Source organism: Apteryx rowi, unplaced genomic scaffold, assembly GCF_003343035.1.
Source record: "Apteryx rowi isolate R43461 unplaced genomic scaffold, aptRow1 scaffold_2, whole genome shotgun sequence".
NCBI lineage: Eukaryota > Metazoa > Chordata > Aves > Apterygiformes > Apterygidae > Apteryx > Apteryx rowi.
In genome coordinates, this window is record NW_020448307.1 from 5,422,960 (window position 1) to 5,567,138 (window position 144,179).

The 144,179-nt window shown below is 45.6% G+C and overlaps 2 protein-coding genes across 18 annotated transcripts; one reads left to right on the plus strand and one right to left on the minus strand.

The window, feature by feature from the left end:
- Window positions 1-42,741: 42,741 nt before the first annotated feature.
- Window positions 42,742-104,322, minus strand: KLHL3 (kelch like family member 3). 17 transcript variants are annotated; one of them, XM_026063161.1, is made up of 17 exons: window positions 103,155-104,322; window positions 96,171-96,301; window positions 94,916-94,982; window positions 81,761-81,877; window positions 78,677-78,783; window positions 73,026-73,147; window positions 64,162-64,324; window positions 61,049-61,158; window positions 56,498-56,614; window positions 55,258-55,407; window positions 51,981-52,098; window positions 51,014-51,211; window positions 50,079-50,180; window positions 47,074-47,202; window positions 44,045-44,185; window positions 43,686-43,829; window positions 42,742-43,376 (listed from the first exon to the last, which is right to left on the minus strand). In XM_026063161.1, the coding sequence occupies exons 1-17, from the start codon at window positions 103,937-103,939 to the stop codon at window positions 43,348-43,350; spliced, it is 2,730 nt and encodes a 909-aa protein (XP_025918946.1). In that variant the 5' UTR covers window positions 103,940-104,322; the 3' UTR covers window positions 42,742-43,347. The 17 variants fall into 17 exon arrangements, with proteins under 17 accessions (XP_025918946.1, XP_025918947.1, XP_025918945.1 ...); XM_026063162.1 differs by having other exon boundaries at window positions 43,686-43,817; window positions 96,171-96,304; XM_026063160.1 differs by having other exon boundaries at window positions 96,171-96,304.
- A 15,124-nt stretch (window positions 104,323-119,446) lies between these two features.
- LOC112964859 (neuropeptide Y receptor type 6-like) lies at window positions 119,447-120,571 on the plus strand. Its single transcript, XM_026063455.1, has one exon. The coding sequence runs from the start codon at window positions 119,447-119,449 to the stop codon at window positions 120,569-120,571; it is 1,125 nt and encodes a 374-aa protein (XP_025919240.1).
- The last annotated feature ends 23,608 nt before the right edge of the window (window positions 120,572-144,179 follow it).

Sequence of the window (144,179 nt, forward strand, 5' to 3'; positions counted from 1 at the left end):
CTCCCCAAACCGGAAAGCTCACGGCTTAACCACTACAGGTGGCAGAGTGCTTGTTTAAAGGAACATCATGGCCCTTTAAAAAAGAGGGAAAAAGCTAATACTATCTCAGTAAAAGGAAAGCGCAGCCCTAGCGCGATTCCCAGATGCCTTCTGGAAATCAATACTCACTTCATATTGTACAAAACTTTTCTTTAACCTTTATTCAAGGTACAGCAGTGCAATCAATGCGGCGCTGCAGCCGGGGACCGTCCCCCGGCGCGCTGGGCACGGGCAGTGGGCACGTGCCGAGCCCATCCCACTGCCGCGCTGGGAACGCCGCCGGGAACACCGCCGGGTTTCCTCCCGGAGCACCTGTTTTAAAAAGAGTCATTGGGCAGATTTGTGCATTTTCACCTCCCACTGCCAGGTAGCGGCCAGGTCCTTTCCTCCCGAAGGGATGGAGCGAAAGAGCAGGACGGAAGGTCACCCTAGCTCACCTGTTGTGAACGCAGGTTGTTTTGTTAAACCCAACCAATGCCTCTTTTTTTTGTTGTTTTTAATGGGTCATTGAGTCATTTGAGCTTGTACATACAAAACCTAAACGCTTCTCACTGCCGTCGGCCACCAAAGCAGAGCGGATGTCGCTCCCAGGCCGACTCGCAGGCAGCCGGCAGGTGCAATCCCCACCTTTGCCCGGCTCCTGCCTCTGCCACGGCTGGAGATAAAAGTGCCAGGACCAGGCAACGATTCACCCCTTCAACAAAAAGCTTCAAATAACCAGCCTCGGAAGCTCACCTTGATGGTCCAAATTCAGACAAAACTGATCCTTGCCCACGCGCGAGAGCCTTTGCTCTTTAGGTATTACTCTTAAGGGCGATGCCCCCATTTCTGCCGACAAGCCAAGAGCTCGGGAAGCCGTGGCCATGGGCAGCCCCTCTCTCCACAAGCCTGCCAGGGATTTCCTTTAAACACAGTGACCATTAGCCAAGCATCGAACGAGAATGTCATTTTGCTTTGCTTTTGGATTGCCAACACCTAGTTTCAATACTCCTACATATACCTTTGCCACCGAGCAGTCTTCATGCGACTATTGCAAACGTGTGTCCCTGTATTACCCCTGAACTCCCAATTCTTCCACTGGGTATTTCCTCAAAAACGTACAGTTCCTCTGATTTCCGGCATCGTTTGCACGAGAGGTTTCCTGGCCCCGCGGCTCGGCCGTGGCGGAGGCTCTGCCGGGCATGAGATCTGGCGGCAGCCCCGCACCGGGAAGGGAAACCTGGCAGCCGCAGGCCAGCAGCGGCGATGGAAAGGCGGTCCCTAGTATCCCAGACCTCCGATGAACACGTTTTACATGGTGGGTTTTTTCCTCGTCCAATTAAAAAAAAAACACTAATGGAATTAAGCAAGTTTCCTTCTGTTTTTGTCGTGCAGCTAGGAAGAACGACCCGTAACGGCTGCAGGTGGCTATCTAGCTGCTTATGTGAAGCGACCTCCATATTAAAAGGCTATTGCTGTGATCACTCGTATTTTAATGATCAGCACAGTCCTGCTAATTTCAAGCTCTACTAGAAACACATAAAAATCAATGTCTGATAAATGGAAAAAGGCTTTAACGGGTCAGGGAGGATTATATTTTTGCACTTCTAGAAGAACTGTGCAAACAGGAGAGGTAAACGAAGATGTCACTGGCTACTTAAAGAAAAATATTTGAGATGTTACGGGCATTTAAAGGAAAATATTTGACAATATCCCTTTAAAGAGCTTTAAAATTTACATATATTTATGCTAAGACTTCCAAGATATTTGAAATTGTATTCATGATTTTTGGCGGGAGGAGGAGAGTGGGCGAAGAAGGGGGAAAGAAAATATACAAATATTTGAAATTCAGCTTTCGAATGGATTTAAATCCTTTTCAAATGCAGTCTAAAGGTCTGCAGCCTGTGCAGTCATTGCCCTGAGTGCCAGTTTTGTCAGTTCAGCACAGTATTCAAAATCCATTTAATGCTATAAAAAGCTGCAGCCTTTTTCATGAATTCTGATTTATTTAATATTAAATCTGAGTCTAACACAGCACGGAAGCAGAAAAAAATTGTGCTCAAAGCTACAACCAAACTTCCTTTCCACTTTGACAGGCAAACAAGTAGTTATTACATTTTCATAGCGCACCTTCCAAACTCCACGTAGCAGAGCTCCTAACTAAGAAATGTAATTTCACCCGGGTGCTGCAACAGCAAAATATGGTGTGTTAGGTTACGGCTAACAACGGAGATGATGAGAGTGTGAACACAGATAACTAACTTTTCTTTTTTCTTTCTTTTTAAGCACAGCAGCAATAAAAATGGAAATCAAGCCCCAAAGGACGGCTGCGCCCAGCTCGGCCTCTCCCGCCGCGCTCGGGAAGGGCCGGGGGAGCCGAGCACCATTTCTTGCCTCCCCGCTCTTTTTCTTCGGGTCCAGCTTTTCCTGCACCTGGGCACCTAGAGGCCAGGAGGTGACCGTTCATAATCTTTTTGGTGGAGCAGCAACCCAAAACGTACCAAAATTGGCGGTGACGGAGGCCAGAGAGACCAAGAGCTCCTTCCTCTGCAGCAGGACAACCTCGCCCCGTGATTGAGAGAGGAGACTAATCGATTTGCCTTGATAGCCTCTTCTCTTTAATGAAACTACAGAACAGTTGCAGACTAAGGTAGGGAATATCACATAAAGTAATTAGTAGATCCGTGAGACAGGCAACCAGATAGATCGAGCCAAGCTGCAAAATTAAGATGCCAACAAGAAACAATTACTTATCCCGGCTTTTCTCTGGATTTGAATTAAGGATAGTTAACGCTGCCAGTGACATTAGTTATTGGAAGTGGTGAAAATGACTCATGGCCTATAAACCAATTCATTTTACGTGTAATTATGAATGTGTTTTGCTGCATTTTGACCAGGAACAGCTCCGCCTCTACCTTAATACCGAAGGACAACTCCTCGGGTGAAGCAAGCCAGCAAAGCCAGGTGGAAAGCTCACCCGTAGTATTTGTGCTGCGTGTTTCACGCACAAATATCTTTTACCCAAAAAGGAAAGGGATTCCAATACAAAAGCAATAAAAAACGGTCCCTGCGGTGGCTTGGCGAATGGTTGTTTGAATGAGCTCATATTGGCTGCATATGTACCAGCTTTGTACTTTCTCTCCTCTGACGTTCATGTAACGGAGGTTTAATGAAATACTGCTGCAGACACCCTCACCCGGTCCCTAAGCAGACTCCAAACGGCAGCCTCGTAGCGGGAAAGGTGCTGAGCTGGCCAAGTGATGGAAGCGGTGCTTCTGCGAACAGTCACAAAATCACAGGGACGATTTCCAATTTTACCTATCAAACAGCCAACCACAGAGAAAACACAAATTGCAGCTGAATTAGGGACATGCAGACAGAGAAAAAAGCTGCATTTATTAAACAAATGAGCTATTGGAAAGCATTTGCTCGTCTCTGCTCGGTACTTTGCAGGTGTGAGGGAAGAGGATTAGCTCTGAAGATGTGTTTGACGCTGATGCAACCAACACATCAGTAAGTGGGGCCCTGAAGCCATTGCACAAACGACACTGTTTTTTTGCTCAGAATTGGCTAGTTCGGTATTTTGTATAAAAGCCCAGGGCATCGAAACCCAATGGCCATTTGCCAACCGTCCCCTCTCCTCCACTCGTCCTGCAGAGGAGCCTGCGTACAATCTGTGACGAAAAACTCTCGCTCGGCTCTCACTCGCCTCTGCCCCCAGTGGTGCTATGGATATTACTCCGGTGACATTGCCACAAGCACCCCGAGCTGCTGAGGACGGGGGAGAGCAAAAGAGAGAAAGGTCTTCAACAGGAGCAATAGTAATCAGGTGGAAGGCTGAGAAAAAAATGTTCGAACTCGCAGAGGCAACTTTAAAAAGTAGGCAGGGGCCTGGGAAGAAGACCCCTTCCTTTCGCCTGCGCAAGGTTAGGTGCCTCCATATTTTATGCCCCAGCATTGTAATTCTCCTCCTCAGCCTCACAAATTTCCCGCGGAAGCCCCTATTCATCCTGCAGCCGGTGACCGCTGATTTGGTGAGCTGTCGTGCATCTCCATGCCAGCCCCGCTTCACACGCTACTAAAAAAAGCAAGATAAGGACTATAGAATACAAGGCGGCATTGCACTTCTCCCCGGAAGGGACGGCGTGGGAGAGGTTCGATAGTCTGTCTCTGCTGATTGCCGCTCTCTGTAATAGCCTGCGTGGCCGGTTGATGAGATGCACGCTGCAGGAGCCGTGGTTTCACAGGAAATCTGACCTCCGTCGCGCTGAGGGTTAGAGCTAAATGTGGGCTCTCGTCCTCCCCATCCCCATTGCAGCCCATCGCAGTGAGCTGCTGAATATCTGACCCAGGTAGTTCACTCAGAGCGAACCGCCCCGACGCGGCTACGTGGGGGGTACAGGCACGGGCAGCATGTTTACGCTCTCCCTGATGCTCCTGCAGTTTGCTCCATTCTTCTGTTTTCCTTTTACAAAAGTAGTAATATAGATAAATTTCACACAATGGGTTTCATTTCACTGGGCGTTTTTCTCTGAAACTGTTCTTTATGTGCTTTTCTCCCCCAAACCCAGCACACGTCCCTGTGCTAGGAGAAACAATAATTAGCTCACAAGTATTCACAGGTCAAACAAGAAGAATCACTGCATTTGTACATGTTCCTTTTTTCTAAGAGTACCGGTCTCCTGATAGAAGTCTTGGGATCCTCTCTGAAGGCGTTTGAATTAGCAGCGAGCTGGCCGCTGCCAGCTGCACCAGCGCCGATGGTCGTCATCGAAGAGGTGCCTTTGGATTTGACTTGTCTTTACGGTGATACAATTTGCTTAGCGGCCAACTTCGTCTTAATTCATTTATTGGCTCTATTCAAGCAATGGCTACAAGATAATTAGTTTGCTTTCTGTAACACAGAAAAATGCTGCAAAAAAATTTATTTAATCAGTGATCAAATCCTTGGATTGCTTTGACCTGGCTTAAGCACGAAGAGTATTGCAATTTAATAGACAACTTGGCCAGTTTTTTGTCTTTGTGGTTGCGAGCCATATTTCCTGGCAGAAAGGGAGGTATAACCATTCCACGCTGTTTGGGACCAAAATCTAATTTCTGTATCAGATGTTCTCCATTTAAATATACCACCTTTTCTGCTGTCAAAAGAACCAGAGCAGCAATACAGCCTTTTCTTAATAATTTATAACCTCTCAGGAGCTAAGAGCGTGTTATACAGAAACCACTGCGTGATCCATCTCCGCTCTGCACAGACTCAACTTTTGTTGGCAGATTTGTCAATCATGTTTATAGGCTCCTTTCTGCCACGCCGTCAGGAATTCTCCTCCTATTTTGATCTGTGTCATAAAAATGTACTGGGACTGATATATACCCAAGGACTTTCTGTTGATTTGTTTCTGTCACGCAAGCTGTGTCTAATTTATGTATAACTTATCTCATTCTATTAGATCACTTTGTAATCATATTTAATTTAGATTTATTCCTGACAGTTCAGGCTGACTCCAGGCATTTAATTAAATTCCGCCCTCTTAAGCCACTTAGTCAGTCTAGATTTCAAATATGATGTAGCTTTTCCTTGGACAGCTCTTTTCTACCCACAACCTTTGAATTGGTAACTGGTACAGTTGCATCTTTCATGACATTTGCAAGATCTTTTTTAGAGCCTGGCCTTGGTGCTTGCAGTGTGCGAGTTGGAGGAAAAACCCTGGGAGAGGACGTACAGCACCAGCCACCCACACTTCACTGGGGACCACACCACCTAGTCACCGCCTAGCATGCGTAGGAGCCTGAAATTGCAGCCACTGGGTCAACCATGGCAGAAAGAGTAAGGACAAAAATAGGAATTGTAAAGCTAATAAACTGCATTTTTAAATTACAAGTTGTGCTTGGTTTTGAAGAATTAAATTGAGAATTAAAAGATAAGTATTTCGTCAAAATTTGAGGAGAAAAGTATTGGTTGACAAATCATAGAATGCAATTAACATCCACGTGAGTTATTTTTATTCAGATCTCATAAGGTAATTGCCATTTAGGAGAGGGACCGTAGCTAAAAGGAGCTTGCCAAAAAAGTGAAATAAATAACTGTGAATATGAAACTATTTAGAAAAGAATAAAAATGCATAACTCAAAATAAGGGTTAGAAAACAACCTTAAATACTGTGCTTATTGACTAGTTTGCTTTTCTTCCTTGGTTTTTATTAACAGGCATAAAGCTGTTGCATGACCAGGACTCTTGCCGCTTTCCTAAGAATTCTTTCCCTCTTGCTGATTACTAGAATCGCCTCTCCATTTCTACTGTTATTGCCTAATTACAGTATTTCAGAGAACACACTTAAAATTCCCTTTTGCCCTCCAATTTACTGTACCTTTGTTCCTCACACTTGAGCAGAACCCTTCAAGCCTTACATACATTCTCCTCCCTATTGCAAATCCTCCCTGCTCATTTTTCCCTACCACTCTTTCAAGCTTGATATCATCAAAATGCAGACAAGACATCACTTCATAACAGCCACGTTGTGTTGCATTTTGGAGCTCCTAAAGCACTTAGACAAGCTGCCTGCTTCTCTCTTGCTCGTGCTCATGGAGGTCCTACATGACAAAGAGCACTGCAGAGACAGCTAGTCTAATCGTAATGCAAATCCAGTGAAAAAACTAGTCACTTAAATTCCACTAATATATCTTAATTTTTCACCCAGGAAAATGATATATGGTTCCAACATAATTCAATCTTCTTAAATCTTTCATGAGTTAAATAAATCATATCAGGATAGAGTCCTTCAACCCTCACCCACAGACCTACCTTGAGCGGATACAGGGCAAACACTACATGCCACATTATTAACTCTAAGGAAGTTGAACCCAAATAAACATGGAGCCTAGGAATTAGACCTCATATTGACGGACATGGGCAGTCCACTTAGTCCAGTATCCTTTCTCCGTGAATATTGCTAATTCAGAAGGAGGTAGAAAATCTTCACTAAGAATGACCAGTCTACAAGGAGCTTTGCTATTCAAGCTCAGCCACTGGGATATGAGTGTTTATATCCTTCCCATAACTCTTGACCTTCTTTTAGATGCAGACAGATTGTTTCTGTCCCTCTTCTTATATCCCAGCATATTCACAGTTTCCACAGACATGCCCAGACCATTTTAATGGCATGGCCATCTGGGTTTCAGCGCTGCTTGGCAGGAGCAGTGCGTGCCTTCAAAGGCGTTTTCCCAAAACTGATTTCTACGAGATTAAAGACTGCTCTGATTTACTGTATATCTAGAATCACACCTCCTGGGCCACCCACGATTTCTGCACGCTCCTGCTCGATTTTAGTAGTCTGTTACAGCACTGAGTTCCATGGACTTGTTGAATGAAAATACTGTAAAACTCTTTTTCTTCTTGCTCTTTTTGTAGTGTATGGAAGAGTGCAAATGGACAATTCATATGAACAAATATCCAGCATTACAAGCAAAGATCGCACCATGAGGCTTCACATGTATAAGCACTGTTGTTACCAGAGTAGTCTTTCATATACATCAACTTTCATAGTGGTAACCTAATAATTTTAGGAATTATACATTTATATGATACCCCTTTTATGTTCCATATAATAGCATTTTGTTATTGTAAAAAGGTAGGAATCAAGAAAAATGTATTTCATTTATTTACTTGCCATTTTTTCCTCCCTTTCAGAGGTCATTTTGCTATAGAATAGAGGCCTGTGATATAGCTGCTCTTCATCATTTTCCTTTCATCATTTATTTTTAAAGCTGCTCTATAAACTTTCTATCAATGCATTACTAATAATCTTAGCAGACTTTTATCAAGGAAAAGCATAGCTTTCCACTGTCAAGAGGCCTTTCTCTGAACCTCAAGCATTGACATTTTTTTGACGATTTATCTAAAGTCAATTGCCTTCTATTGACTTTTTTCAGCTGCTTCCAGAATGACGACACTTTGTAGGTCTGACAGTTCATCTGGCTTCTTATACTCTCTCTCCATCTCTGCCTCTCTTTTTTTGTTTTTTTTTCTACTATACATAAATCTTGACAAAAACACTGTACCTTGCTAACAATCTCTTTTTTTAAATGCAGTTCTATATCTTTCTTTAATTTCTCCAATTCTGTTTCTCTCTTTGCCATCAAAACCAAGAATCAACAAAACGCTTCTTTTTAAATGCTTTTGGTGTTCTACTTTGACTTCCAGCTTAGGTACGTTTTCAGTGTTTTAACTTTTAGGCTAGTGACGGTATCTGCTCTCATCTCCCCTTGGGACTCACTAAGTGCTCACGCGGGAGTGAACCCCAGAAGATGCTGAAGTTGGCACATGAGCCGCGGCCCCGTCATTCCCACTGAAGCCAAGAGAAGTGATTGTTCCCTTGGGCATCTTCAGGCCCTTTGATTCAATTCCCTGGTCTTCTGCTGGCCTGGCATCCTGCTCTGCACCTTCTTTGCCACTAGCTCATTACGAAGTCCCTTCCTGTTCAGCAAAGCGAGTGAGATGAAAGCATCGTTTTCAGGCTTTGCTGAACTGGAACCTCATGTCTGTTTTCCTTCAGTAACATGTTTTTCTTCAATATAGTTCCATTTTCCTCCTTATTCTTTCATTCTTTATACATAAACAATTTGATCAAGCTTTACTCTATACTCTCTAATAAGCCACTTCAAGATTTATTCCAACTTTACGTTGCTGTAATGTTATCTTAGAAGGCAAATTAAGTTTATTTTTATTTCCAGTCTTTCTGACATGAATGTCTATTCAAACAGGGATTCCTTCCTTTTCTAAATACCCAGTTTTCTTATTCTCCTTCCATTCCCATCACCACTGACTTCCTTCCTCCTGTGCCTCATCATTTCATTCACGACATACTAATAAGGTCTTTCCTTTACAGCGTGCTAATAACACCCACACACCGTTGTCGAGATATTGGAAGAGCCTGGCTTTTCTGACCGCCCTAGGACACACACACACAAGTCCAGAAAAAGCCTGGAGAGGTGGTTGCCCAAGCCATAACTCAGCTCCGGGGAGGGCAGCCAGTCACCACCCCTAGCCCACGCACAACAGGACTTGAAGAAGTGCTTGATGCCATACAAGCCAAGGGAGAAACTTTTCACACTGTAAGATAATCCCTTCTTTTCCCTCTCACTTTTTCTCTCTGTTGCACTTCTTGGATGTTCCTGGCACGCTTCACCTTCCTTGCAATTGCATGCCATGGATTTCTGCCCACCAACAGTAGCCATATATACTCTGGTAAGAAATTCCTCTCCAGCCTATAAAAGAGTTGTTAACGATGACTAGCAGTTACTAATTTTAAATTCATAGTCTGTCAACATTAAAAAGCCTTCTTCAGCAACTTCTTCCACGTATAGTCTTAGCTATTACATCAAATCCTCCTCTGCTACATAAGAAGAGAACAAATAAATTCTAATCACATGCACAAATCTCCTTCCAATATTTGCTAAGCATTAAATCAACTCTTCATCTTTTCTCTTATTATTTCCCAGAATACTTTTTAAGCCCAGGAGAGCCAGAAAATGAGAGAAAAAGTGCAGAGTGTGCTAAAAGAAATGTAGGGGAGAAACCTTTTTTGAGTTAAGGGAGAAATCAGAGGTTTGAGTGATGGCTGACAACACATGGATTGTTTAGGATGAGAGGTCCAACACCAGATTTGAGCCTCACTAAAGCCTGAAGCTGAGAACTAGACCAGAGCCTTGAGAAAACTCTTGGGTAAAAAGGTTTATTATTCTTAAAGCAGGAGTTGTGTAGGAATTTTATGTAAGAGATGTAAGAAAAATAAAAGACTGTCTTTTCTTCACATAGCTTTGCTTGCCAGATGCTGGCACAGTCTCTTTCCATTATGATCTCTTCTAGGTTTTCATTTAATTTATTTATGACATGCTCACAGCCTAAAAATAATCCAGATCCCGATGCAGAGTGGGATGTTTCTACACTTCTAAACGACTTAGGACCATATGTCCCTTTGACTTTTGGTGTCAATGGTGTTTCTAAGCATGTGTGAAATCTCTAGCTCCAAAATCCCTAGGGAAAGGCGTTTGGGACCTGGCTATTAAAACCAACCAGTTCAGCATAAAAGAACAGCGTGGGCCAACAACACCCTCACACCCTTCAAGCCCATGCATCCCTTTATATGTTTCCAGGCTAAATCAAACCAGAAATGAAAAAGGATGTGGGATGTCCCTATTACTCCCTTCACAAGCTGTGAGCCCAAGGTCTATAGGATGCCCCAATAATTTACGGCTCACATTCCCACCCAAACCTCCACCCTGCCAGCCAGAGTTGGAGCTGACAGAAGGACCATAGTGGTGGCAGGCAGAAAACATCACAGCAAAACTGGGTGCAAAGGGACCCCTTGCTCCCTGAGCCACTTCAGCCTCGGTCAGAGGCAAGCTCCTTTTGCTTGCCCGTGGCTCAGCTAAAACCATCTCCAGGAGCGGGCTGCCCTCCCCAGCTGATGAGCGGAGCCGAGGAAGAAATGAGAGGTGGCATCAAAGCCGCTGCAGAAGCAGGCAAGCAAGAACTGAAAACCTCTGTTGTTGTGCTGCAAAGAGAGAAATGGGATCTTTGATATACACAAAGCCAACCTGAATGCGAAATGCTTTTCTCCAAAAACTTTAAAGAAACACCCACCCAAATGCAATCTCAGCATTCAGTGTGTGGCTGCACACAGACACCTTGTGTCTGCACACAGACACCCTCGTTTTTCCAGATCCAAATATGAATCTTGCAAAGAGAATGTATTTAATCTGGATTGCCAAATACATTGCTATAAATCACATACGAAGCTACGAGAAGCATACAAAGAGAATTCTTTCCTTGTTTTGTCTGAACCATTCCTCACAGTTTTCATAGTTTTCCTAATTGAATCACACTGGCACTCAGCATTTCATCATGATTAATAAAGCCGTGGCATTCTCCAGATTCCCAGAAATTACTGTTTGGAGTGCATTTGGAAAAGAAATGCACATAAAAAGAAGTTTTCCCCATGCCTTCGAGGGGAAAGGAGAGGATGAGAAGGTCTCCTCTGTCTTTATAATCCAATAACTGCAGCTGGAAGGGACCTCTGGAGTCCAACCCCCTGCTCAAACTAGGGTCCAGACTGCTTGATTTAACGTCAAAATACATGCTGAGTTCTTGACTGACAATACAAGCATACATTAAGCTTCCTATATTTATTATTTTGGGGTCTTTAAATTTGTATTTCGCGTAGATTTGCTCACAGCATATACAAAAGCAAGAGCGCCTACTCTGGAGAGCCGAGCAGCAAAATCCTGCTAATTCCTGCTAATGACTGAGATATCATTGCAAGTTGCTGAAGCTAAAGAAATTACTGAGTAAACAAGCAAATAAGCCAAGCTGAAAAGGAAAGTATCACGAGCCCTTCTTTGCTGGAGTTGTTAACATTTCACCGACTTGTAACCGAGCCGGTAGCTGTTTGTGCAAAACAGTCATGAATTTTCTGGTTCTGTCTCGTAGGACAGTCAGAGGGAAGGAGGAGAACGGAGGCAGTAACTCATGCTGCCTGAAAAGCACCATTTTCCTCCCAGGAGCAGCAGCAAACCGTGAGCAAGGGGAGAGGGAAAGTCCCAGCAGGGCCGGGAACGTTTTAGTAAGCCGCAAATTCAACAGTATTGCTACGGGTCACGTTACGTGGTGCAGCAGGAGGCTGTTAGATCGAGTGACACAAAGCCATCCAGCGCCGCATTTCCCCGGTGTAATTCCCGTAATGAAACACCTAACATTAGATGACTTTGCACTGCTCCAGCCAGAAAATATCAAAGACGTCGCTGCTCAGGAGCGGCGCGCGGATTCAAGGGGGCGACACACGTGAGCCGGCGAAGACGCGGCGCCTCGGGGCCGGCTCTGCCCGCTGCAACAGAAGGAGGTCGCCAAAAACGCTGCAGCGTGGCAGCAAGCGAAAGTGGGATTGCAAGGACTGGGACGGTGCCCAAAGGCACCGGCTTCTCAAGGTGCCCTCGGGGAGCAGCCGCGTGCTCTTTAGGTGTCGTTTTGCTCCTAATTAGAAGCGATGGGCAAGCATCCCCCGAGCAGCACTGGACAAACGCGGCGTGCATTAAGCGACTGGATCTGTGCGGACGCCGCAGCCGCGTTGGAGCTTCTGGGACCGTCCGTGCGCCGGCGAGCAGGAACCTTTGCAGCCCGCCGTGGCCGCTCGGGATCAGCGCGGGAGATCCCCAGGAGCGACAGGCGCCACGTCTCAGCTTCCTTGCTTTACGATTGCATTTAAAAGCACCATATAGATGCGAATCCACGTGAAGCCCTTCCCGTAAAAATGCCGCTTCAAACGAAGCATTTCGTCTTATTCTGCCGCTGCAAATTGCCGAGCCACAAACACCCCGAAATAACGATCGTTGCCCAGGTCCCACGGCAGTCGCTGGGGGGACTTGGACACGTCACCCAAAATTAGGCTACGTGAGCCAGGGAGGGAACAGAGACTCGAAGAGGTCAAGAGCCGAGGAAGAGGCATGGGCGCGCTGGGCCCTCCAGGTCCTGCCCCACGAGGGAGAACCGAAGCAAAATAGTTGAGCTAAGGGGAAATGTTCTTTTTTAGTCAAGGCTTTTTCTGTTGAAGGGAGAAATTGGGCCTCATTTTTTTTTATTTTTTTTTAAACATTGAGATCTGATCACATCAGTTTAAAAGTTGCCTTTTTTTTTTTTTTCTGGCAGATAAACCCCTGTCATTTTATTTCAAATGGCCGCACTTGAATATAAGCCACAGGCTATTTCAGGAATCATATATATATATAAAAAAAAAGATACATCCAAAAATATGGGGAAGAAGTAAAATTATTTCCCCTGCTTTGATGTTTATTTGTATTTTGCACTGCAGGGCACTTGTGCAATGCATACAGGAAAGCTAGGAGAACGCGTGAGCACTGTTCAAGTAATTTGGAGGATGAAATGGTAAGAGGAATCGCTTTGAACTCAGCCCAACGGCACGCTGCGAAACGCGCTCCTGATCCGCGCGTGGTCCCTTCTGCACAGCTGGGCTATGTCACGCCGAGAGTAAGTCTGGCTGTAAACACACAAGCAAGGACCGGGACTTCATGCTATTTCTTTCTGAATCCGGTACGGATTCAGTCCTTGGTCCTCTGCAAAAATGGACATATTTCACTTACGGATGCTCTTTGCTCTCTCCCCGCCTTTATCCAGTCCCTAACAGCTGTTTTTATTCACCTGATAAGATGATATGACCCTGATAAGGACAGTGAAGACAAGTAGTCTGTGTTTAAACAATTCTTATTCAAGACTGATCTGTTTTTACTCCCTTCTGGAAACCCTGCTTAAGCACGTACACTTTTTTGAAGGCACGTACAGCCATAATTCCTATTCCAAGAGGTTTATGCAATATTAAAATAGAAAAAATATATATACTATTATTTTCTCAGTTTCTCAGGCGTGAAAGCAAAGCCAGCTCGCTGCTGCCGAAGTGCCAGCTGATCATCTGAAGGGAGCCCAGCACATTGTCTTCTTCTCTTTCGCTTTGTTTTCATTCCAGCACTGCTTCCAAGCGAACGAGCGTGAATCCGAGCAGTATTGCTTGGAAAAAGAAATATTAGAGCATCTAACATCACCCAACAGAAAGGGCAGGGCAGATTTGTGGAGGAGGAAGAAAAATGACCTATAGCGTAAGCGTTCAAAGCGGTCAGAGGGAGGACGGCACGCGCGAAGAGCGCAGCAGGGGGGCCGGGACCTCCCACGCGGCTCCAGTGCAGCTGCCAGAAACGGCGTGCGCGTTAGCTAAAAATCCCTTTGCTTTGGCTAAACAGACTTCGGTATTGCAACTCTTGTAACTGAAATCCAACCCTTGGCTAATGTGAATTAATGCTGGATTATAAAGCCACATCGTGATAAGCAGCTTGGAACTATTTCAAACGGATTGGGAAAGTTGTTCTCCTTTAGATTATAAATACCATTAACAGATTAAAAAAAAATTATTTTAAAAAGCTCACTTCAAAGGGGATCTTCTGGCCATTATCTACTGGAGAAGCCGAAGGTACACAGTTCGCTAAGCCAAATTTCAAAGCGCAAAGCAAATCGTGGCCATCTAGAACTACCACCGATTCCTTAAGTTATTACCTTAAGGGACTACTTTGCTCACTTTTCCTTTGCGTCAGGGATAAAATATTAGCTGGATATAACATGGGATAAAACACGTTAAGTCCTTCCCCAATGAACACATTGCAAAAGGATAACGAAACGGGGCAGCCAAGGGATCCTTAGGGAGAAAGAGATGGAATTAGAGCTGCTACCGGCTGAGCAGCCTCACGTTCACTTTTTGGCTAAACCCATCTAAAGAGATTTGGTTACAAAACACTCCTTGGACGGGGAATTTTTAAGGGGTTTCCTGACTCTCTCAGCGAGGATAGTTTAGCAGCAGCCGCAGAGGGACTTATTTTCACCCCGAGAACAGAGATAACCCTGTAGATCAAATGGTTCTGTATTTAGACCTCCCCGTCTTGCCCCTGGTGACAGAGATTTCCCAAAAGTGCTTCCCCGGCCGGATTACCCTGGGATATCCCCTACCCTCTTGTAAGCACAATCCCATTTCTCCAAACCCCGACGCAGTCCCCGTGGGCAGCTTGCCTCTTGATGGCTACAAACCTCTCACATCAGCCCCAGAACAGGCACGACGCATTTACAGCACTTTCCCTCTTTACAGACCTGCATCTGGGTCAGTTTTATTATACGTGCCAGACAAAGCGCCTTCCTCGTCGTCCACCGGCAAAGAGATTTTTTCCCAGACAACCCACATGTAACTACGCAATAAAGATACAGACACATTTTTCCCTGTTAGAGTAATTGATAGAAAAAGTTAGAGCTAAGCGCAGCGTGTTTCCGTCTCTCTTCCCAGCTCGCCCAACGCATCATCCTGAAAATGTTCTTTTTTATGGTACCCTCGTACTTGTTACCGCCTAGGCCTGCAGAGCTCCCTCCAGGGCCGGCGGCAGGATGACGGCGCTAACGAGAGCGGAGCCGTCGCCGGTTTGGCTAGAGGGGGCCCGGAAAGTAAATTTCTGGTTTGTCGCGTTTGCTTATTCCTGAGGTTATTAACCGCTCCAGCACCGTGTTTACAGCCGGGCTGCCCGCCTCCCTTTCCCCCAAGCAAACCTGTCACTGTTTTAATGATACCATAAGCAGCTGATTTACTAGTGGGAAACTTCAAAAGGAAACTTTCTTCTCTGACTCGGTAAAATATTAACGGGAAATAACGGCGCGTGGTGATGCTGCGGAGAACCCCGGGAAACAGCTGTTTCGGGGCTCCAAAGCCGAGCGCCCCCGAGCCGCTGCCCAAGACGCTTCCCCTGTCAGTCGGAGTGGACCTGATGCCGAAAGCGCTTGAGGAATTTAACCACGCGGGGGGGTTGGAAAGGGGGATTGTCAGGGTCGAGGAAAGCCGGAGAAGAGCCCGGAGGCAGCAATCCTGCTTGCGGGCTCTGAGCGCTTAGGTACGAATCCTGCACGGGTATTCGGGCAGCATCGCGGCGCTGGTAAAAGCAGGGAGGTGACACTTTCAGCCAGCGCGTTACAGCCTTCGCCGTCTGGCTCCGACGCAAGGAGAGGAAACGCAGCTGCGCTCTATGGTACTTTACTCAAATTCCCATTCAGCTCTCCAGATTTTCTGCAATTCCTGTCTCCCGCATTGCCAAGACCTTTGTGCAAAAGGAAGAAGCCTTTTTCTCGAAAGCTCACCACCACCTCCAAAGGGAACATCTAGCTCAGCCGGTAACGGGGCAGCACTACGCCGGCAGTGGTAGACGTGCGCTGTTCAGCTGCCCCAAAATAAGAGTCCCCCCAAAACTGGTGACTCTTTCCACCCTTCTTGGAAAGATTGAGAAGTACAGCGCATCACAAGGATCACAAAGGACAAACGTTGCCGTTCTCACTTGTTTTGTGTTCTTCCACTGACAAACATAACCTCTCCGGGCAGGACGCAGATCCAAAGATGCAACCGGCTTTTATTCACTATCCTGAGAGACTGCAAAGCACTTACAGGAAAAGCATTTAGGCAGAATCTGTGTTATGATGAGTTGTCTTTGCTTGTTGTGCTAGTTGTCATGCATCACTGGGTGGTTTGCTTGGCCACTTCTTGTTGGCTTTTTGAGAGCTTGGCATAGGTGCTAAAAACCAGCAGCTTCAGGGGATTCATACGGACCACGATGTACCTCGATAGGAAGTGAAAGAAGGATTGGAAAGAAACCTTCACAAACCTTCAAAGAAGAATTTGTCTACTTTCTCCTTAGCTCCTCCCAAGCGTTCTCCGAACGTGGCACACGTGCGGTGGAAACCCACCCTCGCCCACCAAGCCTAGACATGCTGCAGCCACTAGCAAAGGACAAGTGAACAGATAAAAGGCAAAGCAGTACCATTACGAAAAAGAGAGCAAGTAGTTATGAAAGAAATAACAACACCGTGATCCTGACTTGGTTCTTGTGATTAATATTTCAATTCTTCATCTGCTGAAGAGGTTAGACCTGGTTTTGCACAAGTGCTTCAAGATCCTCGGAGGCAGTGAGCCACGGGCAGGATCTATGAGCCTGAAGGGAGGTCACCCCTTGGCCGTCCCTTTGCTGTCCTTAGCTGTCCCTTTGCGCCTGCTGGACCAAGGCACCTGCTGCTCTGCTGCGTATAGACCAAACCAGCAAAGACTGAGAGGTTCAACTAGAGCCACCGCGCTACGTCTTGGTGGCGGTACTATATTATTGTTGTTTATGGGTTTCTTTCAGGTCTTTTGCTGCTTCCATCTCATTTCATAATGGCCAGTACACTTGCTGTCACGGTCCCCAGACACTCAGGATTTAAATTATTTGTCGAGCGCTTGGAAATATCTTAAATCTGAAGGGTGCTCTATGAAAAACGGCTTCTGTGCTATTATTGTCATCCTGCAGGTTTCCTGCCACCCCTGGTTAATCTCAATAAATATCACAGTACCTTCAGTTATTACTTGCTGCGGAAAGATTGGCTTCTGGCCTCCAAATTGGGTCCAACACACGCGGTCCTGTGACGGAGCCGAAATTACCTCGCCCCACCGCCGCCGCGCTCGGCTTTCTCCTGGGGGAGCAACACCCCGCTCTGGCCACTTATTCCCACTCCCGCAGAGGAATAGTCAGTAATGTTTACTGATGTCGCGTGCACCCACTACATTAGTCACGAGCCTATAAATAAACATGTTTTTCATCCACACGACATTAATCTTGATCCTATAAACAAACAGGCAGAGCGCAGCCATAGCTTCCTCGGCTCCCCCCTGCAGAAAGAGAGCGGCGGTACCAGGTACACCACGGCGCGGGACCGCGGCGTCAGCCGCTGGCGAGGAAGCCACAGCTTCAATTATTATTTTAAGATGAATGGTTTATTTAAAGGGAAAAAGGGCGGTTTTGTCCGGGGAGGATGGGTAAGCTTCTGTGCTGTAATACTGACTTTCTGCACTGCCTGTTTTTAAGGATTTGTACCAATGCTGACAGCCTAGGATAAGGACTATGTAATAAATCAAGCTAAATAAAATTCACTGCCGTGTGCACAGCACCTAGCTGACTAGATTATGCGCCACGACTTTTCCTTGCAGAATGAGGAATATAAGAATCATTTTGCACTCACACCGTACCCCCTCCAATTACATTTCATACCGAACAAACCCAATCTGCTTTTCAAACTGAATACACACAGGAATCACTTTGCCAGGCCCAGAAGTGTGGCCGCTGATTAACTGCAAACCAGCCGGGGACAGGGAAAGCGTTGTTTCCGGATAAAAAGGCAAGGAGATGTAGGGAGGCAGAAGGCGGTCGCCTAAAATGGGATTTGAAGCGAGGGTGAGCAGATATTAGTGCCTACATATAAGCTGTAAAATCTGCTCTTAACAATCCACTGCAGCCAGCAACCAGCTACGGAAGTGCCAGCGCTGGAAAACAAATTAAGGTGATGGAAAGGGACAGAAATAAAAACAGAGCCAAATAGAGCCCTCGTAAACTAAAGCAGGTGGACCTGGAAAATTGGAGAGAATTAGATGTAGGAAGAAAGAAAGGAAGAGGGAAAAGGATTCATATTTAATATAAGGCACAGTTTCATTAGTTGTCTCTTATTCTGTTGCATGGTGTTGGATTAGACCCTACCCTTTTTTGGGCTTACAACAAATAATATTTGTATTAAGGCACACGATGAGCCCAGCACAGCGCAGTCGCAGGTCTCGCTGTCGGTACGTGCCTGTGTCCGCACATCCCGAGCCATGATGAACACGTTCAGGAGGCCGCAGATGAGGAGCACCGAGCCCTGCTCAGGTGATGGGTAACATGACGCGTTGGCCGTTTTAATCCCTTTTCCCATGGAGATTTGACTGTTTACAGAGCGCAACAAAACATGCAGAGCGTGCACAATTGTTAAATAACTAGTAATAACACTGACTCTTTCCTACCTCTCTTTCTCATGAGGGTGTGATGGAAGGAAATTTAATTGCTCGTGAAGGACAACATCTGTATCACGTATCCATCACATTTCTGCTTGGAAATCTGCCCGTTGTGGCTGCGCCGTTTGATGTGTATTACCTTCACATTCATCATTAATGAACTTCATTTTGGTACGAGAGGCCTGGAAACCGTAGCAGAGCGCGACCCTCACATCCAGAGCATCTGTGCTCCTCTTTACAGGAGCTGCGGTGCACCAGAAGTGGACACCGATGACTAAACCAGTGGGCAAGGTGCGTCGGCTTTTTATTTTATTTAGCGGTAATGAAATGTAACAAGTGCGCCAGAGGGATATGTTTTTATAAGCAGACAAGCAGATGGGTGAAGAGATTTGACTTGCTATAAAAAAGCCTCGTAACTGCTGAGCAGCCTGAAAGGCGCCGTAGGAAGAGCCGTCTATACTGCAGCGGGTATTCCCCCTTCAAAGATTTCACGTTATATGTGGCAGTTCCTCTCCTTGGCATTTTACACCATACAGGTGATGAGCCTTAAAGCAGAGCTGCCGGCAGCTAGCCAGAAGCCATGCGCTTCCAGACCAGATTTCACTTGAATTTGCCCAGGTTTTCCTCGGGTACAAAGGCGGGCAGAGCAGGGCAAGGGGAGCACAGAGGTTCAACCAGGAATCACTCGTTCAATTAATTTCATTGCCTGATGCACAGGGAGTGGAAGTAATGTTCTTTCAATAAATTGTATTAAAGCGTTAGAGATTTGCTACTTCAAATACTCCAAAATCATACACACGCCAGCGGAGAGATTAATATCAGGATTAGACGTGTAGTCTCACCAGATTACAGCAAGTCAAACCCAGGCCCTTCCCCTTTTGCAGTCGGTAATTCAGACGCATCCTTTCTGTCCCCTAAACTGTACAAATTTTACCTTTTTTTGGGGGGAACACCGCGGGACTTAGCTCTGAGTCCTCTCAAGACCATCCTGGGCTGAGCCCCAGATCTGCCCAGTCTGCTGTGACTGTATCACAGCCATGGCGCTGGCTTTTCGTTGTGAATGTGCTCGAAACCCTTTGCAAGCATGATCACTGAGTCCACCCAAAACACCTGCAACGAGGCACCAAAGCAACAGAAACTTCAGCAACCGAGTTTGAGGAAGCAGTGAATAGGGCCCTGCTCTTTTCTAGTACCGTACTAGTCTCAACACACTACCACTGCTAAGTGCAACACTTCACGGCAAACCTTCTGCCCCCAGTGCACAGAACACACATTGAACTTGCCAAAATCACAATCAACGAGATGTTTCTTGAGTTAGCTAGATTCAGAGGAAAGGAGGAAAATTAATTAGTGTTGCTTATCCGCCAGCGATGGGATGCACGGAAGTCCCAGATCAATGCTTCTGAACACAGGTGCCGACGGGCAGGCACGTCACCGTGACGAGGTGACGCCCGGCGCCTCTAAAGACACCTGCTCACTATCAGCGTCCCATAACTCATTTCTTGTACCAGCGGGTTTGACTCCAAGTACCGATCCTGGCAGTAAGCCCCAGGCCCGATTCGATGTTTTGCAACACGCCATCCTGTTGCTTTGCTGTGTTTTGAGTCTTTTGTCTTCAGCATTTCATATGCAAACTGCTTTTCCTGCTTATTGGTGTTCATTTGCGAGAGGTGCAAGTCATCAAAAGCAGATACAGATGAATACTCCACTGCACATTGTGGGCTTTTTTTCTTTTTAATACTGACAAAACATAACAAGCCAGCTTGAGAGATGTATGTTTATAACCAGTCAACCAGATGGGTGCAAAAATCTGATTTGCTATAAAAAGCTTATAGCTGCTGAAAATCTTAAGGATTTGTTGGAAGGACTCAGCTGTAACAAATCATGCCAGGGTGCTAAAAAGACTGATGGTGCCTTGCCCAGCTGTTCTCTCAGCATTAGGTTTCATACAGCTGTGTTAAGGCTAGGCCTAAGTCAGGGCAAGGATCTGCAGAGTGGGCAGCTGGTGCTGGGGACCCAATGTCCAAAGTATAGGCGTTTTGGGGGGTTACTTCAGACCAGCCCTTGTCTGAATGCACATTAGCGGTTGGAGCACATTCCCGCTACACCAGCACCAGTTTGGTTCATTTGAAAGGGATCTGGTCTGTGCAGCCACTCGCACAAAACTTTCCAGGGCAGATAAGCACCCAGTGGACTGCCTCTCGATCAGCGTTAAGTGTCGTAGCTCTGGTAACTCCAGGCAGCGCTTGCATCTGCCGCAGATTACCACTATGGCTCTGAAACCCAAGTCCCGTCTTCAATTATGTCTTTTAAGGGAGACTTCAGCTCCTGAAGTGCCTGAATCTCTCCAGAGGAAGATGGGATGTTTTTGCCAAAAGATCTTACATCAAAGGCTAAGTAAGGGCTGTGGGCCACCGAGGCTGAAAGCTCATCTCTTCTAGGCCTTCATATAGGATGTGGTGTGAAGGTGTTGCCTTCAGGACTCCCAGTCATGTAGAAGATGACTGTGAAGCCTGCTCAGTTTATGAAGAGAATAGAGGAACTTTGTGCTCCAAAACCAACGATGCCAGGGGTCCCCATTTCCCATGTCATAATTATGGGAAGATGGGAAAGACAGATCTGCCATTTTTCCTGCATGCCCGGGCTGTCTTCTCTGGAGTTGCCAGGCCTCCAGGTCCACCCTGGTCTGGAGGAACTCCCCATGCCATCCCAGCTGCATGCAGACCTCCCTAGCGCGGAGACATTTCCCAGCGACCCTGGGGAGCCCTATTTCCACTCTCCCTTATCTAATCCACCCCAGAAGGACAGATTTTACTCTCCGCCGATTGCTAGCGTGCTGTGCAAGTACAATTCAAAACGGTCTTTTTACGGGCTGTAACGGTATCCCTCCATCATCCATAAGCATAGCACACAACACATGTAACGCCTGAAATAATCTATTAGTAGCCTTTTTTGGATCTCAGACGAAATCAGCGGTGACACGGAGGATGCTGCGTGAAAGCTGCCGTGAGCTGTTACTCCGGTCGAAGCAAAAACTAATCTTGGCCAGCGAGACCTCTCAAGGCATTGGGAAACTCCTTGCTTTTCCTCTGTGTGGTTTTTCTCCTGCTTCAGGCGTACACACACTGCCTCCTGACAGAGAGGAAATCTTCTTCATTTTATAATTTATGCTTTCTTGAAAGGCAGTTTTCATATTTTTGGCTCTTCCTGGATCTCTGGAAGCCTGGATCAAAAAACAGGGTCAGGGCTCTGCAGCTGCGCAGGCTTGCAGGGCAGGCACTGCGACAGGAATAAAGTGTCAGCTCGGTATATTTGAAAACAAGAAATACTTGCTAAGAAACTGCAAAAATATTAAGCTGTGCAGGTTCACACTAGAATTTGACATATAATCTGACAAATTTCCTTAAAAACACTTCAGAAGCAGCTTTATCTGCCTTAAGCATTTACTAAACGAACCTGTTCGGTGCACAACTGCGTGTCTGCTGAGCCCCAGCTGCCCCGTTTTTGTGCCCCAGTGACACGGAGGGCACCACGTCCCCCTCGCCCCGGCGGGGATGCGCGGGCAGCGATGCCGCCTGCTTTCCCGGGGCCAAGGAGAGGCAGCACCTCCGAAAAGCACGTTCTGCTGCTTTAAAATCCAGCCATGATGCCTGGAATCCATAAATCTGTTTTTTTTCAGACCTGCGGGACTGCTCCAAGCATGATTAAATTTGGGGTTTAMAAAAAAAAAAAAAAAAAGCAGCATCTGCTGCCTGCTCTGCGCACACGGTGGGTCCGAGGGGACGGCTCCCGGCTCGCCGCGGCTTTTGCTCTAACGAAAAGAGAAAACTTTACCAAAAGCCTAGAGCAGGGCTGCTGGCCGGGGCCTCTGAGGCCCAACATAGACGTGGGATGGGCAACAGAGCAGAGGACGGGTTTTGAACGGAGCAGTGACAAACTCCTTAGCTGCAGAGTGCCCCGTCTTTTAGTTTAATTGCATCTGATGAATCTCAGTTTAAATTAATATGGGGGAAAGTCCCAACAACTGTGACTGCCGATCACATTACGAAGTAATTCTGGCATAAAATAGTCACAGACATATGCCTACCTCTCACTTTAAAGTGAGTTCCAAGGACCTAAAGTGAGTTCCAAGGACTTAGAGGTTGACAAAGCACCTTCCCGCTTAGCAAGGAGAAGTCCCGTTGTTTGGGAAAAGAGCTTTTCTTCTTCACCAGGCAACACCGAGAAACACAACAGCAACTCGACACGAGCAGCGTTGGGTGCTCACGCAGAGGCAGCAGGGTGGGAGCTGTCTGTAAGCATCACCTCTACCGTTTCACTTGCAAAAAGCTTGGGAAAATATCCAGCGTGCAGAAGCATCAAACAGCCCCTCTGGTGTGCAGAAGAGGACTTCCAACCCAAAATGACGCCGAAGCCCTGGGTGACCCCGGTGCAAGGGCCAGCCGTGCCGATCTCACACCTAGCGGGCTGCTTCCCTCCAAGCAGCAGGGTGCAAAATATCCCAGCACAAACCATCAGCTGCAGAGGCTTTGAAGTGCAGCCACAGCTCTTCTTGACTATCAACAAATATCTCAGACCTCACATCTGATAATCGCTACAACTGACGGTTACTGAACACGAGATTGTAACACAAACAGCATCCTCCTTAGGAACGTGCCAGCTCAGAAGCTTCCACCCTACTCCAGTTGAATTTCCAAGTACATTTAGGTCCAAATCCTTATAATTCCAGCTGATTTAGTACCATACCAGTGACTCTTGTTTCCATGTCTAGGTAGGTGGCTCCAAGCAGTTCCTATGGTTTTCAATCTGATCTTCTGCCCTGTTTGAAATCTGGACTTGGATCCTCTCCCCCTGCATCCAGCCTCCTCTCTTCCTTTTCTGCACACTACGGTGCTGTGAGCACATCATCCACCTCCTCCTCCAAAGCCTGGGAATACTGCTAGGAATTCCAGCCACTATTTTGAAAGCCCAAGTCCCTTCCCCGAGGCTGAACGTGGTGCGTTCCCATACCCTCAGCCTCTTCTGCACAGGCGGACTAACCCAGACTGTTAGGTTGTAAAAGGCCTTGATCCTAACTCCATGGACCATATTCAGCCAATCCAAACTTCAAAATGTTTTTAGGAATGCATTATGCACGAGTGTATAGCCATACAACCAGGGTTGGCTTTTTTTGTTGTTGTGGGTTGTTTTTTTTTAAAAAAAGCTGAATGTTGAAAGAGTGAAAAGCCAAAGTACATGCTTTACATTCTGCCATACCACGCTCAAGCCTGACATATGAGTTTCATGAAGTTAATAAATATATTATATTTTTCATGGGAAGGGGGACTGGCATATGGCAACGTCTATAGACATATGTATATGCTCAGACAGCAACATGTACGTTTAGAAAGACGTTCCCGTCAGTCCACATCAGCCGCGTCTTAGCCTGGCTAACGGGAGGGAAGCGCCCAGCTGCGCTCACGGCGAGGAGCTCACGCAGCCGCGCTCCACCTTCGCTACGGCACTGCTGAAGAGCGGCACAAAACCCAGCTGCCTGCGGAAGGAAACCTCCAAAGCGAGCTGCCGCGCCGTGAAACACGGGGTTGTGCAATTGCTATCCAAGAGGCGGGGCAGGACTTCTGCCAAAAGAAGGCAAAAACTCCCCCAAAACTCCGTTTAAAGCAGTTATTGTACTGCCGTGAATGCAAATGTGCGAAGCTGGAGGCACTGCTGCTCTACGACAGCCTCTGGTGTCCTGCGGGTATTCTGTCAAAGGCACCGCAGCTTTGATGCCTCAGGAGCTGGGTTTCCAATTGTGTCATTTGCCTTTTTACTTTTACTATCTCCTTTTCTAGGAGGCAGAGGGAAGAAATGCTTAAAATGAATTGATGATAAAAGGCCTTGAACTAAGAAGGGTGATAAAAACATTAAGTGGACGTGTAAAGGGAAAATTGTATAATGATATGCTATGTCTACAGGATTAAGAAGTTAAACTGGATGATGGAAGGGAGGTAGAACTGAAGGCAAAATGGTAGGGCTATTTCCAGCACATTTCAAACGTAAGGCTGATAACATGAGCTGTCACACATTCCCGAGATCAAAGATGAAACCTACCTGCTGGGGCAGTTAAAACAACTAAGAGAAACATTTCTGCTCCCAGGAAGGAGGGTGACAGATGCCAGAAACATTTTCCCCTCAAGAAAATGCTGCCAGCCAGCTTACTTCAACCCAGGAGAGGCCATGAAGCAAATGCAACTGCTGGTCAACAAAAACCCACCACAGCCATAATCCACCTCACATTTGCAGGAAAAAAAAAAAAAGGCAAAATAGATAACATAACCCAACCGCATTGTGTCTGTCTGATCTTGTTTAGCTCTCTAGTATCATCCATGCTGAAAAGATTTATCAAGTCAAGCGATGTTGTTCTTTTATTTTAAGCGACTGAATAGCCTCATAAATAGCCATCGCAGGCCAGGTCTGGAAGCCCTCTAGCTCAAACATTGATGGGCTTCAGCGGCGTTTCCGCGTGTGAAGTACATGCAAGATCAAGCACAACAGTCATTGCTATAACACCACTTGCAAAAGCACTTTCAGAAATAAATGGATAGCTGCAAGAGGATCAAGAGAGCACGCACATTACTGCACAACTGATCGGAGGTTCAACATTGCTTTATGCATTCCTTGGGCCACGCATGTTTGCTGGTTAGACTGGAAGGGCTACTAAGATGGATCACCATCCTACGTTCCTGTCCTACCACCTGCCCACAGTAAAGATGATAAAGCTCATGTCTTTTTAAATAAAAAAAAGGGAAAAAAAACATGAATTCCATGACTCCTATGAAAACTGTAGCAACACACACAGCAGTTAAAAGAAATAAGCCTTTGGCAGCTATATATCATAAAACACAGCAAAGGAGAAGCACCTATGGTTAGCGCTTGATAAATCTCAGAGTTCCCTGGCATAATCCTGTGACACCATGAATTAAATTCCCCAGCATGACATTTTGATAACTATTGCTTTAAAACCAAATCAGCAAAAAGAGGGAGATATAAATCATTAAGAGAAGAAAGATAGATTTCTTTAGCCCTTTGTATAGGAATATAGCTATACTGGAATACTGCAAAACCAATATAAATTTCAAGCAAGCTGGTGCATTCAGGGAGATTAAAGAGGCAACAAGAGTATTTAGGTGGACTTTCACTCTAAACAAACCCTATGGGGCCACCCAGAACCAAAAGGGAGCCCTGAAAAAGGGTTGAAATAAGTAGGTAGAGCATCTTAATGAGAACTTCCATAAAATGAACAGCAGTCAGAACCTTTAGAAACAACTTTGGTAAGCATTAGACAAGGATGAATATTGTTGTTAGCTTATAGTGAACAACTGAGAGGCTCTAGGAGGCCTGCGAGAGGACCACGAACCGCTTCTACTTTGTCTGCGCAAACAACAGACACCAAAGTATTTACCAGCAAAATTTTGCTCACTCAACTAGTACCATAATCAGCCGCCACACAGGTTCATCTGATGAGTGGCAATTTAATTTTATGCATCAAAAAATAAGTGCTTAGATAATACAATTTCGTAAGAGACGCTTGTGTGACAAGTGCTTGTTTTCTACCAGCCTGCTATTAATTTTAAAATGTTTTCATTTCAAATCCATTCTGGCCTCCAGTCTGAGGCTCTCTTGCAGTCTTTCCTTCCTTCACTGCAATGCTGATGCCATCTTGTGGCGGAAAAAACTCCATCTCTCTCCTGGTGGCTTTAACGGCCAAGAACATCCTTGACTAACTCGGAGTCACAAAAACAGTGACGGGCTGTACTCTGCGCCTATGTCTCTCCTCCAGACTCCCAGCCTATAAGTCTGTATTTCTACTGAACTCTAAAAGGTTCTTCCAGCAGCGCAGCATTTCCAGGGCTGGACCCCACAAAGCCACCTTGCCGTTTCCAGCGCCACATCTTTTTTTCTAAAAACTCAGTTTCTTCCGAGTCTTTCATTTGCAAACTCATTCCTTTCCGACATCCCCACTCTTGCCCTGCTTTTGCTCTTTCTCCAGAGAAACCAGTGTAACTGTGTCTCACACACCACTCTGGGCGATTCTCTTTCCTCCTTTCTGTTGGCCACCCACCCGGAGATGTCTCACATGCTTCTAGATATTCTCCTCGTTTTTTTTCCAGCTGTGTTTTCGGTATCCTGACCTCATCCCCTTCACCTCAGGTTGGTCTCTCCTCCCTGTGGCACATGAGCACATCCCTATCCCCAAGCAATGTGAACTGGTCTCTCCAGCTCGCTCCTCCAGGGCACCTGGATGGTCAGCATGGGACAGCACCAGGCATGTTTGGGGTGATTTGCTGGCAAAGTCAGCTAGTGGAAAGATCATGATAGCCCAGTATAGGCCAGGTCAGCCCCTCGCCTGCTGTCCAGTAAAAGCTGAGCAGCACCAGCACTGGAAACCTCCATGCACGTGTGCGCAAACGGGCCGGGAGAATGACAGTGACAGTGACAAAATTACTTCATTTCCAAGCCCTGCTTCTTCATGAGGTTTCCAGGTGTGGGCGGAGAATACGAAAAGCAACGGGATGGTATTTGCAGTGCTTCATGCCAGAGCATCAGTGTTGAGTCGCCGTCTGTGGAGACCCGTCTGAGCAAAGCCAGAAAGATGTGCAGCGAACGGGAGAGCACCAACACCTCCCACCCCAGCTCTACACCCACCTCTGCCCACCAAACCCTGCGCCAGGGACGCTGCGGCCAAAGCACCGCGCGTTCGTCCGCCCCGGTGAGATCCCCACCTGCCCCCGGGGTCTCGAGCACATTTATTCTCTCTTCCAGGTTGCAGCAACGCCAGGCTTTCTGAATACAGCTAACTCAATATACCTGTTTTGGAAAAAGATAAAGGGGGAAAAAATGCGCTTTATATTTTCTTTTCCTCTAATTTAATTTACTGCTGCTTTGTTAAGTGTTGGATTTTGTTTTATATAAAGGTAAACAATGTTATCAGACAAATCTTAATCTCATAATTGCAGCCTCACTCGAATTACTTGATGATTAGCCTCCAGGCATAACACTCATCTCATTCAGTTATACCTTCATTATCATCAGATTCATTAATTTCATCCTGTGTGCTAAAACACCGCATGGTTAAAGGCAACATTTAGCAATATTCAGAATATTGGCAAGGTTTCGCATTCTCTGCTTAAGAGCTTGTCAAAGCAGTATTACAGCAGAAGGAGCAAGAAGTCAATTTTTCTTTTAAATCCTTCATGCACTGAGGTAATATTTAAATTAAAAATTACTATTACATAATTATTTAATTTTAGTAACATATAATTTCCGTGCGCTCCGAGGATTATGCAAGGGAGCTGCCACGAGCTGGGCATGCCTGACCCGTGGCAGAGCAGGCGACCCAGTGGAGCAAGGCTGCGTGAGCATCCTGGATCTCCCTTTCCAGGCAGGGGCCCGGCCGGAGAGGCTGGTTGTTCTTGGCCAAGCTATAGGCAATTCCACCGTATTCCAATTCCATTGTTACCTTTTTAACTAAATCCTATTGGAAGGAGGCTGGGAGATCATTCAGTAACAAGGTGAAGAACGGAAAGCAGCCGCCAAAGTTACCAGCTTGGGAGAAACTGTCTCCAAGCGACAAGAGTGAGGAATATGGACATGGCAAAGCCATCAGGTTGAGCCTGCTATCTTCTTTCTGAGCCTCCCAGACTAAGCTCACCAAATTATTTTTCGATATCCTGGGGTGTCGTGCAGTTTATCCTTCATACACAAGTGAACGGACTTCCCCCACCCACTCGTAGCAAGGGTAAAGCCCCGGCAGATGCGAAGTGGGCTCTTCAACAATATTGTGGACAGAGCTGTAGAACAGATCTGAAGAGTCTAAAACTACTTGTGCACCAGCTTATACAGGCTTTCATACAGCACCATCACAGCAAAAGCTGCCATATAAACACAACATATTATCAAGCCAATTCGCACCATTACAGGACATTTCTGTCGTATCCTACCATTACAGAGAACCAAAATACAACTTATAAAAAGCGCTGGGGATATTCCAGCTGCAAGCACAGTGACCAGAACAGCTAAGGTATCAAGCACAGGGCTTTTTTTACCCCTGCATCACTAAAATATATTTTAGGTTATAAATATGGTATTTCAGCTTCTCAGTGAATCAACATTTTTGGCATAGGGACTGATGCAACCCCACCTGCAGGTGAGAAGTGATACAGCTAACCTGCAATCAAGTAAACCACAGAAACATTCCTCTGACGTACTGAATTAATAGGTACAAGGAAGGAATTAAATTAATACATGTACAAATGTATTTGAGTCTATTTAATAGAGGCTTTAGAACTTAACTGCGAGCATTTGTATGGCTTGTGCTCCGCACCTCGCCGGACAAATATGCCCTGCATTAGAGTAACAGGTGGAATTATTTTTTCTGGTCTGTCTTTGAGGTTTGAAGCGCAGCTATAGGATGGAAGGTGGAACTCAGCATATATTTAATGCATATATTTCATGAGGAATAATAATGGTTTGAGCTGGTGAGGAGCGAGCTGCCCCGCTGCGTGGGAGAGCCCACCGCAAGGCAGCTCCAGGCTCCCTCCTATCCCAGAGGCACGATTCCCGCAGCGAATTTGCCTTTTTAAAAAAAAAAAAAAAAAAAAAAGGAGGGGGGGGAGAAACCAGAGTACTTTATTTAGCTTGAACTGTCACACTGAGAGCTTGTGAAGCCTCCTGCTGTCTTCACGTTGCCTTTGCCGGGGCTTTGGACCTGCTCTTAATGACACTCGTGAGTAACCGACGGCAGCCTCTGTCTCTGGCACTGCTTGCAGCAGGGACGGGAACGCGAGTTTGGCTGCAGATTTCATGTGTGCCGAATCATGCCCAGCAAATTAAATTAAATTAAATTATATTGAAGCTGGTGACCACATAGGGACCATTAAAATGTCAGTTAATTAGAGCTGGATTTACCAAAGGCTCCAAGATGAATTGTCAGCTGTTAATCTGTCAAAATCTCATTGAAACCTAGTGCACTGAACAATTTAGAGGATATTTAAAAGTGAGCAGATAACAGAGCAACTTATTCTTTGATTTTAGCATTGAGTTGCCTATGTAAAGCACCGTACCTTTCACAAAAGAGCAGCTTCAAAAGCTGATAACTTACTGAAGAGGCCAAAACAAGGCCAGGTTCCACTAATAATCCCAGACATAAATGGTGAAACATGGGCAATCAATTGTAGCTTCAGAAAGTTAAAAATGCCAAGGAAAATATTTAATTAAAAGGGCTCAGTTTGCTCTAAATTAGGGAACCATAAAAGTTAGTGTAAGGTCTTGATTTTACCTCTTGTTTTTACATTTACTTGGAATCCAATCCAGCCAACCTCTCATTAAAAGCAATGAGCCAACTTAAGAAGAAAGACATTTTCTGAGGAGAGCAAAATTAGAGGAATCTGGCCCCAGTTTGTTTAAATAGCAATTATACAATGAGTTAACTCCAAAAATATATATATATACACATGAATTTCAGAGGCAAAGGTCTTCTCCTTAACAGCCACATTAAGGATCTATGGTGTATACATGTCTCATCTCATATATCTTTTCAAAAAAAAGTAATAATAATTAAAAACATGGCATGGTGTCAAGCTTTTGTGTAAATCTAAATCTCATCTCCATAAACCAATAGAAGCTTTTCTGGTTCATCAACAAGCCAGCGACAGCACAGGCAGTCAGTCCTGTCTGCGGCTCTGCCCGCTTCCGTATTAGGATGGAACATGGAGGTGCTAATAACCTCCTGAGCTTTATTTCTTGACTTTGTATTTCCAAAAGACCAGGCAAGGGAGGAGGCAGACTGAGACAAACAAGGGGCTCTAATTTCAAAGAGTAATTATTTGCTTTGGAAGCACCTGGACCGCTCAACAAAATCACCTTCTCCAACCCCCAGGAATTTCTAAATGTTACTTACCCATGTGGGCGGCTTTTAGGTAATGCTATTCAGACTTAAACTTTGAATTAAGCTTCTATTAGATGCAAATCCCAGAATTCAGCAGCTGGAAAGCCTCTATTTCAGTGTACCTGTAACATGATCTCCAAATCATTCGCTTTTTTCAAAAGGCAGTTTCCTTCAGTTTACATTTTAAAAACAAACACTTCCCAAGCACTGGGTTTATTATCGCTAATATGACTTTCGGACAGTGCTGACGGGGGTAAACTTCAGTTTCTGCTAGAATAAAAGGGAGCTTCAAAGAAGCCTTGGGGCGGTGCAGTAGCCCAAGCCTCGCGCTCAGACAACCAAGAGACCTCGTGCGAATGAGGACCTCATCCCATAAAAGCTCAACTAATAGAGCTCTGTGGGACAGGAAACAGCTGGAAAAAGAGCTGAGAAAAGCTCTGTGGCCTCGGAGGTAGTTGCACTGCTCTGGTACAAATCCCAGTTTCACCAATTACTAGGCTTCACGATCCCTTCCCTCGACTTTCCCAGTGCATTTTGACAATGAAAAATCCTGTCTAGGAAATCTAACAGCTTTATATTCCTGCATGCCGGCTCTGTGCACTGGATGACTTTGTGCAGATAAGTTATATTACAGGAAGAAGTTGCCCCCCAAAAATCTGTCCAGATCAGGAGGTTCCTTGCAAGTCCCCATGACCGAGGATACCAGAGATTGCAGCAGTGCAAGTTCGCCCTGCGCCTTCCCCTGGCGAGCAAGAGGCCAGAGTGACCACGTGGCACCCATCTCCCACCGAGCGTATTTGTAGGACTTAAAGAAATTAATTTAATTGAAATAATGACTTCATTTATTTGTCCACATACACAAGCAATGGACAATAGCAGGTGGGCAAGAGGCCAAATTTCCAACTATTTGAAGAATCAAAGGGCAAGAGAGGTGAAAGAAAGGGAGAAGTAGGAAGCCTGAGCATAAATACTTTTAATAAGAAGCGATGTGGAGAGACGATTGAGGCACAAGCTGCACAGCATCCCATGCTGATCCGGTTCTCCTTCTCTCCCTGCCCATGAACTCACTGCAAAGACCTTCCAAGAACCAAATCAGCAGAAAATTAACCTCTTTCCTGGATGAATGGGAAGAGGCACAGCAAGGAGGACAAGAAGAGGGCGAGACCAGCTATTTGGTTTAGGTTCACACAGAGTATGGACCTAACCTATAATTCCACGAACCATTTAAGCCAGCATACGCCTGCACCGCTACCAAAAGCGGCAATCCTGTCCTCACCCCCAACTTTGCATTTCCCACTCACGTGACACTTCACTGCCTGAAAGCTGCTGCTGGGCAAGGAGGTGGTGGAAGCCACCCTGGGGAAGCCTAATTGCTTGCGTCTCATGGTGCCTTTCTCCAAGCATGTGTTCACACGGGCCCATTCCCTAAGGCGGGTCATCCCACCGCAGCATGACTGCTCTGCCAGGCATGCAGGGAGGGACGGGAACACATGGCAGGAGTGGAGTTGTGACCAGCACCTGAAGAACAGCACAGGCTTTGGCAGGATTCAGTCCTGCATAAGGGAAGCAAAAGGCCAGATTTTCTCCCGGCATTTTGGCACACCACAGCTGGAGAAACAGCCCCAACTCCCTCTTTTCTTTCACCACAAAATGACTCTTGCTCTGTTTTTTTTAAATGGGAAGGACAAGGACTATTAGAGCACTCCAGAGGAGCTAATTGCCATTTGGGAAGGAGACCAGGAGGAACAGAGATTCTTCTCCCCGTACACATTTGAGAGCCTGCATTTTGCAGCATCACTTTCACCCCAAACAACCCCTCTCTGCTCTCGTTGACATAGTCATACAATTTGGTGTTAATTGCTCCAGCTTATGCCTGACCCACAGTGCTATAGGAGCCAGGGGCAAAGGGAAATTTTGGGTGCAGATTTTCCCAAAGTCAGGAGGTCTGCAATTCAGAGCTGTGGTTCAGGCCAAACTCTGCTCATCTTCAGCAAGATAGTGAACTAGGCAAGACATCCTAGAATATAAGCAAGGCAAAAACATTTAGCTATGTTAAAGCACAAATAATATCACGTAAATGAAGTCTTGCTGGGCACAGCCATAGGACCACATGTTATAAACTCTTCTTCTAAGAACTTCAGCTGCTAATGGCTAAAGAGCCCCGTGGATGCTGGCCTCTGGTTCTCTCCTCCAGTGGAAATACAACAGCTTTGCTTTTAACAGCGTTTTTGACCTGTATACAGGTGTCACAGCACTCAAGTTGCGATCTCTGAGGTTTGGGGGATAACAATTAGTTGAGAACCAAACTGTGAAGTGAGATAATGAGACCCCTAAGAGTTCACAGGTAGCCAATATTAGCTTAATTAAAAACACAATCCCCCTGTACCTGCTCCAGGGTACTGCTCCCAGCCCAGGCACAGCTCTCTGCCCCTGCAGGTACGTCACACTGTAAAAAGAGATCACTGAAACTCTCGCTCTTAAAAACATACCCCCTAGAAACTCCTGCTTCTGGGCTGCAAGTGATTTTTAACAGAGCAGCCAACACATCATCAAATGATGGGCTCAGATACCATGAGGCTGGAAAACAGAGTAGGAAAGATTGCATTCCAGTACTTTTGATCCCAATTTATATGCAAAATATAGCACAGGGGCATGTATTACATAGCTTCTCTGAATGAGAAGGAAGTCATATCCGTATGCCTTCAAACGCTGCAGAACACAGTTTTCAGGAAGATGCACTGCACTGCAAACGGCTTTTGCTGGCCAGGCTTGTGCTCATTTATTTGGCTGTGCTGACCCCCAGAGTCGGGCGATCTGCATGGCACATCCTGATGCGCAAAGCCACCAGGCCCCCAACAGGCTTCGCACCGGCTGCCACTGACTCCCAGAGCTTCGCCGCAGTGATTGCGCCCTGACAAAGCGATGGAAAACATGCATTTACTCAGCGGTGACTCAAATTGCTGCATACGTGAGAAATTGCAGAATTAACTAGATAAGGAAAAAATACATAGGCATTGCAATGAAAGCATGTGCAGAAACTCAAGGGGAATCAGTCTGATTATATCTAATACCTCCAGTCACACAACTGGCAGAACCCAAATTATCACTGGATAGACACCAGCTGTGACAGAAAGGAATCCCTTATTTCTGCTTCTTGAGTCAGGAGGAAGCTGTTACTATTTTTCCATTTTATTTTCTATTGCACATTTTTAGGACTTCCTGTTCCCATTTTTTCTGAAAGAATAGTTTATCATATTAATAATTATTATCAGACATATTAACTTATTAATAGTTATTAAACACACAGTAAACATAGGGAAGGGTAATTTCGATTCGTTCCTTTGGCAACTGTTGCATAAGAGAAATTAATGCTGAGAACACAGTTGCAGCATTAACACTGCTGTGACGGAGGCCTGTACCAGCGATTAGGCTGCCGCAGCGCCAACAACGCACCATCCATCCCAGGGCAGCCTGGTGGGAGACGCGACCAGGACCTCCAGCTGCAAACCAGCTGGAGCCCATCACATCATGCCTCTACCTGCCAGGCTATCCCTGATCACAGTGCAGGACAGTAAATCCCTTCAATTCTGCCGTAAACAAGATATGTTAAATACTAGAACCATTTAAATGTAAAATAGGTGTTCCAGAAAACATCCGGATCCAAGGACAGCTTCAGCAGAGAGAAAGTCAATGATTTGCTATCCTTAATGCATCATCTCCTTGTAAGGATATTTAAGAGAGGGACCCGAGCACTCTTTCTTCTTCCAACATGAGTTATCACGGGGATATAAAAGAAGGCCCAAAGGACAAATCACATCACTCCCCTGCTTGCTCAAATGCCACACAGCCCCACGTCCGGACTTTCTGCCCCTCCCGTACTCACCGCTTCTCCCATGCCCTCGTGCCACCTTCCACAGCTTCCACCACGGCCACCTCTGCAGACACTGCTCTCCCGTCTCCCCCCGGTGGGAGGGCTTGTTCGGGATAAGGAGTATAAGGCCATCTCTCCAAGAGAAAGCAGAAGGAAAGTCAGAAAAGCAATTAAACTCTCCCTGTGAAAAATGGTGAGAGGAAAGAGCTGAAGGATGCAAGCGTGTGAAATGGTTGACCTCCACAGCTTGAAACAATTGATCATAATTAAGAGCTAAAGCATCAGGCAGGTGTCTCTGTTTAAGTAATGAACTTTCATCTGGCTTTGCACTGGTATTTTTAAGGTAGCTCCCTGACAAAGCAAATGCAGTTGCTGCTAGCTCCTGATAACCATAAGGATTCATTATAGCTATAAGCATTTTAGTAATTAAGTTATCAACGGTCCTATCCGCAGTCTTTGCATCATGCTACAGAATGATGGATGATTCATTTCACAGTGATGACACGGTCATTTGCATTTGTAATTTTTGTCTGTCTATATCTAAATAAATATTGGATTTAAACAAGAATATACAAGTAACAGTTTGACTTTTTTTTATTAAACAACCCAAGCTGTTCTCAGTAGCTCAGTATTCTTTCAACAGAGGTGTTTCATCTTTAAAATAGAGCTATTAAAAAAGAACATAGGCAATTATTACTCATGGCCTGAGTTTTGAGACATATTTTAAGAAAGAAGATCACATGCCAGTTCTTTAAAACATGCGGTCCCCAAGGCCATTTGTACACTGTGCTCTTGTAAGCCACGGGCATGTGAAGCTTTCTTTGGCATCTGCTGCATCCATTGGGGTCCACCAGGCCGGATACAGGCTGGGACATGGCCTCCAGCCCGTCTCTTTGCAACACCTAAGCCAAAGGGGGATTTTAAGAACTGCTAATGAGTGACAGCCATGGGTGACATCTCACAGGACCTGGTTGCCGATGGGTGTTTTGGCAGGACGGTCTCGGACCGGCTGTCTCAGCTCTTGGAAGGTGCTGATGAGCGCAGGGGTCCAAGGGGAGAAGCACTCAAAGAGCCACAGGCCAGCAAGTGGTTTCCTAATATTGTGTGGAGGAGTACAGATAGGTCCCAAAATCTTAGGAAACCGTTTGCTGTAAGAGCCTCCAGCCATTTAAACCCCCAAACCTAGCCAGTTTAGAAAAAAAAATCTAATGCTCCTGGAATGATTCTATCATGTTCACCTTGCATGGGTTACCAGTGTCCCAGGCTGCTTTCCATTACTCCGCAAATTAGCTGCACCTTATCAACGGCATTTTTCACCCGGACAGACTAACGGAGGTCTGTTAGCGCTGGGGTCCGTGCAGCCGCCGCCAGGGTTTCGGGGCCCTGGTGGGTGAAGCCTCGCACGCCGGGGCGCAGCGTCTGCTCTGGCCCCCAACCGCTCCAGCAACCTGCTCCTCATGCCTACGCAAGGAGGAAAGAGTAAGTTGCCCAATTCTGACCTAAACCAGCGGTGTGGAGCGCTGTAGCTCTACCAACGTTGCAGTTTCTAGCAGAGGAAACACCAACGCGCACAAAAAGGCAGAGGGACGCGGCGAGGACGCGCTTCCAGCCAAGGTCGGCCGGGAGCGGATGCACGTTTCCCCCTTCAAGACCCAAATTCCGATTCGGTTCAGCTGCCCGTCGCTCCAGCCGCAGCGGGGGCACCGCGAGCCGCCCCCGACAGCCACGCGAGGCATCCTGGCCCCAGCGGCGTTGCCGGAGGCGCCGTGCCGCTCGCCCCAGCTCCGCGTGGGCTTTCGCCATGCACGCGCCGGGCAAAACGGTCCAGGCAGGATAGTGGAGGGAGGCAGAATGGGGCCCAGGAAGAGGATTTGGTGGAGAATTAAGCATTAAGTCAAACAAAACTTTCCACCTCCGTGTGTTTGAGGCGAGGTGTAGGTCAAAAACAGAGCCCAGGAATTTCTTCCAGTGGATTTAGAAAAACCTGAGCTACGTGGGACGAAGTGCAGGACGACGAGGGATGCCCGTTCCCAGGGGAGAGAAGCCAGCGCATGTACCGGCTCCTCATGCAACAAAAAACGGCTGATGAACTGATGTAGTTTTTCTGACATTGTCTGCCCAAGTTAGGCAGCTGGGAATAACCAAGAGAAATGACCTGTGCAAAAAAAAAAAAACCCTCAGGAAACACCAAATAAAGTCTTAGGGTTCTTTTCTGTCTCAACACACAACTCTGACTTCAAACACGGGAACGTGTTTTGAATTATACCTCAACACTCATCTGGTGGGACAAACTCACCGTTCCAGGGAGATAACACTCTAGAAAGTGTATAATATAAAGAAATAAGAAAAAGACATGCAAAATAGCATTTAAATCCCTTGTGCTCTAGAGAAGAGGGAAGGATGGGACCCTTGGGACAGGACATTACATATCCCTTAGAGGGAACCTCTGGATGTTTTTCTGGTTGAAGAAAGAGAGCCCAGCAGTTTCAGGCCCACGATTTACAGAGCAATACACTAGCAGAGTCTGCGGAGGTTTACGGTGAAAGGAGGAGAAGTGCAAGGCTCACGACAGTAGAGTTCGAAAACTGCGGCCAAATCAAATGCATTGAGCTTCAGCAGCTGTGCCAATTAAATCTCATTCAATTTGCTGAACAAGAACATTAACATTAATCACTTCAGCAAATTTCTCTGGAATATTTTGCATCACTAAGTCGTTAAGTGATTTTTGGCCTTGTTGATGGCACAGCGTAACATTACATAATGCGGCACCGTTCGTCACGGAGCAACCAGAGGATGCTCCGGGAGCCCCTGTGTGCGTCGCCGGCAGCGGCTCTGCAGCAGTCCCGTACGCTGGCTTTTTACAGAAGTGTCCAACAGACTTTTTTTTTTTTTTTTAATTGCAATTATTCCTTGTCGTCATGCAGTAGCTGAAGCACAAGCCGCCAGCCCAGGGAGACGCGGTTTTGCCTCCCGAATCCGCCCTGGCCTCATCCCACCGCTACAGTCGGGGGCACGGCTATGCGAGGCAAACCTCTTTGGCCATGTTTATGATTCATTCGGGGCTACAATTAGCTATATCTTTTACCAGACGTTCGCAATTTCCCTGGCTGAGCTCGCTTTCCGCCCTACCTTAGATTCAGCTCGCTGATGACTCACGCGGCATCGCTCGGCTGCAGAAAAGCCGTATTTCAGCCGGGGTTGCTCGGGAAGGAGCTGCCCTGCAATGCAGAGGCGAGCGGGTTTGCTCGGCTCGGCAGAGCGAGCGCTCGCCCTGCAGGCTGGGGCCGCGCGGGTACGCGAGAGACCGTGGGAGAAAACATAGCGGGGACACGGTAAGCATCTTCCAGCAGAGAAAAGCGTCGGAAAATATCAGTACTGTTCCCCAGACCAGCCCTCCACCAGCTGGGCGCGAGAGGCAGGGCGAGCGGCAAGGACTGGGGGCCCCGATCCGCGGCACGGGGATGCTCAGGGACCGGAGCCGCCCCCCGGGTGCATTTCCCTGCGCTTGCTGCCTTTTCTCACTGCGAAAGCACAAAAAAGCCTTCTGAGGTGGATGAGAAAAGGTGGGAGCCACCACTGCGTGGGACTTGTCCTGCTGAGGGTGGCATCTAGGGCATGGCACGTCCCAGAAGCTCAGTTGGTAGGGTGCAAAAAGAAATAACAATTCTAAAAATTCTTGCAGCAAAACTGAGGTAGTGAGGTTTCTTCCTCTATTGCAAAGGATTTCCTTCAGCTACAGCTTCATAGGTTTTCAGATATATCGGTTTAAACCTGAATAAAAAGGGGCCATGTGGGAAGGATAAATTTGAAATGAAATAAGGAATATTTGCAAAGTCACCCAGCTCCACGGAGCAACCCACGGCATAACGTTGCCAGTGTTCATCAGGCAAGGAAATGCCAGGATGCCACGTGATAGCTAAATCGGGCGCCATACGTCGCTACGAGCAGACAAGGCCCGAGGCGCGTTCCTGGAACGCAAGGGAGAGCAGCGCAAAGCGCCATAAGCATGGGATGAAACAAGCCTGACGACCTCCTAACTGCGTTCATCTTTCCAATGATGGAAGCGATGAGTTTCTTTATGCTGTTATTAGGAAATATTGTGCCTACAGGCATAAACTCTCCTTTTTCACGTTGGCCCCATCTTCTGCTGCTGATGTCCCGACCCAAGGTTGTCCCACATCCAGCGCTGGCGGGTGCAAGTGGAGCAGGGACACTCTGCGCCCAGCGCCCTCGTGGCAGCTTGGAGGCGGCCGGGCAGAGCTGAGCCGGGGGTCCCAGGGGTGCCCTAAGCCTGACACCAAGTATATATATATCATATAGACACAGTATCAACACCCAGCTCGCTTCAACACCTCCAGGAGAGGCTCGGCTCGGGGCAAGCGGAGGTGTCCCACTTCAAAGGGGACATGGTCAGACTGGGGTTGGTGCTTGCCGTGATCAAAGAAGAAGAAAAATCCCATAGGGAGTGTCGAGAATGTCGACATCAGAAGCTGAAGAAATCAAAACGGACCCAGGAGAATTTCATTAGTCCAATTTTTATTCAAATTAAAGTCCTGGAAACTACAGTGTGATTTTTCTGTTATAATACTAACTATGCCAGTGAAGACAGTTCCTTGAGTTGTTTGTCGCAATGGACAATACAGCTGTCAAGAGAATTACTTTGCAACGTCCTTGGTCCTTCATGCTCATGCAAAAAAAAAAAAATAATAATCAAAAAATGGGCTTGAAGAGTCAACCAAATCATTATGTTATGCTGTCAGCTATCATATCAAACAAAGTCTGTTTTATGAAAACAAAGAATTTTGCATCCAGGTAAATTGTTTCACAATCTTCCAATATTCTTAAAGGATTTCTTTATACATAAAATATACAAATTAAAATTCTCAGTATTTATTTATTGTCACCGTAGAGGAAAATAATTTATTAATCTCATGAATAAAGACAAGGGCAGAGGAAAAAAAAGTGAATTCATTCATTTCCAGACTATAATGTCTAACGTACTCCCAAACACTAGCTTTGAGCAACCGAGTATTTTTATGTGAATATGATTTATGGCATGGTGTTAAGCCAAGGGGGCAGCTGTCCTGTCGCTACATTTTATTAGCGATGAATACCAAATGTTAAGAACAAGATGCATTTATCTGTTGAACCATCACGTTAGTTTGATGAATAGGCACCACACATCGCTGGATATTAAGGATTTGGGTCTCCAAACACCGCAAACGAGAACAGCATCAAGCTTTTCGTGGTGTTGTCATGCAAATGCTGCCAAGTGTATTTATGGTAATTACAGTGCTCTACACAGCTAGACAGAAAAAGTATTTGGATAAACTCAATGAACAGAAAATTGGTTTTAATCACTCCCAATTTATCTATTAGGCGCAAATGGGAGAGATGGACTTGATTCAAACTTGTTCTAACAACACGTTGCCCGATGCAAATATATCCCGCTGTGCATTTGCTCCCCTACGGTGCAAACCCGGCGGTGTGCAAGCACAACTGGGCTGGGCCAAGCCTTAAGAGTCAAGAAAGACCACCGCGAGGAACTAGCCCCAACGTTTTTAAAGCTTTTACAAAACCTCCTGCGGTACTTTGATTATTTTTGGCGATTTGGGGGTTTTGTACAGGTGCGTTGTATCACGTGCACCACCTCTCCCGTCTTCGAGCGGCGCTGCGCTCACGCGGGAGAGCCGCAAAGGAACAGCAGAGGAAAATTAGATCCGAGTTTTTCAATTACTTTAAAATAACTACTAATCCAAGAGTGTATTGGTGACTGAGGTAATGGATTTTAATCCATTTCATAATGTTGAGCCCACCGCTGTCCCTTCTATAATATGTTAGGATCAACACAAGAGCTATCCCAGACCTTAGTTACAATATTTAATTTCTTGTGCAGAAAACATACAAATTTACACCTACATCACGGCCAGCAAGAACTGCACTGGAGTGTAAGAATTAGATCCAGAATTTAACATAAGTGTCATTGACAACAATAAAAAGCAATCCAAAAAAATTCTTTAAAATTGTCTTATAAAAATATTTACAGTAAAATTGGTTAGCGCTAACACTACGTTTTCAGTCCTAGAAAAAGGCAGTCTCGAAAGGATCTGGCTCAGGTGCTCAGAAACAGTAACAGAAACATGAAACCACACGCCAAAGACAGACAAATCCGAAAAGCCGTTCGAGGGGGGGGAATACAGCTGGTTTGTCATGTGTTTCAGTTGTTCATATTGCATAGCTGGAAAACGAGGTCACTTGACTTGCATAACACTGCAACATCAGAGCAGGAAGGAAAGAAACGCGGAGAAGAAGCGGCCGCAGCCAGGAACACGGTCCGCGAGCCCCGGCGGGCGACGAGAGCCCTGGCCCTGTCCAGCGAGCCCACAGGTCTAGGCTGGCGGTGTGCATAAATGCCATTTTACAATAGCAGAAAATCACCAAAAACCTGTTTTCCTTAAAAGCAAGGAAGGTTTACAGAGAGATGTGTACTCCTGTTAGAAAAGCAGATATAGAGGGGGGAAAAAAATCAACCAGCTTTCCGGCATATCCACCCTTCATGTCATCTGACAAATCCTGCAACCTTCCAGCTTGCGTCTCTACAGCACTAACTACTAGTTTTTCTCTCTGACCCACAGAAACTATTAGTCTCTCACCAATATTTGCCTTTGCTCCAGTGATGCTCCCTGCTAAGGCAGGGCAGCTTAGTTGGCGACTGTTCCCAACTCTTATTTAGCTTTACGTTGCCTGAGTGTATACCTGACCTGATGAGGGCCACATGTGCCAAAGGCTTGTCCACCTTGGCTAGTTGTCATCTCAGGCTGATGAGAGATGCTAACTCTGTCCCAAACCTCAGCCTATCCCATTTTATCCTGTATCCCCGAGGACTGCAGGAGAAGGGAAACATCTGCCAACCAGCTTCTGGGACACTGAATTTGTGTATCCGTCTGAACCAAGGCATCATCTGGCTTTTTTGTCACCATGAAGATTCACCTTTGGACTCGGATCGGCAGCCAGATTTAGTCAGTGGACACCTTCCTACCACCTTCATTACCTTTTATAATAAAAAAGTCCATCATAAAAGAGCAGCAAATATTACTCCTATTTTGGTATGGTTCAGTGGAGACCGTAAAACCCAAAGCAAGACGCTTAGAGGGAATTACAGAAACGACTTTTTTTTTTTTTCCTCCAAGACCTCTCACCTGTCGTACAACGGAAGGGCAGATATCAAGAACAGTCCTGCCATTTCTTCAGACACTTTGCTTTTGCTTCCGAAAACAAAAGCACCCCAAGAGGAGCGGGCAGTATTTAACGCTCCCCGCGACGGTCAGCCCCCTCCTGGGCAAGGCTAAGCAGCAGGGCGATGCGCTGTGCCCCCCACCACGAACAGGCACCCAGGTTAAAAGGACTGTGCCACCTCAAACACGAAAAATCAACTTATTTACAGAAGTGATCCGCATCCCCTAGGAAAGCGGCACAAGATGATTCAGCCTGAGGTCCCTCCAAAAACAATTTTTAAGTATTTTTCTTTTCTACCATAGAAGGTCATAAATAGTTCTTTTAATAGGAGCTCTGTGGAGATATAAACCAGCAGAACATCAGCGGTAAGTGCTACAGCTTGACAGCGACATACACACACACACACACACACACACACACACACACAGTCCTGCAGGCCAGCTGCCCACTACAAAAAGCCTCAGTTGATCTACAGGGGGAGAAAAAAAAGAAAAAAAAACAGTGAAACAAACTCTCCTTAAAAAGACAATAAAATGCACAAAGTTAAGTGAGCTGAGAAAAAAAAAAAGAGGAGAGGAAACATCTTTCTTCATCAGTCCCCTTTAGCTGGAGAGTCTTTGGGAGTCTACCCCTGCATATGGAAGCATGCTGTGGCTCACAGGAGTACAGGAGTCACCAAAAAGGTTATTTGGAAGTCAAACGTCCTCCTAAACAGAAAGCTTTAAGGATCTGGGATGTAAGCAAGACAACTGCACCACAGCTGGATTTCATTTGTCCGTTTCATCGTGTTTTGAGTAATCTCATCAATTCTTCATACTGATGGAAGAACACATTCAGTACAGGAAAATTTTCAAAAATTACAACGACACTGATTAGTAAGATCTCCCTACTCTGGAAGCATTAAGACACTGTAGGTATTTTACCTCGGTTATTAATCCCTGCTTGGGTGACCGAGGGCTCTCGCTGTACCGTGTCTACATTAATGGCACCATCAGGTATTTCTTTCGATATCTAAACGCTCTATTATGAAATGGCACTGAAATGCTGGACAGAGCTAGAACTGGGGCTTTCGGCACAGCACGGAAAACGTATGGGTCAGGAATGCTTTCTGTTCGAGCAGTAGCTGTTTGACGGGAGCAATAACCCCCCCGGAGCAGCGGCGTTTGGCGTGGTTGAGGTGCTGAGACTTCGGCCCCAGGAAAGGCACCGCCCCAGCAGGTCCCATCACGTACAGGAAACGGCACTCATGACACGGATAAAAATCACACGATATTTATCTCCCACCGCACGACAAGCGGTCCAGGGGTATGTACAGTAGTCCAGTGGCAAATACAAATGCATGACCGAGACAGCGTCACACAGCCCGAGCACCCTGCTCCAGCCCGTTTCTGCTGACCGCTTCTGCTGTTGGTACTTCCAAGTCTCCACCGCCAGTAGTAAAGTCCACCCTCCAGGCACAACGAGTAAATTCAACCAATAATGTGTATGGAGCATCAGTAGTGAAGAAATCCAAAAGTGTCCATTCTTACTCACATGTCCGAACGTAGCAGTTTTGCTTCACACAAGAAATTCAGTGCCCGCAGCTCAAGCACAGTGTTCATCCCAACTAGCCGTTGAGAGAAACGGTTGATTGCACCACGGAGAACAAGCAACAGCTCGTGCCCAGCATGGATCACGCCCCCAGAGGGACCTGCGCTTTGCCGCACAATCCACCACAGAGCAGATGATGTTTGCAATGTGTCACTTGTCATGCTAAGAGTTTAACAGCAATGAGATGGGTCAAGGCAGAGGTCGGTCACCTTCTCAACACCACCGAGCTGGATCCGCTTGACTTCTGCTCTTCACACCGCCTCGATCGTGTGTCACAACGGTTTGTGAATCACAGCCACACCTGTCGTGAGAACGGACAAACAGACACAAACGCACGGTCAGAGCAGCTCCTGGGTTGTGATGTGGCTAAAAACATACTGCAAAGCCAAAGACTAGCCACAGGCTAGGAGAGACAGCTGTCTTTGCTATTTCTGTGAAGGGTTCCTCTACTGAAAGCCTCATGAAACACGTGAAAATGTAAAATTAAAGTGTCAGGAGGCACAGCCCACAAGTTTATGAGTGATCCCAGACACGGTCGTGGCTGCGGGGCATTTGGCAGGGAGCCGGACAGCCTTGTGCTCTGCCGCCAGCGCTTGCACCCACTATTTACCTGCGTAACTTCTCCCAGTGCTCATGCTGGTTGGTAACAACGTCCACTTGTCCGTGATGGGGTTGTAGTACTCCACAGAGGCCAAGTTACAGGAGCCATCATCTCCTCCGACCACGTAGAGGAGCCCGTTCACTGCGCACACACCTCCAAAGAAGGGTGCAGATGGTTAGACTCAGGCTAACCTATCCCCCATGACACACTTGCCTGCCACATTCAGACCCATTGCAGAGAAGCTGATATCACACTTTTTTATCACTTTCTTACAGTACTAATTACTTGCATATTAGTAACATTAAAAAAAAAACCCACACACATAGACAAGAGCAACCAAACAGCACAGAAACGCACGTGGTGGTTACCTGCATTTCTTCTACACATATTCATGTCCGCCACTTGCTTCCAAGTGTTGGTTCCCGGATCGTAGACTTCCACACTCTTCCTCACTAGGGGACCGTCGTGCCCGCCGGTAGCGTACAGCAGCCCGCTGAGAACGCCAACGCCTGCAAAACAGTGCGCAGCGTCAGTCGAACGCGCGGGGCAGGGGACTGCACGCCCCCACGCCTGCGAACCGCCTTCTGCCCGGGCCTGTCCGAGGCCTTTCCAAAACCCGGGCCAGATGCCTCAAGATCACGTGGTGAACCCAGCCGGTTTTGCAGTAAGGACTGGACGAGATCCTACCTGTCAGGGCTGTGCCCTCTCCCAAAGAAACGTTATCTCCACTACGTTCTCCTGCCTTTATTTACTCTCTTTTGGCCAACTTGCTGTCTCTTCCCATCGCTCTCCTGACTGCTGCACCCTGCCCCAGCCCGGCTGACCATCTCCTGCCTCAGGGCTCTCTCCTTTTAGCCCGACCCCCTATGACCAGGAGCTATTTTCTGGTTTTCCTGCTGCCTCTGTGCCACATGTTTTCACCCCTCGGGCGCTTCTCTTCTCAAACGCGCTCTGGCCCCAGCTCCTGAGGGCACTTTGGTCCTTCTGCCCCCAGGGTAGAGGCTTCCCGCGGCCATGCCGGCACGAGCCACCTTCCCAGCTGCCCTGGCTCTGCCTCTGCAAAGCCCCACTACCTGCAGAGCCCACAGCTGCAGGCAGAGTTGCTGCTTTAGGGGCTTTTGCCTAATATTAAGTAAATTTACATTAATTAACGTGTTCAACCCATGCAAATTAACACTTCCAGCAACATACCTTCATTAATAGGTTCAAAAGCCTCTATTAAAATTACCAAGCTGGGATGCTGGTAAAACAGAGATGCAGATCTGAATTGCATCACTCTAACCGCGGGCGCTCGCCAGCAGGACGGCCCCCGCGCCCTGAAGACGTCTCACGCTGACAATTTAGGAAAAGGCAGAGTGCCAAAAAGGTGTGCGCAGGGAGGAAAGGGGCCCCGCCAAATTAAAACGAACGGGTTTTTAAGTTGGCCCCTGTGCAAACGTGCCGCCGTGCCAGGCTTGCGGGACGGCAACACGACGCAGGGGGAGGAACGCCGTCCAGGTGCTATAACCGGACCCTGCAACTGATAAATTAAAATTATGGCAGGGACACCGCCGCTCTGGAGGAGGCAGGAACGCTGTGCCAGCCCTATCGCCACCACGTCTCTCTTCTCCAGATTTTGTTAACTTGCTGTGCACAGGGTTTGCCTGTGACCAGGCATCTCTAGCTGTACCAAGAGAGCGTGCGAGAGCCGGAGGGATGTCGTAAGCCTAAAGTAACATCGCACATGGGTCCTCATTGACACACACAGGCAATTAATCTCCATAATCGCCATAATCTCCAATTAATCGCCATAAATATCCACCTTACCGGGCCAAATTCTTCATTTGGCTGAGGTGCTCCAACATGCACCATGCAGGAGGAGCAGAATATGTCCCGGTGCAAGTCCTGGCGTAGCGACTGTAGAAGATGCATCCCAGGTGATTGGGGAATGGGAACTAACTTAACTAGTTTAGGGAAGCCTGTTGTGTCCGAGCCCATCAGCCTGGGCTTTTCGGCACCTTACCATTCGATCATATTCAGCTATTAACAAAAATCTAGTATTTCTTTTCCTAATTCAATCAGTAAGCCAACTGAGCGAGTAGGAGAGCGAAAGAGTCAGAAGCAGACTAAAGCCTCTCCATGTAAAACTGCCTCCCTGTGCAGCAGGACAGACGCATGGCAGCCAGGACAGCCCGCCAGGAGGGGAGAGGGGCTCTTCCCCGCCGATCCACCCGGCAGATCCACCCAATCCACCCGGCAGATCCACCCAATCCACCCGGCAGATCCACCCAATCCACCCGGCAGCGGTGCCGGCTGCGCTTCCCGTCGCGCTCGGGGACGCCCGTGCTCGCCTCCGCTAGATGTCAGCACCGGGATGCTCTGAGCACCGTTGTCACCGCGCTGGACGATGTATCACGCTGCAGGAGCGCTTCTGACGGCTTGTCACCAGCCAGCGCCCTCCCTGCTGTCCTGCTGTCCGCGGGGGGACAACGTGCCACGCGTTTTGGGGACAGCCAGAGCTTGACGTGCTCGGTCGTCCGTTCGGGAAGAGAAAATTGCAGTGCTACCTGGCAGGCAGCTAAGAGCATTCGTAACGCGGGACTTGCCGTGTGCGAGCACACTTGCAAAGCAGGGCTCAGAGCAGCGTTACAGACAAGGAAAATCCACTAAAATCAGTGTCGCTACAGGCACGGACTTTTTTGCCGCGTTTTGACATGTTACTGACAACGAGATACTCATCCTGTTTTCCTACAGTGTTGCGCTGGGATAGCTTTAAGCATCAAGCAGATGTTAAAAAACTCCTTTAACTCAAAACCAACAGTGTGTGATCATATTTGCCTCCCCTGAGGTTAAGAAAAAGATAGTAGGAGCGAGGAAAGAAAGACACTGCGTGGAAAGCAGTCTCACAACGGCCCAGCTCGGAGGGAAATCCCCGCCGCAGCTTAACCTACAGGGTTTTTTCAGCGTGTACGGACAGGCCAACCTCCAGGCTCGCTCAACTTGCGGAGAACCTCCGTAACAAAAATCCACGCGACAAAAGTACCCCAACGATAGGAGAGAGACGGAGGCACAGCTTGCCTTTCTAGTCCCTGGCTGAGCCTGCAGCTTGCAATCTGGACAGACATCTTTTTGCTTATAAGTGAGATGCATCTGCTAGAGAAGCTACTTAGAAACACTGAACGTTATTTCATTAACCCAGAAATTAATTTCAATTTGGCAGATTTTAATGAAGTCAGGATTGCTGCTGAGAGCTTCCAAGCAATTATGATTTTTTCCCCTCATGGGAGGGTGGGAGGGCAAAAATAACAGGTTTCACTTGCCAGCCCAGCAATGCCAACACACTTTTTTCTTCGCTTTCTACGAAAAGAGGAGCAGCCAGAGATTACCCGCCTCGGGGAACCCGCCTTGGAGGCGATACCTGCGCCGCTGCGCCGCGTGCTCATGTCGGCGACGTAAGTCCACTCGTTTGTGGCCGGGTTGTACTGCTCCACGGTGCTAAGGCACTGACGGGACGCTCCGTCGTAACCCCCCACGGCGTAGAGCTTACCTGGAAGAGACGCACGTTGGCACCGGCATTATCTTCACAACGGATTTACGTTACCATCACGCCTGGAGGCCCCACATGAGGACAGATCCCTGCTGTGGGAGGCCCCGGGAGACCTGCCGAAACCTGCTGGGGCGTCTGGGGAAACTCCTACCAGGAGGATCTGAAGTAGCTTCACAGACAAACGGGGCTGTTCTTTTTAAGCAGTTAAGCTGTCAGCTAAGACAAGGACAATCATAACGCAGCAGCTTAATTAGGAGCCAAAACCCCAGAGGGTTTTCCCAATGACTCGCTGGCCTGGGATAAGAGATGAAATCGGAGCGCGTTCTGCTGATCTAGCATTTCCTCACGTTCGGGTGCCACACGGCCAGGTGAGCTGTTAAAGGTTGATACTGTACATTAGCTACAATATCACATAAGCAATAAATATGCCATAACCTCCTATATTAATATAATACCTGCCTGCAAACCTAGGCCCAGTTTTAAAGAATCTGGGCCACATCAAAATGAACCAATGCTGCAAATGCAGCATTCAAGTTCACTTGCACCGAGTGATCGCAGCACAGAAGCTGTCATGGGAGACTCTCACAGCGTGGTATATCTACCTCAACCAAATGAAAGTTGGACAACACCCACCTACTGAGACCAGAAGAGTATGATCAGACGTCATGAGTCTACACCACACATTAAACAATTAAGGCTGATGTTCCACCACAACCACCGTTCACAGACTTGACCAATATTCTCTTCTTATCACCCTGTATTATCCATGTATCAGCTCTCTCTTGCATTTAGACTATAAGCTCTCAGGGCAGAGAGAGTTTTTGTGGTCCTTTTCTAGAGCTCCTAGCACAAAGGCGTTCTGGTTCAAGACCAGGCTCCCTAGACACTACAAAAAATAAGCATTACAATAAAGTTCAAACACACACATAGGAAAATTCTACCGCAACGTTTTGTACAAAACCCATGAACACGACTAATGTTCTGTGGGAACAGAGCCTGGCCACAAACACGCTACACGATTCTTCATCACATGATACTCTCAACAGCAGCTTCCACCTACAGTCTTGCACTTCTCCATCCTCCTGTTTCCGTGTTATTTCCAAAGACTCCAGGAACAGGCCTGCTCTTCTCTTCCGCAGAGCGTGTCCCCACGCAGTGGTCCTGTCCCTGAATCCCCTTCTCCCGCACGCTTCTCCGCTTGCTGCCCTCCCTAGAGGCCCCACTGCCAACCAACACAGCGAGGTTTGCAGGGATGAGGTCTGCAATTCTGCTCCTTCTCTCCTAAAGAAGCAATGAGATCACCGAGAGAGCACGTTTGGCAGCAGCTTTGTTAATGGGACTTGTTCAGTCGCTGCTGCCGGAGTTACGTGTGGGCGTTCAGCAGACGCCACCTCCTTGGAGGTGCATTGCGAGGAGCGTGCCACAGGTGCCCATGCTACCTGTCGTTCAGAGAACTGCACAACCACCCCCAGAACTGGTCATCTTCACCTCGTTTCCTCCGGAAAGCACTCGTGTGCCAGCTCTCCCCTCGCAGTTCGCACTGGCATTTCAAGCTATCTGCAACTGGGGATAACCCTTCCAAACATGAATATTATGAAGTTACCCATACAAGGCCCAGGGAACACACTTGGCTCTTTATTGGTCCTGTTGCATGCTTGAAAGTACAATTTTGGGGGGACAGGGGGGTTGCATTTCTGTATAGGCATGGGCAATTTCATTCACATTTTCCTATCTCTATAAACATTTCAAACACTTATTTCTGCTGCTGTCTCAATCCGCCTGGTGCAGCTCAATGAACCAAAGCTGGAGTGCCAAAGAAAGCAAGACAAGGTGAAGTTCCCTGGCCTGTGCCAATTACTAGATATTTTCAATACCTGCAGACATCAGATCAGCCTTCTTCATAGTTAATCCACAGTGTTCATCTGACTACAGGCTGCAGCTTGTTCCCTACACCAATGTGATCAGACTCCAACAGGTGAAACATTCATTTGCTCTTTCAAACAAAGCTAAGGAAAAGGATTTTGTATGCCTCCAGCAGGAAAGCTGCTCACAGAAATGCCTCTCATAGATATGTATTTAATTTTTTTTTAGCATTCAAGTGATGGAGCCACTTTAGCAAATCCCAATGACCATCAATAGCCCAGCATTTCACAAGCACATGCATGGGCCGATTATAAAGGAGATGCTTCTTGAACAAATGTGCAAATTTAGCAGAACGACCAATATTTATTCCAAGTTCCTCTCTCACATAAACACCTTGCATGTACTTCTCATTCACACAGGCTAAAACAAGCCACCTCAAAGTGGAGTTTATAACAAGGATTGTGCCATCGACTGCTACCCACTCTACTAATGGGAAATTGCTATGCTATGCTAAAAATGAGGCCAAATAAAATTCTTCCATTTGCTTCAGGAATGAATTTGCAATAGGGAAAAAAAAGGTTCCTGATTAAACTGATCATTCTCCTAGATCTAGATCTCCTATATCCTCTCACAGTGTCTGCTGATGGCAACAACATACACTGCATAACACTGTTTTCTTTCACTGGCCAGAGATATCTCAGACTTCAGCACTACGAGCAGCCCAGGAAGAATAAGGATGCAAAGAAACCTGCAACATTTAGTGGCATTCAGGAGACACGAGCAGGTCCAGAATGGGTCTGAGGCTCTGTGGGAGTCATGCGCACACTTTTTCACCAAGATAAAGAGGAGAATGGAAAAAGCCACAGCCATTAAGCCATACAAAATAAATCTTTATCAACTGAAGATAGTCTAGAGAACAGTTCCTGCCGTTCCTTCCTATTGCACTTAAACACTTAGGCTTTTGCTTGGATCAGTAACATTTGCTAGATGGAAATGACTGCCGATTTTCTTACCCTCCACAACTCCAACTCCAACACTGCTTCTTCTTGTGTTCATGGGAGCCACAAAAAACCACTCATTGGTTTTATAGCTATAGGCCTCAACTGATGCCAGACCTAGTTAAAAAGGGGATACACAGGTTTTCTAATTAAAAAAAAAGAGAAGAGAAAAAGATTGGTGTTGCACTTTCATCTGCCTTCCACCTCCTCCCAAGCCCGTAATTCCCCCCACATTCCTGCACCGCAGTTATCTGCTCCCTTCCCTTTCAGCCCAGCCTGTCAGCACCACTGCTTCGGCAGTGGGAAAACCGCTACCGTGCCCCCCTGTCCTGGGACTGTTGCCCAACTGATGTGCTGGGAACAAGGTGGAACAGAGTCTAGGCTCCAAGCTCAAGTGTCCACGTCTGTCTGAGCATTACGGAGTGCCCACGTAAAGGTTTAAAAACTAACCCGGGCACCCTTGTATTCTACCGATCAGCAGCTGAAATAGTGAGTTCTGGCCTTAGCCGCGTGGCAAAGCTGCACAGCAGAGGTGTGAATCTAACCATGCAGTTACACCACCACGACTCCCAGACATATCCCACAAGATGCCTTGTTTGCACTCGATTCATGATGCCATGCAAGAAATTCAACTAAAACCAGGAAAATGCTCTTTTTAGACCAGAATACGCATATTCTTATGTAGAACAAGACTGAAAGAACTGTATCACTAAAATAAAAAAAATGAATAGGGTGATGCACTCTGCAATTACTGATGGGTCAGAATGCACACGTGGTTAGTTATAGCACACAATAAATCCAACCTTTGGCTCATTCGCTACAAAAATCATAGCTGAAGGGAGCTGGAACCTCACTAATGGCACTTTAGCAAAGCTCTGCAATCTTTGCAGCAGGCTCTGAAAAACTTTCTTTGCAGTAAGGGTCTGCCCGGTTTTCGTTCAGTCACCTACCAGTGCTGCCATCAAATCCACCCACTGCATACAGGAGATCATTGAGCACAGCGGCGCCCAAAGTGCTGCGTCTTTCCTGCATGCTGGCGATTGACGTCCACTGGTCCTTCACACCGTCGTACACATCCACCGTGCGCACCCTCAAAGATCCGTTAAAGCCCCCGACGGCATAAACATTGCCAGCCATGAATACCACACCTGATCAAAGAGGAGAAAGATTTTAAGGAGGTTTTACAAACAGTTTGGAAAACTACAAACCGAATGGTCGCTTGGAAAACAAGTATCATCAGCTGCCTCTCAGTGTGTGCAAGACAGAAGGGAAGAGCAGAATGCGTGCAAGCCTTGAGCATTTTCTGCAGGTTATGCGCATCAGAGCCAGGTACAATAAAACATACATACCATATGGAAGGCAAAATGCACTTCACACAAATATACATCAAAACAGACTGATTTCAGACCAGAGTAAATAAATTTCTGAGTCACAGAGAAGACAACAAATGGGGATCCACATTCCCGTCCATCTCAGATGTCTCTGGAGGAACAACCCCAATCTTACAAATCTGTTCTCCATCAGCCCTCAGTACCAAGAGGTACTGATTCAGCTCATTTGATTTTCACTAGGAAAGTAGCAAGGACAATTGGATTCCTGTGGGCTGCTGGGCCAAGTCATGGGACAAGGAGGGGAAAACACTGATGGAGGAGCAGCCAGAGGAGAGCTAATGAGGTGGGGACCATGGTTATGGAAGGCGAACAGGCATGCAGCAAGCTCCTTTCGAGAGCAGGGCATCCACCTGAACCTGAAGGATACACACTTATCGGGGAAGAGAAAGAAGGAATGGCAAAAAGAAAGAGCCACTTGAGGCCAGGGGCAAGGAGAAAGGCCAAAGGAATGACTGAGGACCTTCTGTCCAGCCCTTAAGAGCTATGCTGGGAAAATGAAGAAGGTCGCAGCAAGTGATCCCATTACCTGCTCTGCATCTCCGGGAGGGAAGCTCAGCAACCTGATCCCATCGCTCCTCCTCAAAATCATAGCACTCCACACTGCGGATGGCTTTGGGCGCTTGCCCACCCACCACAATCATCACCTGGAGAGGAAAGACAAGAGCTGGAAAACCTCCACCCCAGCCAGAGCAGCTGCATCCTGCAAAGGATCCATCGGCACAACCCGGCCAAGAGTGGCAGCCAACAGCACCGCCAACAGAATTCAGCCCTTGATATCATACCCTTTGGATGCTGAAGGCCTACCAAGAATCTCTGCAGAGACAGTTATTTTAGACAAATCTATTACCGGGGGGGGGGGGGGGGAAGGGGAAGATGACCCTGCACACACAGTTATTGCCATTTAAATCATGCTAAATATGGCCGCCCCCATTAACCCTTCCTCACCTTTTCTGATGTGGGCAACCTACCCTATTTCCCTGCAAAAAACAGAATTACTTTGTAGCATGACACACAGAAGACTCATTGCAGAGGTATTTTTAAGTGAAGAAGATCCCAACGTATTTTCCATAGCCGGCCCACTGTTTAGTCATTATCTCCATGGTTGTGCTAAAAATAATCGATGCTGCTTAGTAAATAAGACCTGACAGCTGTATTGCCACCTGCAGTGAAGACAGCACTCAGGGAAATCGCTGGGACTATTAGAGATCCAGGGGTGCTGGGCCGTGGGTGGACTGCAGAAGGAAGCAATCTGTCAGCTTCATTAAGACCCTGGCTAAAACACGTACTGATGCAAATCCAGTAATTTAGCCCTAAATTCCTGGCAGATAGGGAAGATCTAAGTGAAGCTGATCAACAGTGAAACTCATGAGTGTGAGAAGTGCTCTGCTGGTCAGACTTGAGGTGTAGCTAGCCCCAGGCCCTACTCCCAGCAACAGCAGGCAGTGGGTGCTCGTGGAGCAGTGAGCAGAACTGGACCGTGTGCACCCCGGTCCTTCCCATTCTGCCACCAGGAGACCAATTTTCCTTCCCCATGGACTTGCCAACTCCCACCCTCTCGTCACACACGTGCTGCCCAGGGGATGGGGCCTGCAGCAACCCAGCAGCTTTCCAGATGACAGCTCAGCTCTTGGGGGCTGTCCATAGCTGCTGGGCTCCAGCTGACCACTATGAACCACGTGTGCACAGGCAGAGTCCAAACCACTTGAGATGCCTTCGCTGAGAAGCAACTCGGTTTGTACTTGCTTCTGAGCGCGTTTGCTTTTATCCGCCACAGCTACCAAGAGGAAGGACTCGTTCCCCTTACCATAGCACAGCAAATCAGCCAGAGCAAACACTATCCGATTTTTACAAGGCCAAGGAGCTGGTAGAAGGTAACTGGCTTCAAACACAGTCAAAGAGTAGTTGGGAAACTCTGGCTTTAGTCTCTGCAAGGCGGCTGTGCGTAGCTGAGAGGATAAAATTGTCACTTGAGGTCGCAGAGGTAACGAGTTCAATTCCCATCACGGTTGCTTTAGAAGTATGAAAATGGTGGAAGACTGAACACTGACAGAAATGTCTGATCCACAAAGATGAAAACGAGACATTAGAAAGCAAACCGAATCTAAACCAACAGCCTGACTACTATTTGCGTAACAGTCCCCCATGGAAAGCTGCAGAGCTTCACATGACTAAAGAATTAAGACATTTCACAGCAGAATGTAATCCTGCATCAGCAGGACCAGCAGACAAGATGAAAGTTTCTGAGTAACTGGATCACTGGAAGATCATCATCTCCCTTTTCTTTACAGTTAAAAAGAAGGGAGGACAGACCTGCAGAAGATCTGTTTTTGTACTTGCAGGTCATGGTATAGCAGATGTTGAGAACCTCTAAACTAGCTGACTCACCGTTCATTTTCATCCTTAACTTATATAGTCCTTGAATAAGGGTCAAGCCAGCCCATCGTGATATCCCAAAAGCTACGTTCAACCAATTTCGGTAAAGTGCCAGCAGGTGGAAGGCACACAATGCACAGAAACACTCTGCAGAGCCGGAATTTCACAACAGCCAGAGTGCAATACCTAAACACCTCAATATTCCCTCACAGCACAGCTATCATTTGCAGTCTCACCAAAATAAGCTCCCTATGATTTACAGTATGATTTGTACTTAAAAAAAAATACCCTGTGGTTTTGACATCTTACAATCTCTGAAATGCTTATTAATAACTTCAGTGACAGTTTGAGAGACGTGCCAACCGCCTTTCTCTTATGCACAGGGAAATATTTGCTGTTGTCATTTTCTCACTCGCTAATAAAGTAGAGGCCAGAGCATCACATGCCTCCAGGATAAATGCAGGGAATAACAAGGTTTATTTATTCAGTAGCTGCTTAATCTATTGAAACTTGCTTCAGACTTCCCGTTCACATGCCCGGCGTACGGCTGTTTCCTGCTTTCCTGGCTTCTGATTACGTCGACGAAACAACGAGGAAGAAACCTACTGCACCCTTCTTCAGCAGGGCGCTACGTACAGCGTCGGCAGAAACCTCGGCCAGTCCCCTGAGCACCACCAACACCCGCCTTCAGCCCTTCCCACTCCACAGAAGTCACAGCTCCAGGAGCTACGACTCCTCACGAAACCACTTGGGACTGACAACATGTTCTGAGAGTAGAGGCTTGTGCTTAGGAACAGAGACACTGCATCTTCTAAGGGTTTATCCAGGTCTATCCACCTTAGCTATGTACCCTTGATGGGCAGAGGCAATACCAGAGGAGGGAGTAGAACGCTTCAAAGGACGATCATGAATCATCTTACCCAGAGGGGCTGTTTCTGCACAAACCCCAGCAGATACCAGCACGCTTGGTTTTCTGTTCTTTCACAGAACAGTTGGTTCCCCGGCGTGAACTCCCAATGTCTTAACTGACTGCATTCAAATCTAACGCCTCGACTGACTCTGCTTGCATCTGCAGTTCTGCTAGTGCTGACGATAAGGCTTCACGTACACCACTGCTCTCCAAATATCACCAGCTTTAAGGAGATGGTATGGCACATTCTCCACGCAATTCCGCTCCTCTACGCTGCTCACACAACACAGAGGATCAAGGACCGGTCACAACATATAGGAAATATAGCATGCACACCGCTGCGGGACTCCCTCCAACGGGCTCCGAGCCATTGAAATGCAAATGAACTAGGAGTTAGTGGGAGGCAATGTGGCAGGCAACACAAGCTCCTTTCAAAGGCAGAAAATGCCACCAGAAATATTGTGTCAGATGATACAAAGGTACCTTTTCCCTCCTCTTTTCGGAGGGGGATTGGGCTTACCTTTGGCAGGCTAACTGGAGTCCTCGGCTTGGTTCTAGGATTCTTTATCAATTGCCTTTGATCCAGCGGAAGCAAATGATATTTCATGGCCTCGATAAGGAAGTCTTTACACGTGTTGTTATTCTTGATTAAAGCTTCTTCTTCAACTGTCTGAGAACACGCACACACATGAAAGATCACTTAAACTGAAGTACTTGATGATGCTGTTCACAGAGTTTTGTGGAAAGCATACAGAAATTGGAATTGCTCTCCCAAAGTACCAATATAAAATAAACATAAAATACATTTAAAAAAACATATAAAATAAACATAATTCCAGCTCTTTCCAAAGATACGCATGCATTAACATCCAAGCCCGCTTTTCTCTGGGATAACTAAAGAGTAGCAGCACTCCCTCCATTCTGCTGCCCTCTGTCCGACAATTAGCAGCTGTCTAAAACCTTAAGAGCAAATATCTCAACAGAGGAGAATTCACCAGGATGAAATCTGGGAACAAAATAAGCAATTAGCTTTACTTGAGTCAGAATTTTTGAGGACAGGTGATTTTTTTTTTTTATTAAATCAGAAGACACAGTTGAGGGGAAATAAAGATATCATGGGTTCATCTTGTGTATATCAATTCTATTTCAATTGTAGCAGTATTTTAGACATGTGATAAAAAACATGGTAGTCAAACAGTAGGCAAACCCCTTCTTTGGGGGGTTCTCGGCTCAGTATCAAGGGCTGGGTGCCAGGAATTATCTCGTCAAGAACAACTTCTAAGTGAGACGAAGTCAGAGAGCAGCTCACCTGCTGGTCTCTGCAGAGCCTGCTCCGGTGCAGAACATTTCTTATGCCAAAATTAACACACATGACAGGTTTTCCCCAATCTAAATTTACCTGTGCAGTAGCAAAATAACTGCACAACCCTGCAACAGCACCACCTGGGTATTTTCTCATGAAAAATACCGAGATATTTACTCCTAAATGCTTTCACCAAGGTTGGCAGGAACTCTCCAGGGCGGTTTCTTGGTATCGCTCTGCTCTCCAGGCTGCCCGGCAGAACACGGTTAACATTTTGCGCAAGGGCTCCCACCCCACACACTGATTTTAGAAACCACCCAGTTTTTCCCTTTAGTCCTCTATTTACAGACTCAGCGACATGCCAAATTACCCGTCTCGGAAGCAAACAGCCAAGCCATAGATTAAGGCACTACTGTCAGCTTAAGTGCAAGTATTAATTACTTATTTTCCGACTAACCTGTACAAGATAATCTCTGGGCAAAAGGGGCAGGCGAACATGCTCCATCAGTTTAGCCATGTGCTCTAAGCGAGATTCCTTCTCGTAATTTATCCAAGAAATAACAGCTTCAAAGACCTACACAGATAAAGTACAATTAATGCAGAAAAGAGAAGAGGCTGGCGCAGTTGCCTCCCCAAAAATCAGAGGAATCGTGATTTGCGATATCTACGGAGGGAGATTCAAGATCTCTATCAAACAGATGAAAAACTCATGACGGTATGCGCAGAGCGCGAGCGACCCGGCAGCGAGGAGTTCAGCTTACCATGCATATTAATAAGCAACTTCACATCTAGATGAGCTGTTCCACTCTCAAAGCTAAGCCTGGGTGCAGGACAACCATATACCCCTGCTATATTGGTAGTGGAAAGCAGCCAGGAAACTTCATTAGCCTTCTGACACTCGCACCGGACATTATTCATGAAACGAGCCACAGCAATTACTGCCGAAGGGCTCCGCTCCCACGTTAAGCCGCTACGGTCGCGATCGTGTTTCACCGCTTCGGCAGGTCCTCCCAAAACCGCAAAAGCTTCGGGACGAGTTGACCACGGGCGCAGCGAAACCCCTGCGGCAGGTTTCAGGTGCCGCCGGTCCCCGCGCGGCGCTCCCGTCGCACGGCTAACGCCGCCGGGGACGCTTCCCGCCGGAGACGGGGGCGCGCGGGACCGCTGGCCCGCCCCAAGCCTCCGGCTTCATTTCCAGATCCAGCCGGCTCAGATAAGCATCCGGCTGCAACTCGGAGGCAAAGGGTGCACCAAGAGGTCCGTGCAGCGGCGGCTGTGCAGGGAACGCCGCCTGCTCCCTCCCTCCTCAAAGGGACGTGCGTGCTCCGCTGCGCCACGGCCCCCGCCGGACAGGCTAAGGTCGCCCCTGCCACCGCAAAGGGCTTCCTCGAAGGACACCGGCCTGGCCCGGCCCGCGTGCTCCACGGGACCACGCAGGCGGACGCTGCTCCTCGCAGGGCTGAACGGGCTGGGAAATCCAGCAGCTGGATTTCCCCATGGATTAAAACCAAGCTCTGGCACCGAAACTCGCATCTACGGGCAAAATCATCGCGGGGGATCTTCCTGCCGGCGGGGCCCCGGAGGACGTGGGCATGCCCCTCACGCTCGCTCCCCGGGAAGGACCGGCGTCCCCGCGGCCGTGCCCTCCGTTTCAACTCCCCTCGGGGGTCACCGAATGGTCAGGCCAATTTGCAAAGAGTTTTTTTTTTATTATTATTCCCCTCCCCATCCCTTCCCGTCACTCCCCAAGAAACCGTTTTGTTCCACCCACGGTCGGCTGATCCGTAAGAACTGACTGGAGCCAAGGGCACCATCTCTTGGTCCCAAACCGTCCAAGGCGAACGTGTTTGCAGGAGGTGCTGACACTTGCTTCCTCGCACAAAGGAGAGGCAGAGTGGAAAGGGGATTCCTCCTTTTGGCTGAACTATACGCTTAAAAAAACCCTGAGCGAGCAGTAAAGCAAGGGCCTCATTTCCTACGCCAGCAAATGCTCCTGCTGAACTGCTTGGAATTCAGGAAGCAGCAACGAGGATTTAAGGAGAGCAACAGGGAGCCGCGTAATCAAATCAGAGCAAGCACGGAGGAAAATAACTACTGCAAAACCTTTCAGTATTTTCAAATGAAAAAAATATATATACTATTTCGCTTTGGCCACAAAGCTTTAAAAATAAAAAAAAATGGTCATTCTGAGATTTTTAATTGCAAATGAGCACAGAAGGGGAAAAAAAGCAATGTTTAGCCAATAATACATGCTTTTCATCCATCTTTTTGGCACTAATGCTGAGCTACAGAGCAGGTCACTGGACTGGGATAGATTCAGCTATAGATCAAGATGACAGAGAACAAGTCTTAAAGGAAGGTGAAGCAGCAAGTGTGTATGAGGAATAAACCGCTCGCGGTTCCCGGCCCGGCTGCCCCTGCGGACAGGGTTTTCCAGCCGTGCAGCGCCGCGGGCCGGGGCGAGACGAAAGCCAGCAGCTCCATACACGGCTCTGTTCAGTGCCGGACCCCTGCCTGGCCGCGGGAGCAGCGTTCCCACTCCATGGAATAGAAGGATAAAGCGTAAGAAAGGATGCGGGCTGCCCCAAAAGCCAGGAATAAACCCTTTCGGCACACTGCACGGAGCCAAACCAGAGGTTTTCCCAGTCTCTCGGGCCAAAAGCCCTGTAGTTAGACACCCCAGGTTGACAGGAGCCGTTTCTCGAGGGCTGCAAGCCGCATCATTCCATCATTATAGGAATAAACACGCTTTAAAGCGTTTCCTTGCATGCTTATGCTTCCATAATTCAAGAGCCAACGAGGTCAGGCAGACAGCGTTGATAAAACCGCCTCCAAAGTACTCAGCTACAGCGAAAGGAGCAGGCAGGGACCAAAATAAACATTTCGGTCCTGGCCTGAAAGGGCCTGTGTAAACGCAGAGCCCGGCAAGAGCGAGGGAGGCGAGGGAGCGCAAGGAAGGTGTTCCCCGAACGAAGGGGGGAAACCTTTGTGGTTGGCACCGTCTTACAACTAAAACAGGTTACTGTGGCAGCAGACAATTTTGGTAGTCGTGATGGTCTATAAGCACGCCAAAATTTATAGGGGCATAAGGAATATATTTTATTAGGCCAGCTGGGACTAGCTGGGGGAAGGCGGAGGAGGGGGGAACATGCTAGCTTTGGGGCACACGTGCCTGACCTAGAAGCATTAGAGCAGCAGTGCTTCCCTCAACGGGGCTGATACTTCTGGCCCTGCTAGGATTCGGCTCTAACACTTCCAGCTGCTCGGAGAGAGGGAATTACTCCGGGTCACTGACTGCATTACATATACGAGTCGCAGTAAGAACAGGAGCAAGAAAGCCTCTCGTGAAATCTGGTCGTCATACTTCAGCCCTCAGATGGTTTAAGTATTTGCCTATTAACTATGTCGTTTTAAGAATAAATTTCTATGCATCACGTGCACACATATACAAGCGTGCGTGTAGTGTAGTACGCGCATACACACACATTAGCAGAAAGGAAGAATAAAAGTTGGGAAAACCGCTCATCTGTCACACTGCAGCTAATACTAATTAGCAGTCTATCGATACGACTCCAATTTTCAGCATTTTTTTTTTTCCCCTTCGGACCCCAGCATATATTTCACATTTATGTTCAAATCCCATTTTTTGCTTATCTGCTGTTACTAGCATCTGTTGTTCTGAACGTGCCGCTCGTGCTTATGTTTCCTTCCACAGACCTGCATGGCTCAACTTCAAAATCCACCAAAGAAGTACTGCTTTTGATTGTATAAAGCTCAGACGAGGGAGCGAGTACTTTGATTTCTCCGGGCACAAGGCCAGTAAAAGCTTTTTAACAATGCTGCACAGGACTGGAAAAATTGGTTACTAAACTTGCACTTCCCTTCGCAAGCCGCTTGGCTCCCGCGAAGCAATTCTGCTGTGAATTCGCGCTGTTTGTTTTTTCCCCTTTCGGCCCTGCCTGCGTGGCGCGGAGCGGCACCCCGCGGAGACGCCCACGCCAGCCCCAGGCCCACGGAAATGCATCACGGGCGCCTCCGAGCTTGCTGGCTTAGGATGCGAACGAAGCGCCTCCATCTGCACGGGCACCTCGCGCGATGCCGGTTTTCCAGCAAGCTTCGCGGCCCGCATGGACTGAACCACGCGCACCTGCAGCCCGGTGGCGCTGAGCACGACGGGTGCACGTGCTCAGCCCGAGCCACTCGGCTTGGCACCGCGACAGCCGGAGAGTCGGCCACCACGGGGTCCTGAATCCACAAGCCACGTAACCCTCAAGCTCTCCTGCAGCCTCCCCGAGCATCCATATCTCCTTGTAGTGACCATCCAGAGGTGAGCTCAAGGACCCTCTAGAGGTACGTTTTTCTTCCCCAAAACCTGCCGCAGGTCATACAAGCAGCCCCACACCAAAGGAAGGGGCTGGACCTAGAGCTCACCACATACCGTAATCACTGAGCCATCCTTCTGATTGCCTCATTTTTAGGTTCAGAGCACAAGAGATGCATTGAACATTTCAAACAGCAAAACAACATCAAGCAATGCCCTTTTCCCCCCTTTCATTAAAAACAAGGATGATGCTAGAAAAATGTTTCCTTCCTTCTTTTTGGTCGTGGACCTCCTTTGGTTATGTCCCAAGGTGCAACGCAAGGCAATACTCCTCCCTGACCTAGGGAAATCCATCTTTTGGTGAGGTTTTAAGGCAGGTCACAGGACATTTATGCCTGTGGAAGATGGGAGGCTCCTAGCTTTCCAGGGACGGACGGAATTCAGTTCTGCCCCTCAGGGTTTGGTGGAAAGATATGGATCTGAGAATCGTTACTTCATATAAAGAACAACCAAGTGAAGGTCATTTTTATGTGCTTTTAGGATTCTCATTTTCTTTAATTTTCCTTTCCATGCAAGGTCTGTTGGAAAATGGCCCCTAAATAGCATAGCATAAGAACAGTTTCCAGTATAAGATTTAGAAACATTCCAGCATTCTTAAATTCACTGTTGCTACACAATTTACTGTACCTTTTCTTCAGAGGAGACTGTGAGCTTGTCACTTGATATTAAACTGCAAACCTGGTCCAGACTAAGGCTAAGAAATTCTTCTCCTAGCATCACCTCAGGAAAGTGCTGCTCTGTTCAACAAATGAAAAGGTGGAACAGAAAATTATAATGAAATCCGTGCTTTAAGTCAATGGAAGGACTAGAGCATTCAGAGAACCATTATAACAACAGCTCTGAGCAGCCACGGCAATGCGTGCTGGAACTGAATTGTTGAACATAAAGAGAAAAGAGTCTCAGAGCTGGTTAACGAAATGCGATGTTATTTAAAATAACACAAGCCCCATGAGACTTTTTCATAAATAACAGTAAATCGTAAATTGGGACTTAATTTTTTGTGAAGCCCCTGTAAGCAGGGGCTAGTGTTTGAGAAGAGTGGCAGTGCCTCTCCAACGTAGTAAACGACCTGGAGTCAGGCCACCTCGAGATTCAGTTCTTGTCCACTTCAACAAGCTAGAGAGAACCAGACCTGCGCAACGCTTGGAGGAGAGGCTCCAGCAAGGGTCCCTGATATTTCTAGGTATTCGGAGTAAATCCGAACATGATTTGGCCAAATAAAATCAATTTGGTGCTTACGGGCCAGCAGCGAGAAGTGAGGGATCCCGCAGCAGCCAGCTGAACCCGCGTGTGAGGGGCGCAAGGAGAGATGGGGAAGGGTGGATCCGCATCCAACGTGCTCACGTAGGATCACACTCCTTCTCTCCTTCCACTTCTTTCCCCCAAAATGCATAAATTTCATCTTTCCCCTCCTCAAGGCTCTCAGCACCACCCTCCCACCTTCCCGGGTAACCTCGCCTCTCTCCACGTAGACTCCAGCTTTACAAATTTCTTCTCATCCCTTCTTGCCTCCAAATGCCCCCCTCCTGCTCTAACTCTGGGAGCCACTTACAAACAAAATACAGCAACTTATACTACTGTTTATAATCGCAGACCGGGAGACTTCTGACTCACTGCAATACAGTTCCAAAAGGCATCGTCCGATCTGTCCTGCATTACATCTAATCAAAGGGTGCTAGGAAACGATTAAGTATTTATAGGACAAAACGGCCACCAGCCAGTTGCAGAGAATTTTACAAGCATTTGTTACAAATACATGCCAATTTAATCTCACCTACAGAGCCCCATTTACCTTCAGCTGAAACACAGCAACTTGAGTCTTAGACACTATCTGAAGCAGCTTTTTCCAAGCCCTAATCCCTTTAACTCTGAGAAGTTCAGACCCATATATCCAGAGCTCCCTCTGCAGCAAGATCCGCCTCTTATTTGCACCTCCACAAAGTACTTTGCCGGCCAAAAAGCAGCACTAGAGATGCACAAGAAGGCACGGCTTCCAGAGCGGAGCACCTCGGAGATCTCACCTGAACAACTCCTTACCAGCGCCAGCACTTCAGGGGCACTTGGGTTTCCCCTGTTATGCATCCCACTTAGTTTCCTGGGGACCGAAACGCCCTAGCTAAAGCCAAAGACTCTTGACTAAAAATAGCAGTATCTGGATAAAGCTTCATCAGCTGTGTTATGCTGGAAATCATATACAAGTTCTAATGAACTCTTCTGGCCTTAAATACTTGTGAAGAAGGAAATGCTCCTGACACAGTAATCTGTATGTACTCTGACTTTTGGACACAATCTCCTATTCATTCTGGACTGGCATTTGGCAGTAGAAAGATATTTGATCTCTTCTTATTTGTTGGAAGCAAGTAAAATATTTACTGATTTGAGTAAAGTAAAAACTTGTACCTTCTTGCATCAGTAAGGCCCCTCTACCTACTAAAGTTATCCATTGGCTAAAACTAAGCATTTCCTAAGTAACTGAACTCATACAATCATGGACTCTCAAGCTTGTGGACTTCTGTCTCTGTTTAATGCTTGTTACATAAACAACACAGTGAAAAGAATTTTAATGGCATTTTTATTAATGGCGTTTCATTAACATTACATGGGCTATTGTACTAACTGGGACACATGAAGGCCAACGAAACAACAAAGCAGACCTTCTAATTGCCAAACAACCAAATAAATATACAGTGAATGCATTGCTTGTTGGGTTAAAGATTAAACAGGGCCTGGAAGCAAGGATAATGAGATATTACAAGCAAGCCTTTACACAATTAACCATTCCTTCCAGGGTACCTTTTCCTCCAGGGGATAATACAGCCAGAGCAGCTGAAAAGGTTTTACTTTTATTTGCAGGAGAAGAGGGGAGGATCTGGTGGGCATAGTTTTATTCCACTAAGCCTACTTACGGTCCAGTTAAAGGAAATAATGTACCAGGAAAATTGCTCCAGGACAGAGCAGGTGCTCCAGGAGACAGCAGGTGTATTTTTGTCTATACAAATAGACAGATCTGAGTAGAAAAAACTACCAGCTTCTCCCAAGAAGAGATCAAGGGCTACTTTCCTGGAGAAGACTGGAAGGCATGGGGGAGTTGAGAGCATGGCCCCACTTGGAGCAGCTTCACATTTATGCCTTAGAAGAGAGATGCAGAAAGCAATTGCCTGAACCTACTTATTGCAACCAAGCACATCCACTGTCAAGAAAGCAAGCATTATGGAAGCATTAAGGGGTATACCCACCTACGGTGCAAGTGGCTATTGCTCCACTGATCAGAGGCTCAAATTTTATGACAATTTGTTTTATCTGAGTGTTCCCGCTCCCATCAAGATTTAATTTTGCCTAACGCCAATTATTCCTAGAATGCACAAGTTCACAATCATATCTTACTGCTGTCATGGGCCAGCATACAAGAGGAAGACACTAGCACACTAGCATGGCTTGTGCTGTTGAGCAGGCAGCCAAAGAGCTTATTAGGAATACACTGATGAAATATTTTGTAGACTGGGATCCAAAGAATCATTTTTTACCTCCAAGGTTTTCCCTGCAACCAAATTAAATCCCACAATTTGCAACATCACCAAAAAAGTTACAAGTCTGCAACCTGATAAAGTATTCCATTCCATGTTCTTTCTAATACGAGAAGTGCAAAGAGCTTCACCAGGATATGCTGATCTTGCTCAACACATCAGCCAACGCTACCTGGAAACAGGTTGCACTCTACAAACGGACGACCCTTTCCTCACCTGCATAGGCATTTGCCTGCTGCAGAAGTTCGGTACACGCGTGCACATCTGCAAAGGCTCGAATTCCAAGGCAATTTGTGGGATGCAGCTGGGACTGAAGAAAGTCACAGCAGTTTTTTCTAACATCCATCAACTGCAATAAACTAGCAGCTGGCAATAAAACCTGAAAAGACAAGAAAGGGGAATTAAGAGTTAGCAACAGAGAAAGTTTGATTCCCGACTTAAACAGATAAGGTCTAATTCCCCTTTATACAGGGACACGTCACTGTGAGATGTAAAAAGGCATATTAAAGTTTTAGCACTATCTAAATGCGGAAGCTCCTGCTCCATGCCCTGAGAGATGGAAATAGCTTTACCACGTGGATCTAGTGGAGCTCTTCTCACGTCTTCTCTCCTGAAAGACCTCAAGGCACGCAAGGAGAGGACAAAACATAAGCAGCCATGGACACACCTGAATTTCTGGTTTTGCTCCAGGTAGGTCCAGCACAGAGGTTTTTTCCTTTATATTGTCTACGTGTTTACCATCACATTCAAAGCCCACGCAAGTCCAGCGCTTCATCACACTCAAAACCTCAAAGCCCAGAGCCTTCACATGTCCAACAAAACCTTGTTGGCTCATGAGCAAGGGAGCCAAATTGTCACATTAGAGAGGGACTTCTCAGCAATCTCCAGGAGGTTTTTAGGTACAGCAAGGCTCTCTGGAAAGATGGGGTCAACTCTGGACATTTCAGTCCTGCGGTTCACAACCGCACCTGCAAATGAAGTACTCCTTTGTACCTGCAATACTATAGTGTAAAAAAGCGAGACAAAAATCACATCAGGAATGTGACATCTGCTGGAAAGAACATCTTTGGGGCCAGTGAATGAGAACAGGAAGTAAAAAATAAAGTCAGTCTGGATGTTAGAGCTCATGACATCAGTGATTTCCTTTCTTATGGTCTTACAGCAACTGCAGACGTTTCTCATTCCAGCTCTTCTACAATTCTGTCTGGTTCACACATGTCCTTCTAACCGGGCATCTGCGCTCACCATCTGAACACAGATTTCCGGAAAATTATTTCCGGCTGAAAAAACAAGTGGCTGTTAAACAAAACAAATGGGTTAACCATCTTCACCGCCCTGAACTCAGTGTGGCGGAGAAGGGGAAAAGATGTTCTTTTGCCTGCCTCCCGCCACCTCCCCAGCACTCCTGTCGCCCATCGCAGCAGAACTGCAGGGAACTCGCAACCTGCCCCCAGGTGTTTTCTAAGCCACCGATGCGTTCCAAAATCCAGCCCAGCTGTAGGCTTTTGCAGTCACCCCAATAGGCAACAATAAAATAAAGAAATCAATTAACCTAAGAGCCCATTTTGGCCCAAACATCTCGATGCCAGGAGGAGATTAGTCTGTGCTTTTAATTAAATCAAGATAACAATGCTCCTGCATTTCTGAAACCTAGCAGTGAACAACTTTCTATTCCGGCTGAACCATCTCCTCATATCAGCAGAAAGGCAAGCACCTGACTTGCAGAAGAAGCTGGATCCATGCAAGCCCTGTGTGGCAATACACAAGCCCAGGCTTCCTCCCTGCAGTCCTCAGCGATCAAGGGCACATGCACGCAAATGCAAGCACATTGACTGGCTCAAGTGTTTTGGGATATTGCCTCTAAGACAGACTCACTTCTCACTACTGTCACTGACCACCTGCCCAGTACAGCCTCTTGGACATCCTAAAGCCACGAGTACAGTCTCATGCTGGCTTGACAGGTCAGAGTAGAAGGTATCTTACTCCACTGTAATTGATAGGAAAGGGGCATTTTCATCTAGTACTTTTTAAAAGCAGGATATAAATAGCCTATCAACAGATGAATGGATTTTCTCTTTTTCATTTCCCAGCTGAACATCTCACCACTCATCTTGTTTTTTACCAGGGAGGGTGAAAAGCAAGCAGAGGATATCCGCTAGCACAAGCTCTGTTTCCTTCAGCAATAACAAGAGGAAATGCCCTGCCTAAATATGCAGCAGGACCAAACTGCAACTCCACTAATATCCAGGCAAGTTACTTCATTTGGGTCCGGATTTGGCTCTTAATCCTTGAATTCCAACCACTGTGAACAATTTAGAGAAAGCACATACTAGTCTGCTGGCTTCTCTACTAGATCAGCCTCCTTCCCAAAATCTAATTGTCTTTTGAAACTATATCAAAATTATTTACTGAAACTGACTTCTTTGCTGAATAAATTACGTCCAGAACTTATTGAAGGTACTAAACAGCAATAATAATCTATTCTACCAGAAGTGCTCTCTCACTCAGCAGACTCTATACCTATCTCAAGTTTTACAGAACATTGTCCATGCAACCAAATACTTTTGTAAACCTTTGAACTAGAGGCATCTTTCAACCAAAACCCAGGAAGTGAGCTGGGTTGCAGTGAGGATCGTCCAACAGTCAGGGCATTAACGCTGGGCTCCAGAGACCAGGACAGTTCCCTGCTGTGCCACAGCCCTCTCCATCACCTCGGGCAAGACGCACTCTCCGTGACACCATCCCTCCTCTGTAAAATGGGGAGAATTACACTTCCCCAGGGCACCAAGGGCTGCAAGAACAGCTATAGTACAGCTTATAAACTGCTTTGACAATCTGGTCAGACTGGAAACCCAGTAAGGATTTAGACATAAGCCTAAGCAGCACATCCACGGCCACAGCTGGGGCTGAACATCTGCACAGACAGCAAGACACGTCTCCAGCAGCTTCCCGGGGAAACGGCAACCAGAGAAACAAGCGGATCTTGCGCCTGCAAGGCAGGTTAAATACGTGCTCTTAACCAAACAGCTCCAAACTGCACATGGAACGGAGATAAAATTCTGCTCTTCCAACGTGGCTTTTTAGCATAAGGAAGGCAATTAGGCTTTGTCACCTCGCAGCCGCTCTGCAGCCCGCGCTGAGGGTGAAGAACGGCACTTCTATTTAAATGCTCTACCTGGGGTGAGACAGCGAAGGCGGGAGGCATTCGCGGCAGGCTGAGAGCCACAAAACATCTCCAGGAGCAGGCATAAGAAGTGATCCAGAGGCGAGAGAGAACACAGGGGAGCTGCGGGCAACGTTGCCTGCTCATTCCTAATCTACCTTCTCCCGCTTCACAGCGCAGCGCAGCGCAGCCGTAACTGCTATAATACATAAAAGGAGGCATTACTGCTGTTGAGAGGGCTCTCCAGCGCTCCGGGGGGGGCGATGCAAGGCGAGGATCTTTTGCAGAAGGGAGAAAATAGCCCCAATTTATTACAGCTCCTAAAGCTGAGCTGAAAGGCTCTGTGCCTCGCCCTTGGCTTTTACTTTCCGTAACTACAGCTTTCGGAAGGAAGGAGGGGAGAGAGATGAAGTGACCCACTTATCACCCCTTTATTTTGACAAAATCAAAACGGCCTCTGTCCTGGTTACACTCCTTGCTTTGTTTCGAAGCCGTAAGTCCTCAGGGTAACCTGAGGTGCAGCGCGCTTCCGAAAAGGAAGTGCTACGGATTTTAAGTTTTCTTCCCCACTTCTTAAGCCATTTTTTGTTATTATTATGTCTGCAAAGCTGACAGTTCCAACATCTAGTTCCCCTCAGCAGCTGATTGCTAGACACGTTTTCCATTTCCTTTCTGTATGAGCCAGCCTGTGGCTAGTACAGAAGGACACGCCAGACACGTGGTACCTTGCACTTCATTAGCAGGGGTTTAATTGTGAAATCAGATTAATCAGGACTTTTCCCTGGGAATCATTACAACCCTAATAGTAATGACTTTCTCATTTGGGAGTGTAATGCTCAGGCTGCCCGCAGGTAATTAAGTGCCATCAGCAAGGATCTGTGCCCACCGACACGCTGAACGGGGACTGCATCCATGGTCTACAGCCAGAGGTCTAGGGGTCTTCACCAGAGCTCTCAGGAGGATGAAAGGCCTCCTCACAGGTCTCCTGGTTCACCAGCACGACCAGCCCGATCGCACAAACCGCGTGATCTCCGCAGGCTTCAGCACAATTTCTTTTCTGAGATGAACACGCCAAGAAGCTTGTGTGTCCGCTCGGAGGCCAATGTGCACGCGATACAACAGGGGTGTTCTCCACGCGGGGTTGCCTGCCTCCTGGTTTCTGGATGGGTTTGGTCTAAAATGGGAACCCAAGGGAATCATTTCCACACCTCTTTGCCCTCCTGCCTTCATTAATAGGCTCTGCAAAAGCAAAATGTTTAGCAGAGGCTCAGGAGAACAACTTGTTCCTGGAGAGGAGCTCCACACACACAACTGCTTCGATTCTTGGGTCACTCAGTCCCAACCTCTTTTTCAGTAACAGCTGTTGAATTTTATCGTCAGTTTTCTGTGCTTTCCCCCATTATATTTGCTCATGGATGAAAAGCCTTATTTTTACAGCCTAAGTAAAAAACACCTCTCTGAATAACAGGTGCTCTCAGCCTACATCCTACCAGCAGCTCAACACCAGCGCGCTGTGCTCCAGCACTGCTGGCACAACAGCTCTTGGACTCGTATTCACCGCAATACATCTTCTGCCAAACACACAGAAAACCACACAGCAAGGACACAGAGAGCCAGCAAAAGCAGCCAGCTATTCACCTGCTTCAGAAACTTGGTAGTGTCAACACCTCTAAGCCTCCAAAGACATGGCAAAATAATTTTCTAGCATGCTCTTGGTGAACTCTGCCTGCTCTCAGAACATCAGCCCCAGCACAACAGCTTTGGGCCCTTCACGATGTTCAGGTCAATGCTCAACAAGGTCAAGCAGCTCTGCAGAGAAAGCTGGTGGCACTTTAATTCCCTAGTCGGGCTGCAGTTCAGCTCTGCTCAAGAAAGGCACATCGAGCCTTTTCTCAGTTGCTGGACTTTGCTCCCATCACCCTTCACCGAGCTGGCAGGTTTGACCCAAGTGGTGGAAAGCAAGCAGCAATGCAGCCATTTCAGCTTCAAAATCAGAACTTAACTGAAAAATCCAACAAATGGGTATGTTCAAACAGCCAGCTTTTACATGCAGATCCACAGTACCAGGCCCTGGGCTCTGTTCAGATGTAAGCATATGGCTTCCACTGAAGCCAACCAGGGCTGCACACAAGCATCTGTGAACCTCTCCAAGTTGCTCACTTTAGTTTTCCTCACTTTTACAGAAACTGCATGGTAAAATTTTCTTCCCACTACATTTATCAAGCTCCATCTTCAAATTAGATCCTTCTGTCACGTGTATGAACCAGATGCCTTTACACCTAACCTGCTATGGGGGGCAGAGAGGAACAGCAGAAGACAGCGGGGTCAGCAATGCCCGAATGGGTTTTCCTCAGACTAGTCCATGACCACCACAAAGACAGAGATTCTTCCTCTGCCCCGTGCCTTCCGAACAAGCAGGAGTTGAAATCCCAAACGTGTGTTCAGAGGCAAAACACCTTTCAGCACAGGAGCCTTTTGACCTTCCATCATCCCTGAACCATTCTAGTACCGAGTCTATTGCCTTGAAACCCCTCTCTAAAAACCAGGCTCCAACACATAAAGTAGAATTGAGCTGGTGAGGGCAATTCTCACCCACATAACCCCAACAGGGTTCGAAGAGAATATTTTTTACCACGCAAGCCTAGTGCTCTTCCTCATGGAGCTAGAATGGACCAAAAACCCCCTTCACCTGCAGGCTTAGGACATCCCTTTGAGGAAAAATTGCATGGACCTCCCAGTACATCACCATATAGATGATCACTGGAACTGACTGTACAGACCTGGCCCCTTGTATGCACATCCCTCCTTATGCCAAAAAAAAAAAAAACAACAAAACTTTAGGCAATGAAATGAGAAGCAGCTACAAAAATACATGCCTGCAAAAACAGACTGTGCAGCATGTTCGGCCTATAAAAGCAGAAAACTAGTTTTCTACTAGAAAAGAAACAACAAAAACGGACTGTGAAAAGGCTTGTTGCTGTGAAGTGCTGGACGCTGTTTACCATCTGAGAACAACATTCACCCCCTTGCTCCCACGCTACCTTTGCTGCTAATCTTTTTCTCACCTCAATTCTGCTCTCATTCCATTCCGCCCACTGACAAGATCCTGTCTCTTCATTTAATTGCCTGCTTTGGTAGCTTGGCTACATCTGCTCAGTTAATGTCATTTAGCAATCTTTTCTCTTCTAATTTCTGGAAAGAAATTACTTGGCACCTATACCCAGCAATTGCTTCTTCCAGCTGTTGAGGAAGTCTGTAAAACCATGCACTGAATACACCCCGGCCCTGCTAGGAAGTCAGGGCTCACGGCACAACAGCGGAGAACTTGGGAGGTACCACCTGAGGAAGGAGAACGTCTAGCCTTGCTCAAGCAAGACAGCAAGCAAACATTTCACAGTGGAAAAAAAAATTCCTGAAACAATGCAAACTGATGCCATCAAGGCATCCTCCAGCTGGACGGCTGACACGATGCTGTACAGCAGGAGGATGTGGCAACATAAAAGACCAAAACTGCTCTCTTCTTCCTAAAACCGACATTGCTAATCCAAACTGCAGGCGGCGAGAATCCGAACACCTCGTTATTCACGTCCTTTGCCTTCGCTGATGTGAACCTTTCCAATGAATCATAGAATATTCTTTTTCCGTAAACTCTTCCTGTGGCCACACAACAAACCCTACAGTAGATATTAACCTATTTATTCTGTTTTGGTCAGTGGCAAAATATCTGGAGACAGGATGGAGATTTCTCTTTAAACCTTCTATTGATTGGTTTCTTCACCAAATCATATTAAATTCCACACAACATCTTCAACATGGATATTTTTAACACACAGTAAAACTTACAGTAGTCAGTTAATCTTGTTTTAGATCAGCTTCATTTCTTAGCTCTCATGAATTATCTTACTTCTAGTTTAAAGAGTTATTCACAGAGTGGTTATTTAAATTAATCATGTAGAGAAAGCGCCTGCTCTATCAGATCAGGAAAAAGCTCTATTCCTAAACCTCAGTATTCACCAGACTCCTATTTTTGATCTTACTGTCAGAGAGATGGGAGTCAAAATATGAAGACAGGGCTCTTCAACTCTTTACAAAGCCCTAGGTCATCAGAAGGCAGACTTTGGTTAGATTTTAGTAAAAAAGGTCGCTTTCTGTTGGAACAGAAAAGGTAACATCCGGACTTCTTGGGGCACGTCTATCCCGTCAGTTAAGAGCAGGACTGAGCTGGCTCCCAGGCCAGATCCAGCTCCCCTACGCTGTTTATACGCAGGTGCAGCTGGAGTTGAGCATCGAAATGCTCGCATGGGGGAAAAGCTAGGGCATGCCTAGTAACTTAAAGCAAGTTTCATTCAATCCGACTGACGGGATCCAGAACGCCAGATGGTATCCCGAGCTCTGCGCTTCCCACGTGCCGAGTGGGTGCTTCTAGGCCAACTAACAACCAGCAGGGTAGAAGGAAAGCATACGTTTCAGGCGACACATGGATATAGTCTTCGTATTTCCTACAGGAAGAAAAACCAGCTTGACAGCATGCAGATAGCAATTTTCTTTCAGCAATGGAAGATCTTGGTCCAAGGAACTCCATCTGATTTGCTGCTATGAATTACGAAAGTAATGTAGTATCTCAGCTCCTTATGAGCCTGCATATACTCCCTAACTAAAGGTGGGCTACACACTGGACAGCTAGCCCAAGTGACCTGCAGCTGGGTTTGAACCCTCAGCTTCCTGCTTTAAGAACACCATCAGCGTGTCCTCCCTGTCAGTACCCCAGCTTAGGGCCCTGCTTGCAGCCTCACTGTAGGGTCACCAGGGTCCACACTCCTAGGGGGATGCAAACAAGCGCCAGGTTCAGAGCACAAATCAGAACATGCCAGAAAGTCAAGCTTGTAAAACTGCAGGGCAGAAAGGGAGAGAAAAGACACACAGATTTAGACTACAGCGAATGAAATAGGGTTTAGACTAGAAGGTAGACCTATCTCAGTTTTGCCCAAGAGCATGCAGGAAAACCCACGTTACAGGAGAGCAAGCACCTCAACCTTGTGCCTTCTCCAAGGAAAGGAAGAGAGAAGGGGCTCAAAGCGCATGTCCCATACGCAACAAGAACCTGATTTCAAGCAGTAAAGGGTGGAAACAGTAAAGACTGTTGATAGCCTGTCCAATATCCAGCTCACAAAGAGGAAGACAACAAACTCATATTGCCACTTGCAAACAACAACAGGGAACAACGGAAAAGCATGTCTGCACACAAGCTCCCAGCACCCTCTCCAGAATCCAGTGACTAAGTGCACAGCTGTTTTCTTACGATAAATACAAGCACAGTCAAAGAAAAAGCCTCACCAGCTTATACACAGTCACGACCATGCAACACAGACAACAAAACACTCTGAGCATCCCGCTTTATCTGTAGACTGCCTTTCAAATACTCTTTCCACTTCTAGATAAATATTTACCTCAAAGAACTTCAAGACAGAGTGCACACATACAAAGAAAGGAAGAATGTTTTCATTTTAACAATATAGTCTACTCAAAGCTCTGCCAAACAATTCAAACTACCCAGAAGAATTTAAAAACTAACAGTCAGATTCTTCTGCCATGACCTTAAAACAGCTATTTGACTCGCTGCTTGTTTGAGTGTATTTTGACCTTCGACAGACTGACCCACAAGTCATCACAGCTTCTTGGAAGGCAAATGCCTCATCTCATTAAAAGAGCATGATATAAAAGCTAAATGCAACATGACTTAAGTGCAGGGAAAGCAACAAAGTGCCTCAAGACTAAGCAGAGAGTGGAAGCAGCTCTTTTCAAGCTCAACTTTTTACTTTCTACAGCCTGAAGAGATCACTCACCCTCAAAGTACCTGTACCTTTGAGTTTCAAGCTTTTTACTTCAGTTTCCAAGGAAGCGGTTGAACCAGACTTACCTGCACATTCTCTTCTGTGACCTCTATCTCAGCTGTGTAGATGTAATCAATCAGCTTCCTCAGTGTTTGCCCATCAACGTCTTTTATTTCAATCTTCTTGGCTTTACTTTCAGACATGTCTCCTGCAATTCATTTCAAAAGCACAGTTAAGAGTTTGCTTTGAAAGTCCTCTTTTCAGACCCTTGCTCCCCAAACATCCAGCACATATTCCTGGTATCTCGCTAAGAGACTACCTGGATGCTATCCCTGATCATCTAAGGGCAAAGAGCAAGATTCTCAAAGCCTCTTGATACCACCTAAAAAAACATCTCATACATTTAGACACAGCAGCGTAAGTCAATAAACGCAAGAGGCTGATTCAGAGGAAGGCAGCTAAATCCTACTCTGGCCAAATTAAAGCAAACTTTTCCCTGTGTTTAGCCGATCTACCCCATGCTGAGAGCTCTCCTTCTGCTCCACGACGTGCATGCGGCTCCACAGCCCATACACCTCTTCTGATATCCCTCTTAACAACTGGAATTTGTATATACACATAGATGAGAAAGTTGCCACAGCTACATTAGGCTGCTTGGTGGTACACCCTACAATAAATGCGAAGTAGTGCAACCCTTTTTCTTTAGGAACTACCTCAAACCTGCCGAGGAAAACAAGCACACATGTCAGCAGTTACATACCATGTGCCGCAAGTTTCTCTCCCAAATTATCCTGCTGTAACCTGTCCACGCAGTTATGCCTTATGAAAGGCATCTGTGCTGAAGATGTACTGCTCATCTGTCTCCTTCCCAGCCTCACACCTCGGAGGCAGCCTTTGCATCCAAACCATATCCCTTCTCCAAATACATAACTTAAACCCCCCCAAAAAACAAACAAAAAATCCCAAACCCTAGAGGTATACAAGTAAAATCCATATCTGTCTAAAAGTCTAGGCATGAACCTCATGCTTTACGCACACCTTCCCCATCCCCGATATGGCCAGCGTTGAACCTAACACCATGCAGGGACCATATGCACAAACCCTGCGTGTACTAGGAGTACCTCGCGGTAATAAATGCATGTTGTGGGAAGGACACAAAGGGCTCCCAGGGCCCCCTCTTTTAATGTCCACACGCAGCAAGCGACGTCCCACATTCCAGGTTTTAATCAGCAGAATCTCGAGAAACACAGAAAAGGAAGAACAAATTCCAAAATGGAAGAAAATTATAAATGCAAAAATAAAGCTAAACAAAGGAGAGCTTGAAGAAATGTCAATTCTTAAACCAGGGCATGAATAATCACTACTTTAAGAAATCTGGTGACTCAGTATTGCTGTGGGATTAAGAGGAAAAATAGTTTCTGCAGCCTAAGCGAGAAGTAATTACAGCCTACACCTCCGTAAAGCGCACGGCAAGACGTGGCCAGGCACGTTAAGTGCACAGCACAGGGCACAGAGTCAGATGCCAGAGGGGGGACCAAGCTTGACCAAAATCTGCATCCTCAGAATTAAACTTTGCTGGCTTCACTTATGCTGGTAAATAGGTAAATGACAGGAGTGGAGTCAGACCATAAGTATCAGAAGAGCCAACAGCATCTTATGGGAAACGTAGGCGAAAATAGTATTTGCTCCAAATTCCATTTTTAAAATTAAATAATGAAGTTTTATCCAGAGAAGTACATGAATACAAATGTACAAGTACAAAGGGATGATTGACCTACATTTGTGATGCCTTCAAAGCACGTAGAACTTTTAATTGATGGAATAAACATCATCTCCTTCACGCACTTCCTCTCCCAAAATACCAATCTCCCGAGATGAGAGGGGGATTCTGAAAACAGGCCAGTTGACAGCAGCCTAAATGGAGTCTGGAGCTGCTTTAAGGAGTTCCCAGATAAAATCCCCTGCCTTTATTTGTGCATCCGAGCAGGCAAGAAGCAGAGCAGCCAGAGCACCGATACATTCATTGAAACCAGAGGGGCACGGGAGACACCCAGATGCACTCACCCAGCGATCAATACAGAAATAGCTTGGAGGGACCGATCCGATAACATCATCTGTCTTTGTGGCACTCATGTGACACAGCCAACAAAAATAAAGGCTGCGTGGGCTTCTACACCCACCAGCAAGCTGCTAACCCCGCGTGCTAACGTCCTCCGCTCTCTCCAGCCTGGTAATATTCCCGTGCGCAGTCACAAAGCAGAGTCTCACGTGCTCTACCCCGCGGCACGGCGAGGAGGCGCAGCGGTGGGGCCCAGCCCCTCGAGTCACGCTGGCGTAATCGCGTGCCCGCGGCTCGTCAGAAGGCGCCACTCCTGCCACGTCTCCCGGGCTGAAGACGATGCACGTGCGCTGGAGGAGGAGCTGGTGGCAGGACGGGAGAGGGCAACCAATGTTCCCACCTACCTTTGCACCCAGATCAATGCACCTACAGCCTCCAAAGCACCACCATGGGCATCCAAATGACCGAGTGAATTAAGGCATCTCATCTTACATCCCTTTAAAAAATAAATAAACAAACTTTAAAAGCAAAAGAACCCAACTCCTAACGCATCTCTGACAAGTCAGCCTCAAGCCTTGCTCAGCCGACAGGTCAAAGCACTGGTGTCATCTGACATACATACGGGTGGCGGTGAGAAACAAACTGGTGCAGGGCTTCACTGTGCAAGGTGCTGCACAAACCCCATCCCACAGGCTAAACAGAAGCGATGGATAAGAGGGAGCAAAGACGAGTAAAACAGCCAGGCTGTTCTCCCAGTTTGCCCCTTTTCAGGGAACGCGCTTTGCGGACGCCAGCCCCTCACGCAAACAAGCCCTTCACACATCCCACTGCACACTCAAAACCGCTTTCTCTACTCCCTTTCCTCCTTACGCCTTTTTTTCCTCCCAACAGCAGCCCAGCCAGCTCCTCTTTCTTGCTCTGTCACAAGACAGACCGCAGTCAAAATCGCAGCGGCTCACGGCGCCTCCTTTACCCAGCGCAGCAGCTGGCCCGGCTTCGTGCTTCCCGCGCCCCCGGGACGCTTTCCGGCTCGCAGCTACAGCTTGCGCTATCTCCTAACTCAGAGGGATGTGCCGCAGGAGGGGAACGCCACAGCAGTCCTCCGCGCGCCGAGGAGAGCGCTTCGAAGCGGGGCGAGACCCGAGGTCCTGCCGCCTGCCCCCATGCACCGCGCAGGAACGGTCCCAACCGCATCACCGAGGCATTTACCTTCCTTTCTGAAGTGATTAGGGTTTCTTTCAAATGGATGGAAATCACTGCCACCCATCATCCCTATGGAGCGGGGCCAGCAACAGAGCGGACCACCCTCCATCAGAAATGCTCTAAAAAAAGTGAAGGAAGGGACACTGAAGTAGGAACTACCAGGTCTAGACTCCCCTTCAGCACTGGAAGGTATAAATGGAAGATGTGCCTATTTATCTGAGGTCTCCCCAAGGCTGTTTTTAAAAGAAATGCCTAACCAGAGGACACTAGACGGTACAGGAGAGATGACAAGGTCATCACAAGGTCATTCATTAATTCGAAGCCAGGCCTGATCTCGAGACAAGGGCTGCAGAGCAGCCATCAGACGAAGGGTGGCTGGTCTCAATCTGGTTCCTACCGTTCACAGCTTTATGCTGAGCATTGGCTGCTCTCTTCCCTTCCACACCTTGCTCCCAGGTGCCAGCGGGATTGCTCAGGTGCCCGGTTCCTCCAGTAAACGGCTCAATCTGACTAGGATGCAGTGGGACGCCGCGTGCAAAAACCGCTCCTACGACCGTTGGTGCCGCACACGTCCCGCAAAGACACCCACAGCAGAGCTGCCACGTTTCATTTCTCACCTGCAATACAAGAAACTCCCCCCAACTAATAGCCAAGCTGTGATTTTAAAACATCACCCTCCCGCCAAGTGACGCAGCGGGAAGGAGATGAAGCACCCAACCTTTGCAGCCGCAAGACCCAGACCTTCGAAATTCAGGACCAGAAGTGCACCAAGAACCGGTCTTCGCGTGACCTGCTGCTCAGAGCGTTGTGTAACAGGGGCGAGGACTGGAGCCGCCGGAGCTGTACCAGAGCCAGAGGCAGCCGGAGCAACAGCCGCATGACCGCGGTACCCGATTACTGTTTAACTCACAGCGTGAAGCATTACCAGGCCCAGAGAAATCCAGCACGGACACACCGGCGCAGCCCCCCCATGCTCAGGATGGCTGCTGTCCCACTCGGATGACCCCCAAGCATCAGAGGGCTTTCCCAAGAATTTTTACTTGTTATCAGGAACGAGCATCACAGGGACTAGCGAATCCACCGTTAATGTCCAATTCCAAGACGCAGTTCCAGCTGCCTGGAAAACACCAGTGCTTTCCGCCTCAGAAGTCTTGCCAAGCAAATAAAGCCATCGGGGCAAACCTCAGATCTCGTCTAACATTCAGACATCTGTTTACACCTGAGCGATACAGGCTTGTACATTTTAAACGCCCTAATTGCACCCCATCCCTCTTTGTGCAGCCGAAACATTATTCTTTCTGCCACAATTTCTGCCTGTCTCCATTACAGAGGGGGGAAAAAGGACTCCGAAATGCCAAGCTTTTTCCTGAGAAATACAGCTTTCTGCTCCCAGCGAAGCAAATCAAACCAGGCCTAACGCCAAGGCTTTTAAAAGGAAGAAGCATCCACACAGCTCCTGAGTCTCTTTGAAAGGGGCTTCCTCCTTCCCTAGGCCACAGACCAAGGAACACGAAATCAGAGCAAAACCTCACTTACGCACAGCAGCGCATCAGGCTGAAGCTGAGGGACCGTAACCACCATTCCCTGGAACATACATTCATTTTCTTTGTATTTGGCTACATTAGTTCCCCTCCTGGAAAGGAGGGCAAAGAAAAGGAAAGGAAGCTGTGGAGCTCCCAAGCAGACAAACTTTGCTAGAGCAACTTCAGTGCGTTGGTCATTCCTTGGTACTGGCATCGCTCTCTTGGCTGCCCTCTCGGGGCACAGCCTCTGAAGAGCATCCCCGATAGGGACCACGCAATCAGAGCACGAATTTCATCCTCTTCGTCCCTTCACACCAGGGTCGCATCTGCCATTACCACACAGAGGGCTGCAACAGCAGACCCTGCAGAAAGGCAGAGCCGGCAATACACAGCGGGACCACGAGAACAGCCGCCTTATTTCAGGCAGTAGCAAAAAGTGCCATTGGAGATCAAAGATCCATGACTGAATAAGCATCTGCAGGGCTAGGCCTTGAAACTACAGCTTCTGTGCCAGGAACTTCTTTGATGTGCACCATGAACATTTAGGGCACGGCACACGTGCTTGATATTAACAATACGTGTTTTCATGAGTTTGAATTCTTTTTAAGGAAAGAGAAAAAAAAAAAAGAAGAAAGAAAGAACGAACCAGCGAGCCAAACCTCATAGTAGTCATCCCGTGACCCAGATGCTACAGACTCCCTCATACCCATAACACCCTGCCTCGCTGACCCTGCCTCAAGGAAATTAGCCAAAAGATGACCAAGATCATCCATCAAGCGTAACAAACTGCAGACCTAACTGTATTTCTTCTCTTCCACGGAAATCCTTTCTCTAGAGGCCGATGCCTACTTCCTCTGCTGCAGGTCCTTCCACAGAGACACAGTCACGAGTCTCTCAAAATCTGCAACGGCCCGTTCAGCCGGAGTGCAGTGATTGCCGTAGAGAAGAGTACCTGTAAACATGGCACAAAAATAAGGGCTGCAGGCCGCAAGGACCACCCGGTGGGCTTCCATCTCCACAGTTTCAGCCACAATCACCACATCACAGAGGAGCCGCTTGCTGGAAAAACACCAGAAAAGACAAACGTCATTTCAGAACTCCCGGGCGTGCAAAAAGCTACGTCAGTGCACCCTGAAAAAGTAACCCAAAAATCCTACCACTTCAGAAAAGGTACCCGAGCCATAATTAGACACCGAGGCTTCTGCCAAATCCCAGTGGAAGGTCCTCTTATCCTTCAACTACCAGCTCCTATCAGTGTTTGCCTACAAAGCAAATCCTGCGTCCTTCCAGTGGTGCTGCCCTGCTTGCTGTGGGGCTGTAGCTGTTCTGTTTCAAAATAAAACATTTGGAAGCCGAACTAGACATACGTGCTTCCCAAAGAATGGATGGGTAAAGGGACTCCCTCCGGCTATCAAAAGAGTAGGGCTCAGAGAAGGTACAAAAGAGCTTAAGAGCTTGGGTACTACCTCGAGGCAAGTACTGGCAGATCTCTAAAACAAGACAGAGCCAGTGCAAGGGAATACTAGCAGTGCTTTGATCTTTGCACGGTGCCCGGAAAGGTAGAGCAGGAAAGGAAGTTCTCTCTGCGCTTTCTTCCTAAGTCAGGCTTGGTGCAGAAAGAAACGTTTGGCCCATGAGCACCCAAACCTCAGTTCTGTCCTGCCCAGCACGGAGCAGGACCGTGCTGCCTTCCCTGTCGTTCTCCCCACAAGAAACAGTCAATCACCAGAGTTTATCAGTGGTCCTGATAAAACTTAAGTTTACCGCATGAATTAGGTTGGGATTGAGAGGCACCGAGATAAAACAAGGGGTTTCAGACAGAAACCAAAACACTTCTGAGCTCCCCCACTGACTCATTGCACAGCTTTGGCAAAGTCACTTCATTAATCAGTGACCTTTTCCACCAGCCCCGTGTACGTCCTTTGAGGATTCATTAGTTAATGTTTGCACAGGACTTCTGAGATGCAGACAGCTAGAAGTGCTCAGCCTCCCAATAAGTCGGTTTAAGATCTCTGAGCATACAAATGCAAAATAAGGGTGTTCTTTTCAAATGTCAAGCCTGAAAAAAAGATCAGAGTCAGTAAATCTAGATGTTGCCTTCTCTTCAGAATTGCTTATCACAACGCTGCATTTTTTTTTTTCTTTAGGAAACTGCATATCAAATATGCACAGAGCTTCTAATGGACTAGGTATGTCTCCCTCCTCTCCATCATGCATTGAAATACATAAAATTATTTGTGAAACAGAGGGTTATCGTTGGAAAATAGGGAAAAAATAAGCAAGAACAGATAGTCTGTACTCTACGCTTACCCCAGCGCGGAATGCACGATGGTAAGTAGGGGAGTTTTTTAATGGTCACTTAATGGAGGCCTTCTCATTCCCTTCAGCTTATCTATATCCATCTAAAGTCTCTCTCATGAAAATTAATTTGATTTATATTTGGAAGTTAAACATTTCAAGCGAACAACCTATAGCAAATCAGTTAAAGGTTCAGCAAGATTTTTCTAGACCTTCTGAAGGCATTAGAACTGAGGCACTATTATTCAAGGTAGCTATTAACACTGATTGTTGACAGCTTAACTGATTGCCAAGTTCAATGCACAATGCACGGAGACATGGGAACTGCATATTCCAGAACAGCAGCAGGAGCTGAGAAAAGGAGTACACCCAGGGGGGGAAAAAAAATAAAATAAATAAATCCAACAATAAACAGGTGCTTTAGGGCAGCTTCAACCTTATACGCTTTAACATGTCAGTATTGCACAAGATCTAGCTAAATACAGACGCATTGTCAGTCTCCAGCTATTCCCACTACGCTCCAATTAACAAAGGAATAATAGTAGCACAATAGATTTCTGAATATAGCTGCACAAACCTCTATTTTCAGATCTTTTGGTCTCAGTACAAAGAGAGGACTAGAGGGATGCCAAGAAGAAAACATATTCAGCTTCACGTAACTGTTACAAAGGAAGGATATTTCCATTTTCTGCTCCTTAGGCACCAACTGAGAATCGCTGTCAAACATCTGCGGAGGGAGATATTTCTAATCCTTCTCTGCGCTGGAGAACGTGTGCATTAGGAAAGTACTTAATCCACAGAAGAGAGGTGGCTATTACAGCATCTTTCAGGTACTTAGAGCATGCAGGAAGAGTGAAGTGTGCTACCTGCTTTCACCATAACATCTGCATAGCGAGGCAGCATGTACGTTCACGTGTCATACTAGAAATATAGGAATTCTTTTAAAAATTGGGTTAAGTCTCTGTTTGAATCATAAAGGGCTCAAATGAACTAGCTGGAAAAAAGCTCACTAAACATCTATCTGGTTCAAGGGATGATAACAGCCAAGAAACAACTCAGATTTAACCACTGCCACCGCACAGCTGACGCAATGACAGGGGTTTCTTAAAGAACGTGTTCGCTGAGATTTTGTCAACCTTCCTTCTCCCTGTACCCACACAGTTGTGCAAAGGCACCACAGTGTTCTCCTTTAGCCATTATCAGGATTTTAAATTAGCAAATATGGGTCTAACATTCCCCTGAGGTTTTTTTCCCCCTCCTACTTGGAGTGCTAAGCCCAGAGCGAGCGACACCGCTAGTCAGCGAGACTAAGAACAGCGCATTAGTAATCCTTCATCTGTAATTATGTGGTGTCTTAATGTCTGTAATGCTCTGTTGCTGGTTTTCAGACCATTAGCTCAGTCAAGAGCATAGTTTACAGCTGAACTTGCTGTAAGTAATGGAAAACACCAGATGAAGTATCTTTCACTAATGGAGGACATTGCTCTGATTTTTTTGTGCTTTTGAGACACAGCTGCCTTCTTTCTGACTGAAAGATAGGCAGGCGTGAGACTGCAACCCAGCAAGCGATGGCCGTGTTTTAACTGCCCCTTCCTACTTGTTCATTAACAGCCCCCATGCAACCACTAGCTGGGACAGAGGTGGCCCAGATTTCTTCCAGGTCTCCCAGAAGCCCTTCTGTTCCCATCAGCACACTTCCGATACACCGGAGAGGATGCCCGCTAAGTGAAGAGTGTACCTCCGTAACTCGTTCATGACCTTGAACGCCTTTCTCATGTGCGAGGGGTTGACCGTCACCGTGCGCTGCTCCTTTTCATCTTCGGCTGCCTCAGAGGACCGGGAACTCTGCTTAATGCTAAAAACAGGGATTAAAAAAAAAAAAAAAAAAAAAGGAGTAGAAAGTTTGATTCAATGACACTAAAAAAAATGAACCATAAAACCACCGCACGAGGCAGTGCACGCACGGAGTTATCTGTGCGCGCTAGGCGGCCCAGGTTGGCGTACGAAGAGCATCAGAGAAGGCAGTTACCCCTGCGCGGATGCCGAAAGCCAACCAGCCCCCGCTTCCATCAGCGGGGAGGAACACACAAAAGCGCCGAGCCCTTGGGGACAAAGCCCAGCCTCACAGGCTTCGGTCCAGGAAAGCAGCGTAAGGGGAAATTCAAGCCAAAACCTAATTGCCTCGCTGAATAGAAATAGACTTCAGCACCGGGAACTACAAGAGCACCACGGACACTTTAACCTCCGCACAGAGACACAGAAGTTTAGCTTTCAAATTCCCGTCTGAAAGACGCAGGCATACAAATACATGACTTGCATCTTCTTCCACAGAGGCAAAACCAAAAAGGACCTTTAAAAGCACCTGCACAGCTGCCAGAGCATTAGCTTCACTGCGGCCCCATCGCATTCCCATTCCAGAAATAGGTCTATTTAATGTCACTGAAACATGCAGAAAGAATTATTAAGCTGGGATTTCCTATCAGAACTGCGCGCTACAGAGGTAAAGTAAAATCAGATGCACCCAATTACATGCTGTGTTTAACCAGGCCAACAGGTGCCTAAGGCACAAACGCGTCCTCGTTGCTTTGCGCCGAGCCCGGGCTCTTCATCCAGCATTGACATAAGGTCAATATATCTACCTCCATGATCTGAAAGCACGTGAAATCACTCGGAGCTAAGGGTTTCCATCTGTGGGGAAAAAAGCCCTTTACAGCGAGGTTACGGTTTGTCGAAATCCGGAGCCCGTTCCTCTGACCTTCCAGCAGCCACCTCGTGCTCCCTCCAGGAAGGACCCGCCGAGCGGCGGCCAAGCTGCACGCGGCGGGGTGCCACCTGCGTACCGAGCGGCCCCAGCTTTGTGCCCCGGACGCAGGTGAGCCTGCAAACGCCCCAAACCAGCCCCCTCCGATGCCTCCACTTCGCTGAGCAAGTCAAGCGGCTGCAGGCACAAGCGGAGCAGCGAGGCCGAGGACAACGTCGCTCGGCACGCGTCCCAGGTGAGGGAACCGGCTTCCCAGACTGCATGAGAGTTATCACCTGTAGCTCGTGCATAGAGTTACCACGGGTTAAAAACAAAAACCAGAAAGAAGAGCACCCCGTGCCGAACGCTTCGCAGGCAAGGGGCTGGTACGGGCAGTGCAACGAGCAGCTCCACCGTGCCCAAAGCGAGCTGCCCCCCTCCTGCTCCTGCCCGCACCGCTGGCAGCCTCCGCGCGGCGCAGCCACCGACTCGTCTCCTTGCGGGAACGCTGCCAAATTCGGTTAAGCCTCAACGGTACATCTATCAAAAGCCTGCGCTGCAATCTTTGGCCAAGTGCAATTTGACCGCGGCGTTCAAAACGCCAGCGCAAACCCTTGCTTTTTTAACCGATAAACCTTCCCTTGCGGCACGCCGGAGCCCAGCAGCGAAAGAGGAGGCTCTGAAAGCGCAAGTAGCTTCACTGAACTTTTGGTCTCCAAAGCTGAAATGCTGACAGGAAGCCAGCAAAAAGAGAAAAAATAAATAAAAGAAAGTGAAACCGAAAGAGGGAGGCAGCAGACACCTGCACGCAGGGCTCCGGGTGGGAGCAGCCGGCCCCCGCAACCCGCTGCTTTCCCTCCTGTTCAAAGACTGACCTTACGGGATCCAAAAATCAACTGATGCAAACAAAAATCATGAGGTTTCTTGAATAAGAAAGGCGCCCTACCGAGATTTATTAGCATTCCAGCGCCGGAGACCAAAGATTTGTATTTTCAACCTTTTCAACTGGCAGGAGATGCGGTTCAAAGGACCCAACAAGTTTCACCGAATACCGAAAGTAAATGTCAGATCAACCAGCCTTCATAAAGCTGCAACTCGATCAATATTTGTGTGTATGCTTTAAAAGCAAAAATCTCGCTTTGGAATTTTTAAAAAAGATGGATCGATTCCTCCTAAAGAGCACGAAGAGTAACTTTTTAAAGAGCATCCTAAAAGACGTTCTCACACTTGCTAGCAAGGGTGGATTTCAGACTTGGTTACCAAGTACCTAAAGGCTCACCATAAAAAAAGTTCTGCGCATAGTCTGGTGTACAACTTGATTCAAAAAAATCAGGATATGCTATTTAAAGTTTTTCCAAATGACTCACATAAAAAATACATTAAAAAAAAATTAACAGCTAAGTGCCTTTAACTCATCTTTCAGACCGACTCATATTCCATAGATTTTTGTACCATTAATACAGTGAGGACGTCTTTATCTGGAAGAGAGATTTCACACCACCATACATGCACTCTCTGATATCGCTGACACATTTCCACCATAAAAATGCAAGAACCTAAACGATCCGAGTAAATGAAATCCGCCACAAAGCAAAAGTCACCCGGAGAAGACGAAAGTAATGCATTACATGACACTTTTCCATGTTTTTTCCCACACCACTAGGAATTGTTCTACTTAGGAATTACTCCATTATTTTACTAAAGGAACAAAAAAAAAAGAAAGACCAAAGCTCTCTAATCAAAGGTATGGCTGGGAACACCAGGACACGCACGGGTCCCTGTGCTCTGTAATCAGACGTACTTTCCCGTAAGCATCTTCACGTTGGAGCAGCGATGTCCTCCTGCACCAGCGGGACTTGCCAGTCGGGTGCCAGGAGCAATTTGTTCTATTCCCGGGCCATCCAAGGCCACGCAGCGAGTGAACAGACAAACGATTTAGCTTCCCTGGGCCGGATTAACAAGCTTGTTGGGGCACAGTGGGATCCTGCCAAGCTAAGCAAAGAGGCAGAGCACCAACCCCTCACCACCACCACCACCACCTCCTGCATGGTCCTCCTTCCAACTCTGCCCCCACGTAAAACAGATGAACCTGATTTCAGAGACCCGAATTACATCAGGGAAGCTAATCAGAAGCCCCTTTACACCACTGTCCTCCTCTCCAAGACATGACCAACACACCAGTGGGGCTTGGCTCAGGCTACCTGCAGGGGTGCAGCAGGTCCCGTCTGAGCTCCAGCTGCATACCGACCAACAGGAAGGTATTTTAAAAACCCATAACCCGTAGCTCTGCTGCACGCATGCATTAACTATAAAGTTGGGTTGCCTTAGTTACCAGCAGTAATTACAGATGTCTTTGTAGATTACGAGGAAGAATAAAAGCCTTCCTTAAAGCTAAACTGTCCCCTTGGAAGGTTATTACTGTGCAGAGAGCTGGTAAACCCCAGGAACGAAAATCCTGACTCAGCCAAAAATCAATTCTACCACTGACTTTACTGGAGTGAGAAGTTCACCCGAAAGAAACAGCAGTTTTCAAATGAGCCTTCCTTCAGCGGTGGACAGGATGGGCTTCTGCTCACACTTTTGGGGGAACGTCCTCGGGGCTCAGCTCTTGACCTTCACGCGGACACCACGAGCGTCTCTCCCGCAGCTCGACCACACTCCCGCGTTGGAGCTGTGCTGCACCACCCCAGGGCTGACCCGGGCACTGCCGGGCAATCCTGATCTCTCCGGGAGGAAGCAAGCCAGGACAGGACCACCAAGGCTGGAGCTGCTGAGACACCTCGGGACTCTGCCCCTGGCGGAGAGCTGGCCTCTCATGCGCCATGGGACTCATGGACCTGCGCACCTCTGTGGGGTCGGACAGCTCCACCGCCAGCGTCCGGAGCCACGGGAAGGGAGCAGCCACTGCAGGAGCACGGCCCCCAACGCTGGGAACGGGGCGGGTGGTTTGTCCCCTCCAAGCACCAAGGGGGTTTTGCCACCCGAGGCAGAGAACCACGTGAGCATCCTTCTCAGTGGAGGTCAGCAGAAAGTGCTCGGTTTAGAGAAATCGGTAAACGCACGTGCTGCTTGCAAATGGCTTCATCTCCCCATGGTCCGAAGGGTTTGGACACCCGACAACCTCTCACGGCACATAAAACCCGGAGAAAAACAGATGGCAACATGCAGTAGTGACCTTCTCGCTCTCATGGACTGATGCTTCGGAAGGGGCAGAGCTAAGGTTACTTGGGCATCCTGACCCGGCCTTTCATAGCTTTATATCAACTTAAAAGCGGAGAGACATGTTAACTACGAACGTCCTAAACCTACAGCCCTTCTTTTGCGGATACATCACAAACATCGCTGTAATCTTAACTTTTTGACAGGTTTGACATAGTTTTGATCTAAAAACTTAAAAGATACCCAATAGCCATTGCTAGTCTTCAAAGCTGAAATGCTTCTACTAAGATAAATGAAGACCAAAATAGTAATTTAGTCTTAACAGAATGGGGAAAAAAATAGCAAGTTTTACTTTAATTGGAGTAACTTTTTCATGCAGAATCAATAACTAAAATCAAAAATACATTATGCCTCACGGTTCCATTCCCCGACTCAGACATATATACAAAGTAAGAAAAGGATGTCAGTGTAATGGCGTATTAATAAAATCCCAATTTCTAGAATTTTCTTTGGGTATATAAAACGATGTTAAAAAACGCGACTGAAGGAGTTTAAATATCCAGACAGATGGATTTGAAAGGGTTTCAGAGCAACATATTATCATGAAAATATGTTAGAGGGAGCATAATAGAAAGGACTTTTTTGTTTTGATAATAATATTTATTTACAATTTAGTTAGAGGGGTTTTTTCAGTGCCTATACCAACGCTGAGGCATTAGTTTAGTAAAATATGTAATTGGCACACTACAGACACCAGAAAACATTCATATCAAAGGGGATCTCAGAAGAAACACAGCCGTCGGGAATTACTGAGAGGAGAAAAAAAAAAAGAGTTCTCTGACAATAATGGAACCAACACAAAGTAACTCAAATATGACAAGAACATCACTTGCTTTCTAAAGCAAATATTGTATTTCTCAGACAAATACCACGAAGAGATTGGCACCACTTAAAGACATTTCGAATTACAAGTTTTTATAATTCCTTAACCAAACATTAACATTCCATTTTTTTTCCTTTTTAAACTCAAACACCTCTTGCAAATTGAGAACCAGAGCACACGCATCCAATCCTACAGCATTATGCGAACTCTCCCTAAAATCAAAGTCCCTATCAGCAGGGATAAAAGCAAATGATGATTCTGAAATAATTTCTTGCCAAATGTGAGTAACTCCAGCTTTTCTTCCCAAGAGTCAAATCCCCCATCGTTATTCCCCGTGACCCGTTCGCTGCCTCCCGTCTCTGCTCTAAAACTAGAAATGTAAGAAAGTTTGGGCAATCCCTTGCAGCTTCACTGCATTCCTCACTTCCAGAGAGAGAGGACACGCAATCCTTCATGCCCTAAAATCAGTCTTTAAAAAAAAAAATTAAAAAAAAAAATAAAAAAAGAGAGACAAAACTGTCTAGTTACTTTCCAGGTGACTATTTCACCACCGTAACCGCAGCAATAGGCCCCAATTCAAAGCGGCACCTTTGCTGGCCACCATAAGAAGAGGCAATAAGTATAATAATAAATGTCTATGATGATAACAGACTGAGATTACAAAACAGCTTCTCTCCACTCCCTCAGACACTAGATTCACTTTTTATTTATATATATATATATATACACACACACATATATATATGAATATATGTGCATGTGTATAATCTCTCCAAAAAAATGGAAACACGTTCCACAGACATGCGTCTAACACGACAAGGTAAGATGTAGGAAGCACTCGCGATGAATATCCACAGCTGGCCGCTGACACGCTTTGGGGAACGTAAGCCCTGCAGTGCATTTAGAAAGAGATCCGACAGGCCGCGCGTTTTGTTTTGCACATTAAACACACAAACAACAATCGGGACTGTTGAGTCATTTAAGGGTGGAAAGCTGCTCTTCAGAGCTTGGAAAAATAACTCCTACAGGCTGCGTGAGTGTTTTCCCTCAGCAGAGGGAAAATTCCCAGAATTGGGGTTTGACCCTCGTTTAATTTCTCCAATATATCATATTTAAGCAAAACTTCTGCCAAGCCCTGAGGATTAGTATTATCTGCAGGTCAAGCCCTCCCTCCAGGCCCCCACCCCCAGCAAGGTCACCAGCACAACGTGAAAAGGAAGCACTCAGCATATCCTGTTAAAACAAACACAGAAAAACCAAAAAAACAACAATAACAAAAAAAGGACAGCTTAACGTTTAGTTTCCAGCAGCACAAGCGTGTTTCTGGTGCATGAAAGGCGCCCAGGCAGTCGGGGAGAGAAGGAACGCAGAGAGGACAGTAAACACTGAACATCTCTCTGGCATCCATGAAGTCCCCGAGCAGCAGTAATCTCTTTTCACGCGTCCGATGGCCATTAAAGTTGACTCTTCACGAGAGTGCTACTGCACACGGGTTTTGGAGGAAAACAGCCGCCTCGGAGGAAACGAAGAGCACGCGGCCCGGCCCGCAGCACGGAAGAGCCAGACGCCGGGGCTCCCTCCGCCTGTCCTCGCACACCCGGAGACAGGTGAACAGGCTCCTACAGGCTTCACGCACCTCACGGATTTTCATTCATCGTCCACTCGAGGAAGCACCAGCTACCAGCGGGCAGCGCCTAAGAATTTAATTCCGAAGTCAACCGCTGGAGGATGAAGACCTAAGCAAGGCGAACGCAGCAGCAGCGTCCGGGCAGGCACATCTGGTGCCCGAGCGCGACCCGGCGCGGCTGCAGCCCGTCGCCCTACCTCCTCTCCCCACACCTTTGGTGCTCCAGACATACCAGTGCTTAAAAAAAATAAAATAAATAAAATAAAAAAAAAGATGTGAACAGCCCCAATGACCTCATTCATCTATAAAACACGTCCTCCTGAGAAACACTTTATTCCTGAGGTCTGAGCCCACGAGGGGAAGCAGCCCGTCACCATGACATTGCAACATCGAGTCGTTACACAGAAGACAACAGATATTTCTGCAAACGGGAAGGGATTTCGGGCGGGGGGTGGGGGGGGAAGGGGGGGACACACAGCTCCTGCGCGCCCGGCACATGCCCGCTGGCCGGGGGCAAGTTCACCCTGCCAATTCCCAACTCACCGCCCTCAACTTAACCACCGCTGTTTGCATGCTAATGGGTGCCGCCGGGCAGGGGATCTGGTTCGTGCAAGTCCCGTATCTCACGCTGCTAAGCTGCTACGGGAACAAAAAAAAAAAAAGGAAAAAGAAAAAAAAGGAAAAAAAGGGGGGGGAGGAAAAACAAAAGAAAAAAAGGGGAAAAAAAAAAAAAAAGAGGGAAAAAGGGGGGGGGGGAAACAAAGCTTTCGGGGTTACGCCGGGGGGCAGCTCCCGGGCAGGGGCGGGCGCGCACAAAGGCGCCGCGCCGGCACCTACCTCTCCTCCTCCATTGTGCGGAGCGGAGCGGCGCGGAGCAGCGCGGGGCGGCGGCGCGGCTCGCTCAGCGCCCCGGGCCCGGCATGGCTGCGCCCGGGGCCGCTTCCTCGGGGCAGGCTGCGGAGCGGCGAGAGCTCCGTGCCCGGCGCGCCCCGCCGCAGCGATTGCTGCTGCTGCTGCAGCCCGCTCCCTCCTCCTCCTCCTCCTCCTCCGCCCCGCAGCCGCCTCCCGCCCCTGCGCGGTCGCCGGGCAACCGCGGCAGCGCCGCCTCCGCGCCCGCGGCCCCGCGCCCAGCCGAGCCCAGCCCAGCCGAGCGGAGCCGAACCGCGGCTGAAACAGCCCCGGCGGCGACGGGGACGGGGAAGATCGGTCAGGGGATGCCCCGGCTCTGCAGGCCGAGCGCCGCCACGTCCAGCCGCCGCGGCCCGCCTGGCCGCCCACCTCGGTCCTCGCGTTGCCGTCGCTTCGGCCGCTCGGCGGTTGGCATCTAGGGGAGAAGGCGGATGGACGGGCCCAAAACTTCTTCCAGCCTCGGGACGTATAGACCGTATAGACCGCTACCGCCAGAAAAGTTTCAGTGGACCGAAAATCCCCGCCGCGGACGGGAAGGTCGCGGCGGCACGCGGGGCCGCGGCCCTGGCGATGGTCCCACCGGCGCGCGAGGGACGGGGTCCAGCCCCCCGGCGTCTCCCTGCTCGCGCTTCACAGGGCGGCGTCCGGACCCCAAAATCTCGCTGGTAGGAGCCTCGACATCGAGTAAAACAGCAGCCTGGGAGGGACGTGGGCAGCAGTTCTCAGCTTCTGCCCCCGTTCAGTTAAGGACGTTTGCTTGCCCAGATATTCCCTCCGTCTCTCATTTTTGTCTCTTATTTTCCTTGAAGGCAGCCCTGGGCACCAGCCTCTACCCAACATCCGCCTGTTTTCCGCACAGGCACACATCAGAAATAACCTGCAGCCCAGCTGGCCATAGCTCTTATAAAAATCAAGTATTGACATGCTAAAGGAACGACTCTGCAAAGTACGCAAAGTAGGAACTGCCTAGCACAGCAGATGGGTGAAATCAGGAAAATGCTCACGGTCCTCTGTATAGCATTCCTATGGGAGAGCTTTGGAAACACAGACTGCTCCTCCCTACCCATTTTAGCAGGAGACGTAGCAATCAAATAACAAAAGCGCTCCCCAAAATCGCTCTTTCCTTTATCCTCCCCCTTTCCTTTAAGGGCAGCCCCACCTCGTCGTCTTTGGAGTGGTGGAATCCAGTTTTGCCTGTGCTGCTGATAATCCAGATTGCCATTTATTCACAAGGATTTAGTCCTTGCATAAAGTTCACAACCTACCAGGCCAAATACATGTTGCTGTAGAGCAGGGAGTATAAATCCTTCCGAATTCCAGGTGCTCTTCAGCCTGGAGCACTGGACTCAGTAATACTTGCCATTTTTAAAGACTAGTCTTTCACATAAATGTATTTTTTTTTTCCTCATTTTATTAAAGTTTTCCTCAATCATATTCTGTAACAATGAGGCCATAGAGGTTAATTATATAAAAGACAAGAAACATTTGCTTTTTTCATTACTTTTCCATTCCCAAAATGTTCTTGTCAGTGGAAAGAGGAAAACAGAAGCGTCCGAGAGTTTTCTTTTGCAACATAACATTCCATCTCTTTCCTGAATAAAATTACCCCACTCTTACATTTCTCCTCAAACTATATCCTTGTTCTTAGCAACTTCAGTTTCTTACATCTTTTAAAATGTATCAGCATTAATGATTTAATAAATTCTATTGCACCTTCCTCATGAGGATATTAACTGGTCATCAGCCCCATTCTTCAGATAAGAACATTTAAAACACCTGGAAGTTTAAGGACTTTGATAAAGTTGCATGGGGAATAACAGAGAAGACAACGGATAAAGCAACAAAGCCAAACCTCACGCAGCATTCGGGAGAAGGCAGACGGGAACGATTCCTGCATTTTCCCTTTGAGAATCCTGCTAAATCAATCAGTTTAGCACATCCAGACCCTCACGTACTTCCCAAGTGTCCATTCAGTCATGCACTCTTGATGCACAACGTGCAAAACTGTGAGACACAAGACTTCAAGCCAGAGCAAAAGTAACTACACTAAAAATAGTAGCAATCTGTTTAGAAAATGAGGGCTGAAACTTGCTTCCATCGAATAAGTCCCTCAATAATCATAACAAGTGCAGGCGCAAGAGCACGTCCTGAATTTGCTGCCAAGTACCTGTGTATTTTTATTACCACATAGTTTTTAAATAACAAAACATTCACGTTTCACCATAAAAATCTATACTTCAGTCAACCTAGCCCTGGGAACCAGGCACATCGATTGAACTAAACCAGAATACCTTATTACGTGCTTCGCCCACCAGGCGTACGTACCATTGTATTCTATAAATGTCTATAGTAACCATGGGAAGTTAAATCCTAGCGAGAGACAAGAGCAAACCAGTGAATAGTCACTCTTGAGATGAGCCAAAGGCATGTTCCAGAAATAAGAAATTATAGGAGCCTTGCAAAATAATCATGACTGGCTAACAACCCCACTACAAAAATCTCTTGCTTTTTTTTAAGAGCAAAGATTGATACCTTGAAAAGGAAGCTTGTTAAAAGGAATTATTAGCACTTGATGAAGGGAATTTTTCCAGGCTATTTCAAAAACTCCTAATACTAGGAATTTAGGACTACTCAGACATCCAGTCTCCTCTCAGACATGTAACAGATACTCAGTTTAGAAAGGTGCACAGAATATCCACTCCAATCAGCCCACCAAAAGCTTTCCAGATTCCTGTAAAAATCTTCAGATCTACAGTAGCAGACCAAACCCCACAACTCTAACAAGCCATAGGGTAGATTAGGAAAGATCAAAGCATTGCTAGTGTCCCTACAACAGCAGGGAATTTCTTCAATAAAAATGCCAGGAAGGGAGAGAATACAAACAGTCCCTGCCAATCCGATCCAAAATTCCCTCCCGGCCCAAGTCTGGCAATGGGTTTAACCCTGAATTTGTCAGTAGAGCACATGGACTGCTTTTGAGCATTTAATTCTGTGAATACCATCAATACATCCCTAACACCCTATCAATCTCCAGAGCTCCAGCAGAAGCCAGAAGGAATCCCTTCCCCAAAACCCAACAGAAACCAAACTATGCATCAAGAAGAAAAAACTTTCCTGGTCCTGCAAGAGCTACAAATCACAGGATTCATATGGCTTAAATACAGTGCAAACAGTGATTCAGTAACCCTTCACTGCCCATAGTTATACCAATATACCATTTTCCAGGGATCTACATCATAAACATAACTTCCTATCTTTACCAGCTCTCCTTCTTAGTTGTACAATCCCCTCCACAAAATTATTAACCCTTCTGAAACAAACTGTGGGTTCTGCATTGAGGAGCTCTGAAAGGCGTGCATAAAACACTACGTTTGAACCCGACATGTAAGCTGCCAGGTCTGCATCTTCTCAGCTTAGGTTATTTTTCGTTTTGTTTAAAAAAAATTTTTTTTTTAATCTTTGTCCAAGAGAGCAACCTGATCTAACTTTGACGTCGGCCCTGCTTTGAGTGGGGGGTTGGACCCTATAACCTCCACAGGTTTCTTCCGACCAAAATTATTCTGTGACTCTAATTCAGTGCAGTAAGCATTCATTTAGATAGCTCTGAATTTAGACCATAAGTTTTCTGGGAAAGGGACCACTAAGAAAAATAATATAAGAAAAATCATGAAAGGTATCACCTGAGATTGATGTCTCAATATTTCAGGGGCTAACTGAAGTCACTTGGAGCTGATGCTCTGAATGCAGTGCTGACTCCTAACGCAACTGCGAGGGCCAGGCACTTTGGAAGAGAAGTCCTAAGGGTATCTGCTTTCAAATATCAAAAAGCAAAGCTATTGTTTTTAACTGGATTACTCTTTCTTCATTTTATGAGATTCCTAGCATACCACTGTCCATCGATAATACACACTGGAAGAATTTAGAGCATGTCATACCTCCTTGCTTTCTTTCACATGACCAACAAAACTAAAACAGCAGCTAAAATTTAGGATTATGGTAATTCAGAGGGATCCAATTTTCCACAGCACTCAAAACAAGGGCCTGGGAGACCCTCTAGGTAGGAACCGTCACAGATCTGCAATCAGCCGTGTGTTGACAGCTGAAGTTAAAGGTGAAACTCCCACCGAACTAATGGTTTCTGAAGCACTGGGTTTTGCCAGGACAGAGGGCTGGAGTGTCCACACCAGCACCGATCCCCTCCCGGCCGCCTGCAAGGAGACCCTGGGAGCCAGGCGAGGGGTCCTGCTCCCCAAGCAGAGGTGCCGCAGAAATCGCGATTTCCAGCCTCTGAGACTGTTGCCCTCTGGTGGTAGATGTGCAATTTTTACACTCCTCTTTTCCACAGGCCAGCCAAACTAGGCATGAGGAAATATGTTTTCCCTTAAACTTTAAAATGGACCATCATCCCTATAAAAACGGTGTTTTTCCTCCAGCAGTTCCATCGTAACCTTACCAACTTTAGAAGGAGCACAAATGGCCATCTCAGCCCCCAGGCTGGGATTTCTGGGGCATAAGTCATTATACTGCTCACCCTCCACAGCAGTAACAGATAAGCTGGAAATGCTCTTCCTGCTCCTCCTCTTACTTTTTCCTGTAACATAAGCAATTGATGTCACCGGCAGCCAGCTATGTCAGCAGCACAAACTTCCTGCCCCGTAGTCATGTTACATATGCATCAGAAACTTGCTGGAAGATTTTCAGACATATCTTATAGTTCAGAAATGAGCGCTCAGAAAGAAAAATTAACATTCAGGAAGAAAGCTGTAAAAACAAGTTTTGTGAACACTTGAACAAAGGTTAACCAAAAAAAAAAAAAAAAAAAAAAAGAAAAGGCCGGTATTCAGATGGGCTAAAGTCTACCAAGTCATTCTGCCTCATGTTTCCTAGTTTCTGACTCCAAGCTTCTCCCATTTCTGCACCTACTGAAGTGTCCAGTTCTCTCATTCAGGCAAAACACATGAACTTGGGCAAAAGTTTAGGCTATGGCCCAAAATGTTTTTTCCAAATTTTACTTAAATGTTAAAATGTCATTTTAATGTATTTTTTTAATGTATCCCCTAATGTTTCCACCATTACAATCTGTAATAGGGGGAAACTACCCATACGCTTCATAAAGATGCTATATGGCTTAATTAGCATTTGTATCCTCTGAGACTAGGATAAACAAACCTATATGAATTCAAGATCTATGTCCTGTTACCTCTTGTATACTCATTGCCTCACTCTCTAAATTTTTTTTAAACATTTCATTTTTTTGTTCTTTGCAAAAGCTAATAAACCCAGTCCATCACTCTGATACCATAACACAATATGCTGCAACATTAACATGAATGAGTAAACTGCATAGATGCCACACACGCAAGCTTAGGTAAGAGTGTTTCCCATAGGCATCTGATTTGAACAAAAAAAAATACTGCCTCATGCAGCACGTATACTGACAGATAATGAAATGCCCTTGGTTATCCCGCTCAGTATTTTCTGGACAATTACTTTTTTCTGCTCAATTTATGTAGAGGGAACTGCATGTCAGGGGTTTGGGTCGCTCTCTTGCGGTCTTGAGTTTCTGTTCACTTACCAAGCCTTGGCGGTATGCTTTTCAGGGCTCAGCTTTCTCATCCTCTCTCTCCACCCAGAGGTGCACTCTGTGAGAGAGAAAGAAAACACACGTTAAGGAACACACTAGATAATACGGGGCACCAGCTCTTGGCAATACTTTTGGCCTACAGCAGCACTAGCAATAAAACGAGCCCAGCACTGCCTTCCCAACTGTCCTTCCAGAGGAACATTTCTCAATTCCCTCTCACCTGGCTTCCAAGTCCATGGAAAACAAGAGCTTCCCACTGCCACCAGCTACACACAAGCCCAGCATAACACACGTGGTGACTATTCATCGCCAAGCTCATTCATCAAAGAGGCTTTAAAAGCAATGGGATACCTCAGAACAGAAACCCAGATTCTAGGTGGTGCTGGGCAAGTAAAAGAAAACCCCAGTAGCAACTTCCATAAGATAGAATTACAGAAAAAGAGTTTGTGAAGTCCTGAACTTGCAAACAGGACAGGACAGGACTCAAAGGAGCTCCCTTCAATAACAGGGACTTTATTCCAGCAGTGGTGGAAGGAATACAATTCAACAAGCACAAATGAAAATACACAGCCAAGGACTAGACACAAAAAAACCACGCAGAGATGACTGCAAAACTCGGATCAGAAACCTTACAAGCCTCTGCAACCATACCCAGCCAGGGAGCAGCCAGAGAGGACAAAGGTCTCTTCAAACGCTACAGACCACATTCAGACAAGGATTTAACATTGCAGTGCTTAACTTGGAGATGCCTACATGAAATCTGCCACCCTGAGCCAACACACCCAAAGACGGTGAGAAGCTTCACGAGAGATTTACAGCATCCACCGTGCTGAGCAGCGCCAATAAGGAACATGAAGGAGCACCACGTATTGTATGTATTTTCAGTCCCTTTAACGGGCGACGGCATTGCCTAATAACCCAGATTTAGGCACAATCAAGACTCACAGCCTGAAACCTGAGGAGATCCATTTTAAAGGGAGGGTACCTGAAGAATGAAACGGGAGTAAGTTATTTCCAAACACAGCCGATAGCGCTGTGCTTTTATACAATAGCTAGGTAAGCACGGACTCCCGCCAGGGCCATGCCCTGCCCACAGCCTTGTAAATCGTTCGGCAGCGCGGGTGTTCGGGAGAAGGCAGCCTTCCACCGACGCGCTGTTAGCGTGCAGTAAAGAAAACAAGATGAAAGAAAGAAGAGAGAAAGAGAGCAACGAAAAAGAGCATGAATCTCTAGTCCCAAAGCCTACTTGTGCATTTTGTCCATACTGGAAGTCCATACTGGAACAAGGACGGGTCTCCTGATCTTTCTTCTTCCAAGCCAGTGCCTGCAGTCATTAGACTCATGCTTCCTCTCTCCAGGATTTCGTGGAAAGCAGAACTTCTTACAAAAGAGAAAAAGACATATGTGAAACTGCAGAAAGCAACAAAAGTTACAGAAATGACAGAAGTGACTGAAACGTTACTCATCTTTTGAACTGACTGGATTACAGACCAACCGCATGTTTTTAAAATGTGAGGCTTAGCTATGCCCTTCAATACGAAACAGTATTTCCAGTGAGTCCCGGACTTCTATGAGACATAAAACTAATTAGCAATGGCTTGGTATAAAGTAACATTTGAACAACTGAGATAGTTTCAGATTCAAGTGACTCTGCTTCTAAAGAGTTTCTGCAGTGTTCTTCAGTGATTTGTACTTTGATGGTAGTGAGCAAATGTGCTCTTACCACATTTGCAGCTAGAAATGTAATCCCTTTCTAAATTGGTATTGATTCCTTACTGCATTACGCATGAAAAAAAAATTATTTTAACGAATGTAGTATGTATCAAAATTTTACCTAATTCTACATATTATAGCTTGAAATTTTTTGAGAAAAAGCAGTTGTTAGCAAATTTATGCATTTTCCATTTGTGAAAGCATCCAGGAATGAAATTACATGCATCAGACTAAAAAGGTTAATATCCAGATGTCTCAGACAGATGGCATTATTAGTCTAACTGGGCTTGACATCAAGTTTTCAAAGTTAAGGAGCTTTGGTTACTTGGATAACTGACAATCTGAGAATATCCAGGGCTCTAAGCTTAATATTTTCTGTAATAGCAATAGCAATACTACAGATTTATGGTATGGACCTTTAGTAAAAGAATTTACACCAAGATCAGCCGCAGAGAGTATTTATCAGCAAAATGTTGCAGCTTTTTGTTTAGGACTCCTACTGGCACAGATTGAAACATCAACAGAAACTAGTACTTGGATTTTATTTTCTATGCTAAAATTTTTTGCTACAGCCTAGGGACCTGAAATGTCCCATCTTCTTAACTGAGAGAAGTCCAGTCTATTCAGTAGACAGGAGAACTTCAGGAAATAAAAGAATCTGAAGAATGCCTCTCTTCTGTACCAATCCTCTTTACAGCCCTTGCTCCTTCAATATTCCTGCTACACTTTCCCACGTCTCTATTCTCCCATGAGACGGGTTAGATGTTTTTAGGGGGGTAGAGGTATGATCAAGACACTTCTAGAACCATACAGAGATGTCAGTTCAAAAGCGACTATACATTTCCTCCCCCTGCATATAATATAGAAATTGAACAGAGTTCTGAGTGCAGAGAAGGCAGAAAAATTAAGATTAGGATTTGTCAAAGGAACATCAAGGAGGAAAGCATCCAACTCCATCAGCTCCTCTGAAAGTCCTAGCATACAACAAGCAATAGAAAATTCTTAGGTGAAGATGTATTGCAGAAAGCCTGTCATTTTGCTTTATAAAAAATAATATTGACTAGTTTCAGATGTGTAGTACTTACATTGCAGCAGGAATAAATATTCATTCCAAGTAAGCAGAAGTAGAGGGGGTGCATGCATACACATGTGCGTACCAAAAATAACAAAAGGAATAATACTTCAACAGGAAACCCATCAACAAAAGCAAATAGTGCTTTTTCAGGCTGGCTCAAAGCTCCTTATAATGCTCTTGTATTGTGAAATCCATTTTAAAACTAAGCACAGATGTAATTGTTTTATTCATTTAAGAAATACAAAAATAAGCAAAAAACACATCTTTAAGAGATGGATACACTGGATCATGGAATTAATTATGCAAAAAAGATTAAATAAGCCATTGTTTTGTAAACTGCAGCTATGGTTAAGGTGAAAGACTGAAATTTTTAGGTTACTTTTTAAATCATCAACTAATATTAATCCAAGGTATTTTGTATATACATACTTTAATAAACACACTGGAAAGGCCTTCTTCCTATTTGATAGCTTAGACAGCAGAGGTCTGTAACAAAATTTATACAACATAAATGTGGTACAAACCGCTGATTATGTGATAAATTTTAACCATCAGAACAACTACAGGACAAGCAATCCCTTTTAAACTCAAGTAAGCTACCTCTTATTAGAAAACCAGGCATCTCACAGACTGTAGTAGCAAAACCCTGTTTCCACAAAAATGTACCGCATTTTCATCTATTGTGTACACATCAGAAGTGTGTCCTCAAGTTTTATTTTGGGGGATTAATTAACAATTTAAATCAAACTTTTGCATTTTTAGAAAGCACATTCTGAGATACATAGAAAAAAAGAAGCTGCTCTATTTTCAGACTTAAACAGGAGGTGAGGGTCCTCAGCACCGCTCAGCATTAAACCCTTCAGCAGCAATAGGAATGCCATTATATTGTGACAATAGTATCAGCTGACAGGGTAGGATAATAAACCAGTGTTCTGATCTACACTCTCCATTTAGATCTTTGAACTCTAAAAATGAAAGCAAAATTTGCTTTACCAAAGGAATCTAAGCTGGTGGGGGAAAAGAATACAGTAAAGCAGTTAGCAACTGTAAATTACACTTCTGTCTTAAATATTTCAGCTTCACTCATTTTCAAGGCCACTGCAGGCAAAAAGTATCTGACAGTTCAAGGACATCTCCCAATATTGCCCCCGCTGTGCACACTGTTGGCCTCCTAACAGGTCCCAGGGAATGCAGGAGCTAGCCCTGCAGCGGCACTGCTTGCAACGATTTCAGAACACAACGCGAACCTGAGAGGTTGCTCAATTCCCTATGGTAAACATCATCCACTTCAGGATATTACACTAGTCTGAAGGGCAAGACGCAGCTTTTTATTTTTGAAATCTATCACAGTTGTAATACAGTGTCAGTGATCCGCAGTTTTTACTGCCATCGAAGCAGTTTCAACTGTCGCTTCTGTTCTGAACTACCTTTCCATCACTTAATATTAAAATAAACAAATGAGATGTCCTTCCGTTGATTTGTGCAGTTATCGATTCATTAAGTGTAGAGGTGTTTAGCATGTTTCTTTTTAATACAGTAGTCACTGGTACTATAAAAGCGTATGTTAGACTAATTTTATTAGTCAAATAAAATTTACAAGTCACATGAAGCAGGACTAAGAACAGATGAGTGTCTGGGGTAGATATGAGTACTCCTGCTTATTCTATTATTAAAGAAAATACTGCGCATCACTTAACACACGAAGCTAGACTATGGTAGTATAGTCTCTATAGAGCTTTGTCTTGGGGAATTTGTTTTTGTTCATGCAGAAGATCATGACAAAAAAATCCACTTTAAGAGAACTACTGCACTTTTACTTTCTTTATTGAACCTGAAAAATACACTAATTTTTCTCACTTCCTATTTCTCACAGGTGAAACTAACACAGTACTTCACTCATTACTGAACAGGAGGCCATTAAACTTTTTAAATGATTTCAGACATCTATGCTCCAGTAATAACTACAAAATAAAGAACAGCAAACTAAAGCTACTTTACTTCTCTCTCCATAAGACCATCCCAGAGGGACTTTGCAGTCTAAAACTTATTTACATGTCAGCTATAGACTTCACTTAATCTTAACTCTTCCACACACACCCTGGGGGTCAGAAAACTACAAAATGTCATTAAACATGTAAACAAGGCTTTAGCAACAAATCTTTTCCATTCGCTAGGAACTGTCCCACAAACAGGCATATATCCAAAAAGATTATTTAAATCATTGCCATTTTAATACTATCCAATATGGACTTGCATCTTTTTATATTCCATGGTACAGCCTATCACTACTGGCCCTCACTGAACAAACATTTACGCAAGCCTCTGAAAAGGCACCTGCATTGTCACAAAAAAGTTCTTTTTCCCTAGAGAGAGGAGCTCAGAGTAGAGCCAATCCCAATTACCCGAGACACTTGCCACAGAGCACTTCAGAGGAAACCTTAGAAAATTACACAGATGACAAACTTTAAAGACATAAATTAGATAGCATACCCCTCTCAAATATAGGTGCAATTTCTGGGATCCACTCTTTATTCTGTAAGACAGTAGTCCTACAAGAGGACTGTTATGTACAGGTAATCAAATAGTATGCTTCAGTATAACAGTTCTCAAAACCAAGCAATAACTTGGCAAAACAGTTAAGAGTTCACACATGAAGTCTGATTTGTGTGCAAATCTTTTCCTCAAACTCAAATGACAAGCCACATCACAGAAGTGATTTTAACTGCATCTTTCAAAACCAGGTTGTCCCTTGATAAGGTTAAGACGACCCATCCATGCAAGGGCCTAAATCATATGCCTAAACTAATACAAGGCCTGGAACTTAGTAGTTGTTTGAATAAAATGGAAAGCTGTGCTTTCACTTGAAATCCAAGGATGGACTGTCCAACATGTCTTTAAATTGTAAGGATAACAAAAAACTTCAAGCTCAGTGATCTGAAATAAAGCCAACTACCTGAAGCTCTCCACTGATGAGAGCTGGTAGTTCACCAAGCGCAACATTTCACAAATACTTCTTTGAAGTGACTTGCACTTTCAACAAGTTATCAGTGACACTGGTTCACAACAGAGGCTAACAAGTTTTTAGATTAAAAAAATACAATAGAAGATCAAACAGCAAGTTACTTGGAACCTATTTGCAAAAGCTAGGCCAGAGAGAACCAGTTTCACTATTTAAGAGCCACGAGTTATCACAACCAAGAGGAAACTTGGCTCTTACAGCTTAAATCTTGAAGGTATCAAAAAGCTGTCCCTGTTTATTTAAGCTTAAGCAGGTAGTGAATTTAGTTGACACTAGTTTTATTTCTAATAGCAACACAGAGACTCATTTCAACTAAAATCAGTGTCAAGTTAAGACTTACATAAAAGACTGAGAACACATTGAAGTTTCATGTGAAATTCTACAGCCCAGAGGCACAAGCCTTAGACATTCACTTTCCACTGGAATCAGTGGGAGTTATATGCCTAGGATCTTGCATATCTGGACCACAGATCAGCTTTCCAGATGAAGTCCCATAAAGCATCAGCATTAAAAACTAAGTGCTTAGAAACCTGAAGTCAAAATAACTTTTTACGTTTTAATCCATGCCCCATATCATACATACTCTCACTCAAGCATGTAAGGAATTCAATTCTTTATTTGATATCCATAAACCCATAAACGTTGCTATTCTATATTTCTATGCAGGAAGGCAGTTTTCCCCTAAAACATTATGATTTTTAATAAACAACAAACTTTAATTCTATTGCGTGAAAGGGCTACAAATATACATTTGTTAATCAAGCAGACTACACAGATATTTTTGCTTTACAACTGGCACCTATGTTACTGGTACACTTAGCTGGCTCATTTATCATAGCACTTTGCCCAAACAGTTTAGATTATCACTTTTTGAAATATGGGCAATTGTAATTATTAAAAAAAAAGCAAAAGATCCAAAAAAACGTGCTGAGGCAAGTATTGCAAATCCATTTCTTTTTTCAGTCAATACTCATGGAGCCCATCTTTATTCACATGCAGATTTCATTTCATTCTGCACCAGTCATCTAATGGCATAAAAAAGCTTTCAAAAATCTAGAACAATTGTTAGCAAACCAATTTTACTTTGCTGTAATAAAGCCTACAGCAATGGTTCTGCCATCCTGCCAGTAGATGGTGCTGCAAGAGATTCTCGGGGAACTTTAATGAAGGACAATAGTTCAGAGTGAAGTCTGTTAACCCGGTACTATGAAAACAAGTATGCATTTAATAGAAGGGATAAATGTTGACCCTTTCCTGTAAGGAATCATATACAGACAAACCAATAAGAGGACTTGAAACTAAGCAATCGGAAATTCTGAACATTTTATATGAATGAAGCACATGCTTAACACAAACTATTTCTTCAAAACTACACAGTACATACGTTGATGGAAAAGTCCTATAGAAAAAATTGACCAACCATGTCAGCACGTCAAACTGCCTAGTACAAGATGGTGGATGCACACAAACTGCATAAGTGAGAACGAGATTTAAAAAACAGACCACATCCACGGATTAGTACTTCAAAAATTTCTCTGTCAAGTGTTTGAAAACCAATAAATCCACTAGGGGGGTAGCAAAAAAGTCAATTAGGACCTTTACTGGCAATAAAATATTTACTCTAAATACATAGAGATTTTAAAGCAGAGGAACACTTGTTTCAAACCCAGAAAAGCCTTAAACCGTACGGAATGGATCCTAGGAAAAAAAATTAGACATGTAAAGGTCAATGAACACAATGATTTATTTAAAAAATAAAAAACGTAAAAACGATTTTTTCCTCCTTTACAGAAATGTTAATTTCAGTCATGGGATCCGAGTAGATTTTGTAGAAAAAAATGTAGTAGCCAGGTATCGAGTCCTTACAACAAAGAAAATTCCCCCATAACCCTCCCCAGTTTTTACTCCAGATCAGCAAGACACTTCCCCCCCCCCATACCCCAAAAAACAAATTAAAACAAGACATTTTTCGTTGCTAGTATAAAAACGACCAAGGTCCAAGTAATAATAAAAAAATAGAGTCCATCAATGACTGTAACACAAAGTATGTGTATGTGGGGCCCAGTCCATCTTCAGAGAGAAAGAAGTGGCACAGGCAGCAGAGGCGACCCCCAGGGGGCATTTAGGAGCTGCTCCCACAGCAGGGAGGCATTTAAAAGGAGCTGCCCTTCGGCGAATGAGGGGAGAAACCATTTAGAAGCTGCCCCGTATCAAAGGGAGGGCTCTCCATGCCACCCCCAGTGGGTATGGGCGCTCCAACTTAGAAAGAGCCGCCCCCATACCCTCCCCCACCGTAGCCTCCTCTGTACGGTCCACTGTTACTGCGGCCCCCCCAGTTGCCGCCCCCTCCTCCACCTCCTCCGCCGCTCTTCATGGGGCCGTAGGAGGACTGGTGCTGGCTGTAGCTGCCGAACCCGCCGTACCCGTTGCCGTAGTCGCCGCCTCCACCTCCGCCACCTCCTCCGTAGGAGCCGCTGCCGTAGGAGCCGTAACCGCCGCCGCCGCCGCCTCCTCCGCCGTAGCCGCCGTAGCTATTGTAACCGCCGCCTCCTTTGGAAAGGCCGTTGTGATCCCGGTTGCCGGATCCGCCGCCGCCCCGTCCCCTTCCTCCGCCTCTGCCTCCCCGGGAAGGCCTCGAAGAGCCGCCGCCGCCGCCTCCCCCGCCCGACTGGATGTCCTCCTTGGGCACGGCCTTCTTGACCTCCACGCGATGGCCCTGGATCGGGTGGAACTTGACCACGGCAGCCTTGTCGGCAGCGTCGTGGTTCTGGAAATAGACGAAGCCGAAGCCGCGCTTCTTCCCGCTCTGTTTGTCGGCGATGATCTCGGCCTTCTCCACGGGGCCGAACTGGCTGAAATGCTGCACCAGGTCCCCTTCGCCCACGTCCCCCTTGAGGCCGCCCACAAAGAGCTTCTTCACCTTAGCGTGGGCCCCGGGTTTGGCCGAGTCCTCGCGGGACACGGCCCGCTTCAGCTCCACCGCGTTGCCGTCCACAGCGTGGGGGGAGGCGGCCATGGCGGCGTCGGCCTCCTCCACCGCCGAGTAGGTGACGAAGCCGAAGCAGCGGGAGCGCTTGGTCTGCGGGTTGAGCACGACCACGCAGTCGGTGAGGGTACCGTAGGCCGCGAAGTGCTCCCGCAGCCCGGCCTCCGTGGTCTGCACGTTCAGGCCGCCGATGAACAGCTTGCATAGCTGCGAGTTCTCCATGCTGCCGCCGGTGCCGGGGCTGCGCCTAGGCCTGGCGCCGAGACTCCTCCTCCTGTTGGGGGGCAGCTCTGAAGGTTTTTTTTCCCCTTCGCCGTCGGCTTCTTCTTCCCCCTCTCTCGCTGCGAGCAGCGCGACTTCACGGCAGCCAGCAGCCGCCAGCGATTTCGCCCTCGGCCTGGCCCAAAGCCTTCGCTTCGCCTCACCTTACCAGCGGAAGAGATGGGGCGTCCCGGCTGCCGCTGCTCCCACAGAAAAGGGGGGCGGGGGGTGGGGGGAAAACACAGACACGCACAAAATGGCGGCTGCTACTCCTCAAGAGCTCGGCCGGCGACTGGTGCCCACACAAAGGGGACGCTGGGAGCCCCGCCCGCCGCGCCGCCGCAGCGCACGCCCCCAGCGCTCTCGCACCCAATGAGAGCGGGCCGCCGTTGCCGTCCGCGACTCACCTATGGGGGCGGGGCTCCGGCCGTGATTGACGAGCGCGGAGCCTAATCGGAGGGCGCGACCTCCGCCGCGCGTCGGCAAAAGCCGAGAAAAGGGCAGGCGTCCGCCAGTAACTGACGTCCTGGCTAGCCAATAGAATTCCCCCGTAACGGCCGGCGACGCACACCACCCGCTGCTCGCGCCGAGAGAAGGGGGAGGGGCCGGGCCCGGCTGCGCCAATGCGTCAACCCAGCGGACGCGAGCCAATGGGCCGCCTCTTTCCCAGCCGCGCGCTTTCTCCCCGGCGGCCCCGCCCCCGCGGGCGGGGGGAGCGAGCCGCGGGGGTCTCCTGGCAGCTCGCGCGGGCTCATTTGAAACGCTGACCGTTAGGCGGCCGTTCCGCTAGCCCCTCGCCTCCTGCCCCGCCCCCGCCGCGCAGCGGGCCGGGAGGCGGCCCCGGGCCCTCGCGGGGAGGGGCGCCCGGCCCGCCCCCGCAGCTCCCGGCATGTACCGAGTCCCCGCCTCACCGCGGAGGGGGATTTCCCCGCACCGCGGCCTGGGCGCTGGGCGCCGACACCCCCTTCAAGCACCCCCCGCACGCCCTTATGCATCGCCCCCCTCCGCGCAGGGCCTCGCTGTTGTTCCGAGCCCGAGGGGCGCGGGAAGGAGGATTTGACGCGCCGGCCAGCTCCTCCCGCTCCCCGGGGCCTCCCGGCCCCTTGTCGCTGCCGTGTCCCGCTCCTCGGCCGCTGTGAACCGGGCCCGGCGGTTCCCCCCTGCGCGCGGGGCCGCTGGGGCCGGGCGGGAGCAGGGGGCGCCGCGGCCGCCGCGCTGAGGCCGGGAAGCGCCTGACTGGAAACCGGCGCGGACTGCACTGCCCTTACCTCCTGCGTGCACTCTTCTCTTCACCTTTGCCAGCCCAAGCGTTTCACCTTCATTTCCCGTGGCTGGCCGCTTTTCCTGGCTTTAAGGCAACACGGAAATCATATTTTTATGAGTGGGGGTGACTCCCCTCCTCAGATTCTTTTTTTCCCGTTCCCTTTTAATCTGTTCCCATCTACTCCCTCTCCGCAGCTAGCTGGCTCTTCTTCCCTCTTTTGTGTTCATTCTCACTTCCCTTTCCAAAGTGCTACCAGTCCCTGTTGCCTCCTGCAGCTTCGCTCTCACTTTTCCTACTAGTGTTTCCTCCCGCATTTTCCAGTCCTCTTTCCAACCCTATCACTGCATCATCTTCTCACCCTTAAATCTCTCCTTAGCTCCAATGGGAGGTATTTTCTAAGATAAATAATTAGAACTCCAGGGTGTGCAAAACCTATGAAACCACTAACATACATTCACTTTTGATGCTTTACTTTAACAGTCCATTAAACATTGCTAGCCTCAGATTTGTGGCATGATTTTCAACATACTGAATTTTTCATTAGAAACAAGATTTTTAAACCTACCGGAGTTTACATTGCAAATTATCTGGGAGCCGAGAATCACTTTGGGGGTGATGTTTTCTCTTCTTGAAGGTGAAAAGGGCAGCTCATGTTTTATCAGGAACATTAGTGGCTGCACCACGAGGTTTCTGAAACAGACCTTAACCTAGTCCTCTTCTCTTCTTGTTTACAGTATGCCCTAGTAATTAATTCAGTTACATAGCCTTCACATGTGGTATTCCTTTATAAGCTCAAGCAACCTCTTCTAATTTGTTCTTTCCACTTCATTCCCCTGTTCCTTTTCTGCCCAAGTGCAGGTCCAGGAGTGACACCGATGCGATTTGGTGTTCTGTGTGTCTGGCCGCTGATGCTGCCACTTGAACATAAGCCTCCCCCATCCATGCTCCCTCTCCTGGTGCATCCCCCTCTGCCTTCCCTAAGCAGCCTTCGCAGGTACCTGCCAAGTGTGTTTTGAAAGCCTTCAGCGAAGGCAATTTCACAGCCTCCTCAGGTAGCTTCTTCCTTTGTTCATTATCCCTACAATAAGATACAAGTCTGAGTGTGGACAGTAAGACAATCTACTTCTGATAAATAGACCACACATAATCTAACACACACAAGTGTGTGCAACCCTGAAAACCTCATGAGGTATTAAAGCATCCATACTTAGAGCACTCACCTCACCTTTCCCTCTGTTAAGTATATACCTATATACTGTGGGGCCTGCTCAGATCACATTACTTCCTCTTCAGTTTGGGAGTCTCTCCCTGTTTGCCCTGTTCCTTGCTTTCTGTTTCTTTGCTTTTTCAGGCACTGGATCCTGAATTGCAGGCCTGTCTTGTCTCACCTCTGATGATAATTCCATAGACTTTTTCAAGATTTTTTTTTAGGACACTGTTCCCCATGAAATGGTCATTTTACCTCTATCAATAATACCCATTTTACATCCCAGTTATTAGCTTTCAAAGGCCTGTCTGTGCTACTCCATACCTCCAAGAACATTGGCACCAAACCTCTCAGTCACATCACTATTATCAACCTCTCTTCTCCAGCTTGATCACAAGTCTCACTACCAGGGGCAACAACAGAGACAAACAGCAGTGCTGTGCCTGGTGCCTTGGTCAGAGAGACTAGTATAAGTCTTCTCTCCAATTCTGATCCTGGGAGCCTTTATAAAGGTGCAGCAAGAGCAAACACTGAATATTACACTTTTGTATTGGGTATCATATCAGGATGTAGTTCCCCAGCACTCTGAACTGATCCACGTTGGGGTTAAAACTGTCCTGCCCTCCAGCCACATGATCCTGATTTTTCCTCTGTGCCAGCACTGACACTTGGTGCAAACACGCAGTGATCCACTTAAGAGAACTGAGAGAGCCAAAAATAATCCTACAATGAAAAAGTGCTTAGTTTTTAGCTGCCTCAGCTTTCTGAAAGAGTTCACTGCACGATCTCATGAGTGCCAATGCTGGCACAAGGGAGGAAGCAGAACTGCAGCATCCCTGACTTAGATCATCTTAAGATGCTGTGAAAATGCACCCTTGGAGACTCAAAGATAAAAGCATAATGTTGACCTCAGTAGGAAATGAGTTAACTACAGCCCCAGCAAAGTCCAAAAAGGCTGAAAATTTCAGCACAAAGTAAACTGTGGTTCTTCCTTATTCCTCTTCATATGGCGTCAACTCCAGAGATTAATTCTACAACTCTGTTAGTAAAATTCTGTCCTCATTTCTGTCAGTGGGCCAAGTTTTCATCCTTTAAATTCAAAGGAGTTGTTTTCCGTTACAGCGAAGTCTGTGAAGAACAACTTATGACAGAAATATTAATTGTTCATGCTTGATGACCATTGACAGGGAAAGATGACATTTGTTTATATCTCAGTGCATGAACAGATGCAATCATTTTATCTAGTTTTCAGAAAAGAGAATGTGCTCATAATGTCTCTGAAATATCTGTGGTTTAAAAAATAAACAAATCATGTTACTCTATTAAAAAAAAAGTTTCTTTTTCTCCCCAGGAGCTGTGTGAAAGTTCCACACAATTACAAGAAACACAAAAATATATTTTACCTGCCACCCACTGTAAAAACCATGCAGCTCTTCCCAAGATACATTAATATCTGTTCATGTAGAAAACAACCCATGAGAGTTTGAATAGACCTTCAATAATTTACAGCAAAAGAGGAAGAAAAATTAAGAGGAGTTAATTATAGCCTCAACGGATCACAAAGAAAACAGAATGCTTGTTTTCAGGGAGACACAGCCATAAACAAGACAGACAAGTAGGCCAAGAAAGAGATCAAAGAAAGAAGTCACTACTAGCAGGAGGAAAAGATAAGGGTCTTTAAGAAAGAGGTGAGAAAATCAGTAGGCAAAAGCAGTAGCTGACACAGCTCAGATATGGTGCAAATGCTTCCTCTTCATTTGCACATTTCCCTTCTCTTGACCGATTGATTAATGATCAGAAAACAAAAAAGGAAAATACCTTTAAAATATATATATACGTCTCTTTCAGATAGTAACATCTCCTCTGATATTACAGAAAGACAACTTCACTTGACCTGGTGTTCTCCTGTCTGCTGTCCCTTCCCAATTGCCTTGTCAGAGACTTCATATAGTTCATGTATTTGCTCTAAATCGTGTTCTCAGAATTCAACCCCTGCATTTTAAGGGCCACAGGCACTGTAAATGTACAGCACCCTCACACTTACCACCAAGCTGCTGTGATGCAAGGGGATTCCTAGACAGCTAAACATCAGTTGCTCCTGCATGTCACACATGGTGTGGATGATCTTCATACCTCCCAGGTCATCTGAACCAGAATGGAGACTCCAGCCAGACATCTTGGTTCCCGTAGGACTCATGTATTAGATGAGGTATCCCATCATGTGCTAAGTGTGCCAGGTCACATGCTATAAGCATTCCTATGAACTCTGCTTCTGAAATGTGCTTTTTTCTTCTAGCTGTGTTGAGCTGTGGCAAACATGAGATACGCAGGTATCTCAGTAGAGCAGTGAGAGCTGAGAACCAAAGAATGAGTCTCTCACTGTGCATGTGACAAGCCTGCTAAAACAGACAACACTCCAACACCTACAACAGTTTCCCTACCATTTTATTTTTTGAATGATTTTTTAACTATATATGAGTAAATGCATAATATTGTCCTATGGAGTCAAAAGTTCTTAGGCAGACTTCATTAAAAAGAAATACACACATTTTTTCCCCCCTCTCCACAGGGCAGTCACAGCATTAAATTGTTGCAATGCTGGTAGCAACCTACATACTAAAAATTCATTTTATAAGGAGCTTAAGTTTCTAACGTAGGCAAACGCTCCACCTTTAGCACCACCTAAAGAAAACGTGCATCTCAAATCAGAGACATTGGCCAACCATTGCACAAATAATGCAACATGTTAAATATCTTCATGTGATATTTTAGTTAGTGTTAGAATCTTAGAAGGAAGAAAAAAAACCATTATTTTCAGGCATTAAAAAAATCTCCTTATTCTACTAGAAAACATACTACCTAGAGACCACAGGAGGGCATCACAGCTTAAGAGATCATAAACTAGTAGAAGTTGAACAGTCCTTTTCCAGCACTAGACTTCCTATATTACCATATATTCTCAGTAAAAGCTGGTACAAACCAAATCATTAAGGAGATTGTTAGACCAATTTTGGTAATTTGCAAAAGAGATATACTTCTGTCATGCTGTGTAATGGGCTCAAACCTCTAAGATAGGAAAGGAATGTTAAAGTTTTGGAAAAGAGCATCAGAAGCAATAGAAGGACATTAAGAATTCAAAAATAGCCCTTACAAGTTAAAAAGCTTTCAATTATTTAAAACCTCATACAAACACAAAGTCATATCCTTCTAATCTGTTTCAACCCCTTTAATCTAGTTTTTATCAGTGTAGTTGGCTTCCCTAGTCTACAGGTGTAATCTCAGGCGCATTCTTTTTTTAAAAACAATTTAAGAGCATCATCTGGGTTTTTCGAGTTTAAGTAAACCTGTTTTGTTGGTATAGTGCAAGGTTCTACATTTAGGTCTATTTTCACCTTTCCGTGGACAGAATGCTTATGGAAACCTACAGGATTCCTCTGTGCAGACTGCTTGCAGAATGAGTTCTGCATTGACATTATGCTCCTTGAAGACTGTAATAAGGTCATTTTACTGCATCCTGGCTATATATGGATTTCATCTTGGAATTTTCTAGATGTGCACAGGTGGAAGTGGTCTGCAGTGGGACTCATCATCTCATTGGCTGCTTAGACCTTCCAAGCTGTTATTTCCAAATTGCCTGTGGCCCTTTGGGAACTAAGAAGAGAGAGTCAAGCCTGGTGAAAGGGGAGGGGATTTGGCCATAATTTCCCAGAGCACTCAGAGATCCACACACATTCAGGCAGGGATTGTTAATCTAATCATGTCAGAGAGAGATCATTAGACTTCTAGAAACCTCACTCCTACCCAAATCAACACCCCAGGCAAAGAGTAATTTTGCAGTCCATAACAAGAAATTTCTGATATATATACAGCAGCACAGACTTCCCAATTTCAACCCTTGCTTTAGCTATCTATGAGTGTGAAGAACTTCTTAAAAGACATGTGACAACTGTCCTGGAGAGAGCTCTTGCTTTTTTTGGCAAAATATTTATCACCAAATCTGTGACCTTAACTTTGAGACCATCATGAATTAGCACTGATTGGGACGGGGTTTTCATTGACAAAAACTCATTAAAATGCACTAAGAAGAGACTAGACAGACTTTTGCCTACTTAGAGTTTGAACATGACACCCTTCAGGATGAAAATTTCTACCCTGTGAAAATTCAGATGTGTAATAAAAAACTGCCAAATAAAGTATTCTAGTATTCTACAAATAAGAAGGTGACAACAGAGTAACGTACAGGAACTATTTCTTCAGAAAGTAGTATCAACAGCTCATCTCACTGAACAAAATCTTCCCAAGCCCTTTCTAAAGGGAGTGTGCTGAAAGAGAGAAACGCACCCTTGTAGCACAAGGTGAAGTGGAAAGTCATCAGAGAATTTAATTTGCATCCTCCTCTCCTTTGGACTTGCATTCCCACTTGTCCTTCAGTCCTGCCCTCCCTCTCCTCTCTGAAGCTCTATTTTTCTTCTCTTCCATATTTTCCACTGTTTTGTAATGACTTCCTTTCTTCTCTAAAAGTTTATAAAAACACTGGTCATAATTTGGGGTAATGGGATGAAACTAAGACAGAAAAATACAGTCTGAAAAGTCAGAAAAAGTTCCCAGGTATCAAAGAATCTAGCAATGCTGAGACAGATATGAAAGGGTAGATCTTTTGCTATATCTTAGTCCAAGACAGAACAGGATCAAAAGATTTGCCTAATGAAGACCTGGAGCCAGCAGCAATTTCAGCAGTACTCCGATTCCGCCACCCTCAATCTTTCTTTATGTGTTTTCCAGTTAAATTAAAATCTACTTGCTTTTTTTCTCCTAGCTATTCCTAGGCCCCTCCATTTCTTGTTCCACAGAAGCTCTGTAGGGCATTTTTTTGTCTTGCCTTTACATGACTGACATTTAGCTCTGTTTGAAAACAGCAGGAGGAGTTATGCTGTGAAGTTCAGTATGTGCCTGCCAGAAATTAACTGTAAGAGACATCCATGCTATTTAAGGAATTTAAAAATGAGGTGTATAGGGAGCTAGGTGTTATAGATCCAAAACAGCAATCTAGAAATGATATTTTTAATTCAGAAAATACAAATTGTTATTACAGTTTGAAATATGCAGGAAAATTGAAACATACTGAGATGAACAGGAAAAAAATCTTGTTTTGACCATTTAAGTATTTCTTAATTAACAATAAGACAGTAAATTTTTCACTGAATGAGAACAGCAGGATTTGGTGTTCACAGTGGCATTATAAAAAAGACTTTAGTATGGAAAAAACAGAGATAGAAATTATCCTATTCCCATAAAACAGAAGAACTATTCAAATAATTCATGCTTTGGCAGAGATCATGCTTAGCCAAACTTCAGTTGGAGAAGTTCTAGAAGGCTACAAAGGATCAAATCAGGGTTTGGAAAGTGGAAACAATTATAAAATATGAATTAATGCAATCACACTCTTACTACAATTATTCACATATCTCTTTTTCTGTGAGAACACTGAAAACTAACTTGGCTGACCCAAAAAATAAAGATGCTAACCCTCCAGCCGGAGAGTATATCAATCTCCATCTCAGTTTTATGCCAATGGAATAAGGTCCAGAAATCAGCTGAAAGTTCACGGCATGATATAATTCTAAAAAATGAATTTGCTAGTATAAGTAACTAATTTAAAATTAAAGCAGATTTTAAAACAGTTGACTTTTCATTCTAGACATGACCTAATTGAGAAGTAAGGACCAGAATGAAGAATCCAGGATATTGCAAATGCTATTCTGTAAAACTACACAAAACAAAGGAGTGAAACTTAAACTCCAGCTAGTGTACTTGAGTGATTTCTGTGATAATTCTTTCCAATTAGGAAAAAATATATTGTGTATTACGGATTAGTGTTTCAACTGACACATATACATCAATCCTTCTCTATCTGCATGATCTTGAAGAAAAAACTACAGTGCACACTTAGTTATTTTCAAAGGTTGATAGTTGGATCAAATCATAACCTATTTGCTGAATATAGCTTGTTAGGGGGTTAATCACTCCATGGAACAGGAAAACTTGAAGGGGTTGGGTTTTTCTCCATCATAGCACGTTATCTTTCCTTCCTAACATTAACTTGCACATCTGCCACCAACGTGAGAATGGAGAGGAAGAGTTAATTTATTCTTGCTTATTTCTCTGTGCCTCTTTGATGTGCTATAAAGGTTAATGCTTATTAGGAAGAAATACTCCAGATCCTTCAGAGATATTACAGGTCCCTGAGCCAGCTTTTAGCTGCTCTGGCACCAATTTTAAAGAACTCCTTTCACCTAGGAAGCTGAGAAATTGTGTATATACAACTGACTAAATATAGCTTGCTCAAGAAGGGGGACGAAACAGCTAGGAGCAAAGACTGCTGCACAGCTAGAGGGAGAAGCAACCTCGCAAAAGCTTAAAATGGTCAGCTCTCATCAAAGGCCTCTGCTGGTCAAGGAATCATGTATATGGCAAAGCAAAAGACGATCTGTGCCGCAAAGGACTAAAATGCTAGGGAATTTTTCCATCAACAGGCTGTTGCTAACTTTTGCAGATCACTACAACCTTATCACGCACTTAGAGTTTGAAATACTGCTTATTATGGCCCCTGCAATCACTTACCCTGGACTTTCATGCTGCCCATGGTCCACATGCCATAGTTTGGGAGCTAGAGGAACAGTATGCCTCTGTTGTAGTCAAGATGAGACTGCACTTCATATACACAGAGGCAGTTTAGTTATAAACTGGCTAGCTCAGATGATATTGCCTGGAGCTCTGTGCTTGTAACAGCTAATTGCTACCTAGTTTAAAGCTGGCTTGGGAACATTTACACAAGCTGAGGTCATGCCTTCAGCTGCAGTACAGCTTGGAAATGATGTTCCAATTGACTTTAATAGGAATATCATACCTGGAAAGCTTCAGGATCAGTCTTTTATTGAAATAATTCTGATGAGTTTATCATCAGGATAGTGACTGGGATTCAGCATAGGGAGAATCAGTATAGTGATTTGGGGGCTGTGGGGGAGAGGGTTGTAAGCTGAGGGAGAAATCCCTATCTAAACTCTTAAAAACCATCATCAAAACTTGTAGAAGTTCCTAAGATATAAAGTTACCTCTGAACTGCTGAAATATCACAAAGGTGAGGTTACTAAGTTCACACTTGAAATTGGCTCTTCTTAGCCAATTGCAGTCTTATCTGTAATATTTTTAATTTTTTGTTATCAGATTACATATAAAGTTTGCTTCACACTATTTTTCCATCGCTTTCATTGAGCAATTTAGATCTAATGTGATGGTTTATATAAAGTAAATACAATTCTGCTATCCATTAACCTTTTTGGCAAACAGACTCTACAGAGGTTGGCTGAAAACAACAAAAACCTTGATCCCTTCGTACAAAGCCACAGATTCCACGTAGTACATGATGCCTTTGACGTCAAGCATGAACAGACCAAGAGCAGCTACACTTGCAAGCCTCTGATGTCAGATGTGATCTAATTCACAACAGCTTACAATAAAATTAAGCTGAGGAAGGCAGCAGACTAGTATAAACGTAAAACCAATGAGATCGCACATTGTGCATTTAATCTTTCCACAGGTGAAAGTTTGCATACAATGTTATACCAGAAACAGAGACCTATGTAAATAAGCAGCCTGACTTTTGTTTGAAATTTGTAAGTGGAATCCGAACACCACTTAATTTTACTGAAATAGCCTTTATAAACACATGATGCATTTTTATGATCTATTCTGGTGCTTATCTAGCACATTTCAGGTTTAGGTCTTGTTTTACTTCCTGGGTTAAGCTACAACCAGAAGCAGAAACTCTAAAGTACTTTGGAAAGGCTTTTTTAATAATATTTTTGACATAATCAAAACCAGCAAGTGCTAGAAATATTTTAGAAAAGTATATTCACATGGCTTGATAATAGCATTTTGGTTAAAATTTCAGAATTCACAGACCACTCTTAGAATAAAAAGTAATGGGCTTAAACTAACGTGAGGGCAATTGAGGGGAAGGCATTAAGAAAATCTTCCTAACAGTAAATTAGGCACTAGAATGCATAATCTAGGATTGCCACTGATGTTTAAAAAACAGGTTAGCCAAATACATCAAGAACAGATATATTAGAAGCAGGAGGATTGGCTGAGCTCAGAGATTCCTTCCACCCCTATTCTCTACAAATATGATAGCATTACAGTTAACAATATTTTCAGATAATTTGCTCTCACCTGATTCTCTAGGTACAGCACCAGTCTCACTCATCTCCAAAATCCTACTGCTTTTCAGAATCATTCCCTCTAAAAACAAAAGCAGTAAGACATACTCCAGTACTCTCTCAAATGTTTTGTCCGGAAGTTTCCACTCTCCAATTTATCAGGGAATCCCCATCTACTTTTCCTGAGTCTGTCCCCAAACACATCCTGACTCCGGACAGTTTTCTACTGCCACTGTGTTTCTCCTGCTGAAGAGGCACAGGATGGTTCAGCAGGAGACACATTCTGGGGAGTAAAGGGCCACGGGCAGGAACGGAGGAATTTAAAAAGCAATGTACCAGACAGCACGTCCTAGGAAAGGCCAGTTACTTTCCTGTCCTATAAACATCCCCACTAGTTACTTAATAGGCAAATATAATTTTTTCTGATGAACAAGTGATTACAAAAGGTGTTGACTTTTTTTTGGAAAAACAGTAATAACAATAAATTCCCTTTCAGCACGTGCTAGTACAATATGCCATGATTTTTATATCTCTGCAGTAAAAGCTAAAATACCAAGTTATAGTGGAAATATCATGAACTTAATTGCAGTAGAGCAAATGATACCACTTAATAGGATGTGCAGGCTCTAAGCAGCTTACTGTAGTGTATTTTCATATCTCCCTCAGTCAAAAAAGCAATCAGCCATCTGCAGATGTTTACACAAATGAAATTCAACATAGGTTCTTAGAAAAACATTTGCACTACAGAACAGATAAGATAATTGAAAACGCAATTGGAAGATGATGTGTTTGACAGGGCGGAGGAATGACACACGGAGAAGGAAAAACCATCCCCATGACTACTGGTCCTTTCCCCTCCCTGCTCATTGCTGTTTGCCTCTTCTCGGATTCCAGAGCTGGTTTTATTCCTCAGCAGCCTTTCTACAGACTGGTGGCTTCAGTCACAGTTGGAAATTGTGAAACTGTGGTTTGTTTCAGAAAGAGAAGAAAGGAGAGTTTAAATATAGCTTTAGCAGCAGATGGCTCTGGTTTGGATTCTTTTATACACAAAGAAGATGTGTTTGCTGGCTTTATAATTAACTCAAAAAGGGAAAAGAAAATTTGTTAAAGACAGAGTGTGGATATGACTTGAATTTTTCATCAGGTAAGAAGTCAGAGAATCCATAAACCTGAAGGAAAAAGTTACTGAAATATATCTTTTGAAGGATTATTTTATACTGTACATCCTACATTTAAAATTGAATGGAAAATTTCATCCAGATTTTATCTATGCAATACCTTGGAACTTAATTAACAGATGATGCTTTCAACCAAAACATTTATTGGTCATTTTGACGGGATGGGACTACCTATTTTTAGAATAGGTAAGAAAGTGCTCAGAGAAAGAGTCTTTTTAAAACTCATTTGATTTTAAACTATGCTTTTAACTTTCTTTTGCTTCTACATGATTCAGTAATGTTTCTGTATCTAGAGGAATGAAAGCACTAGGCTAAGTGGATTGTAATTTCTTATATTGGTAAACTCTCACTATTTATGACAGAGAATCTTATTTAAAATGCAAGGATTAGGGATTGAAGTAAGTAATACAGACACTAGTCCTCATATTAAACACTTCAGTGCAATTCTGACATCAGCTACAGTCGCGGTTCAAGGATGTTCATTCCATTAATATTTATGAATCTCAATTCATAAACAGTTTTAAAAATGTCAATATGAATTACAATGTCTTTCAACATGCTGCAGTGCATACTAGTGTAGTTTATTTTTCTAATGCTATGAATACTTCAGATTTTTAAACAAGACAGGTACAATGGTTTTATTGCCAAGGAAATGTTTAAATTACCTTTCAGAATGTCATGTACTAAAGAATACACTTTTTAGCTTGCAGTACAAAGTGAATAGTGAAAGGAAATTAATCTTTTTCCTGAAAAAAGAATGCCAGCGTAGATGATCAGTGTGTCTAAAGCTAATGTGCTTAGTGAAATGATTAGAAGCTGAGTAAAGGGGCTTTCCTTAAAGGTAGAAAGTGCCAAAGAAGCCCCAAGACCCACAATGAATTCCTGGGAGAGAACATCCTGCACTCACTATCAAACCCTGTCGTGCAGCCATGGATAAATAAGCAAGAGTAGCAAATAGTGCATAAAATAATACAAAACTGGCTCAGCCTCATGTCCTCCGAGTCCCTACAGCTTCTCCTGCTTACATAAAAAGCAGGGAAGGGGAGAGCTTGCCTTTGAAGGTATCTTGTTTCCATGCCAGATCCCCTGCTAACACCTGGTCTTTTCTTAAAGGACAGGGTTCAGATCTGTGCGAGGCAGGTGAGGATGATGGACAATGCAAAGAGGAGAATCATCCTTGGGATGAGACAGGCAGACTTTACACTCTTACACTCCCAAGAACAGGCAGCAAGGCATGTCAGTGCAACATTTGCCACTCATTGGCTTCTTGTCCTTCCAGCACGTGCATCCTTCTGTGTGGTAAATCCAGCCAGGCGATTACTGCTGCTCTAAGGCAAAGTAACGTACAGTGACTTCCAGGAAATACGTTGCCTGAAGGTGCTGTTTGCCATGGTCTTCATGCACCCAGCCACGTCACCTCTGCCCGCAGGGTCTGACTGCGCTGGCTTCAGAATCCCTTCTCTTTCTACTGAACTCAGCACAAGGAGGGGTTTCGCAAGCTGGGGTACACAGATTAGGGGACACAGCTCTCATTCCTGACCTAGAGGAGTAGGGACACCTGTGAAGGACACCTGAGCCACTAGGCTTCCCAGCTTCTGCAGTGTGGCTCTGCAAGCTTCTATGCCACTCCCTCAATATAGCTGTTAACAGGGTCAGCTAGGTTATTTAGGACGACTTCAGGGCCTAATATACGACTGTTTGAATTTATGTGACTGATTTGGAACACCAGGGTCATATATAGCCACATAAACATACAGTCATTCCTCAATCCAGCATGACTGCCCCAGTTGAAAAGTACATTTTTAATCAGAATTGGAATGGTAGTAGATCCTACAAATGCTTTTTTCACAGACTCTTAATTTGAAGCACCCAAACCAATGTCAAGCGGAAGTATCAGAGTAGAGCAGTCCAGGATATAACTCCGGCTGAAAAAGTCTTTGGTTGGTTGTGGGTAATGAAACAGTTACAAAAATCATAGGTCTCGGTTTAGCCCTGAGTTTGGTGTTTAATCTTGTGCAAGCCACTGAACATTTTTTATTCCTTGGTGATTAAATAATGGCAGTCATTTCTGTAAAAAGGCTGGTAAGTCTTCTACAGATGCACAAATTATTTCTATTAATGACACGAGGTACCTCCCCCGTCTTGTGCATCCTCTAACTTTTCACTGCTTCTTCATCCCGTTGTCTCCTCAGGACTCTCACACTACGGAATTTATTACTAGGAGTGAAGAACTGACTTCCTTCCAGCTAATTTTCCAGTAATTCCTACTTCCAAAGGAATTAAGGTGAGTTAAGAGTTATGTTTTGAAAGGTGTATACACAGGGGACATATTTACCCATCTTTCAATTTTAAAAGCAACTCTTACATCCTTTTTTTTTTTCTCCCTCTCCTTTCCCAGGTTGGAAACAGCCTCCTTCTGGCCAGAAGGCTGGTGAGCCTTTGATTTGAGATTAACTTTTTAACTCACTGCTAAGTTCAAACCCATCAAGATATTCTGCTGAACCTAATTCTTCCCATTAATATTAGTTTTATAACAACAGGAATGTATTAATATATCTATATTAATCTCGATAATAATTAATATAGATTTTATAATCTATAAAAAATAGATTTTTGCTTGACACCTGTTTAAGTTAGATCTGAAAGACGAATCAACTCTGCGTCTCTGGAGTACATATTGCATTTAACCACAGTAAATGTTTTGGGTATCATTTGTCAAACTTCTACAACAATGAACGGTGTGTAAGGAAACAAAAAAGACAACCTCCGGCAACTATTGATAAGGAAATAATTGTCTGGATAACTAAGATGCAATCTCTGTTTGGCTTACATTTTTCTCAGATTAGACTGAGTGATAAGGACATGTCATCTTTAACGTATACATATGCAGAAAAGGAAACTCCCATAAACATGTCATTCATAAGTGTGTTGAATATCACTTATGCTCAAGCACACATCTTTTTGAATTAAGTTGGAGGGATTTTGCATATTATCTCATTATCACATTGCTGTATAGTTTTAGAGAAAAAAAAATAAGTGTGATGTCCAAAGTTAGCCATTTGATGGCAGAACCTGATTTTTCATTTTTCTGATAATAAAAAAGCAGCAGACCTGTCTCATCAAAATTCCTCAAACCTTGCTAAATCTTTGGCTGAGACAAATCTTAAAATATTTTGTCTTAGAAAGCAAAATTTATCTGCAGTTGATAAAAGCGGGTTTGTATGAAAATCATCATGTAACTTAAAACAGAGCTGTCACTGCTATTTCTCATACATCACAGTCAGTTATGTAAAAGAGATCTATGGTTCTGTAACACTATCAGTGCAGAAAAAGTAGTATCAACCCCCATACAGATAACTATACAAAAACATGAATACTTTACCATTTGCTTTTCTTTTCAGGATTCTTCACTGCTGTAAGCAATTGTGAAACTTTGAGCAAATCTAATACAAAGACCAAATACAAAGATAGAATCATATTAATCATAGCCTTGGAAAGCTCCAAGCAAAATATCTTACAAATAGTAAGGGGAGGGACACACACAGATATACGTGCAAAATCTTTATAGCTAAGTTTTGTCCACAGTTTGGGAGATGCTTCATGATGGATAAAGCCATTCAGCATCCTAGTGAGGTTTTGTCTAATCAAACTATCTCAAACAACAGCTATTCTCAGTTTTTAAACTTTGATACATGTCAACCTTCCTTCCCTGCAGTATTCTTGCTTATTACAGCTTACAGTTTAGTTACAATAGTAGGGCTTTTTGGAAATCTTTGCCTGATTATTATAATAAAGAGACAGAAAGAAGCGCAAAATGTTACAAACATCTTGATTGCCAATCTCTCTTTATCGGATGTCTTAATCTGTATCGTGTGCATTCCTGTCACAGTTGCATATACCTTAATGGACTACTGGATATTTGGGGAAGCTATGTGTAAAATAAGCTCTTTCACACAAAGTATATCTGTCACAGTCTCCATTTTCTCACTTGTACTTATTGCTATTGAGAGATACCAGTTAATTGTGAACCCACGTGGCTGGAAGCCTAATATTTCCCACGCGTACTGGGGAATTATTCTCATCTGGGGGCTTTCCCTTATCATATCCATTCCTTTTTTAATATTTCACCAATTAACTGATGAACCCTTCAAACATCTATCTTTCCATAGTGACTTCTACAAGAACAAAGTCGCTTGCATCGAAGCATGGCCATCTGTTATGGAACGACTGATTTTTACCACTAGTCTATTGGTTTTCCAGTACTGCTTCCCACTGGGGTTTATTTTTATCTGCTATCTCAAGATATTTGTATGTCTCCGGAGGAGACATGGTAAAATAGATAGGACAAGAGAGAACGTGAGCAGACTAAGTGAAAACAAAAGGATTAATATGATGTTGATATCAGTTGTTGTGACCTTTGCAGCTTGCTGGTTGCCTCTCAATATATTCAATGTTGTTTTTGACTGGAACTATGAGGCACTAATGAGCTGTAACCATAATCTAGCATTTACACTGTGCCACCTCGTGGCGATGATCTCAACTTGTATCAATCCCATCTTTTATGGATTTCTCAACAGGAATTTTCAGAAGGATTTGGTAGTATTAGTTCACCGCTGCAGATGCTCAGCAGCGCAAGAGGAATATGAAAACATTGCCCTTTCAACTCTGCAAACTGATATATCTAAGGGATCTCTAAAATTAAATACTGCCCCTGTGAATAGCTAAAGTAATACAACAGCAGTTTCCAAAGCATTGTATTTTATTGCAAGTGACCTTATTTTGTAGGTCTTGTTCCTGTTACTGCTAAAGTTGGAGGCAATTTTTGCCATTTAGTTCAGCAAAAACAGGAGTACGCTCCCAAAGGCACACTGTCAGCAGGTGCTTTATGACCATATTAATACTAATAAACCACTTACAAGAGTTTTAAAGATCAATAGCAATGGATTATCAACAACATTAACATCTTACTCTCAATCCACAATTTTCAGGTCACTGACATAGTGCCTTAGCACCAATAAAAATGTTTCCAGCCAGCCAGCGATGCAGCTGACCTGCCTAAATGCCTGGCTTTGCCCAGGAAACCATGAATCCTATGGCACTCCCAACTTCATCAGCCTTTTCACAGGCAGTTTTCTGGCCTTCTAATTTTTCCGCCCTACATTCGTCCCATCTCAGCTATCCGGTTGTCCTGCACAACAGCTTTTAGGCGGTTTACACAAGGGAAGACCCCTAAGTTATCCTAAGCCTCCACCAGCATCATCTTCTCAGCCCTAGCACATCATTTGCTTTGGTTTAATACCAGTTCAGCCTAGAAATTGTCCCTTCCCCAGGAAAAAGGCTAGAGTTAGAATTTCTCTTTTCAAGTGAGACTAATACCAGCCTCATTTGATGCACTGCAAATTCCACCCAGCTTGTCACTGTTCAAGATGAAACATGCACTTCATGTTTCTCCTAATAGCATTGTGCTCTGCTCCGACTCACCGGTACAGATTTCTTTATTATCCTCACCACTAGTCCTTAAAACAGGCCTTTTGGAACCTCCGTTATCAAACAAACAGGCTACAAATTCAGAGTAACTCATTTGTTTCAGCTGCTTGCACAGATTATGGGTTTCTCTTTGAACAGAAAATCAGTTTTGTGCTTTAATTTCAGAAATATCTTTCCCCACATCGCTGCCTTAGCAAGAGGCCGTGCTTGAGGCAGATGCAGGCATTTTTGCTGGACTATGTTGGAAAATATTTTTTTCCATGATGCAGGGCACGGAAGCTCAGAGGTGTAACACTGAAAACAATTTCTCTCAAACTAAAACATATTAAAAATAATTTTCCAACTTGGTCATAAAAAATAACTGGATATATTCTTCATCTGCTCTGTGATGCCAACATAAATAATCGGTTATAACTGTGGTTTAAATAAGATGCTTAGAACACCTAAGTCCCACAACTCACCATCTTAGGAGTTAACTTACGTTCTCTTGTTCAAAGTAGTTAAATATAATTAGCTATCTGTATCACTAAAGCCTTTCTTCTCTTGAGTTCTAACAGCCTTGTTTGTTTCAATACCTGTATGTAAAATTCATTTTAATCTAGTCTCTAATTTTAACAATTTACCGGTATCCCACTGAAGCAAAAAGAATTAACGTTCAGATTACAACCAGCTCCTTGATGTTTATTGTACAATGAGACTTACCTCAAGGATATAAAATTCTCTTGGCAGGGACCGTTGTTTGCCGCGTTCATACGGCCCTTCAAAGATGTAGTCGGGCCATAGTTCTCTTGTGCTGTTCCTACAGCACGAGCGCCAACCGCCAGCCCCGCGGTGCTGCCCCGGGGAGCCTGGCGAGCAGAGCCTGGCGAGCAGAGCCGTGCAAGCTCCCGCAAGCTGGCTTCAGCGTTAGGCGCCTCCCGATCCCCGCTGAGCTGCCGAAACCTGGGCCTGATCCCACTGCAGTCACAAGGGCAGCGCTACTCACAAGGGTAAGAGCAGCAGAATTAGTGACACGGCAGTCAAGGATCTGAGTGACAGATGTGGATTAGCTGTGACATAATTTGAGATTTTTTTCTAATTAGGTCAGATATAATGCATGTGAAACAGAGTGCACAGGTAAGCGCAACTTAAACACCCGCTTTGTGCATCACAGAGGGAAAAACAGGAGACAGCTAAAAATTTTAGTAAAAGCTAACGATCAGACTGCTGACAGGATCCTAGTATTGTTTCTATTACTTCCAACCCTCAGTCAATTAAATTACTGAGCTCTCTTTACTTTATTGCTGATATACCTCATCTGCTTGTCCGGAGCAACAGACATTAACCAGGTATGAAGCAGTAGCTCACAGTGAACAACGCTGCTGACACAGCATGCGTAACCGGAGGGGCTGGTACACGCATCTGGGGAAGGGGAGGTGATGGAGTGCGTTCTCTGTTACACGGCTGCAAATCCTGGGTAACTGCGTGATTAATTATCTCCATCTCACTTGCTTAACTGAGAGCAAATCTGATTCTAAAATTTCACTCCTCTTGGAGATTCCAGTACCGATGCAGCAAGCTGTTTAACACTGTTACAAGATCATTCACGGAACAGACTATTTGAACAAACTACAGTGCATACCTGCTAAGGGCTAGATTATCAACGAGCTTTCTCAGAGAGTTTGGAACACAAACCTCTGTCACAGTCTGTCTTAAATTTAAATACACTTTTTATAGCATCAGGGCCCATGCTTAAAGCAGTTCCCAAGCACCTGACATATACTCCAATTCATCAACATTAGACACAATAGTTCAGATTACTCTTTGTTCTTGTCATGTCAAGTATCTCAGGTAGTATTTAGTGTTTGAATCCCACGCGTGAAATGAGCCTAAGTGGCTCCCACACCAGTATCCCAATCCTGTAGGCATGCCCAAGCGTGCTTAGCTTTGTAGCATAGATGTTGTTAAGCATCAGGCTCCAAAGTGGGAAGCACTGTAAATGTATAACTTTTCATGCCGGGGAGCAAATGTCTAAATACTTCCATTACAAAACTGCAGGTTTAGAAAATTCTCTCCTGTTACACCTAAGCCAACTTGACAAATACTATGTAGTTTTGCCTCATTTTCCCTCTTAGCAGTTTTCTGAGATGAGCAAGATTGTGAAATCCTGCAAACGTGTCATTAACAGAACATCCCTGTGTGCAAACCTGAACTTGAAATAAACACAGAGAAAAGGCCTACATATTTAACAGTGATCTTCTTTAGAGCTCAGCAGTTTAAGTACAGTCATGAGATGAACACTAGACAAAATTATATGGTCAGTGGGCCAGCAGAAACTGCCGTCGTTACATCTGAAGGTCAGGAATGCTGAGGGATCCTCTCCCTTTACTGTCTCGCCCTATGAGTGCTTAGACAGTAAATTTCTGTGACATTAAACAGTTAAACAAGAAAAGGTTGCTATTGCTTTTTGGAGCACCAGTTGTCTACTCCTGACATCCTGATCAGAGATAAGCAATCAATTTTTCCAGTCTGGCTCTTGGCATAAGAGCGTGCTTCGTTACCAGCTGGAAGCTCTCTGAGCAGCGAGACTGCTTCAGAATCCAGTGTGAATAATAACGCTTGTGCCTTGATTTCTTCTTGTTGTTTCTTCCTTAGCCTTTCATTCAAATCAAGTGCTGACACTCCATTTCTGCTCTGAGCATTCAGTTATCAAGTATCTCTTCTCTTAATGCTGCACTTTCAACAAATCACTGCTCACTGAACAGAGCATCATCCTTGTCTTGAAGATGTCACCCTTCATGCCCTCGTTACAGGCGCTGCCTTTATATGCAGCCTGATCTCTAATTTCCAGACAAGTCAACAGGAGTTTATTGACTTTAATAGGAACAGGATCAGATACGCAAAAAGGTTATTTGTTTTTAATACATAAACGTCATGAATTCCAGTGTGCTGTGGTAGTGATAAATTTGTAACTGTGCAATATACAATATTTAAAGACTACTCAAATCACAATATTATATGGCCAAATGTTGCGTGTGTTAGGTAATGCTGAGAGATTTATTTTCCCTTGTTTTATTAGTATAGCAACTAGACAAAGTTATAACAGTCTTGCTCACTAGAGTGTTAAGTTTTGTTACATGATGTAATCTAATGGAGCGCTGTGAGCTTCACTGGGGAAGCAGAAATATGGAATTTTTAAAAAAATCACTGCTGAGACTTTCTCTGTATATTTGGATAGAGTTCTCCTATACAGGTACCCCTTCTAGCTTTCTGTATGTAAAAACCTGCATCACAGCTTTGTTCAAGTGGGTTGGTCACGTAGACCAGAGCAATGTATTTATGAATGTCCTTGTAAATGAATGTATCCGTGTATGTACTTGTATTTTATGGTTAATTGGTTTAACTGTAAGCACATATAACTTGAGTTAGATACCTGAAAAATGGCATTCATTGTGAAAGTGATTCCACAGACCAGACAGCTCCATTGATCACTGACGGTAATTATGTACCCGTGCAAAAGCAGTGCCATTGTTGTGTGCTGTTTCCACACTTTGATTCTTCCTACCTACTGACAAATAAATAGTACCCTGTATAAAACTGCTCTGTTGCCCAGCTGGTAAATACTACTGCTCATAACTGTAATAGGACAGTTCTCATACAAACAGTTCTGGAAACTGGCTTAGCATTTCACATGTTCACATATTTGATAAACAAAATTCAGGGAAAAATTAGTTATTTCCTGTTTCCAGAAGAGACAAGGACTTAAAAACACTGGAAATTCTCAGAGTTATAAATGCTTAACAAGAACTGATGCAAACAGCTAGAGAACCTTCTTGGGGCTTATGCTGTTGACATCTTTTCTGGTGAAGGACAGGGTCATAAAACAAGGAGGTTTCAAGTGAATTCATGCCTGAAGGACAGAGCAACTTTTTACTACGGTACCTTATGATTTCTACTCAAATATAATCAGCATGTTTGGAATGCTGTTTTCTTAGACTTTTTGCAGATACATTGAATAATCTTTGCAATTTGTCAGAGTGGATTTCCTTTCAACAGCTCAGGAAATTTTATCTGCAGCACAAATACTGAAAGAGCTCTCCGAGTGCTGCCTTGCGGCCTAACAGGTACATACTCTTTCCTAAAGTAGCATTTGCTACTGCACTTTAATTCATCAATATCTAAATAGGAGAAAAATACTTTTATTTTTCTTGTTTAAGCCAAAATGTTCTCACCATGTTTCCCTGCGTTATCAGTATTTATTCCCACACATGATAAAAACTCCTGGGATGCAACAATGGCACTAGTTAAAAACAACCAAATATTATTAGGACAGACTCCAGTCTTGAAAATGAGATGCTTTTGTTTTATCCAACTCTGGTCCACCACAAGCGACAAATGACACTCACTTTTTTTTTTAAGTTACATCACAACTGCTTCAATTGAAAGGCAGGAATATTTTATCCCAAAATAACTCTAAATAAACATTGCTCTAAACTGAACCACAGCAGGTAAAATTCTGAAAAATGCCCAAATTGACTTTCAGGGAGATAAATTTTGCATCTAAGAAGTGTCTGAATCTTACCTGATTCTAGAAAAAAATGAAAATTACCACAAGCCAGGTAACTTCATACTTTTAGATGCCTGGCCATATAAGGCAATTTCAATATGTTTATTATCTATGTTACATCACAGTTATTTAGCAAGCTCTTTGCATCTGAGTTGCATCTCAATTTTAGTCTACTTTTCTACAGAAACAAACCTTATGCCATTATGTTTCTTCCCATTTGACCCTAAGAACATTTGAACCATTAAGAATAAATGTCTCAGAGATTATTACACTCTTAGATATCTTAGGAAAAAAGGTGGCTGGCTAGAAGAAATACACACAAATTAGCACCTCCATTGAAAGAAATGCCGGCACAAGGTTACGAACGCAGCACTAGGTACTCTGTTCAGCACTGTCAGAAGATAAATCTTCAGACTCGCAAGAGCACATACCGTCCATTGCCCAAGAAGGATATCATAGAGTTTCAGAGAGATGACACAGCAGCTTTGCCCCAGCATTTAGGATGTCCCAGCATTTGGAATCCTTTGAAATTAAAGAACAAAACAAAACAAAAACAAGTTGCCACACACTGTCCCCATTACACTGTTGTAAATGCACCACAATCCTCATGTAGGCACAACAAAGCAGAACTAACCAACGCGACAGAAGATGAGGCAAGACAGAAGATGGCACAACTGAGACAGGACACACTGATAGCACAAGTGTGGAGAGTCTGAGTGACAATTAGTTCAGGAAACTTCAGAAGTAGCAGAAGAGCTTGGTTAGAGAAGGGAGGACAAGGAAAAATAGCTGCGGTTGTTAGCAGAACACTATAAGACTTCCATTTCATGTGGCATATTTCTTAAAAGACTCAATTCCAAAATGTTTCATGGAATATATTGAGGAATTATGGATGGTAACACCATCAGAAAGACACTAACCCAAACACAGCCTGTCCTGCAGAGCGCATAGCACATACACCTCCAAGCCTAGGTATGAATCTAGCCTGCTGCCAAGGAAATGTATTAAAACATTCGTGACACGTTTTCTAGGTTGAAATGGCCTGTGGAGCAGAGCAAAAAGGACAAGACAAAACATCAGCACTGACAGGGAGGTCTTTTAACCAAAATCACGAGACTCACAAAAGGTGAATTCCTAGCTCCATCACGGTTTAACTTTGGCAAGTCCTTTAGCCCTTGCATCTCCTTCCCTCGACTTCCTTCTTCTGTTTCACGTGCACAGACCGTGTGGAGCAGGGTCTGGTTCACAAAATGCACAGAGTGACCAATACAACATGGCCATGTTCTTACTTGAGATTCTAGATGTTATTTAACAGAAATAAAACAGGACTTGGCTTTCAGGAGAAAAATCACCCTTGATATTCACAGAATCACTTTTTTTCCTTCCAATCCCCCACTTCCCCCAGGCCATCACTGTAGGTGGGTGATAAGGCAAGTTATTAGATATATATGAAGTTTGCTTCAGCATATGAATATTTGGTTTTCCTCATCATCATTTTGAATACTACGCTGAGAGGACAGCAAATGTATAGCAAAGCTCACCACAAATGGTCAGGAGGACTGCAAATGTACTTAGTGGAACCTCAGAGACTCCATAAATATAAAATGACACTGTCCTTTCAATTCTATGCTAATAAGCCACTTAAAAATGCTCCATAATGACAACCTTGGAATTATCTTGTCTACTATTGCTCATTTTTAAACAAGGCTCCTTTGGCATATAGCTTAGTTTCCATGCAAATGCACTGACTGATGTCTTTTATTTCATTTCATAGGCTTCTCTATTAGTCACAGGCTATTTACATAATGTGATGGAAGTGGCACCTGTGTGGAGCTATTCTCTGCAGAATTCATTTCATCCTCATATCTAGTGAGGAACACTTGTTAATTCACGTAGATGATGGGGCTATAACAGCTATATGAAATCTGAATTAGTTCTTCAATCTAAGAATAACAAGTATAGTTGGAAGAAGCTCTCAAAGCCTGGGGTCCCTCTAAAGAGAATCACTTACACAGCTCACGACCCAGCTTGCCAGCTCCGGGTTTGGATTGGAGACTTCAGCAGGGCTTATTTCCGTGAACCCAGACCAGCAGCGTCTCAGTGATGTCTCAGAGCAATGGACTTCCCGGGCACACACTTCAGCAGTGACTCCTGCAAAGCTTCCACATCGCAGCCACCCTGGCCACAGCTACTCCGATCTCTCCAGCACATTCAAATCTCCCTCCCCGGTTCGCAACTGAGGCCAACAGATTTGTCTGTTAACAGGCAATGAAATGTCTGTTTAGGGGCTAAAATCATTAGGATGGTACAGTTGTATCAGACATGCCCACGATTTAATTTCAGCCTAGAAGCCACCTCAGGATTTGTCATCATTACCGCTACTAAAAACCCACACCATGAATATATTCTGATCATATTGCCGTATTTCCTCAAGCAGTCAGCCTATGGAAGCTGTTTAATCCACATTAGATTAATATTTTTATAAATGCAACCACTGCCTTCTTACACATGAGAAATAAATCTGGGCAAGAATAAAATTAGATCCCATTCTTCTGGAATTTTCCTCAACAAAATTAATTAGTTGCTATCCTTTCCCCTTTCAAGTAACTCAGTAGGAGCTTAACAGCACCTACCGCCTTGTAGCGCTAATCCATTCCTGTTGCCTCTGGAATGGATTCCACTGGTAAAGGATCTCTCTTCAGCTGCAAAAATGATCACCAAGCTGCCTGGATTTTGGGGAAGGGGCTTGCCGCAGAAGTGGCAGGGAAGGAGTTGAGCTTAATGAAGTAGAACAGAGCTGAACCGAAAGCTCATGGCAGCAGAGGCTCCAGAAGATACCCAGGAGGATTCTGCAGGAAAATAGGGATACAGTTTACAAGCCTCAGAGCAGGTTGTAACAACATGAAAATATATTTATGTTTAATTCAATTCACACTGGCAACTACCTTTCAGGGAAAAATTCTATTTAAGTATTGTATCTTCATAGGATATTTTTATAATGATCAAAGAGGCACAGGAACCATTTAACGTCTAACTTATACAGGGTGGAAAACCCACATATACATGCCAAGAGGGCAAGAGAAAGGAAAAGGCAGGATTTAAAAAGAAAGAAGTGAGAGTCACAAACTTGCAAATCGAACATGTGTCACTCTTGTCTCTCAAAGGAGCCCTGTCAAATTGCCTCTACTGAGACCTCGACTCAATGCTGACAATACTGAAAGTGATTTAACCAAACTCAAATTATCATGAAGAAACACAGAGGTGCCAGGTGAGCCAGATGCCGTGTGTCACCTTCACTGGTGGGACCTGCGGTAGCACTCTGCAGCAGTGCCCAGAGAGGCAAGAAATACAGGCTCTCCTTGTAGGAACGCAAGAGCCACCAGGTGCCAAAGATGTTAGCAAGGGGTCCCAAACCTCCTTGTGAAACCTAGGTGTCGGCAAGGAGCATAAGACGGCTGGCTCCTGCAGGAATACCTCCAATCTTTTGGATTTGCGGCAGGATAGGTACTTCCCGTGCTCCCTAGATGGTTTTAAGTTTATTCTCTTTAGAGGGATTTCAAAGTAAAGGTCAGCAGGACTTCACCACACCCACAGGATAAACCTTGGAGAGGATAATTAGTCAGCAAATAGTCTCTTTTAAGGTAACCAGGTCTAATAGTCCACTATTTGTAGAGAACAGTTTTATCAGTTTGACCTTGCAAGGCCATCAGCTAGCACGATAGCCTATCCAGTAAACATTTACATTTTTGCTTTTCAGATGGCTTTAAGTGTCTTATTACTTACAGTTTATCAGTCACAGACCTTTCTGACAGCGTAAGCAGGTCAAGTTCTCACCTGATACCACACACACTGCGCACTGCTGCGCTGGTTAGAGGTCAGACTTAAACATCTCCTCCCTGGGGCTTGGATCATTCAGTCAAATCAACACCTTTCATCACCAACGCTAGAGAAATGACTAAAACACAGCCTAACCTTTCTCCTGAACTGGCCATCAGGAGGGTTATTTCTGCTGGCGCCGTCTGTCTCCAGCCCTTTGTTAGAGGGAAGCACCAGTCTGTAGAGCTCAGTCCGGAGCCAGGAGAACTGCATTTAGCGTCGGAGCAGGGAGGAATTCTGGAATATGTCACACTCCAGCAGTTTTGAATGCAGTTATCTGGGGCAGTGACCGTAAACATTATTCCAAGACCACATTCTCCAAAGGCATCCGCAACCTTTGAGCACCGCAGAAGCTTCTGCCAACCAGTGTCAGACCCCACACTCGTCAGGCAGAAAGCCCCAAAACTGATGCAATCATGGTATAGCTATATTTTCAAGTGTTATTTACTTTATTAACTAAATCCACCTAAAACGTTGCCTATGTTTCATTGTACATACAACGCTATGGACACATTACATTTAATTGTCTGTTTGTACTGCAGCTGAAGGAACTGAGGTCCTGTGACTGACAGGGAATGCAAAATTGCTGGCTTCTAATTAGAGACTAAGTTGAGATCCCTTTAAAAATTGGCCACAGAATTAGTATTGAATCCAAAAGCAAAATCAGAGTTGACTGAAAGGTCATCAAACATGGGGAGATAATTACAACTTGATGTTCCAGGAAACCCAAGCTCTGACAGTAAATAAAAGAAAAGCACTGCAAGCCTTTGATAAAGGATAACAAAAAGACTCTTTCTTTCCCACCCCCGTCACACAAACAGACCGAGCACAGAGATACTGAGAGCATTATGCAGGAAAACACCAACACTCACATAAGCCTGAGCAATCTGCTAAACCTCAAGACCTTTTCTCTGAAATAGATGACAAGTCAAATATTTCAAGGGAAAAGTCACTTTTTTGTTAGCACGGTTTGATTTTGTTGACTAATCAATTTAAAGAGTTGATTAGCTCTTTCTTTTGCAGATTTGGGTCCTTGCCTCTTTCCAAAATGAAAATATAGAATATACTAACAGTCTAGGAGTACTCAAGTTCTGTTAAAAGGCTTAGTGGGGTTAGTGTTAAAAGAAAATACTTGCAGTATGTTTTTGTAGGGAGGGGATCTTGAGCAGTAGTACAAAAAGCATTTGAGAATAGTGACAGTACATTACAAAGAAAAATTATGAACAGTCAAATTAATATAATTCAGCCTTCAACATAAAAAGAAATCAAGAGTTACAGAACATCTGCTGCTAAGAAATAATAGCTGCTTTTTGTGTTTCTGGAATGGCTGAAAAAATCAAACTACTAGTTTAAAATATAGGGGGCTTTATAGACATGTGGAGATGATGTAATTGGGTAAATTTATTATTATGCTTCAAAAAATATTGAAACTTCAACAGAAAACAACTAAAGAGCTGCAATTATTTTCTGTAACACTCAAAGAAAAAGAAACATTCTCCATTCGTTTAGTTTATTTTATCACACTTTCTATCTGACACCATTGCCTTTAGTTATTGGAGTGCTTGGGAAAAATATCAAATACCACTGCTAAGTTAAGGGGAAAAATTCACATGTCTCTATTCTGCAGCTGGCATCCAAACCAAAAAGTTTCTAACCAAAGTTATAGAAGCCCCTTGGATCAAACTGGCTAAAAAGCCAAAAGCTTGAGGAGAACTGAGAGCTAGCAGGTAGCAGGGCTGGAAAAAGCCAAACCCAAAGAGATATGGAAGATGAGCAGACCTCAAGCTTCCAGGACCAGGCTTTAGCTGCAGCTTCCAGAAGTGAAAACTCATTTCATTGCCTAGAAAGTATATTGCCTAGAAAGCATGTAAGGACAGCACCGACTACATACAGGGTGACATGGGACTTGCTTGCTTGTCTGCTACTTTTTTCTCCGTGTTAGTTGTATTTAGCGAATTACACCATTTCCCCAACATTCATCATCAGTCCGACGTGCCATTTCCACAGCAGGGACACGCTGCCAAAGGACGGCGGGTGAGCCACGCGCCAGCCCTCCCGGGCAGAGCTCTCTACATACAGCTTCTAATTAACAAAACTAACGATGAAAAATCAGGTACTAACTACTCTTTCAAATCCAAAGCTGCCCACGTATCAGTGTCAGTTTTAGGTAACACTAAAAATTAAACAGAGTTTACCTAAAAGGTGAAACATTCATTTCCACATAAATTGCTGGATTTCCCGTTAAAAGACGTCTGAGATTTTTCTGATAGACCAAACATTAAAACATTTCAAAGAAGGTGATTAGGGCTATATAAAAGTCACTTTTTTAATTCTACTGTTCTGCATTTAGATTAAGCTACTAACTAGTTTTAACATTTTGGCAGTCATCCTGCAAAAATGAACACTTAGCACAGAGTCAAAAAGCCCTAAAAGGCTTAAGTATTCACAAGGGGGTTGATAGCTAATACGAAGGATATCTCCTTTGTAGAGCAACTAAACATCTTAAATGCCCACAACTGTTGGGAAGGCAGAAATCTGGCTTATGTAGCTGTCACTTTAGCGTACTGAGTACACCGTAAATGAACCACTCGGAGCATAAGATCAAAGGTAGGAAATGTGTCATTATCTTGGACTATTATGGGGAGAGAAAGGTTTTACCCAAGCTGAGTTTCCAAAATACATACAGCAAATGGATTACTCCTCAAAGGTCATCATCCATTACTAGCTACACCAGGAGAGAAGGCCTTCCAGCATTTAGCTTGCTCTGTCTGGATTTTTGTTTTCCCTCTCCCTCCTTCTGTCTACCACTCCCTCACTGGGAAAGGGCAAAGATTAGGTTTCTCACAGTATTTAGCAAGAACAGCCACTTACAGGATGGAACTGCCCAGAACCAGGATCTAACAACACGGAATTCAGGTTTACCGATCAGGGCAATGCAAATTAAGGTTTTGATTTTTTGTAAAAACTTTGGGGCTTTTACCAGCTGTAGTGTTTATGTCAAACAAGTTGTTTCCACTCATTTAGGTAATTTTTAATTAAAAAATGACAACAGCTATAAAGCAATAGAAATCAAAGGCTAGACTTCACACCATCAAGCAAGCCATGGCATTTTACCAACATAATCCCTGAGTACTGGGCTACCAGATACCTACAGTTCCTCCAGACCCATCCTTTTCCTTTCTGGAGATTCTGTCTGGGTAGAACTGGAGATTTTGTAGATCTGTCTGGACTCATCCATTGCACAGCACAGTTCTCTTCTGGGAAGTGCCAGGCCAACACCACAGGCACTGTACATTCAGCTGTGCCTATGCAACAAAACCGGTGACTCTGGAGCACATCTGTTTTATTACACAAGCACAGGCCACCTGCTTTCCACCGCACACCTGAGACATTCAAGAGCACTGGTCTTGCAGCACAGGAGTTGTCCACGAATCCCCTGAAAGAAATTTTTCCTCCTTTCCCTTGCAGAGATACCTCAGCTCATGCACTAACCACCGGCGTGTGCTCCCCAGGGGACATAACCTTCATGCAGCTAAATTGATTCAGGGCCTGGGTTCTCATCATTCTCTTAGCACCACATTCAAGCCTGGTTTTCCTAATCTGCAGTTGATTCCATTTAAATGCCAAATGACTTCAACATGAAGGCTCCCTAAAATTCCATCTCACTAACATTTTAAAGATACACAATCAATTCGTGTTTGTCTTGTGACAGGACTTGTCAGCAAACTGTCATGGATGAGAAGGGAAGGAAGTGAGGCATTCTTCAGAGACAGTCTTCACTGGGAAGGGAAGGTCCACAGCGCGCAGTAGCTACCCGCAGTTCCCAAAAGGAGACATGCACTTTGGTAGCCAGATGATTCCATGTTCCCAAGCCAGACTGCTGACTGATCTGGTATTTTATAGAGCACACAACCAGACTGAAGCAGTTTGTCATGCTTTACTACACAACCTACCTCCATGTCTAGCTTAACATCTTCAGATCCTCTGGGAAAAAAGTGAAAAACACCAGAAATACTCTCAAGACTGTCAGAAGACACAGGTACCACAATACCCTTGTTAAAAAGCTAAGTCTTGATCCTTCTTAGGGAAATCGGTGTAGTTCCAATGTGATATGTTACTCTTTCTAGGCAAGTATTTTGCCCTTGAAATAATCCCAAAATGTAAAATTCTTGGATGTCATGAAGAAGAGAGATTTGCAGGACAACTGTCTCATTTTAACCGTAACGAAAGGTCAGGACAGACTCAGCTCTAGATCCCTGCCCAGGTCTACCTACCCTACTCTGGGATAGCCCGTGGAGACCAGCTGTCCATTCCTGCATGCTACTGGAAGCACCTGCAATGCTTCCTGCATGAACACCCTGTGTCAACTCTTCTCCCCACACAGCCCAGACCTCATCGTTTGCAAATTCACCACACCTTCTATCGGCTTTTCTATAATAAACACAGTGCAAGCCTTCAGCCACAGTATTGCCAATGACTTCATATAGCTGCATTTAGGCACAACCCTAAAACAATCCGCACCTGCCGAGTTTCATGCATTAACCGCACGTGCTCACTGCGGAGTTCCAGTGTCGGGCTCTCCACTCAGCCAGTAAATCAGTAGTTTCCACATATGTTTTCACCTGGGGGCCTCTGTGTAAATGTGCAGAGCCTGGATTTATGAAACAATCAGATTTTTTTCTTTGCTGAGTTTTGCAAAGGAGAAAGAAAAGTAACCAAAATTCTTTCCCCATCTCATCATTTCATTGTATTGACATTTTATCTTTTTATCTCTGGAGACCAGGGTCAAAGTTCCAACTCAGTCACAAGTTCAGGGCTTGATGGAATTGCTCCAGTCCCTAATAACTGTTTGTCCCCATCATAAAACTATTATCTCACAATCCGTCATCATTAGCCATTGCTGTTTGGCCAAGGCAGCAGGTTGTATTCGGTCATACCTGACCTACGGGTTGGGCTAGGCAGGTCAGCCAACACAGCAACAACCCGCACACAACACACCTTCAGCTAGGAGTATTGCTCACTTTTCTGAAAATGGATCAGTTGAACACAAACTGAAAAAGAGGAATGGTTATTCTATTGGCATTTTTCCTCGCAGCAGTTTATGGATACAAACTATTTTTTTCACTGGAGAAAATCAAGGCAGTAATATGCTTAGACTGTTTCTAATGAATTTTTCATACGAAAAGCTTTCTCAATGCCAGATGGCTGATGCATGGTCATTTAGAAACCAGAAGGCATCAGTCAGAAAAAAAACCCACCCAACTTTGTTCACTGAATGCCCTTTTTACTTAAAGCCACAGTAGAGCATCATAACTTAAAAAAGGAAACACCTTTTACAGAAGTATAGCAGAAAGACAAATACTTTTCAGTAATAATATCCATGAAAGCCTGATATTTGATATCCATGGAAACACTGTCATTCCTAGACCTGCTTCCATTATTTGTACACAGCTTGGATTTCCTATGTTAAGCCTGATATATGCTGGGGATATAGCTAGAATATTACTAGGTATCTAACAGAAAGGCCGACCGGTTGTCTTGTGACAGAAGTAAAACCAAGCAATTTCTGTTTTTACACAATTCGTATGTTTTGGTAGGTATAGTATATACCACAAGCCAGTGTTTAATTCTATATGTATTACAAATATCCTGTATAAATTATCCTTCTGTTCAACTATACCATGAAAAGATGAACATGGGCGGTTGGAGGGGAAGAGAGAGAAAGAGAGAGAGAGATTGGTTCAGTCAAACTGACAGTGCAAGTAAATAAATAAATAAAGGCATTTACCTTGAGTCCAGCTGATCGCAGTGAGAAGCAACAGGTCACACAGAGCGGAGCTCCACTCCTATGGAAATCACAGAAGCGGGAATCAGGAAGGGTCGCGGGAAGTTACCCAGGTAAGTATTTCTCAAGTCAATTCAAGAGCCACCTAAGCTTTGGGGGAAACCAGAAAGAACAACCAGGATATGCAGAGTTGCCACAAACATCTTCACTTACTGAAAGCTTAGTTTAACATCTTTTTCTTCTTCTTTTTTTTTAATTTGTGTCCATTTATTACTTTTTTTTCCCTCTTGGCACTCCCACCTTCATCATTTGTTTGCAGCGTGTGGGTAGAAAGGATACAGAGCAGGATTATTCCAGGGCAGCACCAGCTCCCTCAAAACCCCTGACTGCTGCTGGTCTAATCTGCTCCGGCAAAATTCAGTGCCGAAGGTTCCCCGGTCTTTGTAGGCAACCAGCCTGGTGCCTCAGTTTCCTCGCTGTTAGACAGGCTTCCCCGTGTGGTATCCAACCTAGATCTTTCCTGCTGCAGTTCAAGCTTGCTACTTCTTCCACGATCGCCAGTGGATGGTGAACAACGAAAGACCGTTTCTCTCTGGGAATCTTTTGCATATTTGAGGACAGTTGCATCTCTTCTCCATCTATTTTCCAGAGGCAACAATTAAGGTTCTTTCAGTCTTTTCCCTTGGTCATGGTTTTAGATTACTCTCAGTGCTTTTCTTTGGACTCTCTCCTTTTTCAAACTACGGTCTGCAAAACTCATCTGCAGCAGGATTATATACAACACGTTGCCTCCTTTCCAGTTACTCCCCATAGTCTCTGCGGTTCTGACCTGTCTTGCTGTTCAAACTGTATTATACGCTTCTGAACAGGAAAGTCACTTAAGAAAAGCATGAATCTCTAAGATTTTAACGTATCAACCTTCCTAGCCTCTAGAATTATGCTTTCCCATTCAAGCCAAGCATCTTCAGGGCAAAATACAGAAGCACAGAACATTATGGCTCCCTCATTGACACCTGCAAGATGCAGTCTCCCGGCCGGCCAAGGAAGAGCGTCCCTGCGAGCACAGCTCGGCCCAGGACCGAGAGCACCGCTGAAGCCAGCACAACAGGAATCAAACACCGCGTTTGCCCAGGCTGGTGCAGGGAGGAGCAGAGCGCCTGCATCCCTTCTCCGCAGGTGATGCCTGGGGTTACACAAGCAACGCCAAGGCATCTCTGTCCTGTTTATGCTCGGCTACCTGCTGGTTAACATTTGCCAGAACGGCATAGGGGAAGAAAAAAAGCGCTCCTTAATTATAGACCTTCTGTTGTTCAACTCAGGGGTTTTATTAAAAAGGAAAAAGCACAGAGAGCAGCTAATCAGCCGCTCCTCACAAATGAAGTTCTGGAGATTGATTTTTCAAGTGATTAGCAGTGCAAACACACATGTTCACAACTCAGACTCCTAGCATTTTCATCCAACAGCTATTTTCATTAACCAAGAAGGGGTCAGAGAGGGACAGTTAACAGCCAATACTAGCCTCCAATACCAAGAGCTTTATTAGCAGTTAAAAAATTTATTCTGCAGCTTTGTTTCCATAGTCCCAATAGCTCCACAGGCTCCATAAGCAGCTTGAATTGGAAGCAAAAATCTGTCACTGCACCTTTGCGCGTAGGATACTTTCATGGCAAAGCATCACTTGCTGGACGAAATGCCGTTCCCCTTTGCACAGGGCCTTTCACCGTCTGCAGCAGCACCTCAGCGCCGTCGTTCCCAGGTTTGAGCTCAGAAGCGCTAACGACAGAGCAGACCGGCTGCCGGCAACGCAGAGGCTGAAGCGGCCATCGGAGCAGCGCGGAGGCTGACGGCGCACCCCGAAGGGAGCTAGCATCAGGCAGCCAGCACATCTGCTGTGCTCCTTGCTGTACCTGCTAGTCCCTGGAGATACGAAGTCCTTGCAGCTGACCGTGAGCCTTCATTCCCAGGTGCTCAGCACTCCCACGGAGCACCTCCGGATAAAACAGAGATACAAACTACGATCAATAGATCACTAACTAGATTCAGTTTAAACGTCCATCAGGGAGGGTGGTAATAAGAGAATCGCTGCTTGGTGCCAAAGAAAAGAGGAAGCAAGAAGCAGCAGGGTGCTTCCTTCTCCCAAGCCTGAGTTTCGGTGCTGTTCCCAAGCGCCAGCCCAAAGTCGCTCGCGCTGCAGCAAGTTAACGCGTGCCAGCGCGCGCAGGGGCGGCAGGGCTGAAGCTAAAGACGGCAGCGCGCAAGGCAGCGACACCGGGGAGCAAGAGAGCGTCACGCGGACCCTCGCCCGCCCGAGCGGCGCCGACGCACCCCGCGCGCTCCCCGGGTCGCCGTCGCGCTGCCGAACGCCTCGCCGCCTGCTGGGCTCTCCTCCACGGAAACGTCGGCGCTAACGCGCTGTAACGCACCATCGGATGCGACGCCGTGCTTGCTGCGGCGAGGGCCAGCGGCGTTTACGATGGGTCTTCGACTACTTCTTCGACATCTCTCAGCTCCCAAGACGCAGCACCGATGCCCCCGGGAAGGCAGGGAACTCTCAATTAAGGGCACAGTTGTCACAGCCCGGCCACCTCCACCCACTGCGCTCTCCTTACGGAGCACCGGAGCACCGCAGGGCATTCGCTTGCACCGGCGGCTGGGGCCTCCCGGCGCTCCTGCAAGCGGAGCGCTTCCTCCGCCAGCAAGATGCCATCATTTACAATTAATGCATTTACGCAGGGCACTGTTACTGAACCTGCAGTTAACAGCTATAATTAACTGTTGGTGATAGGAGAAGCATAAATTAAAGTACTCGCTACGCATCACACCGATCCATACAAGCTACTCTCCAGCGAGACATTTCATGCTAGATTTGCAAACCCCAGCCTTTTTGTCACACTGCTTTTCACCAGGCCTACGTGCTGATCAGAGCAGGTCCCTGGGACGCATGAAAGAATGGGTTTGCTCCCACTCAAGGTTTGGGGCTCCGAGATCACCTCCCCAGCTTTTCTGGATGACCCTGTCTCCTGGCGCCCAGTGAGTTCTTTCCAGTCTCAACGACAGGTTTGTTTTCTCTCTCCAAACTGCCCGCAAAGGAAGCTCTTACACCAAAATTTCACTCCCAAAGAGAAGTTTTGCCCCTGTGCTGCAGAGCAGCTGGAAAGCCACCTGACGGTGCTTCCTAAGAATTGCTCTTCGGAGGAGAAGACTATTGGCTAATTTAGGACCGTCACAAAGTCCTGTGCTCCTCAACCTCTGCCTTCTCTCCCTTGGCACTGATGGTGGAACCAAGCACGTGGCAACAGCCACATTCAGGCCATGGATACACGACCCTGGTTGTTCTAGATCAAAACACAGGTAGCAGCTTCCTCTGTCTTGCTCTGCCCCTTACACTCATTTTCAAATGCAGCTTCCCTGTACAAGAGTCTAATTTAAAGAGCTGCATCTCACCCTGCAGCCCTGGGTGCCAAAGCTCTTCTCACCTTGGGTTATTGGGTGTCCTCTCATGCTCTGCTCTGCCATGCTCCCCCCAAACTAGAGCTTTTGAGGTTTCAGTACAGGCCATTAATCCATCAGAGACCACCGTTAAAAGTCACTCACATACTCCAACCCCATATCCAACTCTCATGTTTAATCACCAAGCCCTATTTCCATGGCAGAGACCATATACAGGCCATTCCAAACCATGTGGATGGAAGGTCCCCGTTTGACAGATAAACCACATCTCTGTAACCCATGCTTTGGTTTATAATTTTCTGAATCCTGAATTACGCTAGACATTGGTGCAATGCTTCAAAAAGGCAAGGTTTTCCTCTCCCTTAGGCAGCTTAAAAAACATAAAAGTATAAATGAATACATAACGGACCTGAGAATAAAGGTTGATTTCTCATGCTTATACAGGCTCAGAGATAATCTCACATCAGTTCTCAGTAGAATTAATTCATGCACTGCATGCCCCTAATGTTATCAAGATATGGCAAGGAATGCATTACACAAATATACATTTATCATGGGGAGTGGAACAGCTGAGACCAATTTTCATTTTCATTTTTGCTTCTGCACTTAGATATGCTTTGTAGATATTTTCCTTCAGCAAATGAGTCAATCCATCGCAATTAAAGCAACACAATGCAATCTTTACTTTGATTTAATTGTTCCCCTTCTGCCTGATACACAAGTTCAAAATAGTTTAAAAATACATTTAAAGTAATATTTACAATAGAAAGATTATTTTCAAAATTAGCACAAGTCTTCTAATGGGTTCAGAATTACATGCTGGGAGTCTTGCAATGCATTGATTTTTAGTACTTAATTTTAAAAGATTTCCCAAAGTACGCCAGCATGAACCCGAGCTGATATTTCCCAGGAACTCTAATGGACTTGGGCATTCAAATCCCACAGAAGCTCAGACCTCTTTCCTGCACGCTGCTGCAAACACACTCCTTTCCCCAAATGCTCAGAGCAGAGCTGTGCGTTTCAGATCCTGGACCGTGCTCCCAGCCCACCCGAAGAGCGAGTCCTGCCCCTGGCCAGGCAGGCAGCCCGCGGGATCCATCCCTTCGGCACTTCCTCACAACAGGAACAAAACAACAGGGATGGGCACAAACACAAGGTCAAAACGAGAGATGTGCGGAAGGCACCAAGCAGAGAACCTCGGACTGCCTCCGTTACTTTGACAAAACGCTCGGGAAACTGGAGAGAGGGACTCGCTGGTTGCAAAGTCGGGCCGTATGCCCCAGCGACTTCGGTCACTGCTAACTTGGGCTGGATTTGACCTGGCAACTTAAAAACTCTTATGAACAGTTCCATAAGCACACACAAGGTAATGCATATGTGCATATCGATGGGCTTGCTAAACAGCAAACAAGAGCTACACTTTGGACTTTTCTACCCTCCTGTAGCCAGGAGACAGATTAAGAAGAGCAATTCAACATCACCCCAATTAATGAATGTGTTTTCTTCTAACCCTTCCGTGTACCTTCCATCTCTTGAGCTTGTTCTCAACTCCCTTCCCTTGCTATACCTTCGAATGTTTAATGTCGTGTCTAAGCTCTGCCCTGGAGCTGTGCCAGTGCTGATGTCTGTTAAGGGAAGAAATGAGGACTTCTTAGCACAGGGCAGGCCAACACTCTTGGCAGTGGCCAAGGAACGCCAAGTGATGGAGTGCAATCTGGACACGAGCGCCCAAGGAGCTGGAAAGCAGGAACAGCAAGCTTCCTCCCCGTGTTTCCAAACTCCTCTAGCACTGGCAGTAGCAACCAGCTCTTACAAACATTGGGTAAGGCTTATGCACCGCATTCTGGAAAGCAAATACACCAGATTTACAGTACTGTATCAGTGATGTGCCGTCTTTGCCAGTATTAGAGTCGTCATGTTTTCAGTGAGTCTTGGCTCCCCAAATTGCAGACCTACTGGCAATAATTTTAAAGGAAATGTCACCATCATTTAAGTTTTCATTAGCTGTCGAAATGGGGTTTTGTACAAGAAGCGGCAGTGCTGTTTCAGGAACCCTCCCTCAGTAAACCATTTAGAGAAAGCATTTACCCACCCCAAGCTGTAAATCTCCATGTTATGTTAAAATACTTGCCATTCCTCATCACAGCCATCCAAGAGCTCTTTAACTACTTAGCAAGACGAAGGATGTGAAAATAATCAGCACAAGCAAACACCTACTGCAGCAGGTATGCAGCAACACCTGGAAAAAGAGCCTTAGAATAGAAAAGAAACTGGTGTGGAAGGAGTAAAAATCCACACGTTTTGTCTTTTTCCTTGTCAAACATCTCACTGTGTCTACGAGGCAGAAAGCAGGGTACGCTTGGTCCAACCGGGCATTTCTATACTGCGCTGCATCACCCAACGCGACCTGTCCCAGAGGCCACCAGCATTGCCACACAGGATATACGAGCGCGAGCCAGGGAGGAAGGAAGGTCCCTGCTCTCCCCCGGCGCGGGCGGCCGGAGCAAGGGGACAGGGTGACAACCCTGCTGCAGACCACTGCCTTCCCCTTCCCCTGCCGAACGATGCGGCTGAGCCGGGGTGGCGAGGAGGCAACGGGACACCAGGCAGGCGGAAAGTCGGCTATTTTCAGCGCACAGCGACAGGCGCGCCGTGCGGAGTGCAGGACGCGGCTCTTGGAGTCGGTCTCCTCCCCAAACCGACCTCCACGGAGGAGAAAGCTGCCGAACTCTGCACTAACGGACCAAAAGGAACTAACCTGCGGGAGTCCTTCCATCGGCTTCAGGAGCCCGGATCCTGCCGAAGGCCTGTATCGCTCCTGCTTCACGTATGAACTGAGGGTAAACCTGCACAGAACCACTGAATTTAGCTATTTACACCGGTGCTGCTGAATACGGCCTTTGCATCCCCACACAAAGCTACTTCATGTAGCTGCTTCGTCCTAAAAAGTACTACATAATTTTTTACTTACGTACTCAGAAATTAATACACCAGAACTCATATACTTATTTCTTATGCTTACATTTTAGTATTAATCTACCCCATCTGGAGACTCGGGGGCTAAATCCAATGCATGTTTAAATCAGTGAGAGACTCTTCCTCGTCTTCAACAGAATTAAATCAGACTCTCAGTATCAAGATCCCATTGCGTTGTGATCCTGACATTAATAGGATGCATATTAATATGTGCAGCAAAACATAATATTACAGCTAATCCTATTAGGATAGAGACCTATCAAAGAAATGATTGGCAAGAAATACGTTCTCCTAAAATAACCACAGTATCTGCTAGCGGCATCTACACAAAGAATATCTTTGAGCTACAGACAATATCTTTATTAAATAAAAAAAAAAATCTGAAAGTGTTACTTGTTTATGTATAGTTATTGTTTTCTACAACACATGGGCAATATAAAAACAAAGCAAATTACCTGATGTTAGAGCAAACAAACAGAGGCCGCACATCACAGAGCTGGATGCTCGCTTACACGGGTCGCTGTCAGCTCTGAAGCACACGGAGGTAACAGAAATGGGCAAGGGAATCCTTCTAAAATGCAGCAGCAACACAAGGAACCATGGTCGGAGCTGCCGGAAAGCTAAGGGCATGGCACTGCAGTTATAACTTTGTGAAGTCTTTGACTACAATTTCTTCTGCACGTTCATGTAATCACGGCTTATGACAGAATATTCTGACAAGCCTCTTCTGCGATCCTGCCACCTCCGAGCTATACAGATAGTAAAGAAGTAACCTCATTTATAGCAGGTGAGAATGAGATGTTTGTTGAACAACGGGATGTAAGGGTTGGGGGACCAGAAGGAAGGCACGTTGAAGTGTCCCTGGTACATGCTGCATTTAGCAGCAACATCTGCTTGAGTCAGCAGAAAGCCTAAAGCAGTCTCGCCAGAGGACAAGCTCTCTCATTGGGGTGCCTGTCCCAAGCCCTGATCTCACAGACCTCCCGGAGAAGACCCTGCTGGGGACAGTTACCAGACATGAGGAATAAATGCCACAGTCAAAGCTAAGTCGCCCAAAAGGACAGGCTGCCAGTCCAGGTTAAAACAGGGGCTGACATTCCTGGCCATCACACCCATACGTGGTCCTGGCTATTACCGAGCAGGTCATTTCTTCCTGTGACTTGACCAAGCTGTTTTCTACTCCAGCGCCTCGTGGATGGTTGGTCTGCACCCACCTGCAGGTCAGGTCAGGTCAGCTGCACAAGAGACGTCAGGTTTTTCTGTTTGGCCACAAGCCACGGTACCAGAACACACAAACCGGGAAGGGGAATTATAGCCCGCAGCTGCCTGGCAAGTTGCTTGCTAGGTGCTCCTGTCACCGATGCATCACGTTCTAGTAACTAGCAAGCGCAAAAAGCATGAAACTTCTTTGAACTCTGAAACGCTGAAACCTCCTGGCTTTTTCCAGCGCTCGAGAAGCAGTGACTCACTCGCAAGAAGAACCGCACCAAGGGCTACATGGCTCTCCACAGCCCCAAGCAAGAACGGAGGGCTGCGTGGGAGACTCAACGCGCGGGTTCACACCTTCCCCTTGCAGAAACAGCACAGGGCTCCCGGCAAACACTGGAGCCCACAGGAGATATTATCATCACAGATGAGCTCTTTAATATAGGCTTGTAATAAATACTTATTTGCCACACATTGCTGAATTACTGAGAACACAATTTTCAGTACAAATTACTGAAATGAACCTGATCTCATAATTCTTACTCGGACGCTTGCTCTGCTAAGTTTTGCCAGACTAAAGGCTATAAGGTTTGGCGAGGTGTTTGGGACTAAACACAAAGCCTTCAGCAGGTCCCGTGCATCCCTGCTTTGCATGTGCGCTGCAATGTGGGAGACAGCAAGGGTCGCTGCACCCTGACAGCTCTGCCAGGGCATTTGCAAGAGCGATTCTGTGGATTGAAGGAAGATGCTAGGGACTTTATTTTAATAATAATAATAATCCTCTATGGTGCGGCCTTAATTTGGCAGCTAAAATGCTCAGTAACATTTCACCTGCTCAGTTAGAAGTTGGAAGATGTTCTGCTGAAGTTATTTTGGTTTTGCTTGAACACGCACAGAGTTCTGGTGCCATCTGCCGTTTGCTCGGCATTGGCAGGCAAGTGCAGGCGAGGCAGATGAAACTCAAATAATATCAGAACAAAAGATAATGAAGTAATAAATTAAAATCT

Excerpts from the sequence above, each read along its gene's own strand:
- LOC112964859 (XM_026063455.1), top strand. The coding sequence starts at position 119,447 with ATGATGGATAAAGCCATTCAGCATCCTAGTGAGGTTTTGTCTAATCAA.
- KLHL3 (XM_026063160.1), bottom strand. The coding sequence starts at position 103,939 with ATGGAGAACTCGCAGCTATGCAAGCTGTTCATCGGCGGCCTGAACGTG. Across the intron at positions 73,148-78,676 it reads TTTTTGTGCCATGTTTACAG|GAGACATGTCTGAAAGTAAA; the intron begins GTACTCTTCTCT and ends AATGAATTGCAG. Across the intron at positions 51,212-51,980 it reads CTCCCGGAGATGCAGAGCAG|GTGTGGTATTCATGGCTGGC; the intron begins GTAATGGGATCA and ends CTCTTTGATCAG.